This window comes from Xiphias gladius, chromosome 10, assembly GCF_016859285.1.
Source record: "Xiphias gladius isolate SHS-SW01 ecotype Sanya breed wild chromosome 10, ASM1685928v1, whole genome shotgun sequence".
In the NCBI taxonomy this organism is placed as follows: domain Eukaryota; kingdom Metazoa; phylum Chordata; class Actinopteri; order Istiophoriformes; family Xiphiidae; genus Xiphias; species Xiphias gladius.
The window spans coordinates 7987283-8107148 of record NC_053409.1 but is presented as its reverse complement, the minus strand read 5'-3'; the positions used below and the strand labels follow the sequence as shown (position 1 = coordinate 8107148).

The 119866-nt window shown below is 39.7% G+C and overlaps 5 protein-coding genes and 1 pseudogene across 6 annotated transcripts; 2 read left to right on the top strand and 4 right to left on the bottom strand.

The window, feature by feature from the left end:
• Positions 1-14002: 14002 nt before the first annotated feature.
• Positions 14003-29030, bottom strand: eif4eb (eukaryotic translation initiation factor 4eb). The gene is made up of 7 exons (XM_040136515.1): positions 28949-29030; positions 27567-27670; positions 24560-24655; positions 24333-24396; positions 23381-23494; positions 16097-16236; positions 14003-16023 (listed from the first exon to the last, which is right to left on the bottom strand). Exons 1-7 carry the CDS (start codon positions 28964-28966, stop codon positions 15909-15911), a joined length of 651 nt encoding a protein of 216 aa, XP_039992449.1. The 5' UTR covers positions 28967-29030; the 3' UTR covers positions 14003-15908.
• metap1 (methionyl aminopeptidase 1) lies at positions 29018-42457 on the top strand. Its single transcript, XM_040136511.1, has 11 exons — positions 29018-29222; positions 30628-30679; positions 30939-31048; positions 31634-31694; positions 35833-35924; positions 36025-36108; positions 37032-37170; positions 38001-38132; positions 39167-39310; positions 39432-39497; positions 40208-42457. The coding sequence occupies exons 1-11, from the start codon at positions 29106-29108 to the stop codon at positions 40372-40374; spliced, it is 1164 nt and encodes a 387-aa protein (XP_039992445.1). The 5' UTR covers positions 29018-29105; the 3' UTR covers positions 40375-42457.
• A 1409-nt stretch (positions 42458-43866) lies between these two features.
• On the bottom strand, positions 43867-50273 carry LOC120795054 (alcohol dehydrogenase class-3 chain L). 2 transcript variants are annotated; one of them, XM_040136512.1, is made up of 9 exons: positions 50155-50273; positions 49464-49565; positions 48754-48895; positions 48592-48679; positions 48255-48474; positions 47083-47343; positions 46520-46655; positions 45497-45635; positions 43867-45239 (listed from the first exon to the last, which is right to left on the bottom strand). In XM_040136512.1, exons 1-9 carry the CDS (start codon positions 50170-50172, stop codon positions 45215-45217), a joined length of 1131 nt encoding a protein of 376 aa, XP_039992446.1. In that variant the 5' UTR covers positions 50173-50273; the 3' UTR covers positions 43867-45214. The 2 variants fall into 2 exon arrangements, with proteins under 2 accessions (XP_039992446.1, XP_039992448.1); XM_040136514.1 differs by lacking the exons at positions 43867-45239; positions 45497-45635 and adding an exon at positions 45649-46395 and having other exon boundaries at positions 46505-46655.
• A 1256-nt stretch (positions 50274-51529) lies between these two features.
• Positions 51530-70302, bottom strand: LOC120795441 (alcohol dehydrogenase 1-like). Its single transcript, XM_040137375.1, is given in 11 exon segments — positions 51530-52185; positions 52307-53296; positions 59349-59487; positions 60342-60474; positions 60658-60918; positions 61563-61782; positions 62234-62321; positions 62495-62663; positions 64043-64144; positions 65132-65155; positions 69865-70302. Coding segments are annotated over 10 exon segments (1761 nt in total). The 3' UTR covers positions 51530-52185; positions 52307-53109.
• Positions 70303-82486: 12184 nt separating this feature from the next.
• Positions 82487-107842, bottom strand: LOC120795735 (serine palmitoyltransferase 2-like). The gene is made up of 12 exons (XM_040137861.1): positions 107483-107842; positions 104816-105010; positions 103377-103531; positions 100738-100886; positions 98009-98133; positions 97093-97186; positions 95430-95535; positions 94737-94956; positions 93564-93690; positions 91028-91163; positions 90080-90209; positions 82487-85802 (listed from the first exon to the last, which is right to left on the bottom strand). The coding sequence occupies exons 1-12, from the start codon at positions 107633-107635 to the stop codon at positions 85683-85685; spliced, it is 1710 nt and encodes a 569-aa protein (XP_039993795.1). The 5' UTR covers positions 107636-107842; the 3' UTR covers positions 82487-85682.
• Positions 107843-110145: 2303 nt separating this feature from the next.
• LOC120795440 lies at positions 110146-116533 on the top strand (annotated as a pseudogene).
• Positions 116534-119866: the final 3333 nt, after the last annotated feature.

The following is a 119866-nucleotide window of genomic DNA, read 5'->3' as shown; positions in this document are numbered from 1 at the left end:
CAATAGGTTGGTTAATAATAAACCCTGGACAACATATGTGGAGTTGTTTGAAGCAGCCCATTTTGTGCATATTGCAGATACAAACATATTTTTGTGATAACATCTTTTAAATGTTGAAGGTTACATTTATCAGGCCGGCCATGAGGAAAGTCCTGCTATATTCTCCTGAGGGGAAATAAATAAGAATAAAAGACTGAGAGACATAATTATTTTGGAATTAATTTATTGCATGACAGGATTTTCAGATACAAGATGCAAAGAGATCCAGTCGGTGAGTTTAAGGAAACCTTGGTGGAAAATCCCTTGAGACCATCAGGCGGCAGTGGGGCGGCTGTACTGAAGAACTGAAGGTGCGGGCAGATGACTGGGAGAAACCACGAGCTTCTGGTGAGTCATGACTTGCTCCAGGACCATGCTCCTAGTAGCCAAGACCCAGCCCAGGACCCAAGTGAGGCAAGGTCCAAATTATATTCAGTGTAACGATGTCCAGGTAGCGTCCCATCATATCACAATGGATTTTGGCTCTGTGAGCCAATAATCCTAATACCCAAGTGGATGCTCTGATCACATGCGTCAATTTATTTCTCAACTTCTCAGCTGCATTTCCTGATTTCTTTGTCTGTTTTATTCTTTTATTTATTTTGTATGGGTTTATTTATTTTTAATTTGTTTTTCTATTGTATTTGACAATTCATTGATTAATTAAAAAGCCCGGATTGGTCGTCAATATGGTTGGATATTTGACTAAGCTGGACTGTGAACGTATGGTATTTTGATAATCCTTAGGCCTACTTCTTTCGTATTCTTAGTATTTCTTGCCTGATATTTACCAAACTCTATGTTTCTTCTGAAAAAACCCTTTTAGGACAATAAACTTCTTCCGTTGCCCAAACTTCAATTAATGAGATGAGCAACAGGAAGAAGAAGATTCAACAGTGATGAACATCTTATTCCAGTGTGTGTGGAATAGGATCAAAATGTACATTAGCATCAACTCAAAGGTTTCTCGGAGACAGCCAGTATTGATCAACGCACCAGTCAATTTCTGTTGAAACAAGTGAATCATTATATCAGAGGTAGCCGTCGCTGAGTCCGAGATAAGCTTATCTGGGTTTTAAGAGAAGGTCGATATCTGGCTCATATGTCAGTCAGACTCTGATCAAATCTTTCCTGCTAGAAGGAGGATCTGATTTCACACCTCCAATCAAAGAGCCGCATCCCTTTCACCTTAAATCATCTCTACAGCTAGAGGGCCCAGGGACAACACGTATAACAAGAAGATAAAATGTGCTTCCATACAAGTCCGGAATGATTTCTGTAAAAATGGCTTGCTGCATTTAGAGTTTTATTTTGACAGATTTGTAGGGAAGTCCTCTCTCATTCTTGCTGGCTTGCCACAGGGAAGGGGGGGGGGTCCAGTCTTCCGAGTTAATCAGTCTACTATTACCAGTGAACAGCAGCTCACAGCATGGGGCAAAAAGGAGAAGGGCGCCTGTGGGATCTATTTTGTTTCTACCTTCTCTTCCCCTTTTTCATTTCCTCTTTCTTTTTCTCTTTGCTGTCTCTGACTTTCGTTCCGAGATCAGCTTTTATCCTTTCCTACCCTTTATCCTTGTTACTCAAACACAGCACACTCCCCCTTATCTTTCCCTTATTTTAATCTTCTGTGACATACTGTCCCCTGTAACTAAGTCGCAGAGGACCCCTGACTCGCATGTGCCATAATGAGATGTGTGTGAGAGTGTTTTCTTACACTTCTGTCCTTATGAGGACCAACTGTTCTCACAAAGACAGGCAAGGTACGAGAAAAACTGCCAAAGTGAGAACAGGTTTGACATATATACAAGTTTGTTTTGGTGTAGGGATTTAGAGTTTGAGTGAAGATTAGATTCAGGATTAGGTTACGATCAAGGAGTGAAGTTAACTCTGCATGTATCATTAGGGTAGTGTCCATACCAAAATATTCCAAAGGTGTGTTCAGACAGAATACAAGATGACTTTCGTATGTAAAGTGTTTGCATACAAAGTCAAATTAGGTTAGATGTAAATTTGCCCAGGACGGCGGAAACTGAAGTGACGATATGTCTGCACACGTTCAAAATGTTTCAACTTGAGCAAAACGTTCGTTTGACCTATATGCACTCTTGCTGGGGTTTAATAAATTTAATTCTTTAACTTGCAGAGACAAGGAGGGAAGGCGAACAACTGGCGGAAAAGAACAGAAAGTACACTGGACAGCTCCCACGCGGCCACGTGTACAGTGCTAGCTAGCTAACGGCTAACGTCTGTACAGTCTGTTTAATGACTGTTTATGGCAAATACACACATTTTCAATATCTTGAAACTTTTTTCATTAATGGTGTATTTTTTTTTCGAACTCCATCTGATTCCACTGATAATTATAGCTGTTTTTCTTTTAGCTAGCCAAAACATCACAGGCGAACTTAGGTCCATAGCAGTCGTCAGGAGAGAAAGAGAAAGGGCTATTTCTCACTCTCAATCCGTACCAATATTCAGCCATGATATAGGGAGAAATCAGTATTATCGGAGGCAGAGATAGGTACCAATGTATCCAGTGACATTATCCTGTATGTAGCACAGCCAGAAGACATGCTGGGATTTGGAAAAAAGACTGAGACCTCTTCAGCACCTCCAGAGCTCACTAATAAACACCTTACATTTTGTTTTGCTTGATTGGAAAAATGACAAGTTGTGGTTTTACGGGGGAGTTTTACAAGGACGTATGTGTTATTTTGTGAACTTAACATACGCCGGTTCGATCTTCTGACTTTCAGCAAGAAGGTGACAAAGCGTATGTCCCAAAATGTCAAACTAGTCCTTTAACATTATTGGTCTCTTTACCCCAGTAACTATGTGGTAGTTTAGGAAAGGCATTGTGGGAATTATGGATAGTCACAAACTTAAGTATAAAAGGCAGGTTGAAGCAAAGTGGGCTCACCAAAAAGCATGGGATATGATGATATTTAACAGTATAACCGAGGTTGAATTTCATGTTTCAGGTGTGAGAATGGGGAATAAGTGTAGTCAATGGAATGTCCTCAGAAGTACAGAAATGCAAATGTGTGTGTGTGTGTGTGTGTGTGTGTGTGTGTGTGTGTGTGTGTGTGTGTGTGTGTGTGTGTGTGTGTGTGTGTGCGTGTGTGTGTGTGTGTGTGTGTTGCAGTGGGGCGGCTGGCAGGAATATAGATTTTGCTGTCTTCATTAGCATGTACCTGTGGGGCTAACGTCTCTATGGGGTTCAGGCTAGACAACCTAACACTCCGTTTCTCTCCCTGTGGTGAAAGACTGGTTTGCCACTCCCCTTCTGCGCCGCCTGACACTTTGGACTGAGACGGAGACCAAAATAGAAGCAGCAAAGACAGAACCAGAGACCAGAGAGGAACAGACACACTTCTGGCATCTATGGCAACCATGCTGCGGAAGAAATAAAGCATAACCTGAAAAGTCTGCACCTGTTTACACTTTTTATTCCATTACACTTCCATTACTCACGATGTTAAGATCCAAATATTTCCTCTTGTAGTTTGATGCATTGTCCTTGTCTCAGCTCTTCTGTTGTAAAGCAACGTTAATTCCATTAACTTGTATCAAATTTACCAAGCTCTGTGAAAGCATTTAAATTGATTGAGGGAACATTATTGGAGCACCTCAATTTAAAAAAAGGAAAAACAAAACAGTCGCATTAAAAGTCGGAAATGACCCCCTACCCATTTGCTTTTTTCTTTTTTTCTGTCTTTTTTTCTTTTCTTTTTTTTTTTAACCAAGACAATCCTTTGATTTAACTTGCAGCTCTTAAAGGAGTGTCCAGGAATTTAAATCACAAAGAACTGTTTCAAATGCTACACTGGTAGCAAGTATTTTGTTCTACACATCGAAACAAATCTGCGAAAGGCATAAAACAGCAACGAGGTGTTTTAAATAGAGCACATAAGAAGTCAATCACTGTTGCGTCTTTCGGAGCCTGTAATATTTTCATCAGGTCTGTGTTGAACTGCCATGGTTGAAATATCCGTCATGCTAATATACTGCGTATACTGTAGGTGATCAATGTACTGGTAGACAGATTTTTTCCTTTTTAATTCTTGCCTACAATTTAAAAACAGTTTTACCTACTAGTTGACAAAATGATCCTTGTTTTCTAAACCTATCTTTTTAATCTGCCACCCCTGTAATGTGGCTCCGGGTCGGCTGTTGGTCTGATGGTTTATAACAATGACAGTTCAACAGCTGTTGCATGGATTGCCATGAAATTTTGTACAGATAGCCGTGGTCCCCAGAGACCTTGGTGATCCCCTGACTTGTCTTCTAGCACCACCGATAGGATGACACTAATGATTTCGAGCGGAATGTCTCAGCAGCAATGGGATGCATTGCCTTAAATTATGTTCATGCAACAATTTGGCCCATTTTACATGGAATTACACTGCTATATAGCAAACATCAATACAATGAGACATCTCCATGTAACACATATACAAAAAGGAATGAAAAACATAAACTCCCTGCACAAAAGGCAATCTTCCTTACATAGAAGGCAACCTCAGTCCAGACTGTTCTCGTCTGTGGTTCCCTGATGGTGGGACAAGCCTCCAAATGTTATCAGAGCAGGGGCGTCCCTCTCGACCTTAAAGAATCTCTTGGAGACTCATCTCTTCCTAGAGCAGCTCCTCTCCCAAACCCCCTTAACACCCTAACGTGCCTAACTAGCTCTTACCCGCTTACTGTGCACTTCTTTACCCGATTCTCCTTGCGTTTTGTCTCATTGAACAGATTCAGTACCTGGTGCTAACTTCAAGGTCTCCTACTGTACTGACGCTTGGGTTTTGTCCCTCACTTGTGAGTCGCTTTGGATAAAAGCATCTGCCAGATGAGTAAATGTAAATGTAAATATACTTCTATATACAGTTCTGTGCATAGGTTTTGGCCACTAAAAGTAAAGTGAGATCGCTTTCAAGAATAGTGCCATCAAGTAAACCTCATACAGAGTTCAGAAAACAGTAAAAACCTAAATCAAATCAATATTGCCCATGACCACCCTTTGAATTTAAAACAGCACCAACTTTCCTGGGTACACTCCTGCACAGTTTTTCAAGGCACTTCGCAGGTAGGTTGGGGAGCTCGCCACAGTTCTTCTGTGGATTTAGGCTGTCTCAGTGTCTTCCGTCTCTTCATGTAATCCCAGACGGACTCTATGATGTTGGACTCTGTGGGGGCCCGACCATCTGTTGCGGGACTCCTTCTTCTTTCTTGTCTCTGAAGACAGTTGTTTATGACTCTGGCTGCATTTTTGGGGCCGTTGGAACACTGCAGAGTGAATTCAGGACTTATCAGAGCCTCCCTGGTGGTGTGATGGATAAGATATCCATTTTACAGAATATCCGAACACCGAAAGTGCCTAAAACTTTTGCACAGAATTGGCTACAACTACAGTATAAGTAAGTAACAAGAGAAATAAACAAATATTACTTGTTTTCCTCGGACAACCTCTATTGCTAATGATGAAGCGGTTAATAGTTTCAGTGTATTCTACTCACCATTGAAGACTCCTGCTAAAATGTGGACAATATTTTCTTTACTGATGGCAAGTAATGATGGAGACGAGGCTATAAATATAAAAGACTTGCATTTTTACATTTCTGGTCGATAAACAGGAAATATTATTTCACTGTATTAATATTCCCAGTGAATAAAACATAGGGTTGAGGACACTTCCATTTTTGTTTTCTAATCTAAAGAAAAAAGGTCAGATAAGGAGACTCTGACCTTAATTAGAGACTGACAGCCCTTTAAAAAGGAGGAGCACACACTAAGAGATCAGGATGCCAGTAATTATGCCTTATGAAGTAAAAGTCACTTTTGCAATCATCTCATTTGTCCTGAATTAATACCAATCTGTTTGCTTCACTCAATCTCCCCGGCAGGCTCATTATTAAGAAGAGGTGCCTGGGAGAAAACAGTTTGAAGCCAAGAAATGGGAGGATGTAAAATGACAAAAACAAACTCAAGATGTAATGTCATATTTCAAATGTAGCTATCTAACAATGAGAGTATTTGAACTGCCAAAATGACTCTGTTATTGTGCCATATGCAATATTGATTTTCATTGTTGACCATATAAAGCTGAACATTTGATCATTACAGGAATTTATTTATTTATTTTTAAAGACTAGGATGTGGATGTTCAACATAATACGAAATCATGCTGAAGGTGAAGGATTTGATTTGCTTCTTTATGTCCCAGAGACAGAAAAAGCAAAACAAACAAGCGCTGATTGGCAAAAATAAATACATTTTTTGAAAAAAAAGGACTTTTAAAGTATATTGGAGAAATTATGAAAATAGCTTCATAACCGAAAAGCATAGGAAGCAGTAAACCTAATTTAAAAGATTCAAGGGGAAAAGTGACAGGCTGCAGATCAGCGACTCTCTTCCTCTGTCCCACAGCCTGGTGGCGGTGGAGCCCCGGGGTCACAAGCATCTGGCTTACATCACAAATGTCGCCTGCACTCACGCAGAGGTTGTGCAGAAAGGCAGGAACCACGGGGACAGAAGGCTCACCATTTGGTCTCATCTCCAAGGCCTGGAAGAAAACCGTCGTGCCATCTTCACTTCATCAGCTCAAAGCCGGTTGTACGATGTTGGTGTCACGGTGGGGCACTCGGTACATGGGTGTCATCTGGTATTAGAGGGGCCATGTTCCGGACAGATCTTGGGTCGCTCAGGAACACATAGGAACTTTTTGGGGGATTCATGCCTTCTCTCGTGGACATTTTGGAAACTGTCAATATGCATCACAATCTGAATGCGCTGAGGCAAAATCGGGAAAGTTATTTAAGCTGCCTCCTTATTTAAGTTGCCGCCTTATCAGCCTCCTGGTGATCTTGCGAGCTACAGTGCGTTGCATAGGGCCTGGGATGTTAGGTTGTGTGACAGCGCGCCCTTAAACAAACAGCAGCCCCTCCATTTGATAGGCTCTGCCATGCTTGTTGCTGCTGTCCAGAGGTTGAGTCAGGTTGTGTATCACCACTCAGAAATCTGTTTAAAGGTCACGCTCCAAAGTAAATACCCTACACGGGGATGTTTGGTTCATCCTGGCTTATCCCGATAAAAGTCAAATGTTATTTGACATTTAGTTATACCTAAATGTTGTGGGCTCATAACTTGACTTGGTGGTCAGGGCCTTTTTAAAGGAACAGTTTGACGTTTTTGCTTTCTGGTCTACATTCGAATTTGTCAAATACTTTGATTAATGACCAATTAAATGCAAGAACTACACGACACTCCACTCAGCCTCAGCGGTACTTTGTGTTTAGTGTGCTTATTAGCATATGTTGACACGCTATCCATGCTAAACTGAGACGATGAACACAGTAAACATAAAACCCCCTATACGCCAGCATGCTCATATTGCCAGGAAGGAGCATAAACCTCCCGACTTAGTAAATACACTCACACTGAACGACTGGTCAGTAACAATTTAAGAGAACAACTTGCAGCGACTCGATCTGAAGACCTAAGATTAGAATTATTACATGTCACACGCGACATGATTTTATCCGCTGGCTGTGAAAACCAACTGTCCCAGACTGGAGCAGACGTGGTCCAACTCGGTCCGATCCCTCGTCCCGCCCAAATCATATTCACAGTCTGCTCCAAGGTCATGACGTGTGTTTGCGCCTGAAGCCTCACGGAGCCGCTTGCGCGACTGTAGACTCTGGTTGACAGTGGAGTTTGTCTCGTCGTATAACTCTTGTCAAGAAAGTCAATAAGTATATTTCCCAAAACGCTGTTCTACTCCTTGAAACCAAATATATAATTCAACACTGTATATAGGTGTTTGAAATCTCACATAACTCATAACTAAATAAGCAGGATGAAGTTACTACGTCATTGTGACTGATCTACAATCTACAGTGCATGTTAGTGTTTAGGTTTTTACTCCACCTTGACACTGAGCGAAAATGAAGAAGAAGCTCACATTTTGGAAAATTTCTCCCACTTTACAACACAAGTAAAATAAAATATTAAACAGTTGGCTGTATGTTATATTAATGGCAGAATTTGCAATGACCTAAAGCTTAAAATTATTCTGTGTAGCTCAGTGTGGTATATGTTTGTGTGTGTGTGTGTGTGTGTGTGTGTGTGTGTGTGTGTGTGTGTGTGTGTGTGTGTGTGTTGTTTTTTTTTTAACCAACTGCACAATTTTAAGACTTTGCCCACAGCGAAAGAGATGCAAAATGTTGGACAGTCGAGGAGAAAGTGTCTGGTTCAGAAGGCAGGCGTTTTAACCATTTTATCACTGGTCCAGAGCCCTGTGACTCTCAGCACCTGCAAGGAACACTGCAGCCTCCCTTTCCTCTTTACTGTGGTTTGGGAGGCAAATTGGTGAGGAGACAGCGACAAAACGCAGTGACCTCCCGTAATAACAAGCGTCTGGGTGTTCAACGCGTGTAATGAAAAAATTTTTACTGCCAATACCTGGTAAATGAGAAAATGGTGAACGTGATCAGAGGATGAGGATTCAGATCACAGAGCTAAAAACAGGTCATTAGTGTAATGTCAGGGCAGCAGCTACGGCAAGTTTCTTGTTAATAAGATATCCAGCATATTGTGAAGTGAAAATGTGTTTACAGGACAACAAAGCACTGAAAGGAACATTAAAAATAAAATAACCCTTATTAACCCTGTTGCAAAACTGCACAACAGTGTTTATAATTACTTTAACGGTTCATTATCCTGACTTATGCTCAAAATATTGTATAATGTCAGCTGTAGCCATGTAACTCAAGCAAAATTCTGTTCGGTAAACACCTTAGAGGGGTAATTAAAGAAAAAACAAGGCCAGTTTATTGTGCACATTAAATTCACCCAACCCAATTCTTTATACAGTCTTGCACAGATGCCCTTATTTGGGAATTACTGAGAGATAACAACCATGAAAAAGTGACAAGTGGCTCCAAGGTGGGCGTTGAATAGTTGGAGGCTGCATCAGCTGGCGAATGCGAGCCAAGTGCACAAAGGCGGCAACAGACTGCAAAGCACTCGAAGCATGGCAAACAAGCAGCAAGGAAATGTGATTGACATCCATCACATCTACAAGTAATGTAAATCAAATGCCAAAATTAAATGATTAAATCCTTTCTTTTATTCCAATAAAGGCAAACAAAGCTCAGTATAACAGTGCAATTGTGTTAAGGTTACGGCTTCCCTCTGGGGACACCCATTATAAATACGTCGTCTGTGCACTCATGCGCTGCTAAAAGCGCCCATTGACATAATGGCGCTGGACGGAAAAGCAAGTATCCACAAAAAGCGAGGCTGTTTTGAAAGGATATCCGAGCCTTTCCACGAGAGCAGCAGCAATGTTGCTGAAGTCCTTATAAGGGCAGCACTGGCCTAGAGGTTAGTTAATCCTCGAAGCAGTGGCAGGCGACATAATGCAGTTTCCACCTGTTTATTGCGTGCATGCAGTGTAGACCTAGTGCCGTAAAATGTCATATCATGTCTTCATTTTCTTGCGTATCATTTGCAGGTGCAATACCAGAAAAAATAAAAATAAAAAAAATCAAGAGAAAAAACATTGTTTTTACCCTAGATATTTCAGCAGCTATATCAGTACAACTATCACTTTTTTTGTAGCTGTGTGTGGCGGCTTTTGTGGCTGCATTAAGTAATATGTTTGTATTAACACTGGGGGTCCCTCATAGTGACAAACCTAGAGAGAAACATCCCAGAACTCTGCCGTTCCCCTCAGCTCTGCGGAGGTTTTTTGCGTCCATCAGCTAATCGTTTTGGTTTTCCGGCCCGCAACTTTACCGTTTGGATTCAGTCTCACCGCTCTCTCATTAACCCTGGTTTCAGCTGCAACATGCAGGTGTTGGCAACTTTATAAGGTGATTGATACGTCAACGTTCAGCTCGGTTGGCCGCTGCCAAGGGGCCAAAAAGAACTGACGAGTGCAGCTTTAAGTCTTTGGTTATAATAAAAATCTGCGGGGCCCTCGTGAGCAAAGCAAAGTAGGTTTCAGGTCATTTGGAAACAGTGACACCATTGAATAGTTTGTCCACCAGGGAGCACTGACAAGTCGATTTTTCTACTCTAAAATGTCATGCTCAGTATGCATCTTGGTCACAATTAAATAAGAAAAAAAAAAGAAAATCTAACGGATCCATATCAAGATCTTTACCTCCGCCAAGGAGGTAATGTAATCACCCGTGTTTCTTTGTTTGTTTGTTTGTGGGCAGGATTACTTAAAAAGTACTGATCCGATTGGCACCAAACTTGGCGGAGGGACTGGGCGTGGGCCAAGGAAGAACCCATTAAATCTTAGCGCAGATCCTGATCATTTACTATGAATATGAATTTCTTCCTCTGAAGTCTGGCGTATGTTCTTTGAGATTGGCCTTGGCAGAGGTCTGCGCTCTACTGGGATTATTTCTGGTTTATTACATATCGATATTAGTATCAGCCTCAAAAATCCCGCACTGGTCGGACGACTGCTTTCTAATCTGCAGTTACTGATAGCAGCCGTGCCGCTGTTTTTCCTTTTTGCCAGTGGCTCGTGGGTGTGGCAAAACAAAAAATTCACCTCAGAGAATCGAGACAACAAATCAAATATGGCTGCTGAGTCTCTTGAGCTCGTTTGTCACGGCTGAGTGACACAGAGAGTGCACAGGGGGTTATTATTACCAGCCAATTTACTACATAACTGCAAGTGCGAGCACCATGAAACTTGGGAGAAGGCTATGCTAATTATCTCCAGTTTGTGTCAACCCTGCCACTTACGACCTCCACATCCTTTGAAAGTTAGATGAAGGCACTGCTCAAATTAATGAGAAGTTCTATTGATTGGATATCTTCGAGCTGTTTGGAAAGTGCTCGAACTCAACCCCTCCCACCCCTCCTCCTTTTTTTTTTTTGCAGACATAACCTTTTAAGTTTTTTTCCTCACTTTCTTTTCAAAGCAGTGCTTCCGTAGCTGTGCTGGTTTTTTATTCCAGCCATCTAATGAGGGCTAACTGACACCTGCAATGCCAGGTGAATGTAACTAACTGCAGTTAACCACCTGGTAAGAAAGAGAACCAGCAGCACCGCGGGTCCTGAGGACAGGGCTGGGAATCACTGTATTAAAGAAACAAATCACTGTGTTAATTAACACAATGCAAACGAAATGTCAATTTTTCAATTAGCAAAGGAAAGAAGAAAAGGGCAAAGTGGTTTGTAGCAATGATTAAATGAGCAGAAGTCCGATTCTGAAAGTCACAAACTGACCACACACCAAGGGAGAGCCCATGCTAGGGAAATTACAAATGGCTTAAAAAAAAAGTTTGACACTTTGGGGAATACACTTATTCACTTTCTTTCCAAGAGTTAGATGAGAAGACCAGTACATTCTCATACCGTGTCGGTCCGTTGAATATGAAGCCAGAGCTACGAGTCGACTAGCTTAACAGAAAAATTGGAAGCATGGTCCCTTGAAAAACACATCATGTCATTTTAACACTTTGGTTTTTGTACGAATTAAACAAATGGTTTATAATTTGTTATTTGGTGAGCTTTATAGGCGCTGGTAGGCAGTATTTCTTTTTCTTCAAATCCACACCGAGCCGGGCTAGCATTTTCCCCTGCTTCCTCTTTGTGCTAATAAGCTAGAACGTCTCCTGGCTTTAGAATTATATTTAACTGACAGACATGAGAGTGGTATTGATCTTTTCAATTGGGTATATTTCCAAAAAAATTCCAAACAATTCCTTGGGCAGGTACTAAAATGTCAGGATTTCAGCATTTCAAAGCTTTTCAGCTGTTCAAAGCAGGACGCACAGATCTCACAGACGGTTCTTAGTGGAAAAAAAAGGAAAAGAAGAATAACTAGGTGCTAGTCTGGGATGTGCCTTAAAGGTGCTCAATAAAATGTTAAAATCAATCCTGCGGTGTACTGGGAGCCAGCCATGTTAAGCTAACATTGGGATAATATGAGGTTTCCTCTTAGTTGGCTGTCAGGAGTCGGCTTTATATACAGTACTGGCACAAACAGGTGCAGAGGGAGTTTGGATCAATGCTGAAAACGCCACGCAATGTGTGCAATGGCCGCACCGCGCCGCGTGATTGTGTTCTGTGTCCATGTGCTGCTATAGTCTCATGGGTCCTTCTACACGTTACGTATATGTGTCCGGGCTTAAAATGTAATCCAGGCCTTCTCGCTCACAAGGCCACAAAGTCGACTAATTGCCTCTCTCGTTACCCTCTTCATTCATTTAATCCGGGTTAAGAAATCCTGCCATTGATCCATACGCTGCTGGGAGAGAAATGAGCACCCGAATGGACCCTGGGGAAACAGCCATCTAGAGAATGGTAAGATGATGAAACACTGAGCTTCACAAATGGCCATGGCTTAGAATCTTTAGTTGTCAGGGTATTACACAATGTACTGTCCTAATTATAGCAGCCGGCAACATACACTATATGTAATATGCATTTCTTTAACGTTAAATGTGTAATTTCCTTCCAGGTGTTGCGTCTATATATTTATACTCACCAACTACAACGTATCGGATTTTAGTGTCTTTACGTTCGTCGCAAGGCAAAAAAAGTCCCCGTTTGATGTTTTATGCTTTTGCTGATTGTCTGAAATTCCCTCTTCACCTCTGCACACACAATACATTTTTCAGCTTGAATTGCTGCCTAAGTTAATTTATTTTCCTGTGAATTGTGAGCTGCCACCACCAAAAGCCCCAGATAGGACATACCCAGACAGACAGAGAAGACTGCAGTGTAATTCACACAACACTGAGCCTCTAAATCAATGTCTTTTCAGACGAAAGCCTGTAGGATGTGGACTCATGGCTGTAAACAAATCCATCCCTGTACTGGCTACTGGCCTTACACACACCAGTTTAAAGTTAAACGGGGTTGCAGCTCCCTCCAGTGTAAAGTGATGGACAGCAGTGAAATGGTTGCCTATTAAAACCTGCCTGGAGCCACAACGTCGACAGACATACCCACTGTAGTCCTGAAACAAGTCAGGTGGATAAATATTCCACATTAATAACATTATATGTTCGGGCTCCCTGTGCTTTTCTGCTCAATTCAGGCCGGAGCTAGAGCTCTAAAACAAATTGCTTTAGCAATATTTTTTTATTTTGGAAGTCCTTTATTTTGTATTCCCCCTGCTGCATTATGTCCTTCTATCCAATTGATTTGACCAATTGTTTCACATTGGAGGGGTTTAGGATTTTGATAAGTGCCTTCCTCTCCCCTGATTGGAAAACAATGAGGCCCTGCAGCTACCGGGGGCCAACTGGAGACTGAGAAAGTGCTCAATTCGATTTGCCACACTGACTACGTCCATAGCTGCCAAGGTTAGTCTGTAACCCCATTTAATAAAGTGACCACCTCAGTGGCCTTTTGTCTACTTGTCTGCACAGGCTGGGACACTTGGTTTTATTACTATGCGCAACAGAGTGATACAAAAAACAAAAAACAAAAAAAACATTCATCTGTGTGGCGGACAGTTTTCAATAAATGCAAGTTGCGGACAAACCTGCATTTATTTTTTATGGCTGTTGCAACAGAGATTTCATTATATGCCATAATTTTACAAACTCGACTACTATATTGAATATATAAAATCTTATGCATTAGTTTTACTGAGAGGTGTTTAGATGGTTCTTCCACCCCACTAATATCAGAGGATGGACTGTCAGTATAAAACGACGTCCAAAACTCCACCCTCTAAAATGACAATAAAGTTGAATCAACTCTCAATCACCTCTTTAAAAAACATTTTCAACATAAACGTAACATTACAGCCTTCATGAAGGTAGGATTTATTGCAGGACTGTTGTATTAGACTGCATTCAGCTAGCTAGCTAGGTGTACCTGATGAACTGCCAGAGGAGTTTACAGTACATGCACATTTCATGATGATCACGGAACAGATGAATCCATTCATTCCGTAATTTTCACTTATCTATGGATTGGGCAAAAGAAAATTCAGGAATAGGTTTCTCATACTTTTTAATGTTTACATAACAAATAGCATGTTGTAACATTAGGATTACTAAAAGACCAGATCAACAAAACATCTTAAAAATGTCAATGTCGACTACAACTGAAATGCAATTATGTTCATTATGTTCAGTCTTGATTTTGAAATTGTTAACTGTAAAGTGGGTATCTGCATGATTTTGTTGATTCCACAAATAGACTGTACATTCTGTTGCGACTCATATCAAATATTGTCTATATCTGAGTAGAAAGTAATGTATCGCGTGCGGTACGTGTTGTTGTGGTGGCAGTCAACTCTCATGGAGTGAGGGTCAGCTTCAGTGTGGTGTTTGATGCCAGGCCTGTACACTGATGTGAATGTGAATAGCGGCTGTTTGATTTCATATTAAACACAGTTTTCCTCCGATCACACTGCCCTATATTGCACAGTGAACGAGGCACGTTCACCACATTATTGGTTATACAGTTGTTAACAGGACTTAGTTATGGAACGGTTTCCCTTTGGACTTCAGGTCTGCGGATTCAACTCAAGACCCGCCTGTTTCCTTTTTTTAAAGTTCATGTGCACTTGTCTATAGTTTGTCTGTTACATTTATTGTGAGGCACTTTGTGATGTCTCCGCTGGAAAGGCGATATAAACATACATCTTAGTTACTATTTCATCACCGAAGTGTGTTTGTGCATGATAAGTCAGCCGGCCTTTAAAGGTTGCCACCACAACCATGTCGGGACTTCAACAAGCACCTATAGAAGCTTCTGCACTCACTTAACGCTTCATCAGATCAAGAAGGATCTAGTTGTAGATGCTTTGCCTGCTGGCTTAAAGAATGCCAAACCTTGAGAATGCGATGACATTTGTCATGTAGAGGTGACATTTTTAAAGCTGCCCTGGTGGCAATGAAGTGAGATGAGAAGTCATGTTGCCCAAAGTAACCTTTTCTTTCAAAGTTCTTTTTATACTGACATTTCAAAGGATCTTGGGATTATGGGGTGGGGGCGGGTGGGTTTGAATTTGGCACTTTCACACCAGCTAGGGCTAATGGTGAATCCTAAAATGCTTGGAAGCAGCGAGAAGGACTCTCCTGTTTTCTGAGACAAGATTGATCTTGTCTCCTTTAGTACTCTCACTTTATACAGTGGGTATTGAGACCATGGGTAGAAAACTTTTTGATGGTCTACTAGAGACATCCTCAGCTTTTCTGCCTTCAAGTCAATATCTTACAATACAGCACCACTGCAAATCAAAAAGCAATTTATGTATAACAAGGAATGTACCGATTACAGGTTGAAAAAAGTATTCCACAATTTAACAGTTATAACTGCAAAACCAATGTTTTAATTATATTAACACTCAAATTAATATGAGTCATGAAATACTTTAAAAAGGTTGATTATGTGCAACATTTAAAGGCGAAAAACAAAAGCATAAAACAAAAGTCTAACAATCTAGTAATATGCAGGCAAATTAAAATAATAAATTAAAAGGGTTTAATGTTTTAAGGATTACAGCAAACCAACAATGCTGTAGAAAATGGGAGAGAAATATACATTTTTTGCATTTCAGGATTTCCTGCCATTAAAAAAAAAGGAAAAAAAAAATCAACACAAATTTATTTAGTAGAGTATGAAGCACTCTAAACTTCATCCACTATTAATACCTCTCATTCTTAGTGTTTTGGAAGATTAATGTTTATCTGTTCTCCATTGTTTTTTGAGCTGTGGTTCGAGTCCCGGGCAGGTTATGGAAATATTTGGCATGTAGTCTTGGACTGGGTTCTCCTTTCCTCCAGATTGCATTCCGCAGAGTCTTTGCAGCAAAGTAAACATATGCACCAACAACAAATAAGACAGGAAAATGAAAGAGGCACATTGGACATTTCTCAAACAACAAATTTGTTCTTGGTGGTAGAACCACTTTTGGTAGCTGTGTCTGCGTGGGATTGGTAGCCAATAGTCATCTTCATGGGAAGCCCCAAGCGCTCCTTGTAAACTCTCCTGTTGACAGGAAAATGACAGCGTAAGAGGATGTAGACTAAATACTTTAACTGACACTGATGCTCCGACTCACCCTATGTGTGTTACAGCTTCCCGGTTTTCATAGTCCGATGTCCAGACTGCTATTTTATCTCCTTTTGTGCGGATGTTGACCACGGCTCCGCAGACATCGTCGCTGTAATCGTCAAAGGCCTCGCCAACCAAGCACAGGAGCTGTTGAAAGGATGGAGAGGAATAAAAGCTATTGTCATAACCTGATGACTTGCATCTTGACTTTAAAGGTATACTACACAGGATTTTCCTCAAAAAAAAAGCCAATGTATACACTGATACAAAAGTAATCCCTCTCAGTCATCGCTTATGACCCACTGGAACTGTGTGGTGGTTTATTTAACTGCAGAGACCCTGCCCTACTGTGTTTGGGACGTTTCTGGGAGCAACTTTTGGGCAATGGCTGTCTAGCCGCCACCCAATAACAGCACACAAGGGTGTGAGGGCGGGACTCTGTTTCGGTCTCTCACCTCTGCTCTCATTCTGTGTCATGTATGTATAAAGAGCTGCAGGTCTGTGTGTCTGTTCAACCGAGGGTGGGGCTGAGCTACACTCAGCTTTAGAACAAACCACTTTGAAACAGTCAGAAGATAACATTGTATTTCTCCGATTGGTTCTCACTAACATCGCTCCCTTTCTTCATTCTCACACTATGACACTCGACTACCGCTGCTCTCTCTCTCTCTCTTGCTCGCTCACTTGTTGAGCCAGGGAGGAGGGGCCAACTTTGAATGGTGTTGTTCACACACAGCAACCGACAAATCATGCATAGTATACCTTAAAATGCAGTCTTGGTTGACATTATTGGCACCCATGACTATTATGTACAGAATTTAAAATATCTTTAGAAATAAATGCAAATTAACAAATTCTAATAAAACGTCCAAGGTCACTGAAAAAAAAAAAATAAATAAATAAATAAATAAATAAAGATATTTGTCCTATTGAGAGACCCAAGACCTTAACCTCAAACCTTGTTTTCTGACTGGGCAACACATTTCGCTCCAAATGCCCTGGTAATCTTCTGATTTCATAATTCCTTTGATACCTCCAGTGCCACAGACAGCAAAGCAGCCCCACAGCATGATAGAACCTCCACCATGTTTTACTCTAGGTAGGGTGTTCTGTTCCTTATAGGCTTCATTTCGTTACCTATAACAAACTGATGCACTGCATTCCCAAAGAGCTCAACTGTGGTTTCATCCGTCCATAGACCTTTATCCCGGAAAGACTGTGGCTTATCTATGTAAGTTTTTTTTCACTTTTTCACAACCTTTACAGACTCCTCTCACTGAGTTTCTTCTTAGTGCCACGTCCTTAAAGTGTCTTAAAACTTTTATTATTTTGAAACTTCTTCTTGAAACTTTGGCGATTACTTTGTAGCCTTTGGAATTGTTATGTTTTTTTGATAACAGCATTTCTGATGCTCTCAGAAAGCTCTTGTCTTTGCCATTGTGAAAAAGAAACTGGAAACAATCTGGCCCTTTTTATGCAGTAAAACCATCATTCATTGTTTAATTCAGGTCATGTGAACACTGAAAATTAAGCACAGGTGAGTCTTATTTGTTTTTTATTTTGTTGGAGGAACTAATTTAAATTCATCAAAACAGTGACAATAATTGTACCAAGCATACATTTTATGTCTATTTTTTATTTCAATATATGAAAGCATTTTTTTGTGTGTTGTTGTTCAGTAACTTTGGGCATTTTATTAAATATTCTGACTATACAAAATTGATTCATTTGCATTTATTTCTGAAAACCTTCTAAATTCTGTATGTAATATTCAGGGGTGCCAATAATTTCAACCAAAACTTTTTAAATACAAATCCTTCATATATCATAAAAGAGGAAGGCCACGTTAGCTTTGTCACCTTGATTACTGTGAATCATCAAGAATTTTGAAATTCCACTCTCTGCTGCATCAGTCTTTCAATTAGGTTTACTGGAAAATTTTCAGGGTAGGATGCTATTCTTTACAATTCGTGTTCAAACTTTTCCAAGATCAGTGAGGTAGAAACACATCATGTAGCAGCATTTCTCAATGACATTTTACAAGAGTTGGTCAAAACCAAACCTAGTATAAGGTCAGACCGTGTATGGTAAATGTGGGAAATTGAGGACGTAGTAGAGAGCTGTTGTGGAATCACTGTAAACATCTGCTTTCAATGGAGAGTTAGCTAAAGCCTGCTTGAAAAGTTGTTAAATTTGGCCAGATGACGTAATACGCTAATTAGCATATTCATTACATAATTGTGTCATATTTGGATTCTGCCCAGTGTCAGCTGGTTTCAGCCTTTCATCTGTTTGCTTCTCACCTACTCTCTGTGCTCACATATACAGTATTTTAATACAGCCAAATTCCCGAAAAAAGCTGTTCTCATTTATGTTTTTTTTTTTTCTGTTTCTGTTGTCAGACAATGGAAAACAAGTATGACATAGTGACTGAAACAAAGCCCATCAAGGCGACATGTTAACCAACAGTCACTTCCAAGCCATTTCCAAGCTGCTGCTCCGCTCTGCTAAAGTCCTGATTTTATAACCACGATTGTGTCTTACAAAATCACTAGAGCTGGGTCGATGTCTGGTTTTGCCGGTCCAGTCCGGTGTAGGAGCCTAAACCCGTTTGATTCTATGTGAACTAGCTGATCCGACATTTGTCATTATGACAGTTTCTGGTAAATTAAAAAGTAGCCTAAATTAGCAACCTGTGCCGATGGTGTCACAACGTTAAATCTAATTTGCATAAGTAATAAGCAATGTGACAAAGTGATTAACATAATATAATGTTTGTTTAGAAACGGAATAACAGAGCCATTAGTGTCTGATGAGCTGCGTGCTATTTACTGCTGAGCTGAGGCCAGCAACATGAAGGAGCTCAAATTTCAGTGGAGGGAGGGGGGAAGATGTGCACGGCGTACACTGTGTTTACTAGATAGTTCATATGTTTTTTGGGGTGACTACAAAAGGAGAGATGGCAGACTTAGTCTCAAAGAAAACTAAAACTGCACCAATATGGCAAGTTTGCAGATTTGAAGCCGACAAAAGAGGTAAGCCAAAAAATATGGACGAAGTAACATGTAAGATCTGCAGGAAAAAAGTCATGGCAAAAGCCGGTAAGACATCTAATTTGCATGTTCACCTGCAAAAATATCTTGCCTCCATTGTTGCACAGGCGGACAGTCTTCTGGGCCTTCTACTTCAACACAACTATTGATAGAATGGGCATTTACCAAGGGCACAAAATATAAACGAGACAGTGCTAGGTGGAAGGAGTGGACTGAAGCAGTCGCTGATATATTGCGAAAGAGAGAGTGTCGTTCAATACAGTGGAAAAGCTGTCTTTTAAATCACTGCTCATGACACTTGACCGTCAGTATGATCAACCAGGTCCAAAGTATTTTTCTCAAGTTGCCATCCCGGAGATGTACAATAAACTGAGAAATGAGGTTCAAGTTTTGATCTTGGAGGACCATCACTTCATGCCGACGATGGACATGTGGTCAAGTATTGATATGACACTGTATATGTCAAACACGGATCATTTCATTAACAAAGAATGGAAGATTGTGTCAAAGTGCCTCCAAACAAGCTTCTTCCCGGAGAACCACACGGCAGAAAACCTGGCTGACGTGCTTGAAGAGGCCTGCTTGACTGGCAACTGGATCAGATGAAACTGTCAGCAATAACAACTCACAATGCACCCAATATTGTAGCTGCTTGTAGGAAATTGGACAGGCAATGGCTAAATTGTTTTGGCTATAATCTCAAGCTAGCTGTGACCACTGCACTCACACATGAAAGGCAAGGCACAGAAAGAGCCATGGGGTGTCTGTCACATCATCAATGGCCAATTTTCCCACAGCTGGCAGAAAAAAAAGGACCTGAGAAGAGCACAGCAAGAGCTTGGTCTACCAGAGCACTCTCTAATAATGGTAAACTATCATGTTCATAAATATCAATAAACACACACATTATGTGATGGTTTTAATATGGTACATTATACTACAATATACTAATATGGTACATTATACTATTATACATTGAAAAAAAAGAAATATGTAAAAATATGTGTCTATTGTGACTATTACTAATTTATTATTACTAACATTATTATTGTTATTATCCATCAGAATTGTGCTACTCACTGGGGCTCAAAACAAAAAATGATAGAGGAAATCCTGGTGCAGAGCACAGCAATCCGGTCCGTTCAAAATGATGACCGACGCCTACATGCCTCTCTCACTTGGAAAGATGTTGATGTTCTGGACTCCATCAACAAAAGCCCTCAAGCCAGTCAGTTAATTTACTGACAATCTTTCAGGGGAGAACTATGTCACCACATCATCTGTTCATTCAATGCTCAAACTCATCAAAAATGAGATTTTGTATTAAGGTGAGGAGGACACAGACCTCACCAAGGATTTGAAAAGGGGAACTGTGACACAACTAGAGGTGAAATATGTCAATGACTCAATCAAAGAGTTGATGCGTGTGGCCACATTCATTAATCCATGGTATCGTGGGATTCATTTTCCTGTAGCATATTTGGGTAGCATTGAGCACAAAGCAGAGGAGCAGGTGGTCACTCTGGAAAGGCAAATGCACCAAATTACCACCTTGTAAAAGAAAAACCTTGGGAAGTCTCCTCCGTGTCAGGTCAACAGCCCTAGTTGTGCCCAAAACCACAGAGGAGGAAGCTGCATTCGAGGTGGAAATCTACAAACAGGAGGTAGCGATTGACGGAGAATCTAACCCTTTAGACTGGTGGAGAATCAATAAGTCTCGCTTTCCATTGTTATCAAATGTAGCACGTAAGTACTGATGCATTGGAGCAACAAGCACTCCATCAAAGAATGTTTAGTACAGCGGGGGAATATTGTTACGCTTCAACGGTCTCTTCTGAAGGCATCAAAAGTGGACGTGCTGGTGTTTCTGGCCAAGCCCTGAGAAAGCCTTGACTAATCCTATGCCATGCAGGCTTCAAATGGCATTATTTTGTATCTTTCCACAGTTTGCAGAGTTATTTTTTTTATAATTTGTTATGCGTAACAGTTTTTCTATTTCAACATAACGTGTGGGCTACAAGCTCTAAGCCTAGAGCACTTCTCATGTTGCATTTTGCTGCAGCCAGACATTTAGTTTTGACTAACTGATGTTCACAGTTTGCTTACATTTTACATTCTGGTTGCACTGTTTGAATAGGCTACCTATTTATGCCTTTTATTTTTTAACTTACTGAGGCCTATTGCTTATAGATAAAATTTTGATATTTTTGCTTTTTATAAAATAGTTTCTCAAGTTGCACTAGGCCAAAGACTTATTTTATTTATTATTTTGATGTTTAGAAGAAAAAAATGTAAGTTAAATGGCTGTTGTGAGAAATAAAAACAGGATGTGTGAGTCAGTTTTCCTGCTGGTTGTGGTGTTGCTTCATGCTCTGCTTCTTCTTTGTATTTAGTGTTAATTGGCGGTTGGGAAACCACTTTAGAGTTGTATTTCCGCCACCAAATGGACTGGAGTCGCTACATTCTCATTCATGGTCTCTCTCAGTCTCATTATGTTCCACTTGGAAGCATCTGCTGAGTCAAGTGCAACACCTAGTGGTAAAATTTGGTATACCGCTCCGGTCCGATGTTTGGCTTCATATCAAACCAGTTTGAAAAGTTTTACAACAGCCCAACCCTAAAAGTCACCATAAACATAATGTGTATGGTGTATGGTTGTGTGTATGGTTGAATAAGACGCATAGAGAGGTGCGTCTGAGGAGGGAAAGCACAACCTTGCACTCACAGGGCAATACTGACGACTCTCTTCTACAGAAAGTAGCTAAGGTTTGTCCAAAAAGTCGCTAAATTTGTCGCTAGGTGCTTTTTTGAAGAATAGTCACTAAAGGGGCCTGAAAAGTCCGTAAATCTAATTGGCAACACTGCCTGTAAACAATCCCCTGATGACCTAAATTTAAACTGTTCTCTAGTTCCAGTTCTTTTCACCAAGAGGGAGATATCGTCAGTGTCAGAAATTCCCAATGTCTGCGACTTGGAATTATAAATTGGAGGCTGAAATGAATAGTTTTTAATCACTAGGCTGACTATAATTACGGTTTAAACGATTTGATGTGAACACAGCATCAGTGGTGCCACTAAATGTCACTCAATTTTAAATCAGATTACCATTTAAATCACTAGTATTGGTACAGTATTGCTTCTGGCCACTAGTGGCAGCACTGAGCACTATGCTGCTCAGGAACACTCCAGCCTTGTATGTGGATAGGAACCCAGCTTGTAGGTTGCTAGAAGACTTCCTATCATCAGACGACTTTATTTTCAACATTCTTCCTGTATATCAATTTATGAACTGTGAGTGAAATGCCCAAGTTCCGGCAGATATCCATGCAGGTCCAGAATTAGGACTAAGCATTGTCCTTCATGACAACTCAGTATCAGAGCTCAAAAACAGTTTATTTGAAACTGTCTACAATCATTAAAAAATAATTTGCTTCCAGTTTAAAGGGACAATATGTAAGTATTTTAGTTTAAAACCTTCAAACACTTACTAAGATTATCAACACAACGTGAAAAAAATAACAGTTTTGTCATTAAGTCAAAGATGTCTATTTATTGTGTCGCAGCGATATCTACCGAAGTTAGCACGCTACCCAGCTAGCCCCGGCCCCGTCTAACTTTCTGGTAATACGCTGCCCCCTATTTGTTTGGAATATGAATTTGACAGTTGGCCAATTCTTACAAATTGCCCCTTTCACGTATGGTAAAACAATTAGTGTGAATGTCAGTGGAAAAAGTGACCCCTTTCAGGTGTCAAGAGGCCAGTAGCTACAGTACTGACAGTATCGTAAGTGCTGATTGCTAGATGTTTGTATCACTGTCAGTGACCTTTGGCAAGAGAGAGATCACCATAACACTGTATGGACTGCGATTTACCAGCAAGCAAGCCAATTTATCTCATCTGACTGCATTTTGACCCCATCATTGATTCAGCATACAATCATTGCATTCTTAGATATCAGAGAATATTTTGTGTGCAAAAAGTTAAGACTAAAACAATCTCAACTGTGGCTCAGGTCGGCTTTAAAAGGTATGAAAGGATGTAATAACCCATATCAGAAGGGTGACAAATGCAATGACAGAGTTGTACAACTAATTACAGCTGCCAATAGGTAATAAATGTACTACTTTGGGAGGAGGCTCAAGATAGAATAGTATATAATAATAATAATAATAGAATCAATCGTTTGTGTGACAACACCAAAAAGGATATAAAGCACAGCAGCCACAGCCGAACCTACCGTTTCCAGCCAGAAGCGGTCCAGGTCTAATCTCCTCTGCTGCTTGGTGAGAGTGATCAGCCAGCGACCGCCACGCTTGTTCCTCTCGTCCTCCCACATGGGTTCAATGCCATCCTGCAGTGATGGTTCAAACTGTCAATACACATCCTAAACCACTGCATCAAAACTTCAAAACAGTCTGTTGTCCAGTTTCGACAGAGTTCAACATCGCCTGCAAGAAAAGAACTTTTCCAGTTGTTAAATAATCAGTGGAAATTCTTTAAATCCGATATGACATTTGCAGCTGGAATACTAAAAAGTTAACAAGAACTCCAGTGATGGCTGTAATATTTATTTAACATCTTTTTCTCAAATTGCATTTTTACCCTTCTACACAAGCTCTGCCTCAACATTCTGACTCACATTGTAGTGTTTGGTAAAAGGCTATACTGGATTTCAAATGTAAAATTTTTAAAACTTAATTTTACAGGTGATGATAAACTAATTTCCCTATGAATACAAGTTCACTAGTTAATCTTCATCACAGGTGATTTTGGTTCCATAAAAGAACACTGATCAAAGAGTGCAGTTATATTTGATTACTACCTTGCCAATAATTATCATCACCTATCTCAAATAAGTATAATTAGCTTTTGAACTCCAGCCTTGTAGGTGGATAGGAACCCAGCTTGTAGGTTGCTAGGAAGAGTTCCTATCAAACGACGACTTTACTTTCAACATTCTTCCTGTATCTCAATTTATGAACTGTGAGTGAAATGCCCAAGTTCCGGCAGATATCCATTCAGGTCCAGAATCAGGACTAAGCATTGTCCTTCACGACATCTCAGTATCAGAGCTCAAAAACAGTTTATTTGAGACAAAAAAATATATATATATATGGTTTTAACTACACTTTAATTTGTATTTGAACTCCTCGCTCTCTGCATATTTACATAAATGGACACAAACTTACCTTAAAAAGAGAGTAATCACAGCCTGACATGAGGTTGCTTGACAACTGGATATGATTGTAGAGACTTGAAATGACAAGAGCAAAGCATTAACAAAAAATGCTCATTCATCGCTTGCAGATCCAGCAGTAGTTCTGAAACACAGTATACAGTCCTGACATTTTATTGCTTCAGTCACTCCATGGAAATACAGAAAAACTAAAAGACTGAGAGATTTATTGCTCCTTACGCCCAGAAATCTTCAACCGTGTCAAATTTAGAGATGAGCCGCAGGTTGGCCTGCCATGTTTTGCTCTTGTCATTCTTGAAGAACCACAGAGACCATCTGTCAGGCGAAAACAAAAAAAAAGGGAATTTGCATAAATGTAATGAGCTGCTGATTAAACACGAGGTAAACAAAAGTAACCATAAGCCATTGAGCTCCGGAGCAAATGAGCGACGTATGGATGCATCTGGATGCTGCTGACACAAACTGCTCAGTAAATCAATCCATCACTTTCGTGGTCCAATTAATTGTGACGCTGTGTCATACTTGTTCAATGCTGAATCCTCTTATGGCTCAACAACTAGCAACTGCCTTAACCTCTTTAGGGTGAAGAAGAATAATGAGAATTGTGGCTGTTAACACTATTATAAAGCATTTACCACCACTACTCTGTCACTGGGTATGGGTAGTGTTTTTAAAGTGAGAGCAGCCCCAATAAATGCCAGAAAAGGACAGAATGAGACAACTGATGCAAACTAAATTCCCTGCAGTTCAACTGCATAGGCATACCAGACTGTCTGATAAGTAAATATGACAATCCAACTGTCAGTAACTTGTTAACTTGTCTAGTAAAATATTTGATTGCTTGATTGTAGGCAATAATCTGATGCAGCATATATTGAACAGCCCCTTTGATGGACCATGACAGAGTGTTTCTTTGACTTCGAATGCATGCTGTGATAGGCTCAAGCATCCTGTCACCCTGTAACAAAAAATGCGGATCAATAAAATTAATGAGTGCTAGGCAGTAGGCTTATGTTGTTCCTGTTGTACTTTGTATACTACTGTATCTGAGCCAGTAAAGAAAAACAGAGGCATTTTTGTCATTTTGCACCATTTTGTTCATCAATATTTTGGGATATATGGCCACTAAACTTGAAAACAGTCAGATCCAATTGTCAGTATAACCTCACAATTGAGATGTGAGTCACCAATAAAGTGTTTAGGGTCCAACTTTTCTTTTAGCTGACCGGCTTTCTGTTGAGTTTGGCTTTTTTATGTTACCCTTTTGGACATAAATATCCTTTAAAATTTAAATATACATAAAATATTCCTTCACTCTTATTTATATTCAGTACCAAAGGCTGATGGACCCTATCTGAGTATGGATTCAGAGGAAAATACTCAAAACTCCTTGGACAGGTCACTGGACCCTTTACAGTCAAGCACAGTCCTACTCTGGGGAAATAAAGTCTCCAATCCAGCAGACTGCATTTGTTTGGACTGTGAGAGGAAATCCACTTTAACACATGAAGAACATTAAAACACACAAACAAGATCAGTGCCACAGGTAACCACTGGACCACATATACTGTACATTTATATTGCATATAATATCATAAAATGAGCTGCTAGGTCAAGTTTCCCTCCCTCGGGTTGAGAAATAAACAAAATGTAATCAAATAATCACATTTTAATCATATAAATCCACTTTACACACTCTTCATTTTTGATGAGTCAAGTTAAAAATTAGCTCAGTAATTACTCATCTATCTGGGAAGCAAACATGTTTTAATTTGGAGAAAAGGGTATTTTGTACTTTTATTCAGCTTTTAAACATGTTGTATTTATTATGTACTGTGGACAAACAATTTTCGAAATTGCTTAACTTCCTGTCAGTGAACAATACATTCCTTGTTTTCGGTGAATGGTCAGTTTGTCTTTCTCTTCTATCTCGCCAGCCCCATTCATTTGTTTGGAAGAAGGGTCATTCAGCTCTTTAACTATGCCTATAGATCCAATAATTGGGTGATGCATAAGTCACCAATCTTTTCTTTGAAGCTGGTGATGCATACAGTTTTACACACTCACACCTGGCAGCGGCCAATAATACCGATTGTGATCAGATGCTGGAATATCTGAATGCTATGCGTAAACAGGGGCAATGTACAGCATGTAATTTCTCTGTTTTGCCCTCTAAGGAAAACTTTGAAGACAGAACTAACTAATGTTTATGTTAATTACATTTTCAAACACCTTGCATCAATCAATTAATTCAACAGGCAATCCAAAGCAATTCAAGGGTAAAGCTCGGTTTTAGAGCTGCAATGATTAGTTGATTTATCGATTAGCTGATCGACAGAAAATGAACTATTTTGATTTTCACAATCGATTTATCATTGTAGTCATTTTTAAAGCAAAAATAACAAGTATTCACAGGTTCAACTTTCTCACATTTTCTTGATCGTCTTTTCTATTAAACCAGGTATCTTTAGGTTTTGGACTCAATGTCGGACAAAACAAGACTTCTGAATATGTCAGTTTGGGCTACGAGAAATTATTATGGGTATTTTTTTTTACTTTTTCCTCCGAAATTTTATGGGGCAAATGATGAATCAAGAAAATAATTGACAGATATTAATCGGTCAATTATTAAAGGAAAAAAAAAATCTCAGTTGTAGCCCTACTTAATTTTACATGATTGTGACTTAAATTGAAGTTAGAAAATAATATGAAACTAACAAATATTTTTTTTACTAGTTAGTCTGTCAATTATTTTTTTGATGAATCAATTTATAGTTTAGTCTATAAACAGTTTTTTTTTTAAAAACTGTAAAATATGATCATTACAAGTTCTTTGAACCCAAGGTAGTGTTTCCCTCGTTTTGTGTGACCAACAGACCAAAACACAAAGATATTAAGTTTACAAAAAAAACCAATGGGCTGCCAACATTTTTGGTGATTAATTTTCAGTCAATCGACTAAATAATTAACTGACTATTTGATCAAAACTTTCTATTTTCTCATCCTAAACCTATCCCTCTATGTTGTAAAAAAATGATTACTGATATAGAAGGAGTAACACCTGCTGAAATTAGGTGATTCTTTGATACCATGTAGTGAATATAACATTATAAATGCAGCTTCTAAGTCATTTTTGAAAACTTAAAATTTTAGATCAAATAAGCTCCAATGCTTGCCTTAATTAAACTGGCTGTTTCAAATAAATCTAAAAGTTGCAGACCCTAACCTGTTCTGGAGTGGGTGTTTGATGTAGGCCTCTGGGCTCACAATCTCCTGTCCAGTCTCCTCAGCTCCATCGTCATCAGGCTGGGGTGGACTTGGGTTGGTTTCCTATAAAGCAGCGAGTTAGAGGTGAGGTACAAGTAAGGCAAGTAGACAGGAGGGGCTATCTATCCCCAAATCCAAATGAGCCTACTCTCCAGCATAGATCTAACCGGAGAAATAATCCTGTCACAGTTACATGACGGCTAATCTGTTTACTAATAACTTTCCAGTTGTTAACTACATAAGTGGACCCTTTAGCCATGGCACATAGATGCTGGTACAATTAAATACAGGTGAGTATCTACAAATTGCCCATCTGACAAAACAATAGTGTTGTTTCTCATTTCAGATGAGATAGGTTATCTCTTAAATAAACTTGAATTATTGTAAAAATAAATTCCGTGACGGACGCGGTCACTTGTGAAACCCGATATGAACATCTGGTACACATTTCACTGTGAATGTGAAGCTAGAGCTTGGCTTACAACCAATAACTCTACTGCTAACATTACCCACTAATGGAAGCACGTAAGTTGGGGGAAATCGCTGTTAGGCATGGCTGTTCCATTCCCAAGATGCTTGCTTATGAACGGAAAGAACACCGAGCCATTTCCATTCATATGTCTGCCAGTTTAACTACTGCGTGCTTAGTACCATGTTACAGAGCCGCTGTAACATGACATTAAGGCATTAGACCAGAATTTTGGAGCCAGTCCGAAAATTCGGCGTGAGTGTCAAACACCACATCCTGTTTAATGGGGAGGAACAACAACGTATGGAAACTGCCTCTTTGGCTGTTTTACAATCATATGAGTTAGCGGTAACCCTGGCTACTAAAATAGCTAATGTACCATTCGCAGAGGTCAGCGGGAAGCATTTTGACAGTTGAAATGTTAGCTACTAAAACAAAGTCCTATTTTGTATGTTATTTATTATTCCTCATGCCAAATTTACCGAGTCTATAATAAACATAAGTGTTTTGAAAAAAAAATCTTCTCTAGTTTGTAATTTAATAGCTGGTCTAAGCGATAGCAAAGTAACTTGATTTGTAATTTAAGTTAGTGTGGTTCTCTTCGCAAAAGTTAACGGCACGTCGGTCAGCTAACGTCAGCCTTAAAAGTTGGGAGATCTCAACACACAAGCATTCCTCTTTTTACGCTTAGGTGGCACAGAAGCCAAACTTGAAACCGGTCAAAACAGCACGTGTGATAATAGTAACTGTCAATTTCTATCTGAGGACTGAAGTTTAAAGTTGTACATGAACTTTAAATATAATCTCGGCCCGTAATTAAAGCAACAAGCCCCCCCAACTGTTTTGATACGTTCTTTGGAGAAAGTGCTCACCGGTTCGGCGGTCGCCATCTTACAAATCTCTGTTAGGAAAGTTCCTGTTGATTGGACCGAGCTGTGCAACGTGACGGCCGCGCCGCGGACATGCGCTGTGTGCCGCCGCTGGCTGGCTGCTTCTCGGCGACTCCACCCCTCTCCTGCAGACGAAGGCATGGCGAGCACCGAGACCAGAAGGGAGTGTGAGACAGAGGGTTGCAGCAAGGACGCCAAACTTCAGTGTCCCACATGTATCAAGCTTGGTATTCAAGGCTCCTATTTCTGTTCACAGGTACTGCTGCTTTCTTGGCTTGACCTGTTTAAATGCCGGTTCTAGCCGCACGTCAAGGCCCTCTCTCTTATCACGAGGCTGCTAACGCTAACTGTCAAGCTAGGTAGACATGTGTAGGTGCCTGGTAAACCGCTAATAACCTATTAGCTCAATTTTAACGAATGCCTTCTGGCTGTGTAATGTCATACGGAGTACTGGGGATGAATAGTGCAATCAGTGACTGTAACTGATGCTGTCTCTGTAACAGTAGGTCGAGGGAAAAGGTTTAGCTAGCTAACTGTAGGCTGGTTAGCGAAAAGTGAATGATAACAACGTCGCTGGTCAGAATAAAAACCCTACAGGGTGAAGTTCTTTTGCTGACAGCGTAAAACTGTGTATGTAAAAAATTTATAAAGTGTAGGAACCAGGCACTCTAGTAATGTACAGACTACAAGTAATGATACTTGAGTTGTAAAGTGCTGCAGAGTAAATGCTGCGTGACAGATCACTTGGTGCCACGATGTTTGACTCTCTTTCCTAGGAGAGCAAACCCCCACTCACAAATCTGTCAGTTTAAAAAATGAACTATGGACCAGACCTCATACTGGGCTGAGTATTATCTATTAAATGAAGCTACTCTTCACTTAGTATACAGATGATCAACTGAGCAGGATTTGTTTGAACAGTATGAGAACCTTTAATACTGGCAGACCCATTGCCACAATAGTTGTCTGTCACGAAAATAGTAAAGGGGCTTGTAACAAGTCCTGTGAGTCCACCTCAGAGAGTTGATATTAAATTGATAAAGTTTGTGGATGCTGCTTTTATGGCTAATTTTTCTTGCAGAGGACACTACATTGGAAATGGCAAGAAAGCATTAAACATTAAACTACAGACATCAGACTCTGTGGAGGGGGTCTCTGTTTTGAGTAGATCTAATGCAATGTTCTTTGAGTCAAAAGCTTTATAAATAGTTTGGGTGCAGTTCTAATGTTGTTGTGGTGCCATGGTTTTTGACCCTAGAGGTCTTTGCTGTGATTGCAATTTTGGCTGTGCAACCTTACCCTGCTCTCTGCATTCCCGGTCCCTCTCTCTGCTGTTAACTGTCAAATTAAGTCATACACACCATTGAAATTAACAATAAATGGCAGAGTGACTGTGACAAGGATACGTACAGCGACATATTAGGAAAAGTCTCTTCCTGTGCTGCCATATCTGTCACATTGTGCATCCAAGTAACGTTTCTGTCCTAGTTGGATTTGAATAGGTGTTGCATCAGCACAAATTCAGTGACCATGCGTGTGATTGTTACACATTAGTTAAGTGTGCTTTGGAGCACAGTTTGCATTGTATCAGTAATGGCTAGCTATATCTGTCTGTCACTGTACTGATTCATTTAGAGGTTTTCTTTGTGTTTCATTCCCAGGAATGTTTCAAAGGGAGCTGGGCATCTCACAAGTTGCTGCACAAAAAAGCAAGTAGGTATCAAAAATCACTACCAGTTATGTACTTTGTTGACATTAAGCTCTGTGTTGGACTCAGTGACATTATATACATACATTGCATGATATTTAGGTTAATAGTACAGATGGACATATTGGAGTTTTAGAAACAACTGTACCCACACTGTGTTTATTTAGAACCTCTTACGAAAGTCAGAAGTAGATTATATTCCTTGACTGTGAACTGACACAATGGTGCCAGATGCTTTAGAGACCATGTGTTATGTTTTGTCAGAGGAGGACAAAAACCAGAATGAATCTAAGAACTGTGTGGAGAAGGACATCAACACAGACCCATGGCCAGGCTACCGCTACACAGGAAAACTACGCCCTCACTACCCACTGGTGAGTTCTTCTTTGTCTCCATTTGGTTATACTCAGTGGTGCTAAACTGATTTGCACATTCTTCTCACCATTTTTCTTATTTACCACTAAGTGCTGTAACTATGGTAGCAACTAAGAAGAGAAAGTTTTGATGTGTATGACCTTTTTTTAATGTTTAACCACATTTTTTTTTTTTTTTTTTTTTTAAATGTCAACTGCTCCTTTGTGACACAGTTCTGCACTCTGTTAGCTTAAAGAATGTCAGTTTGCTAAAACAGGTTTCATGCTTTGGACATTACATGAACTTCTTTAAGCAGAGATAATAAACAGTCACCGCTGCACACCGCATCATATATTTAAAACCTTCGAAAAATCCAACAGAGGGTCATTTATTGATACCTGTCGGTTCATATACAGTATGTTTTGAATGTGTAGAAACATTTAAGCGCCTCCTAAAAATAATGGAGTACAGCACAAGGAAAAAAACAGAGACAGGCAGAGTAAGAGAAAATGTTAAAAACTTTGTCTTGCTTTAAGTATTTTCTTATGAATGTTCTATGGGAATTCCATGATGTAACGTGTCTATTGTCTTGGCCCCTGGTGTAGACTCCTATGAGACTTGTACCTGGTGACATCCAAAGACCTGACTATGCTGATCATCCCAGAGGTAACCAAGCTTCTTTCTCACAATATATTTTTAGTTGATCATATTAGTTGGGTAAGCTTGGTATCTTCTTTTAAACTCATGTTTTTTTGAGATGTCTCACAGCCCGGCTCAAAGACTGCAACAAGGATGGCAGACAACACGAGTTGGCGGCTAAAGAAAAATGATTTATTTACAAAAGGAAATATAGGTCAACCAATAAAAAAATATCAATATAACAAAAAAGGGAGCCACAGCTGTCATCTGGCCTTCTGGAGAGAGAGAAGCTCCCCCAGAGAGAGAGAGAGGCTGCAGAATGAGGGAAATTTTATGGAACAGACCCCACAACAGTCTGAAGGCTGTGTTCTTCGACGCTTAGGCATGACAGTTTGGGTGTAACTAGAGACATTTGGTCTTGTTTTTACAATGTGTAGCACATGCAAAAATGAGAGATAATCATTATAAGAGAGATTTACAATCGCTTAATACTGCCAGATTCCACTGCCAAAGTTGTCATTTGATTTGGCACTGCGGTACTTATGGTATTATTTTCCTCTCAAAGCAGCAGGACCCAGTTAGTCTGTCCATCCGTTTGTCTGTCAAACACTGTGCTTTTGAGCAAGATAGTCTCAAACCTGTTAGTCAGATTTTCACGACATTTGCAAAAGACAGACGTAGTTCCCAGAGGATCCCTTTTTTTTTCTTTTTTTTTTTCCTAATTTTTATTTTTATTTCGGTGACCACCCTTGGTTGTAAGCTTTGACCAAAATTTCTGTTTACAGAAGGAATATCAAAATCTACTCGGCAGATTTCCATAGATCCTGAGTGGATCAGCTCTTTAGAATTTAATATGGTCTTTTGTCTAGCGCCACCCAAAGGACAGTCTACAATTTTAGCACCACTACTTGTACGACTGTAAAAAATAGAGAAATTATCAGAATTTTGTCCAGTACATTCATACAGTGGAATGTAATGATCAGAGGCCCTTGGTGGGGCTTTGAAATATCAGCCTTGAGTCAAATAAGAATTGTGCTGTGTGGTGATGACGGATAAGCACAAAAATGACTAGCAGCACACTGCCCCCACAATTCAAAGTGTTGAAAACTTAGACCCTGAGATCCATTGAGTGCTAGATCACTACAATATATGTTAGCCATTGATTGTATAGATTTGCACATGTGCCATATGAGTGCACATTCAGAGCTTCAACCTGTTGACCTGTCTTAGTGTGTTGCAATAGTCTGGACAATGAGGTCATCCATGCATGTGTTGTACATATTATTTGCATGAATACACAGATGAGCTGATATGTCTTGTGCTGTTAGCAAAGAACTCTCCACCAACAGAATAGTTTTGGTAACTTGCAGCCCTGTAGGCAATGCTGAAGACTGAGAACTGAATTAAGAACGAGACCAGCACTTGTACAAGTTTTGTTGCAATCAAAAGTGAAAACTGCTCACTACTGTGTTCTTAATTGATGCTCTGTTCCTGTTTTTCATTTTCCCAGAGTGAACAAATTCATGCCATCGTAAAACTGTTTTGTAATAGTTTTCCTTTAAAAAGTTAACAAAGTTAAAACCACAAACATGACACAATATGTTGTCGTCATAGACAAGCAGCAATCTCCAGATGAGCATTTAAATCATTATTCTGTGGTTTGAGCAGGTGGTGAGATGTCTACTCTCAGTAGGAATGGTAGCACTGGTATCTTTTAACTATAATTCATTTGATTCATATTACATTGAAAAATATTGCTTTATGGTGCTTTTTTAATTGTGATTTAAAGTGATTTATGAGTAATTGTAGACTTGTACATTATAAATTGATGCAATTCCTCAGTTCTTCTTTTGGTATTTTAAAACATGAGGATCATTCAGTTCTATGTAGGTAGCTTTCTCCTGATGACATTTCTTTCAAAGCTTAAACTGAAATCGATGTTCCTCTGTTAAAGCCCAGTAATATCTCACTATGATCTCTTTCCACCATTGGCTTTGTCACCAAAAACTGCAATAGATGTATTGCAGGGAAAAGTAAACCTGCTCACAATTTGTTTCTTTTGTGGTAATTATTAGACAGCCATAATTGTAACCTGCCTTATTTACGTCTAGTTCTCTAGGCAAGTCATTCATTGTGCAGCCATGGCAACCTCTACATCCTTGTCATCTGTCTGCGTAGATCCATACTCAGGTAGTCATGGTTACAGTCTCCTTTCATTCTCTTGTGATGCCTAGTCAGGGACTGAAGAACAATTGTTACAGGCTAATGTTTCTTAACACAACACTGTTATTGAGCTCAAGTCTAACCTGGGTTTTATTTTTTTAATGGTTTTATTATTTATCTTTTAAACATGTAAATGGACTATTTCCACTATTACATATATAAGGAAGTAAACCATAGCATTTTGAAGACATTGTAATGTGCACACTTTGTGATTTTCTCATACTTCATGTCTTTTCTGAGCAGCTGTATCAAAGCGTAAGTAATTCAAATTGATTTTTGCACTCACACTGTAGGCTCTTGGGGTCAAAAGGAGGGCTGTATTTGACTTGTACACAAACCAGTGTAAAGTCTGTGTTGCTAGGAAACGGTTCATGTTCATCCAGCAATCATGTTGTTGGTTAACAAATTTATAGATCAGCGAATTGTTAATGAACAGGTATTAAAATACTCTCCTCATGTGCTTTTCAGTCTAGAACAGATAGAATAAAATGTGTTCTGATCTTTTTTAATCTATTGCTTAATTGCAGGTAGTCTAATTTCTTGTCAAGCTTAATGCACTGATACCTTTGCTTCTTTTGTTTTCTATATAACAGCAACAGTCCTGCTCTGCTCCTCTGAGCCAACAGTGTGAGTGCCATTAGATTCTGCCTCTGCTCAGGTGCTGATGCTGTAGTGTATTCTTTGCAGGAGCAGCTAATTATCCATAGCACCATAGCAATGCAAGGCAATGTTAGGTTTTTTTTTTTTTTTTTGATTTGGGATCTAAGTTTAAAGAATGTTATAATAAAATAATGTATGCAGTATATGTAAGGTATATAATGTATGAAAGATGTAGTAATAAATAAAATAGTCAAAACTGACGTTAACACGAGAAAGAGTTAAAAAAAAATAAATATTAAAAGTGTGAAATTTATAAACCATTGGAAAAGGGCTACAATTAAATTTGAATTTTCATGAGGTATTTAAAGGACAATGCTGACTTTGCATGCCCAGAGCAAGCCTAAAGCAGGAAGATCCTAACAAAGGGATATCCACAGTTTTGACATATAATTAGAAAAGAAGGCAAACCCTCACATTTTCATTACAATGGATTACATGAAAGTAATGCAGACTTGAATGAAAGTAAAACAAGTTTTTAAATTATGGAAGTCTCTTTTTGAAATGTGTTTACTGGTTGGAAACGAAACATTCATGATACTTATTCTTAATGTTAAAAGTTAACACAGTAAAGATTTTACATCACAAGAATGTCTGGGTGATATAAAAAATAAAAAAAAACAAGCACTGACAAAGTATGATCATTTAAATGTTGTTACTGTGAAAGCTCAACCTAGTCTAGACTCTAGCCATGGCTTTCTGAGAGTAGACTTAGGGTTTGCTGCAGCGGGTACAGTTCTTGCTGCAGATGTGCATTTGTTCTTCAAAAGGGGTCTCTTCAGATTCACCAGTGAAACAAAATCTTGTCTCATTACTTGTATTCGTGGCCTGGAGTTGAATTAATAGTGTACTATTTGACCTGTTGAAGCTGCCAGGAGTCAGACACCATGAAGGTAAAACTTAACAGTAAGGGTGGATTACAGTGTTAGGTGCCTTGTCTCATTCTTGATTGCCGTTATATAAAGTATCTACATAGTACACACTTGCACTGGGTATTGGTTGACATTGCACCAGTTATTGTGTAAATACAAAATTAAAGTTGATGATACCTTGTGCCTTGTCACAATGGGTGACTTATTCAGCCATTCATGCCACTTTTTCAGAAATACAAAACTGATTAGGAGAATCTAAATGCAGCTGTGATGGTCCACGTTGATGCTTTGTCTGAAAACTGCTAGACGAATGACAGTTGCTTTGCAAGCTCCTCTCTGAGTGAGCTCATCGGCTTCACTGAGTATTGATGTGTGAATCATGCCAGTTGTCTGTTCTTGTTTTCATCGCACAGGGATGTCTGAGTCTGAGCAATTTCTGAAGGGGACGTCACAGATCAAGATCCTTTCTCCTGAAGACATCGAAGGCATGAGAATAGTTTGCAAGGTACCAAAACTGACTTGTCGTTGCTGTCATGGTGTTGCCATCGTTTGCATTTATGGTTTTCCAATTATTGCATTTCGGTTTTGACGTATGTTATTTGCAGCTTGCACGAGAGGTCCTGGACATTGCAGCCATGATGGTGAAACCAGGCGTTACAACAGAAGAAATCGACCATGCTGTGCATCTGGTACACACACACGCCCGCACACACACACGTACACACGCAATAGGGCTGGTAAATTGCCTTTTCTTTGTGATCTAATTTAGCCCTCACACAAACAAATATTGAGAATGAAACTATCGTCTAAATAGTGATAGTGATAAGTTTGTCCTTATACTTCCTTAAAGGCAGCGAATTTTCCCGGAATATATTGTTTTTAGCCATGCTAGTGGTTTAGACTGAAAGATCTTCAAAACTATGAGATGGCTTGCTGTTAGGAGGAGGATAAAGCCTACTGACTTTGGTCATCTCCTGACTTTTTCTTCAAAGCCACCATGAGGTTTACAATTTTGGCTTTCATTGAAGTATCTTAACAACTGTTCAATGAATAGCAGTAAAAATTGGTACAGACATCTTCATCCTCCGCTTTCATTAATTGGGTTGTGCCTATAGTCGATGATCTTGGTGATCTACGATGTTCAGAGCAATTGCTGATAGCCAATACCTTTGCCAATGTCAAGTTGATATATGGCTCGTTTTCCCATTAATGTAATAAATTAACATGAGTAGTAGTAGTATTAAATTAATATTAAATATAATTAGCCACACATACACACTTCCACTCTGAGCAGCTGACTGGCACTTAAGCAAAGACCTGTACCGTTTTGTCTCTCAGCTGTTGTTTCAGAACCATGGACAGTGCTGTTTGTTATGTGTAGGTGCTGCGCTGAGACAGTTAAATGGAGCGGTGGAGAACGACAGACAGAACGTGTAACTTAGTCTGGTTACTTAATCTGCTTGCTTTTCATGGGTCTAAATAGAAATTTTGGCCCTAGTTCCATGGGGGGAAAGGGTCTCTGATCTTTACTATACAGTAGGTCATCCATTCATGACATTCTGACTTGTTGAATCCCTGCTCTCCCTACAACCAACATGATTCTTCTGTTCAGGCCTGCACGGCAAGGAACTGCTACCCCTCCCCTCTCAACTACTACAACTTCCCCAAATCCTGCTGCACGTCTGTCAATGAAGTCATCTGTCATGGCATCCCAGACAGAAGACTACTACAAGAAGGAGATATCCTCAACGGTATGCTCATTATACCATATATTACATGATTTTGGGCCCTAGCCTCAACTTCATGCATTTTTTCTCATCTCTGTAACAGTTTTTATCTTTTTATTATAACTGAACGAAAATAAATAAGTTTAGAGTAACAGTATCACATCTTTTGTGGCTTTTTTGACCATCTCGTATAGTGTTATGTTAGTTACTAAACCTAACATTGACCTTTACTTAAAACTGCTGTTTTTAAACAAACAAATTTTCTCACTATTGTCATCTTCTCAATGTCAAACCAATTCCAATGAATAGTTAAGCTAAGTTTGGATGTAGGGAAATGTTCTATTACTGCGAATGGAGGGGGGGGGGGGGACTACTTCTCCATGACAAATTATTGTACCAGCATCCTGAAATGGTGTCAGCGGGAGTTTGGCCAATTTTAGCATCTTTATGAATATTTCTGCTAAGGCGACATCTACCATCCGCTACTCCCCTCAGAGCGTCTGATGGAGTACTTGCCAACAGCTCATCTCTCGCTGCGTGGTCCGACAAGACAAATTGTTTCATTAACCTTTACCAGTGGGGCTTTGCTAGTCAGATTCTTTGCTCTCTATATTTCACCTTAAATGGGAAGAGTTCCAGTTTGCCCATGAGGAGTTCCAATTTCATCAGCAATTTTAAAAAGGGGACATTTTGTTTGGCCTTGCAAATGGGTCGATGTTTTATCAACGTCTATGAGCACCCAGTACCTACCAATATTAAATGTTTCAGACAGATTATTCATAAAAGTACTTTCTTTGTGTTAAACATAATAGAATGTAGTTTTTCATGTTTAACATCATCTTACTCTTACACAGTGGACATCACAGTCTACCACAATGGTTTCCATGGTGACCTCAACGAAACCTTCTTTGTCGGAGAGGTGGATGAAGGAGCAAAGAAGCTAGTTCAGACCACATATGAATGCCTTATGCAAGCCATCGACTCTGGTAGGAATTAAACCTTTATTCTCTTTCATTTTGCTGATTTACTGTGGGAATTGTAGTAACCCCACCTTCACTGTTGAAGGTTGGCTCACTGTTTTTGTCCAGTCATTAAGTTTATGGCTGATAGATTAGTGGCGTTTTCTTGTAGTGCCACAATTGAACCATGTTAAGTTTTTACTGTATTTGACTATTGAGACCTTGCAATAAGGTTTTAACAATAAAGTCGTCTGTACACACATACTGATGTTGTTTTTGAGTAACTAACTGAGGTGTAGTTGTAAATATTGGCTTATATGTGATTATTAAAGATATACAGTGCATTCAGAAAGTTTTCAGACCCTCTCACTTTTTCCACATTTTACATTTTAGCCTTATGCTAAAATTGTTAGCATAAAGACAAAGCCAAAACATAATTCTAAAAATGTTTGCAAAATTACTAAAAAGGAAAAACTGAATTATCACACTGATTTAAGTATTCTTTAATGAACTGTTTCTGTATCGGCATGTATGCCAGCCGAAAATTTACGAGAAATAACATTTCACAAAGTAATTTAAAAAAGTTTTGCCATTACATATTTTGTCCACTACAGATCACTGACATTTGAGAGCAAGTTGAGAAATTTTGACATCGGAAATAGTATTTTTCTTTTTTCTGATCTCTTTCCAAGGTCAAGAATGAGTTTTCAATTTTCAATTTTAAGCCAAGTGATCAGGAAACTGAAACTTTTAACATTTACATTTTGTTGAGATTGTTTTTGTCATTTTTATTATGATGTCATTATTTTTCAACTGTACACATTTTGGTCATGATTCTTTGATAACCAAGTTTAAGGGATCCTTATCAACAATGTTTTTTTTTTTGTTTGTTTGTTTTTTGTTTGGTTATGTGTTAATTTTAAGAAATACTGTATTTTTTCTGTTAAACTCTTAAATACTGGTAATGGCCTCAAAATTTCAGCATTTTTCAGACTACTAACAGCTGATTTTTTTGAAGGCCTGTGCTCCTCATGCTTTCTTCTTCGCTGACATTTTCACAGTGAAGCCTGGTATTCGCTACAGAGAGTTAGGTAACATCATCCAGAAGCACGCTCAGGCCAACGGCTTCTCTGTGGTGCGGAGCTACTGTGGCCACGGCATCCACAGACTTTTCCACACTGCTCCCAACGTGCCACACTATGCCAGTGAGTAGTCACGTACCTCCCATTTTCCGAGTCTTAAATCTCTGAAAAAGTTGCTATTGACTTTCTTAATGTTCACTTGCAACTGCATGATTTCTGATTTCTGTATTTATTCATTTCCCAGAAAACAAAGCAGTTGGAGTTATGAAGCCTGGCCACGTGTTCACCATTGAACCCATGATATGTGAAGGTGAGTGAAGCTGCCTTTGTGTGAGTAATGTGCACAACATTAATGCTAATTAAGCTTAACTTATATTTTGAATGAATACAAATATATCTTCATTGCCTTATTTTTGTAATTTGCAAAGTCCTAGAAATCACATAAAACAAATATCATACTCAAGAGGCAATAAAACATGCAAGGACGAGTTTAAAACGAGAATAAAGATTAAAACACTATTTCAGAGTGTAACATCACTGTCCGGTGGAAAAACATCTCCACATGTTAACGTTTCATGAGCTAAGAAAAATAGCCTTGTTTTCAGTTTTGTCGCAGTGTGTGTTATTAGATAATCAAATGGATTTTAAAATGGTTAATTTAGCCTAAGAAGTAGCTGAAGTTTCTCAACCTAGATATGATAACTTTATTCATCTTTTTATCTGAAAAAAATTTAAACGACCAAATTTGGAGATATGTGGTTTTCACAGGATAGTGAAGAAATTATTTTTCACTCAAGCCTAGGCTTAAGAATGAGGAATTTAGGCTGTTGACTGGCTCACAGGGGGTTAAATGATGTGTGACGCAGCAGGCCAAGTCATGCCTTACAAACGGTCATTAAACACTTTCTAACTAATGGGTATCCAGTGAGTCATTGCTAGACTTGGAGCATTTGTTTCCACATCTTTGTTTAATTGACGGTGATAGGGGTGTAAGCCAAAGCCTTGTGTGTAATATCGCAGGTGGATGGCAAGACGAGACGTGGCCTGACGGGTGGACGGCGGTGACCAGAGATGGGAAGCGCTCGGCTCAGTTCGAACACACCCTGCTGGTGACGGAGACCGGCTGCGAGATCCTCACTCGCCGCCTGGAGGAGAACGGCCGCGCTCATTTCCTGAGCCAAATGTAGGCCGGACCGGAACACACCAAGGACTGGACTTTGCAGACACAGACACCCAGCACCTCTGGGTCTCACACACGAACGCTCACACACACACATCTCAAACAAGAGGCACCACTGCTAGAGCTCAGTGTAACTGTGGCTCTCATAGTTCTTTGCATTAAATATTGGTTCCTCAAACTAAATGGAAGTACTTGAATGTGTCTTATATCAAATGTGGATTGCTTTATTAGTGAAAACCGTATCCTTTGAAGGTAATATGAGAGTATTTAGGAAGTTTGGGTTTGCTTAGTGGCCGGGTTTCACATCAGACTTGTTCTGACCTCTGGGTCATGGCACCGGGAGCTTTTACTGGCTAGTTGTTGTCTGTGGTGTGTGGAGCTCAGGGCAAATCCAACTAGTACGCCATACTTTGCTTCTTTTCTCTCATCCTCTGCTAACTTAATCAGACAATGAATTTACGAGAGATGGGCTGAAAAGAACCGGCAATAGTAGAGACATAGGAAAGTTCCAGGAAACAGGGTCAACAAGTTGCACAAGCTCCCCGGCTATTAACAAACATTTAAAATGTCATTAAAGTAGGTTGAGTGTCACCACAAATGAAAGTTTGGATTTCAGGCAACAAAGAGCATATTTTGCCAGCCATATTGGATCTCTTCAGTTCTTTTGCAACAAGCAGAGTTTTAATAATTTTCTAAAGGTTTAAAAGTTTACCAATTTGCCATCTTAATGGACATATGTAATGGAATAGATTGACATTTTAGGAAATATGCTCATTTGCTTTTTTGCTGAAGGTCGATACTACTCTTTAACTTTACGTTATATATGAAGCTAGAGCTAGGAGATAGTTGGCGTAGGTTAGCCTAGCTTACAATAAAGACAGGAAACAGGGAGAAGCAGCTAGCCTTGCTCTGTCCAAAGTTAAAAAATTTGTTTACCAGCACATCTTTCTACCAAAACCAAAGTGGAAAAACTACAAATTCTGGTTTTACAGGGGGTTATGTGTACTGTGCCAAGAAATACTCATGCACATAACCCTTTCGCAAAACCATACCTGTCATTTTTTAACACTCACTAAACAAACATTAATAATAAACAACATAAAGCATAACGTGTCAGTTAATGAGATTTAGAGTTTCTGTTCGCTAAATACAAAGGTACAGCCAGGAGATGGTTAGCTTAGCTAGCCTGGGTCTGTCTAAAGGTAAAAACAAAATTCATCTTTCAGCACCTCTAAACCTCGCTAATAAAAAATGTTATACTGCATTTCATTCAGTGTTCTTCTATAAAAAGTGTAGAAATGACAGGTTGTGGTTTTAAATTATTAGTGTTGTAATTATTTAAGTTTGGACAAAGCCACGCTGGTCGTCTCCCCAGGTTTTGAGGCCTTGTTCTAAGCTAGGCTAAACTAAGCTAGCCCTCTCCTGGCTGTAGTTTCATATTAAATGGACAGATACATTATTTGAGCTGTATCGATCTTCTCATCTAACTCTTGGCAAGAAAGCAAGTACATGTATTTCCCAAAATGTTGAGCTATAGTATGTTTAATTTATGTACTTTTGTTAGGAAAATAACCAATAATTAAATGATTTATTGCATCATGCCAGCCTGTTGGCTAGCTAATGACAGTACCAGGTCAACTATCACTGTCATATTTCCCTTAGAAGCACTCCAACTCAATTGCTGTATCCTGAATGTTGCTATTATTAGTTCACAGCCTTTTGAGGACGTAAACCACAGAGCATTTAGGTAGATATCCAGTATAAGAGTGAGGACAATTGAGCTCAAAGTCGTTCAAGTGTTGAACTTGTTAATTCTGTTTTGAGGAGTACTCCTTTGGTGTATCGTGTTTCCAATAGCCCTGGTGTAGCAAATTGAGCCTTAATGTGTGAATCTAGGAATTAAAAGTTTCCAGATGTCTCAAGGCACGTTAACTGATGTTTCCCCCATATCTCAACAGTCATCATTTTCCTTGACTTGGGGACTTTCCTGGCGTGAGCAGCAGTTCTACATTTTCAGAGGACTAATGTGATCACAGTTTCTCTGCCATCTTTGTATTTCTTCTAACAGAGTAATAAATGACTCTTCTGTAGCTCTGTATGGGTGATTTTGTCCTTGAAAAGATTGGTGATCCAAATCCCGAAAGGGGTTTAATTTACCAGCTTTTTATTACTGGAAATAACCCTCTGGATCCCTGTCAGCCTTGATATGTTTTTAAACTTGGTGGAGGACAATGACAGTCTTAATCGCAATTGAGAATTGATTTTCATACTATTTGTTCACTCCCAAGATACACTAGTGTGACTGTATCAGTAAAGGTTAACTTCATAGAGTTACAGTCAAGGTTTTCTATGATTCTAAAAGCATGCGTGACTATAGGTCCACAAACATTCTTCATTCAAAACTTTGCTAATTAAGAATTTAGTTTGCAGTGATTAATACAAGATAATTCATGCCATAGAACTAAGTTTGTGGTAGTTGTTTTTATAAGAAGTGATTTCTCCGTTTCAGTGCGAAAAAGCTGTGATTCAGCAGGAAATAATTACTATAATAAGGAAATAAAACACTCTGATATTAGAATTCAGGACCAGCAAAGCAAATGAACAAACAATGCTACAAACTTGAGTAAGCCTTTTTCTTGGTTGTCATTTGAACTTGTCATATCAGGAAAAGCCCAGGTGTAATACCCTTCTTTTAAATTGTTTTAGCCAAACTGTCCTGCTAAATTCTTAACTTGGAACACAAAATGCAAAAATATCATATTCTATCCTCACAAAACAGAAACCTCACATTAGCACTAGCTTCCATTACTAGACATACAAAACACTGAAGTATTGCCAACGCCACAAGAATCTCTCCTTATTTTAATAATGTACGTTTGTGAGTAGCATTGCAACATAATCAGCTTATGTCATTACCAATGCCGTACATTACAAATGTCATGGAAAGAAAGACGGTGAAATACAATTTCTTTGCTTGTTTAATGTCAGAATGTTGCAGTTTATTGTCTGTTACAGCTGCGTAAAATGCACTTGAATTTTTATATGCTTTCCTACATTACAGTTTTATTTCAGCTTAATGTATTTTAGACAATTAAAGTAATATCTCACATTTTGGGAAATATGCTTATTTGCTTTCTGGTGGAGAGTTGCACAAGAAGATCAATATCTCTCTTGTGTCTGTATGGTAGATATCCAGCTGCGGCTGGTTAGCTTAGTTTAGCATAAAGACTGAAAACAGTGGGAAACGGGTAACCTGGCTCTGTCCCGGGGTAACAAAATCCACCTACCACCACTTCTAAAGCTCTCCAATTACCATGTTATATGTCGTATGTCAGATCTTATTAAAACTGTAAAAATGACAGTTTCCATTTTATGAGAGGTTGTGTGCTGGTACTTACAGAACAGAAAAAATAACCTTACGCAGTGAAGTGCAGTCACAATAATCATTTGCCTCGTATGAATGGAGCTTTTATTGTAGATTACTTCATAGTCAGACTCTTAACTTTATCAATTTTAATACATTATCCTCATGGCATTTTTTTTTTAACTTTATTGGAAAGTTCATTTTGGATAGGAGACACGAAACAATGGCCTGGGAACACTGTTGCAGGTCCCAGGCTAGAATCGAACCATGGACTTTGCAGTACATGGCATGTGCTGTAACCATTCAGCTACCAAAGCACTCCTAAACATTATTATTTACTGTATATTTACATTAATACAGCATATTTAGTTTTCAAAAGCCATTCTTACTCTACATAATCTCAAGTACTGACTTGTGCATAAATCACACATTTATTCTCATTCCTGTCTGTCTGTATAAGAAAAAGACCAGTGGAGACCCTTTTTTGATAAGAATTACTGTTTGACCATTTTATTTTCAAATGACTAAATATGATAAACATACAATGTTGTAATGCTCTGATAAATTTACTGCATGACAAATTACTTTACACGTGCTTTTCCTGCTTTTTCTGAGGTGAAAAAAGGCCTATTGAGAATCAGAAATAGTTGGAGGTTAAATAACCCCCTCAAGCTAAAAGGCCCACAATCCCTATGAGTTGTCGATTTCAATATTATGTGTCCTGAATAGACCGGTTGTCGTCACCAAAGAAATAGAGCAGGGCAGGAAACAGGAGAAAAAAAATTTTTTTTTGCTTTTCCACTGTAGAGCGTGAACTGAGCTGTTGGGAAACATGGCTGTTTGACATGCTTTGCCTAACTAGGAATGGCATAGCTGAGTACGAGGCGTCGCAGTAATTCTCCCAAGTCGGTTACAGTTTGAGTCGACATTTTGGAAGTGACAGTACGTTCCCCAAGTTTGGAGACACTTCAGTTTACAGTGAAAAGTTTGTGTACCTGTTGTGAGCCAGACAAAAGACTAAAACCAGTCTTATGCTCAAATCTTGCTGGGAGCATAATCAAACGAAGGTTTTGCAAGTATTTAAACTGGCTGGACTGTATCTGCAGTGTTTTCAACATGCTTCAAACAACTTCATCAGGCCTCTGTCTGTGCTGTTCCTACTCAGCAAGTCCTTATCGATTAACAACCTGCCAACACTGATGCCATTTGGCTGTTTGTGGTTGTACTGCCTCATTATTCATTCAGTCTAGATCAAAGGGTATTTCTGAATCTTTCTGAATAATCTTGTTTTGTTTCCTCTGTTTTGCCTCCTCACAATTGCCTCTGTGCATATGTTATCCCACGGGGGGGGGGGTCTGATCAAAGAGGAGTCTGACTGCATTGTTCAAATTAAACAGACTCAGACAGGGAACTGAAACATTATTTATTAAACTGAGTAGAGTAAACATGGAGTGAGGACATGGTTTTCTTTGCTCCTCGGCATCTAGAACTGGAGGACGACTCGGATACTGAAAGAGGAAAATGGGATTAGATTATGAATATCAGATATTTTTCTTTTTAAAATACACTACTGACACAATTGGTGATTGTGTTTGAATGAAGACCTCTCAAGGTCTCACACCGCTCAACACACCTCAGCTTTGTCCTCAGCAGAAGACAGCTGTGATGCATTAGGTCTCAACAGACCTTATGCAGAGGGACACTGGCGCATTACACACATTAACATAACAAACAACTTCAACACATATCTTAAATCGATGCTTACCATTTACCAGCATGCATGAGATCAAAACCTTCAGTGATCTTCTCAAAGGGCAAAGTGTGAGTCGCAAATTCATCCACTTTGAGCTTCTTGTTCATATACTCCTCAACCAGTTTGGGAACACTGTCGACACTCTTGTATCCTGGGAAAAATGAATCCAAGGGGATTCATATTACAACAGAGCGTAAGATGTTCGTACATGTGAAAAAGCAAACGATATCCTGAGTCAAATTGGAGAATAGTTGTACTAAATTTACACCTACACATCTTTGTCAGTGTAAATGGTTGTGTATTAGCTTGGCTTCAAGCCAGAGCCACAAAGCATTTATTATTCCTAATCATTCTGATCAGTTTGCTTTCTGCAGTGTGTGCTCATTGTGTACCCATGTATGTGGGCTGGGTGTATAAATATGGAGCGGATGAGTTGAATGAATGTGATTCTTACATTGAAAACAAGAGACTGGTAAATCTGACCTGCTGACGGGAACTATTTCCTTTATTTAAAAAACGTTTCAACCTGTTTCCTTTGTTATTAGTGGCTTCCCCAGCATCGTTTATGAAAGATAAAAATCAGTCAACCTGCTGGTGACGCTAGCGGAAAAGTCCTCGTCGTCAAAATCTTCTGGATTGGTCCTCTGGGGTCCATGAATGTCTGTACAAAACCTCATGATAATCTATCTGATAGTTGTTGAGATAATTCAGTCTGGATCAAAGTGGTGATCGACCAACCGACCAACACTGCCATCCCGAGAGCATGGCTAAAAACATGGGGTGTGTCTGAAATCCCTCTCTTCACTATACACAATAATATATTTGCCCTCCACCGTTTTATTTAAGTGTCCAAACTCAAAAATTCACAGACTGGAACAATCAAAAAGTCCAAAATCTGAATTTCCTGCTCACTATAGAGTGAACTATTGAGTGTCTATTCAGAGGGATCCTGGACATGTTCAGACTACGATGTATAAGGAACCTCCTTAAATCGAGACCTCAAAAAAATCATCCTCACAACAACTAACTAGTTACCTCCGAAGGCAGTGCCTTTCCAGGTGCGCCCAGTCACCAGCTGGAAGGGCCGGGTGGAGATCTCTTGGCCAGCTGCTGCCACCCCGATGATGACGCTAGTGCCCCAACCTTTATGGCAGGCCTCCAGGGCTGCTCTCTGCCACCAAGAAACAATATGAGGACAGTATTACCTCAACCTGACAACTAACTCACCCTGATACTGTATATTTGAACACTGGTCAGATGTGATTTCTGTTGATTTGTTCTTTTCTTTAAAGGCCTGTTGTATAGCAGGATTTCCTAGCAGCAGGGTGGGGTTTGTCATGCTGCCTAAAGAGGTGCGAGTAAGTAAGAAAGAAATATTGTTTAAAATAAAAAAATTCAGATAACTAATAATTTCATGGAATAAAAGTATTTAAATGGATCCCTGCTGTACAACAAAAGACTGTTTCCATTCTAGAAAATTTTGGTGTCTTCATAAAACTCTTTCTGTTAAGCCATATTTATGGCCCATGAAAGACCATCTCGATTTAGCATTCACAGATTAATTAGTTAGTAATGGTCACTATTATTTCCCCACTCACCATGATTGCCACATTGCCCACACATTCAAAGGAGTAGTCCACACCTCCATCTGTCATCTCTACCAGGACCTCTTGAATTGGCTTGTTGTGCTCCTTTGGGTTCACCACGTCTGTGGCCCCGAAACCTTGAGCAATTGGAAACTTGTCAGGGTTGAGATCGACTCCAATTATTCTAGCTGCCCCGGCTGCTTTACAGCCCATGATTGCTGCGAGGCCCAGCGCCCCCAGGCCAAACACTGCACATGTCGACCCAGCCTCCACCTGCAGGGTGAGGGACAGGAGAGGCAAATACAGGTCAGCACATCTCTCTGGAAATAAATAAGAATGATGCTACATAGAATCTAATACAACTTTATGGCCTTAAATTAATCTTACATAGTGATTAGAAAAGGAGCAAACACATTTTGCATGCGCTGGCTGTGTTGTTCATTTGCATCATTTAATTACTGTAGGTACATGTTGGCTAATAACCTATAAACAGGCAAATGAAATCCTTATTGAAAATCATCACAGAGGCTCTGTGAGGCTCTTTTGTACTTGGGCACAGCAGGTGCTTTGAGCTAAATGCTAATGTTAACAGGCTAATATCCTCCCAATGACAATGCTAACATGCTTAAATAGGTATAATCATTACCATCTTGACCATCTTAGTTTCGTGTGTTACCATGCTAACATTTGCTAATTAGCACCAAATACAAAGTACAGACCTGATGATGGCGCTATATGACGCTATAATACAATGTTTGAGACTGAGAAAAAAAAAAGATTTAAATAAAAAAGACAGCCAAAACACTCAATAAATAATGGTGCTATGAAAATGTGCTTTCAGACATGCCATTTATATTCCATTATTCATTCACTTCTGATTCAATTTTATGACTATTTTTTCCTTGGGAAAGACAATTATCTTGGGTACACATACATCCCCCAAACCAGGCTGATACCTGTCATTGCGGGTTGTAATTGCCTTTTGTAGTTTGAACTTGGAACACTAAAACTTCGTGCCAGAAAAAACAATTTACACACTGGTACCAGTAAAGAAAACTTAAACCTTGAACTATTCCATAGACAAATAAGAAATATACCTACTGTATGTATAGTATACAGTATATAAGCAATCCTATTTAGGACGGTACTGCTAGTTTAATATATGGCCTACGTGGGAGACTTACCTTGGCAGTGTTTAAAGCAGCTCCATAACCAGTGGTGATGCCACAGCCCAGCAGACAAACCTTGTCCAGGGGGGCCTTGTGGTCCACTTTGGCCAGGGAGATCTCAGCCACCACAGTGTACTCAGAGAATGTGCTACAGCCCATGAAGTGGAAGAGGCTTTTGCCTTTGCAGGAGAAACGGGTTGTCCCATCTGGCATCAGTCCTTTGCCCTGAGTGAGCCTGGAGAAAAAGACAAAGATCAAACAGTTCAGAGGTTCTGCACAAGGCAAGAGAGATTTTCATTGTAGTAGCCGATCTGTACAGCTGCAGAGTGGGGCTTTGACCCAGGACAGTTACCTGATCTTTTGACACAAGTTGGTTTTGGGATTTCTGCAGAACTTGCACTCTCCACACTGTGGGACATATAAGGGTATGACCGTGTCCCCTAAAATACAAGCACACTGTTACATTTGAGCCCTTACATTGCAGCCACCTATTTAAATGTGAGAGAAGAGAAACCTGGTCGAAACTTGATGACTCCCTCTCCGACACTCTCCACGATACCGGCTCCCTCGTGGCCCAGCACGACGGGGAAAACTCCCTCAGGGTCGGAGCCACTCAGTGTGTAGGAGTCAGTGTGACAGATCCCCGTGGCCACAACCTGAAACAAAGGACTGGGATCTGATCCATGCAGAATCATTTCAAGCTACTGATGTCATTATTTGAGGATGAATATCTGCTGAAATGCGGGGAAATCAATCAGTTCAGAAATCAAATCTTATTTAGTTCTCATTTAAATCTACTTCATTAGATGTATCACTGATTTGCGACTATCTTTATATTACTGATGTGAAGACAGTATTTATTATTTATATATAAAATAAAGAGCAGACCTTTCTTGGTAAAGTAACAGTAAAGGAGGCTTCCTTTTTTTTTTTTTACAACATTGGATTGTTGGGCAATAAATATACTAAATGGTGAAAACTGACTGTAGTTGAAAATGAGCTGGTAATTACAGTATACGGTGTAGGCTATAAACAGCGTATGTATAGTATATTGGTATAAATATAGCAGTTTATCTAATATACAGTGTTATCAAAGGTTTTAAATTACAAAGCAAGCATGTGGTGACTGAAGAATTTGCTCCAACATTTTTTATCTTGTACACCCACCAAATCCATGTTAGAAAATGTGCGTGTAGGTTGCAGACAAATCAGCCCTGAGTCTACCTTGACGCGAACCTCCCCAGCCTTAGGAGGTGCCACTTCCACCTCCTCCATCTCGAGAGGTTTCCCAGCCTCCCATGCTACTGCAGCTTTGCACCGGATCACCTACAAAAAAAACATCCAAGAGCTTCAGCTGGTCTGGAATCCGTCCACATGACGACTCTCTGGACATTTTTAACCCATTCAGTGCTACAGTGGAAGCAGTCTGATTAAAAGGCTGAAGGAAAATAAATCACAGGTGGTTTCTTTTGGGCTGGAGAAAACTCTTTCTGTTCTTCTACATTGTTTCTCCACAGATTGAATATAACTGAACCATAGAAAGCTGTTTTTAAGGCATACTTTGACCTTTTTGTTCCCCCCTCGTGTGGAAATGTTGCAACAACAGGAAGTCTTGACAAATAGACTCTGCAGAAGTCTTCCAAGAAACACACAAACCTCTCCAATGACTCTTTTTGTCTATCCTAGATTGTGAAAGATTACAACACAGGGACTGTTCAGATTCCAACCCGCCCTCCATATCCTTGTACCGTAAACACTCCCCCTACTCTATAAACAATTGGCTGAGTGGAGGCAATCTTAGTCCTGGCAATCTTAGCAGTGTTTTTGTGTGTAGAACGACCTGAGTCCATTCAACCATTAGCAGAAATTCAGTATACTAACATGACTGCATATGAGGATTAGTCAGCATGCTTACCTTCCCTGCAGCTGCCATGTTGTCTCCCAACTGGACTGTCCTTCCAGGGTTAGGTAACAGTGTAGTCCTTATCAAAGTTTAGCCCAATTACAAAGAAGGGCCCTGCCTCTGTGGGCTGGGTGCTGTGTCCAAACACTTGCCAGTGATCTTTCCACAATGCTCACGTGACTCAAACAAAGGTCAAGAATGTTTTTTTTTGTTTTTGTTTATATTACTGTAAATCCAAATCTAAGGGGGTTCCACTCGGCCTAACAGATTAAGCCACGGATTTAGGATCAAGAAATGTAGTTTGTTAGTTCAGCTTTACTTTGTGATTCCACTTAAGACATCTACACCTACGGTGCAATAATATTTGCACTTTGTTGTATCTAGGTCTCAAGTTAAGTACGTAGTTTTATCATGATAATTCGATGGATATTTGAGAAAGCAACATGTCGAGACAGCAAGACAATGTTATCATGTCATTCAAATGAAGTCTTCTTGTATTCAGTCTTATTGAGAAGGATTTGGCAGCAACTTCGAAGAGGACCGTATCGTGCTGATATTAAGGTAGAATACTGAAAGACGTGCAGATTAGCTGGATTACGTGTTCCTTTAAAACATGATCAGAAATTATCAGGCTGTACATTACTGGGTCTGTTATGGGGTTGGTTAGGGTCCTGTAGCAATCACAGCCGATCACTTCTCCTTCTCTCATAGTCTCAAAATGCTGTATGTTTTACCCACCAAACTAATGCTCTTGACAAGCTCATGCAGAGTTGCTGGTATAAATATGAAACAATCAAATATGAATATATTGCCAAGGAAAGATAAGGTCTCTTTTCTTAGTTTAACTCCCATTTTGAAAGTCCGGTGGTTTTTCTGTGCATAATGGTTCATGGTTTTGTATGAAATCCCAAAGATCCAAATAGATAAAAATAATTGTTATTATTTTTTTTATCTATGAATTTGAGGTTGTGGTGCTACTTTTGCCTGACAAATAAGACAGGAGATGACATGTACAAAAGTTGACGTACTCTAGTCCCAGTTAGTTTTTATTTATTTATTCGCAGCCTAGTACAAATTGTACAAGATTACATCAATGTAACCACAGTGAATCTAGTGTGCATTAACCCAAATGAGGTGATGATAACAATCTTGGGATAATTAGAGAGCAATAATGAACTGTAATTTCTTTGCCATAAAATCTAATGGTAGCCAACATCAGCTGTTATTTTAAGGAGTTATATGGTCTCATGGACTAATCCGGGATCCCATTCCTCGCAGAATAATTAGAACGCTGCCTGCCAAATTAAGCTGACATTGAAATAATTAGGGCTGGTCTGTGTAAGTCAGAGCTAAAACTATTTGACAGATTTTGTGAGCGTAGTTTAATAGAGAATTCAGAGACATCGTTACTCTGACACACCACGCAATCAAAGCAGAACAAAAACAAGAAGGAGACACAGACGGCATCTGTTTAGACTGTTTATTTTGTTCCATAAACACTTTGACATGTTTAGCTTTTGCTCACAAGAACACTGCCAATGATTCTCACAAAGACAATCTGCACGTAGTCCACTCAATACTGTTGAGTTTTAAGTCACAATATACATGCATGTTGAGAGATCAGGCATGTTTATTTTGTATAAATTGAAAGATCAATGTAATATATGTAATGTATTATTTGTACGAATGTTATGCTGAAACTCTGTGTAATACAGTGGTAAATTACTGAATTACTCTGGCGTTATTGAGAGCAACACAGTGGTCTTACTGTGGAGAAAACACTCAGGACTGTCCGGATGCTGTGGAACAAAGATAGAAAAAGGTCCTCCACCTATTTATAATGTATCTGCTTTGTCAATGATTCATTAATGATGAAGAAAGTAGAAGAGTGTAAATCTACCATTTGCCGTGCTTCATCAGTTCATTGGCGTCATTGACCTGGTCCAAAGTCATGTTGTGAGTGATAAACTCATCCAGCTTCACCTTCTTCTCCAGGTAGGCTTTAACCATCTGAGACCGGCCCGCGGTCCTTACTCTTAAAGTCTGAGTTACAAAATGCACAAAAAATAAGAGCGGAGAGTCTTATCCAGAATATAACCAGCTCGAGAATTGCAGACCATTGCAGAGATTCATCCACCAGTGGTGGTTGTCCTATTTGGCTCACCTCCAAACAGGGAGCCCTTCCATGTGCGACCAGCGATGAGCTGACGGGGTCGGGCAGCAAAGTCTCGCAAGCCTGTCCAGCCAACCAGCACGCTGACAGCCCAGCCTTTCACACAAGACTCCAAGGCACTGCGCCAGATGAGGAGAATCAGTTTGGTGTCAGTGAGCTTGTAACAAATTTTACACAAAACGATTTAATGATGTCAAAAAAATATGGGCTGAATGGCAAAGATAGGCTTCAGTTACTTTTAATAGCCCATATTGTCATTTTTACATTTCTGCTAATGAACGGATTACCTTTTGTTAAATGTTATGCCTTTGGCCATAATTTTGTTGGTGTTTTTGCCGTCTGCTGTGTAGAACCCAAAACACTTCCACACACTGCTCCTCCGATGCTTCAGTACAATCAGCACAGCTCTGCTCGCCAGTGTCAACCTCCATTTTTATTTATTAGCTCAGTTTAATGATCTTTTAATAGGACATGCTATGGGTCAAGGTGACAGTGATGCTGGACATCAAGGCAAACTACGTAAGACAGTCTGTTGCACATATAGACTTAAATTGAATTTTAAATTTAACTGGTCATTACAGTTTGAATAATGCATTGTTCCCTGGTGCCAATGAAAGTTCGAATTTAAAAAAAAAACATAACAACCATATTGGTCACTGTATTTCTGGATTTTGGACATAGCCAGGCTAGCTGTTTCCAAGATTTACACAAAGCTAAACTGAACGTGTCCTAGCTTCATACTGAACACAGAGACGTGAGACTGCTGCAATTTTCTTACCTCACTTTTGGAAAGATTACAAAGAAGAGTATTTCCCAAAATGATAAACAACTGAAAACTGACCTTGCTGAAAGTCAGTGACTCCAGGCCCAACACTCTTCGATGCCAGCTGGCTAATGGCCGAGGACGGTTGGGAGGCCATCTTTGTGCACACTCTCCAAAAGGTCGTAAAGATCTGAACGGCACGCCGCGGTCGCCACAATCTGCACCAAGATAAAGATAAGGACCAAACAAAAATAAACACTGGAAATTGAGGGGACAGGCCGATGAGTGCAGTGCCAGCAAAGACTTCTCATTATATTGATATTTTTTTATTCTGAGTTAATGTAGAAGATATCACTAAATGGATCGCATGAGCTGCACTGGGCAGGGATTTTCTCATAACAGTAGACCTCTGTGACAACCAGCGTGTGACAACGGTGGCTGCAGAGAAGATTGAAAGTAACATTGTTGTGGGAAGTTCATCCCCCTAAACGCTGCCTACAAGTGCAAACCTGTGTATGCGCACTGTCGTGTCTTGATAGCGGTCTCTCACCTTGATGTGGACCCCGTTGGCCCGGGGAGGGGCTACCTCCACCTCCTCAATCACCAAAGGCTTGTTGGGCTCCCAGGCCACTGCTGCCTTGCGTTTAATGACCTAGAGGGCGGGGACACCAGCATGAAACGACCCAGCATGAAGTATGACAAATATTACCATAGGCTACCGCTATTGAACCTACACTAGGGTGGGTTACCAAAGAAGTGCCACAGTGCCACGACCCCTTCCTGAAATGTCTCAAGTACCCATTCAAGTGGCATTTGTAATATAAAGTGCACTTACATCAACCGGCTACAGGTCGAGAGGTTTCAAGTAGCCTTTTTTGGGAGCCATAAGGGCAGAAAGAGATGGAAAACACTACGCTTTGTGGAGCCCGGAACACCGTATATACTCTGTGCTCCTGCATATCACACAAGCAGAAGTTGTCAGCTTTTCACATATACCGTAAAAAGCAACCTGTTACATTAGCAAGAACCAGGATACAGCGTTGCCATTCTTTGTGCTACAACTCAAGGCGAGCATTCAGCACAGGCTCACATCAATGTCAAATTGAGTTATATGCCACATTGCAAAAAAAGCATCATATCAAGCCAACAAAAGGGTTTCACATTGTCGATATATTTTTTAATTACATGTTGACAGCTGTGGTTTCGGTGTCTCTAATACAGCTGCTCCTCAGAGAGGAGGTTCCACATGCAAGTTATTTGGCAAACATAAATTTTATCAAGAGAGACCGTGACAGGGTATTTTAAGGTCAAGCTGCCCTGTCTTGCAACACAGGCAGTATGCATGCACAAATCACACACAAAATAAACCTAATAAAAACATCGTCATAATTAAAAGTGCTCACATGATGGAATGTACTGTGGCCATTTCTGCGGCAAAGATAAGAGAAAAGAAGCGAGAGAGGAGTTGATAGAGGAGTGTAGCTACAGGAGTGGGGAGGAGAGAACGAGAGATCCTTGCACTTTATTTATTGCTGCAATATAATAAGTTTGGCAAAATTTAAAGGGTCAGGGACTCTGTTTTTGACAGTACTTGGAGACTACCATTGGTTATTGGTAAAAAATTTGCTGCAGCCATGTCATGAGTTCCCAGTTACCCAGACCTGGATAACAGATGTGGAGCCTGTCTGGACTAAACAAGCAGCAACCACCACAACTGAGTGTAAATCAAACAAATGTGCTGTTTTTACACCAAAATATTTCCTGTTAAACAAGAAGTTGCCTTCTTGCCCAGAGTTAGATGAGTGAACTGATACCAAACAGACAGCACCAAACGCCGGAGCTTTACAGAGGAACGTAGTTACCACACTGCGTTACATTAGCAGCAGCAGGTTCCATACATCGGTGATGTATAGAGTTCAGGGCGAGAGAGCGAGAAGGAACACACTTCTGGATTTTGATTCTTCGCTGCTTGTGCTCCCCAGAATTTAAATCTTAAACCTGGTAGAGGATGTTTCTTGTAAGATTCATGAATTATTAAAGCAATGCCTGTTGCCATAATACTATGTTTAATCTATAACATTTAAATGCACAGCTTACATTGCTGTATTAACCCTTACTAGTGCCCCATACACACTGCTCTGACATTTTGAGAAATACAAAGCCGGGGAACTGCCGTACCCGGTCCCAGCTGTATATAGGAGGGGTTTAGCTAATGCACGCATTTTAAGTATCTTCAGTTTATTTAAATTTAGTTACAACGATAATCCAAGATGTGTAGAAATACATTCTGATTTGAAAAACCTACTGCAATCTTCAGAGAGAGGAATTCAGACCACATGAATTCAGCCGGGGTTATTTTAAAGTTGTTAGATGTCACAATTAGATATTCACTTGCTTATAAAATTTGACCTATCGTCTATCATCGTCTATTATTTGCTGCCATAGTTTTTCGTCCCCTCTGTGTTCTGCTCATTGGATAAGGAGAATTAGTTTATAATGGGGAGATCACATTTCAAAGACTTAGAGAAGAACATGGCCTCTCAAGGGGCAAATTATGAAAATCCTGTCTCACACCTCTCATCTCATTTTAGCTTTGTCCTCAACAGAGGGCAGCAGTGACACTGTGTGTGAAATGTCTTTCACAGACAAAACCCAGAGGGACACAAGAGCCCTACACACTGTAACATTGCAAACAACTTCAAAAATGTTTCTTAAATGAAGGCTTATCATTTTCCATCATTCATGAGCTCAAAACCATCTTCTCAAAGGGTGAGTCGCAAATTCATCCCCTTTGAGCTTCTTTTTTTATGTCCTCCACCAGTTTGGGAACACCTTCCTGATTAAAGTGTATATGAAGTCAGTTTTTCGAGTTTTCCTTTTTAGTGACGCGTGTTATATCAGGTGGCTGCACAAAATTAAACTGCACGAACTCATTTATTCAATAGGGGGAGGTAGTGATGTACATATCATCAGGCGGCTGCAGAAAATGATAGCGTCCATCTATGAAGTCACTAGTCTCACTTTTGAGGCCACAAAATTGCTGTTATGGGCAGGGCAGTATTCTAAACACATTACGAATAAAACTGATTTAAATAAATGTCTCTTACCAGCTACCAGCCTCCACAGTGATAATGATGTTGGTGCCCCCATACTCTGTCGCAGGCCTCCAGGGCCGCCCTCTGCCACGAAGATCACGGAAACAGCACCTGACCTCTACCACAACTCCTGGAGCTACGTGCAGTTTAGTTTATTGGGAAATTTAAACTTCACAATAGTCTCATGGCCATGAGCAGTTTATTACAATGAAGCCATGCAGTCTTGGGTCATGATTCCTGTGGTTCATTCAATACGTAGAGAATTACCTTAGGTATGGGAGCAGTATGGGATCACATTTGCATGATCATGATGTGGCCCTCTTGACAATCTCACCATGATAACCACATTGCAACATTTCAGTGTCAGTTTATCACGTGACAAGCCAACATTTTTTCTTTAAATGACGAAAATTTAAATTTCTAAGTCCTGACAACTTGTAATTCTTACTTTTAAGTAAAAATCTAGAAATTCTTGCACAATGTTTAGTTGATTCATTTCCTGAAAATCTCTCAGCACTCCCTCTGCTTCTTCTGCGGAAGCCGAGGTACCGCTAAAATAATCGTAGGCGTGGTGGGGTCCATCAATCAGCAGTTTTCATTCTACTCTAGCTGATGCTGTAAACTGTCATGTTATATTGCAAAATGTGACAGAGCAGGGTTTTTTAGTGAAATGCATTTCAGGAATTAAACATGAAACACTGCAAAAATTGCAAAAAAAAAAAAAAATTTCCATAAAAGACTGGAAATGAGGTCATGATGTAGGGTATTAATGAGTCCTGACAATCTGATGACTCCCACATAAAGAGGCACATTAACGAGCTCTAACCAACCAGTCTGATGTGTGTGGAGATGCGTCTGGCTATTTTGTAGCATCCTGGCGTCATTTGCATGTGACTTAATAAAGGTAAACACAGCGGACACTGCGCGTAATTGGAGGCCGCACATTTATCAATACACGCATCCTGCTACATTAAGATGGCTGCAGGGATTAAATGGAGAAGTTTTTTCATGCAGTATAAAGCAGCTGTAGACAATAGATGCAGAAAGAATCACTCAAATTCATTTATAGGTAAATGCTGTACTTCTATAACCACATTAAAAGAAATGTTTGATGCTGATTTAAACATCTACTAGCTGGACAGTGATTAACTAAAATAGCTGAGTTACATTTAAAGCATTATTACGTCATTTCTGCAACCTTGCTCCAAGTATTTTATTTTTTTCTATTGTTGATAAAATCACCAAAAAGGCAGCAGATTGATGACGTGCAAGAAACAGACTTGGTTCTGAGACATCTATTCTCAGCACCGGAGAACCTCTGACCTGTTTGCGCCCCTCCTCCCACCTGTGCACTATGAGCTGAGCACCAAAATACTACACAGATGGGCAGAGCAAATTTTCAGGAAAATACTAAAATGTCTTTTACAATCAGCCAGAACCGTAGTAAAATGTTACTCTCCTTTTGCTGTAACGCCAAGGTGAGCACTCTTCCAGGGGAATCAAAGTGACTTATATGCCACCGTGCACAAATGGGTTTCACATTTTCTTTGTGCATTTTTTAAATTACATGTAATTCTAGTAGAGTAAAGTGCTTTCACTTTCACAGTATAATTTAATGTAGGGTTGGCAAATCAGTTGTTCTCACAACTGATAAATGAAGTGGTCTTCCTTCATTTTTGGCCATTTTTACTCCACTGTGGAGCTACAGTGAATTCACTGACTTCCACCATTATCTTTTCTGGCTTACTAGCCTCTTGTTGTTGCCAATATCCACAGTTACGTAAAACTGTTTGGACAGTTGTTTCACAGCCCATGCCAAGTAAAAATCGGACATCCAATATTTCACCGTGGCAGAGGGCACAGAAGGAGAAAACGGAAATATTTTTTATTATATATATTTAATGCAGTAACAATAATAATTCTGATTTTAGAAAAAGGCGATCACATAAACATCCTGATGGACAGGGACTTTTGTCGTTGATTAAAAATTGCTGTAGAAAAAAAAAAAACTTTTGCAGCTATGTCAACAGTTCCCAATACTCCAATTTGGGTAACAGGTGTGGAGGGACCTATGGACCTGAATTGGCACAAACAAGCCGCAACCACCACAGATGATGACTCCCTATAAATCAGAGACTTTCCTCCAGTACAAAACAAGCTCATTGGTCGTCTGTGCAGGCAGGTTATTATGAGCCATAGTTACGTTTTAATATTAGATTGGAGTTCCTCGTCAAAAGTGAAAACGTTCAGTTTCAAGATATTAGCAAGTATGTAAGATAAGCAGCCAAACGGCATTATATTAGATTGAAATATCAAACACTGGCTAAATCCAGTTGGTGAGGCCAGTGAGAAGAGCACACACAGAACACAGATACAAAAACGCCTCTGTGAAATAACCAGAATTGTTCGGCAGCAAACGGTGCAGTCATGTATGACCTTTTCACTTACAATAAGGAGTTGGTTGAGAAATTAAGTTCTCATGGCAGGTTATTTAAGAAAAGGTGTTATTGCAAGGTGTTTATTGTCATATAAAATCAAAATGCCTGGTGTTTAACTGAAATGAGGTTTCCCTCCGAATGAACTCCTCAAGAAAGTGTTGTAACATGCGAAGGCAGAAGGCAAAGGTGGTGGACAGATCCTGCATCCCTTCCCTTGCAGAATGATTTCAGTGCTGCCTGCCGAGTGAGGCAAACTGTGATATAATTAGGCTGGTCTGAGTAAATCTGAGCTAGAATGATTTGACTGACAAGAACACTTTTTTGGTCACCCGAAACACAATGCAATGCAGAGTTTAGTGACATGGTAAAGAAAGCTTTGTAGACAATTAAACGTCGTTACACAGAAAAGGAGTTCACAGACAATAACGTTTAGACCATTTGTTTTAGCTTTTGCTCACATAAACACTGCAGATGATTCTGATCATCACAATGTGTACATAATCCACTGCAAAATGTTGACTGTCAGGCAAGCATACTGTGCAAAAATCTCCTTATTGTATGCATTGTACTGTGTGTATGAATATTGTGTTGAGATTCAGTACAACGCAGTCGCAGGTCATTGAAGGATTTTGGCTTCACCGAAAGCGACATACATGTAGTGGTTTCATTATGGAGAAACACCAGCTAAATGCAGCCAGCTAAATAAATCCCGAATAGAGGAGAAAGTATAAACATACCGTTTGCCGTGCTTCATCAGATCAAGGGCGTCATTGACCTGGTCCAAAGTCATGTTGTGAGTGATAAACTCATCCAGCTTCACCTTCTTGTCCAGGTAGGCTTTAACCATCTGAGGCACCCCGCCCATACTCTTAAAGCCTGAGCCACAGAGAACACACACTTAATAAGATAGGAACAAATACAGTCTTCTCTGTTTGTTGAGCCATTAAAACAGCCTCTCAATTCCCAAAGTGGACTCCATAATGCCAGTGCTACTGTTGCCAGTACACAAACACCTAAACAGCCAGGCATTAGAGTGCTCTATGGAAATTAATATTGAACCCGCAAACTCCAAACGCACACTGCACTAACTGGCCTCTAACAAGCCAATAACAACACAGTATTGTCAGCAATGCGTATTTACGGTCCCACCAACTATTAACTCAAAAGAAACCAATAGACTGATCACTGACATCTCCCTCAAATTAACCCAAAATGCTATATCCTTTCTCACTGCTAGCTTCCTGCAGCTAATGCTAATGCTACAGACACTCTGCCATACACTATACTCTGTAAGTTAGGGCTCTTGAGCTGAATGGCTAATGCATTCGTAACCCATTTATATGTCACAGCATGGGTAGTACCGGTAAAATGATTTTAGGTGTAGGGCATTACCACTGAGCAGCTACTGCACAGCTATTAACAATACATACGAGAAATGCTAGGAGAGAAACGAACAAAAATACTTAAAGGATGAGGGTCATCCGTCATCATCCCTCATGGTCTAAACAAAAAGTTGCTCTTTGCATTCATCTGTAGAACGCCACTCTTATGTATTCATGTCTACTCGCATGTACTCGCTCCTCTGCCCTCCGGCTCATGTCAGGTAAGACCAACCCTCTTGAGACTGACAACCAAAAATCAAAAATGACAAATAACAACCTGTGACTGTGACAGTTTAGTAGCGTTTTTAATTAGTGGGGAGGGTCATATTTGACTGACATGCCTCTCACCCCCAAACAGGGAGCCCCTCCATGTGCGTCCAGCGATGAGCTGAATGGGTCGAGCAGCAAAGTCATACATGTCTGTCCAGCCAACCAGCACGCTGACACCCCTGCCTTTCACACACGACTCCAAGGCTCTGCGCTAGATAGAGAAACAGCACAAAGTCAGCGGGCTTGTATCCACAGGGGTTCAAATCCCCCGAGTAGCTGAGAAAATCTGGGCTTTAATAGTTAGCCTTCCTCTTGGGAAATAATCTTAAATATAATGAGCCTTCCTGAGCCAGTTTACATCAAATCTTTGTGTAAACCTCTGTATCTGCCTCACCATGACTCCCACATTCCCGACACACTCCAGGGAGTGGTCCACTCCTCCTTCAGTCATCTCAGCCAACACGTGGCTGAAGGGTTTATTGTGATCCTTGGGGTTCACAAAATCGTTTGCTCAGAACACCTTGCCCTTCTCAAACTTCTCTGGATTGATGTCAAGAGCAAAAATCTCCCTGGCTCCTGCAGCCTCGCAGCCCATGACCGCAGCCAAGCCCACAGCTCCCAGGCCAAACACAGCACACTTGGAGCCTGGTTCCACCTTAAGTGGCAAAAACTCTAGCAAACATGGCACTTTAGGCAGGACTTCTTCATGTTCCGTACTGAATACTGTGGAGCTACACAAAGTTAGTATATTTCATTTCCTATATCCAAGCTAAGAAATAATTTCAGAGTGTGTTGGAAAAATTCTTACCCTTTATGCACATGACTGTGTAATCATCTCATATTGACCTTTTTGTATTATTATTCGTGTGAGAGTCTTTACAACTCTCTCATGACAACAGAGGCTGCACCCAGGGAAAGATGTGAAAACCAGAGAGGAACAGGGCACTCTTGTTCCTCTCCTCAAGGCCGTCTCACTTGTCTATACCCGCATAATAAGCAAAGAGCTATCTTCACCATGTGTGTGATATATGTGAGCGAGAATACAAGCCTCTGTCCATTTGGCATTATAAAAGTCTCATGTGAACTCTGTATTTTTGAACATTTGCACCGCAGGCTCTCTGTGTGTAACTTGTTCCCCTTGCCGCAAGAAAAAACAACCTACTCTTGTCAATTTCAGACGGTGTTCCTGAGTTTGTTTTAGAATTTTCCTACCAGAGGGGTGAGGGAGAAATTCAATACAGCAGCTATTATCCTTCAACAATACATGTTGGACTATCACCAACAGTAAGACATACACACCTTAGCAGTATTAACTGCTGCTCCGAATCCTGTACAGACCCCGCATCCAGGGAGACAGACTTTTTCCAGAGGGGAAGCGGGGTCAATCTTTGCCATAGGGATCTGGTTCATCATAGTGTACTGTGAGAAGGTGCCGGTTCCAATAAACTGCAGCACTTTTTTCCCCTTAGGGGTAAACCTGGATTCTGCTGATGCCATCACATCATAATGATCAGCACCCCTGAACAGAGAATTTATTAAAATGAAAATACAACCTGATACTAAATTGTGTTAGTGTGCACAGTTAAACACAGGTTTAACTGTGTTATATCAACATAACTGCATAAACATAAGTATACTATATTTGTATTAAATTGCTATCTATCTATCTATCTATCTATCTATCTATCTATCTATCTATCTATCTATCTGTCTGTCTGTCTGTCTGTCTGTCATCTTGTTTATACATATTTAGAGTTAACAGTAAGGTTTGGTTAATATTTTGGTATCTAAAGTTATGAGGAAAACCCAGAACATGTTGAAATAATTTATTCCTTCTCAGACACCCACATCACTTACAATAGTTACACAAAATGCACAAAATGTTAATGCACTGTCAAATGGGTCTGCGACCTGATGAATACATCCTGGATGAATGAAATCAAGAGATGAAAAGAGAAAGATGAGCTCACCATCCTTTCTCACCATGTTTGGTCTTAGGACTCTTACAGAAGCGACATTCTCTGCACTGGGAGATGAACAGAGGAATCCCCTTGTCTCATAAAATTCAAAAACAGTGTTGCCATGTTAAAAGAATTTTGGGCCAGTTTACAAAAAAACAAATCAAATTTGGAGCTGGACTGAAAGGCACAAATATGCTTTGGTCTAGCCTCTGCTACCACTAAGTCTTACAGGGAAAGAAATTAATCCTGAGGTGGTAAGCTTTAACTGAACTGGCTGAAATTCAGTGACTCCAGGCCCGACGCTCTCTACAATGCTGGCTCCCTTATGGCCAAGGACTGCTGGGAAGCCGTCTTTATGCATGCCCTCAAACAGGTGGTAAAGGTCGGTGTGGCACACCCCAGTTGCCACAATCAACACCGAAGCAAACGATCACATCGGCTAATTTCTGATGCCTCTTTCATTTGAACATTTTTATAGCTGCATTAGCAATCGACAGTGCGCTAAACAATTTCCCTAAACAGCATGAGTTTCAAGGGTGGTGTCTTAGTCTTTCCAAAACCAAAGACACAAGCGCAAAAGTGTAAGGAATGGGTTAAACTGTGTGTTTATCTGCTCTGATGGAAGATGAAAACATTAGCGTGTCTAGCTAAATACCTAGAGTAATAACTGAGCATTGCTTCCAAGGCCAAGGAGTATTTCGTAACTAACTAACTAATTTTTATGGTGGTATAGACCCTATATATATATATATTACCCTGGAAGCTACTAGCAATCAATCTGAGTAAAGAGTAACGTTATCTAGCAGCTTTGCCCTGCTCTTTATTGGATTTGGGGAAGTTTACACTCCAGCAACTCCAGCCAAGCCTGTTACCCAGGACACTGTTTTGGTTATTTATTTGGTCCTTCTTCTTCCCTAAAAAGTGTTTATTTTGTAATGTTAAAAATAAAACCTACTATTTGAAAATTTGAACAATAGCGCATTAATTGAAACTCTTGAAAGTCTTCTGTTGGCGGTAAACAATGAACTACCTGTTAAGATTCTTTTCTTCATCAGACTGTATTTATAATACTAGGTCTAACTAGCTCTACACTGCAATGCAAGAACAACGCTTTTTCTTTATTTAAATGTCTTCTACATGGATAATCAGCTGGTGAGGGTGTTGAGATGCACTGAGATATGTAGCTTTAGCTTCAGTCATTCCGCACAATATCACGTACCGTATGTAGCCATCAAGTCCATAATTAAGAGCCCTGTACAGGGTTCTTGTTTTAAAACGAGTCAGATAGAAATATAAAAAGTCACCCAGAGATGCTGCTTTCAACTAACTCACAGAGCTAACATTACCCTTATTGGCTAGATGGCTACGGCTGGTGAAATCTGCGACAGTTGTCGTTTCAGCTGATAAAATTGATGGCTAGAAAATGGCTGGAAATGAAAAGCCTGCTTTTGTCTGACTATGACTGTAATCAAGGACCCATTGTTCCAAAAATTATTAAGAATTTTGAGAGGTACATCTGCCACCTCCATCATTGCGAACTGCATATGTGCCATCCCTGAATGATGACGTTAACTCTGCTGAGAAAATCTTAAGTTTTCAGATCTCTAGCTTCATCATCAGCGACTTGTCTTAACTTTTTATTTATTCTTATGGTTACCATTTATGTCACTACATAGGATTTCTGATTAGCAAAGTCCTTACAATCTGCAGAAGACTCTCCCCTACCACAAAACACATTTATTCACTAACCCTTACTTACAAGTTTAGTAGAACATCTGTGTGTGTGAACGTGTTTTTTTGAAAGTGGAGGTTTCTAACCTTGATGCGGACGTCGTTGGCCTGGGGCGGAGCTACGTCTATATCCTCAATCACCAAAGGCTTGTTGGGCTCCCAGGCCGCTGCTGCCTTGCACTTGATAACCTAGAGGGCAGTGACAGCCAAAGTGAAATACCACATTGTTGGCTGCTGCTCCAGGTAAACTATGCAAGGATGGGTTTCTGGAAAAGGCACCACATGGCAGTTTCCTAAAACACTTCAAGCATCTACATCAACCTGGCACAGGTTCAGAAATTTCAAGTATCTCTCTGCATTCTACTATGCGTGACTGAATGGTGGATCAAATGTCACTATCCTATGATTTCAAGGCAAGCAGACATCTAAAGGTGTCAAACTGACTTATATGCCACCATGCATTTTATTAAATTACATGTAAATACAGTGGGGTTTTTATGTCTCTGATACAGCGGCTGCTGGAAAAAGCAAACATTACATGAAAAGCAAGTGTTTGTTTTTATTCCACTGTGGAAGTACAATCAATTCTTGGGCTTCCACCATTATCTTTTTTCAGCCTACTGCCCCATTCAGCTTTGCCAATATACACAGTTGCACAAAAAAACGGTCTGGATAGTTTTAAACCTCGGCCAAGTCAAAACAGGGCATGCAATCTTGCATATTGAGGGGACAGAAAGAGAGAACGGAGATTCCAAATGTATTTTATTATTATACATTTTTATAGCAGTGAAAATAATAATTCTAAGTTGATTTTGGTGAAATAATTAATACATGTGCAAAGATAATTACATTAAAACACTGAACATGAGAGCACTGAAACATTTATTTATAGTGTTGTCAGGCGTAAACTTGGTATATTACACCCATCCACACTTCAGCCACTGAATTAACATCACATACACTAACATAAAAAGCTCTCAAATTTGAAAACATTTAATGATCACGTAAATAATCTCATAAAATTCAAGTAAAATATGTTAATGTGAGGTTCATTTACATTGTTTTCTGATGTTTGTTTTATGACCTACCTGACTATACTTATACAATGCTATGAAAAACTCATTAAAACATCCCAGTTGCACATATGAGCACTCCCATATTGACTTATGTACCTACCTTTCGAAGCTGTTGCCATTTTTGCTGCAAAGATTAGTGTCAAAAAATGAGAGAGGAGTCGTGAAAAAAAGAAGAGAGCAGCAGGACCAGAGAGTGAGAGGGAAAGAACCTGGACTTCAGATTTTCATACTGCTGCAAGAAAAAAAACAGTTACGCAAACAATCAGGTGGGCCGGGACTTTGAATGTTTCTGAGTGTGCTTTGTCACTGTTTATCAGTTAATGTAAAGTAAAAAAAAATTCAGCCATGTTATCAGTTTCTGATAATCAAATCTGGACACCAGATATCGAGACTGAGAAGAGTTGGCAAAAATGGGCCGCAACCAACACTGATGAGCCAGTGTTACCTGAGATAGCGTTATGTTTGCCAGACACATCGGTGAGTCCTCTTTCCGAAAGACTTTTCTCATGTAATTTTTTAAAATATTTTTGATATTTTTGACAAAAAAAAAAATTCAACCACCATACAGTTTGATTACAAATTGTCATATTTATTTGTTTTTGTTAACGAATTAAAAATATTTAAGAGACAAACAAACAACAAACCAGTCTAGTAATAACTACGCAACACCAGTCTCTGCAATATCAGTCATGTGGTTCATAAATATAAGTTAAGTGACCAGACCCGAATTCACGATGACAGTGATTCAAACAAAGCAAGACCAAACCAATTAATGAAAACTATACAAAATAAAAACAGCAACCAAAGAGAAACAAACACAAAAACAAAAGAAAAAAAGAAAAAAGAAAAAGGCCCTGTACTGTCAGCAATAAAACCTGCTTTTTTCAAACTGTCATCTGGAATGCCTTGGCCAGTATCCCTTTCCCACCTCATTTTTACCCCTTTCAACACTGGCAACTGAATGCTTCTAATGTATTCATAAAACCTTTACAACCGAAAATGTGTGTGTTTTCTTTTTAGAAAAGAGATCCTAGATTCCGGTCATACAACCAAATTTAAATTTTCTATCTAATTTGTAAGAATATTCAGAAGTCTGAGGTAGGCAGATCATGCTTATTTTTGAGATCCTCAAAAGAACTAAAGATCTCCCCATTGTCCATAACCTGTATGCCTGAATTGATCCATCTTTCCCAAAACAGTGGTTTCCCATTTTTTTTAACAGTTTCTTGTTGTGCTATACAGAGGCTCTTGCTGTGGACCTTCACTTGAATTACCATCCTCAAAGTTTTTCGGTTGTGGTGGATTTTTGTTTTTTTTTCCCTCTCGTTGATCGGGGCTACATCAATAGACTATCCAACGTAGAACTGATGTGTAGGTGAGGTACCACAACCCTCACATATAGTGATGGGCCTCTTAGAGATTTTCTCAACAAATGAACCACGGAGACTGAGTACAATTCGTTGGTTTATTTACACTAACAATAAGCTCAAGCAAACCAAGTTGTTGCAAGAGCAAGTGCCCTGCAAAGAAAAGCCTCAATATTTTCTATACTAATCTGGTTGGTTGCTGCTAGACTCCTGGAAAGATTTGTTTGGGAAAGGCAAAGACGTGAGATTTGGAACATCCTTACACAATAGACTGTCCTTGAAAATGTGTATTTTTAATCCAATAGTTATCCTGTTTTGCATGCTCTGTTTTCCTTCTAATTGATGCCAGGTCTCAGTGACCTGGCAGCTGTATGGCTGTTAGTTATACAACTAATACAATCTCTAGGGATCACTTCAGTGTCACTCCCATCAGTGTCACTCTCGAAACCAGGGAGATTTAGTTTACACGGTTCTCAGGCCTCTCATCCAGCTCTCAGCCACCGCCAAATATCTTTCTCAATTAGTCACCTAATTAGTCACACCAAATGTGTTTGCACAGTAACCAAGGCATATGTAAGTGACAGTTGAGTCAGAGCTCAATTAATGATTGCATGTTTGCATAATGACTTGCGTGTGTGCCATTGTGAAATCACCGTGCATGGGATTATGCTGGCAATAAAATAGTAGTACATAATAGGTAATGATACATGTAGTGATAGTAATACAGTAATGCACCTCCACAGTATGATATGACAGCTTCCACACACTACAATCATTTCCCACTTCCACAATCCCCCCCTTGGGTGACTAATGTCATCCACAAATAAGGAAATGAGTGTAGTCATCACATGGTCAAGCCTTTTGCATGTGGTAGAGGGTAAGCCCACACTGAGAGGTTACTAGTACAAATAATGCATGTGAGCTTTTTAAATAATCTTCAGAGCAGTATGGTTTTGCAGTTGAAGGCAGTATCCAAACAATAATGCTACATGATTCATTGTGATACTACATAATGAATTATAATATATTGATCCCCTGGTCACTTATGGTGACATATAATGCTGAATATGTCCCACTGACGCTGTTAGACCTTCAGATACAAACAGCCTCCAGGCTGTATCTGCGCTTCTTAGTCTGGTGTGGGATTTCTTTTGTCTGTGGCTCCTTTCACCTGTTCAAACAAAACTTGATGTATACACGCTAATCGTTGTACATAGCTATGCAACTCTTTGGTTAGCAGGTCCAGCGAGGGACCCTTATGAGGTCTTCGTAGTTATGGCACAGGCATTAGTTAACCCGTAAGAATTCCATGCGGTAATAAATGGGTTACTCTGTTAATTTGCATTCTCATGCTCATTAGTGCAGCAAAGCAGTCAGCCAATCCATTTTGGTTTCCCTACAGATCTTGGCTAGCTCTGGCTTCAATGTTCCATTTGCTCTTTCCACTATCCCTTGTGGCTGCGGGTGAGAAATACATTCTAACCTGTGTTAAATTCTTAAGGCCTGTCCTACTCTCTTCATGATTGCAGTATCAAAGTGGGTGCTATTGTCTGAACTGATCTCCTCAGGAACACACAACCCACGAATGACCTTGCTTGTCAAAAATTTTGCTACAGCTATAGTGTCAGCTCTGGCAGTTGGGCAAGCATCTACCCATCGGCTGAACCTATCTACGAGGACCAGCACATAGTTTTTCTTGTTGTTTGGTTTCACACTTTGTATGAAGTCAATAACAATATGCCATCTGGTGACGGAATGTGGCCTGTAGGTGCTGTGTGATGTTTTCTATCGTTATGTTCTTCACGGATTTCACATTTACTGAGTAGGCTGTTAACATTCTTAATACTTCCCCCCTTGCAACACAGACCAGCCCATGTGCATCAAAAAACAACAGAGGCACTTTTAATAACAACCAACGATGCAGGTAAAGTCATGGCTTGCAACAGATCTGCTACCAATTTGCCATGAGAGACACGTTTGCCATCTGCTCTGATGAAACTTCGCTTTTGCCAAATAGTGCCACTCAGATGGCAGACACCGTATGCATATGAAGAATTTGTGTAAATGTTACATGCCTTACCTTGAACTAAACGACAGGCAGCAGTCAAAGTTATAGTTTGGTTGCCTGGGCAGACGGAGGAGCATACAAAGGTTTAGAAACCAGAGTGTCACAAGTGTTCAGATCATCAGTGGAACTAACAACAGTGTACCCTGCTACGAGGCCTTTGTTGGTTTTAGAACATCAGCTGTCGACAAACATAGTGAGCTGAGCATGGGGCAAGGGATCTGCAGAAAGATCTGATCGTGCTTTGAGATAGAATGTGCCATAATGGGGTGTACCTTCGTGGGGTAATGTTAGACGCGCACCATGATTAACTATATTACAGAAAGAGATTGTAAATTCATTGGCTGATAATATTACATTATAGCCTGACCGTTCAGCATTGGTAATGTCTCAGAGTAGTGAGAAGAGCATGCAAAGCATGTCTGGTGTAGAGAGTGACAGGATGGCTCATAGTTATAGCTGATACCTCCTTGTATGCGTATGCAGCGGTAGCAAAAAAATTACTCGTGCTGTGGCATCAAGCTGTGTACTGAAATAGGCTATGGGCTGCGTGTGGGTACAAACCTGTGGTGTCTGCTCTGAATTAGCAAACCCTTCTTGCTCAGAGACTAACCGATGAAATGGTTTAGCGTAGTCTGGATTTGCCAGTGCAGGTGCACTTGTCAAGTCAGTTCTGATGTGCTCAGAGGCACCATGAGCCTGCTCTGTCCACTGCAGGAGTGTTTGCTTATTTTGAACTGCAGTTTTGATCAAGTCTCTCAGTGTTTAGGTCTTACATGCATAATCAGCAATCCAGGGGCAGGAGTACCCTGCCATCCCCAGAAATGATAGCCTATGTTTTACGTTCTGAGGTTTGGGTGCTTTACAGATAACACCTAAGTGTCTCTAGCTATGGAGCGTGTGTTACTAAGTGACCTCTCTGCCAAGATACTTTACTTTTTCCTTGCAAAACTACAACTTGTCCCTGCTAAATTTATGAACACGGTTTGCTAACATTGTGAAAACTGCAAGTGAATCAGCATGGCATTGCTGCAGGATTAGACTGCAGATCAGCAGGTCATCAATGTATTAAATCATGGTGGACTTAACATCAAGATTGGCTAGGTCCATGGCCAGCAATCGATTAAAGATTGAGGATGATACACAATACCCTTGGGCGAGACAAGTGTATTGATACTGGTGGTCTCCAAATGTGAAAGCAAAAAGGTGGCGGGACAAGGCATGCAGTGGGATGTTGAAGAATGTAGAGCACAAGTCTATTACCGTGTAATACTTGGTATCTAGTGGAACCCCTGACAGTAAAGACGATGGGTCAGGAACTTTTGGGATTTAAGCTTGGACCTCAGTAATTGCACGCAGATCATGTACCGACTTCCACTCCTCTGAATGTGGTTTTCTTACGGGAAAACTAGTATTACAGGGACTTGTAGTTTCCTCCAACACACCTGTGGTTATCAGTCCAATGATAGTCTCCCATATGTGTTCTATCTGAGCAGAAGTGAGTGGATACTGCTTCCGTCGAGGCAGTTTAGCGTTGGGTTTTAGCTGAATGAGAACTTGTCCTGTAGATTTCACCAGTCCCACTTCAGTTGGGTTTTTGGTCCATAGCTTGTAGGGGACTATGTCCAGTAATGCCTCTTCATTATCACTTTTTGTTGTTGTAGTTGGGTCCTCTGTTACTTCTGTCATCTGGTTTGTGGTAGACATATCCAGATAGACTTTTACTGCCTTGGTGGCAACGTAAGCTACCATGGAAATGTGAATGATAGTTCCATTTGGTGTTTTATGAATAAACGGGTTATCTATGGGAATCCACATCGAGGAATTGGCCTTGGCCATCATTGACCCTACTTCCTTTAGTTGGTGGTGGGCTGCCACCATTAGTGAAATACTTGTAACAATGGGACCTAAATCTGGGGTGACTGAACACTATGACAGGAGCTCAGGTGTGAGGTTGGCTGCTGTTGCCACATCTACAGGACCACAATAGATGTCTGTAATATGTATGTCATGTTCTGTCCCCTCCATGGTTTCCTCCCACAATTTGTCATTTGTCAGAATCTGGCTGTAATTCTAGACAGTACACTGTGCTGAGGCCTTGGGTGTGCGGATTAGTCACTTGTAGTAGCTGATGAGCATGTGTGTCTTGGTGATCAAAGGTCACATAAAGTCCCACGTGACTGCAATGTAGTCGCGCATGAAACTTGCACAACAGTTCACGTCCCAAAAGGGTTACAAGGTGCTGTTGGTGAGTACAGGAGTGGAGCATGTAGGATTTGATTTCCCAACGGAAGCTGTTGTGGCTAAGTCATATATAATACCTGTCTATTCCCCAAGAAGCCAGTAGTACACATGGTGTGCGTAGCCATATGCGTAGACAGGATGAAGTCAATCTTTCAAACCCACACTGGAGTATGTGGCACGAGAATCTACCACAAACGGTGTTGATGGTCCTTCATTGATGTGAACGTAGGCAGTTGGCTCCTCCAGTGGAGTGCTAGTCTTTACCCTGAGCATATGCTCCCCCTCTGATTCCTCTGAGCACCCATAGTAGCCCTGTCCCCAGCCTGGGGACACAGGCTGTCCAACATGTTGTCTAACAATGTCAATTGTTGTGGTAGTGACGGTGGGCCCTGGTGTGGTATACCTCACTCCACCTTGCTAACGATTACCTTTGGTTGCTCAGGACAATGTCTTCTCATGTGACCAGGATGTCCACACTGCCAGCAGAGAAATGGGTTCCTGTTTCCATGTGGTGGTGCTTGTGGTGCAAATATTTGATTAGCAAATCTTTATTATGCCATTTGCTTATACTCCACAGCAGTGAACTTATAAACGGGGTGGTTGGCTGTCTCACTACACCTGCTGAATCTCTCCAATACCCGTCGTCCCAAAAATGTGTATGTACGCCTCTGGTTGCAAATTGTATTATCTCCTGGTCCATATTGACTTTGTGGTATTAACAACCTATGCTCCAATTTCCACCATACAGTAGCAGCTATGAGAAGGATAGTGAAATAGCAAACAAAATCAAAAACACGAAATTTCTGTGATACGAGCAATTACTGACTCTTCTCTACTACAACAATCATGCAGGGGGATCTTTACCACCGGTGCACGTCCCATATTTTTCCTAATATTATCTGACTAGCCAGTGCATCAATAATAATGCTGCTAACACCAGTACCGCTACCCACAGATACAACACTACTAGTTGCAACACAGTTTTTACACCCTGTTCCTCCTCTGATGTTATGTCAACTTTTCCTCACTACCTTTTGTACTATCTGTCTATTGCTTCCTTTTCTTCTGACTGAATGAGTTACACAACAGTTTTATGGCAACATCAGGAATACTCCCTTGCGTCCGTTACCATCGAAGGGTAACTGGTAATGACACTTGTGAATAATACAATTTTTAACAGTATAATCGCTTCCTTTTATTTCATCCTATTCTGATTTTTTACATTTTCTTCTAAAATTGTCCTCTCTCTGATCAGAAGGCATATTATCCCTCCTCCTGGGGAACTTTTCTTATTGTGCACTGTACTACTGGACACCTAGCCCTACAATGCTCAGATCACCATTCTCACGACCCATTGTAGTGGGATATCAGTAGGCATTCAGTCTGGACCATAGCCCTGCGCTTCTCTTGTACCGCAGACTCTCGCAGACTGAAGCTAATTCTTTTCACCTAGATCAGAGTATCTTACTTAGTAGTTCATCCTAGGAATTTCTTTCAACCTGTGCACATAACACTGTTGGTTAAGTCTTTTCTTGCGTTCACTCAGACTCTCACTGGGCATGCAATAAAAATGCTTCTTGAATGCACAAAGGTCTCTAATAACTTCCCTCTTAAATTCTATGTTTCAGTTTTAGACCCAAAATAACCTACATCAATATGTGTTATATTACCCTTCTTCAGATCATCCCAGGGGTTTCCCCTTACACCTTCCTCCACAGACAGAATATACCCCTAATGCAGAAAATTTAAGAAACAGGTTTTGTACCTTTTATGGTCGACCTTTTCCTGGTGATTCAGTCTGTGGGTAAGGATCCCCACGGAGCCCACCTAGCTGGCTCACCAATTAACGTGGTGGATTTTTGTTTTTTGTTCGGGGCTACAGCAATTGACTATTTAAAGTAAAACTGACGCATATGTGAGGTACCACCAACCTGACATACAGTAAATGGTAAATGGACTGCACTTAGATAGTGCTTTTCTAGTCTGATCAACCACTCAAAGCACTTTAGACTACTGCCACATTCACCCATTCACACGCACATTCATACAGCGCTTTTCTATACACACAGATTCACATATGGATGATACATCAAGGGCAATAGTGAAAGGCCTCTTAGAGATTTTATCAACAAATGAATCACAGAGACTGAGTACAATTCAATCCGCATTGGTTTATTTGCACTAACAATAAACGCAGGCAAACCAAGTTGTCGAAAGAGCAACTGCCTAACTGAGAAAAACCTCAATATTTTCTACCCTAATCTGGGTGGTGGCTTCTGGACTCCCGGAACAATTCGTTTGAGGTGGACGTGCACAGACGTGACATTATGGAACATCCTTACACAATAGACTGTCTTTTCCATGACCACAGGAAGTTTTCCACCATTGCATTGAGTCTTTTAAGTAATAATTATGGGAAGGACAAGGGGAGCATGTATAAAATGTGATTTATTTCTGGGACTGTCATCATTTTTACTAGATTAATTCTTCCTAATAGGGATATGTTCATCTTGGCCCAACTTTGGAAGATGCTCTGAATAATTTGAAGGATGGGTAAGATATTAGTTTCCATCATTTTCTGTAAGCAACGTGTTAATCTAATCTGAAGATATGTAATGCCATCTGGCATCCACCTAAACTGCCTGTTGGTTCTCATAGCTGGAGGACAAACACCAGATGCATAGGTAATGATTTTGCCCAGTTGATTGTATAACCTGATACTTTGGAGAAAGAGTTGATGACAGAGCAGATTTCTGGTACTGCAAGCTCAGGGTGTCTAGGCACCAATAATAAATCATCAGCATATAAGAAGATTTTTTGCTTTACCTGACCAGCCTTAACTCCAGTTATATTTATATTATTCCGCAAAGCGATAGCTCATGGTTAAAGGAAGATTGCAAGGAAAAGAGGTGATAGAAGCCAGCCCTGTCAGGTTCCAAGGCTTAGTTTGAAGGGAGGGGACATTATCCCATTTGTCAAAACATTGGGTTGTGATGCTGTGTACATTCATTTAACCTATTGCATAAACAGTGGACCAAACCCAAATTTCTCTTATGTAAAGAATAAAAATTATAGCTTTACATTGTCAAATTCCTATTTGGCATCTAAAGAGAGGGCGATATGTAGGAGTCCTCGTATGATAATATGCATTTCTTCGCTTCATAAACCCTAGCTGATCTGAGTGAATAAGTGATGAAATCACCTTTTCTAACCTAGTTGCTATGTTTTTGCCAATATTTTTTCACCACCAATAATCAGAGATGTTAGTCGGTAATTGTCACACTGTTCGGGATCTTTTCCTATATTACGTTGAAGGGTGATAACAGCTGATCTCATACTTTTAGGAAGTCTACCCCAACCTACCCCACCAAGTAATCTTGGTAGACAACTTGTAGTCTTGAAATAAGCTCTCCCTGGAATCTCCTATAAAAATCGACCGTAAACCCAACATTCCCTGGGGCTGTACCTAATTCCAGTCTATAAATTGCTTTTCTCACTTCATCAAGAGAAATATTCCCATCTAGTAACCCCCTCTGGGCTTCTATTAAGGTTGAAAGCTCAATAGACAAAAAAAAATTCTTCCAGTGCTGCCTCCTCTACTGTTCCTTCAGACGTGTACAGCTCTTGATAGAATAATCTAAATTTATTATTTATTCAAACTGTTCATTAAGTTTATTGTCCTTATTAAATATAAAGGGAATCAACATCTTTGTTAGAAGTTGCTTTACTCTATGTGCCAATACCTTCCCAGCTTTTTACACATTGTCCATAGTGTTCTGCCTTGTGCAAAAAAATCGAAATTCAGTTTTCTTAAGTAATATATTTTTCAGATTTCTGTTTTCTACACGGTGTCTTTCAAGATTCTTAAAGTTTTTGTTCAATTTTAATCTCAGCATCTTCCTTTTTTTTAATGAGAACTATGCTGGATGAGACGTCCTCTTGGATAGGCTTTTAAATTCATCCCATATTATACCATTTTCATTGATGGAGCCCTCATTTTTCACCAAAAATCCTTGGACTGCTGACTTAGTAAGTGTGCATGATTTTTCCTGATTTAACACTGAATTATTGAACTGCAGTCGTAACGTCTTTTTTACATTCTCTGACGAGACAAGGACTTAATCCACAGGTGCATTGTCTGACAGAACTATATTTCCAATTGTGGCACTCATTATTGACATATATATTCAGACCCTTTGCTATGACACTTGAAATTTAGCTCAGGTGTCTCCCATTTCTCTTGATCATCTATGAGATTTTTCTACACCTTGATTAGAGACATGGCCATGATTTGGAAAGGCACACACCTATCTATGTAAGATCTCACAGTGAACAATACATATCAGAGCAAAAACCAAGTCATGAGGTCAAAGGAACTGCCTGCAGATCTCAGAAAAAAAATTCTGCTGCATTGAAGTTTCCCAAGAGCACAGTGGTCTCCAAAATTCTTCACTGGAAGAAGTTTGGAACAACCAGGACTCTTCCTAGACCTGGCCGTCTGGCCAAACTGGGCGATTTGGAGAGAAGGGCCTTGGTAAGAGAGGTGACCAAGAGTTTGATGGTCACTTTGGCTGAGCTCCAGAGATCCTGTGTGGAGATATGAGACACTTCCAGAAGGACAACCATCACTGCAGCACTCCACCAATCTGGGCTTAATGGCAGACTGGCCAGACAGAAGCCTTTCCTCAGAGAAAGAAACATGAAAGCCCGCCTGGCGTTTGCAAAAAAGCAGCTTTAGGGATCTCAGACTGTGAGAAAAAAGATTCTCTGATCTGATGCAACCAAGATTGAACTGTTTTGGCCTCCACTCCATTCTCCACAGCGTCATGTCTGGAGCAGCAGGGACTGGTCAGGGTTGAGGGAAACCTGAAAGGAGCAAAGTACAGAGATATTCTCGAAAACCTGGTCTAGACCTGGTCAGGACCTCAGACTAAACTTAAGGTTCACCTTCCAACAAGACAAAGAGAAGAATTGCAGAAAATCCCCAAATCCAGGTGTGCAAAACTTATCGCATTATACCCAAGAAGACTCCAGGCTGTAATCACTGTCAAAGGTGCTTCATGTAATTACTAAGTAAACAGTGTGAACACATATGTCAACGGGATATTTCAGGTTTCCTTTTTAATACATTTATACAAATTATTTAAAATTCTGTTTTGGCTTTGTCGTTATGGAGTATTGCGTGTAAACTGATGAGGGAGAGCACGAATTTAAACTATTTTATCATAAGGCTGCAACATAACAAAATGTGAAAAAATTGAATGGGTCTGAAAACTTTCTGAATGTGCTGTATGTACTTCTTAACCAGAGTTGTAACCCCTCGTTTCCTTGAGGTAAATGTACTGTAGTATACCTGAGCTACCCGACCTTCAGCTTGGGTGATTCTTCCTTGTTTAAATGTGTTTCCTGCATAAGAACAATATCAGCTTTTTTCTGTTTGAGATATGCTAGAGTCTTTTTCCTTTTCACCACATTTTGACAGCCTGCTATGTTCCATGATACAATTTTGAGGACCTGCTGGGTTACAGTAGCCTATAAATTGCCCCATCATGAAACTGCAGACATCTCACAAAAATGAATAGGTCTTCTGAATGCACTGGGACAACATAAGTAAGTGTAACAGTAATAATAGGTTGTCAGGGTAAAAATAAAAAGGGCAAGAAAACCAACAAGCATAAAGAACAAATGCAGTAAAACTAACATAACAGTGCTACTCAACATCAATCACTCTGTAGTGTTTACAGTCCCTAGATACCGCCTTGGCTCGCTAACCTCTGCCCCGTCCCACTTACCTTGAAATGTCAAATCATTCCTTATCATCACAGATTCAACATTTACCTCACTAATTTCTGGCATCTGCAGCGTTATTTTGATATGCCCTAGACACAGAATACTCAATAAAGATTACTCTGTCACACCTGACAAATAGAGGACCCATGGTTAGCTAGCACACACAACTCGGTTGTCTGATTTACCATTTTGTCTGTGCTGTGGTAATCTGGTGGGTTTTTTAAAAACTTGGTCAGTCAGTGTAGGTGAACAAATGGAGGAAGTAATGGTTAAAAAGCTGAGAAAGCAGGACCAGCAGCCTGTCATAGAAGTTTTTCTTCAGACAGTAAGTAACTAGATACCTAAATAGGCAACGTTAGCTTAGTTTATAAGGCAGTAGCTAACATTTCAGGTAGCTGTTACTACTGTACATTGTACACTGTTCTTTATACACTTACAATAAATGTAGCTAGCTAAACAGCATGATAAAATCAAAGTAAATAAAACTAGTAATACAAGCAGAATATTCAATGTATGAAATCATCCATCGAGGTCAGTCATTGTTCTTTTGGAAAAATAATGGTACCTGGTCACAATGCTGGCAGCACAGAGAGACAAGGAGAGGGAGAGGCATCCTGAAAGCAGCTTGGCTTGACAGGGACACGCTCTGGAGATACAGATGATCAGGAGAGAAATTAGAAGAATGCAAGACTAAACAGCTTGATAACATTAGCTTTGACCTAGGCCTACATGTCAGCAGGAAATAAAACTAGTAATACCAGCGGAATATTCAATATATCAAATTGTATGTAATTTTTCCCAGCTGGAAGCTATCCTATTCACTACTACTATTTGAAGAGGCATTATTGTAATTGGTAGGTCTGTTTAAAGTGAGTAAACATAAAATAATAAGCAACTGACGAACACGAAACAAAATGGTGGGGCAGCGACTATCAAGGAGAAATCACAGACTATTCATTTAAATGTAAATTCAAATGGTCAATGTAGTCCCAAAAAACTATGTTCTAAATGTGCGAATTTTCATATATAATTATCATAGAATTGTGGGAAATGCACTTATAAAAAATTCAGGGGGAGGGCTCTCATTTAAACCCCCCCCCATTCCATGGTTACACCCTTGTGCTTCCTTAAGGTTATACTTACAATACTAGCAGCTCAATCATTATCAAACAATTCAGTGAACTAACATTAGCTTAATTAGCTAGCAAGTGAAAGCTGGAAAAATTTGCCAGCGACAGCTAGAAAAAAAGAAGCTTGCTTCTGTCTGTGTCTGACATTATTGATCCATTCTTTCAAAAATTACTACAATGTTCGAGTGTTAAATCTGCCCCCTTGAACATAGTAAACACTTATGCATACACTAGGTTAGGTTTCAACTGTATGATAGTTTGCCGGGCATGTTTATACGGAGTGATTTTGGTTATGGAAAGGCTAAAGACACCAACATTCCAAATTCTTTATCGCAGATGCTATTTGCACCCAGGTGTCTGTGGTGGATAGCCAATGTGGCTATTTACAACCGGGTTTTAGGCTCTCATGTACCACTTCAATGAGTCACATGAGAGAAGTTTTGGCATAAAGGCGTTTTAACACATGGTTAATGTTGTGAAAAGGTCTATTTTAACCCAAACCATGATCTTTTCCTAAACCAAACCAAGCAGTTTTGTTGCCTAAACCTAACCTGCGACTGAAACCTGAATAAAATAAAATAAAAAAAATAAACAAAAACAAAAAACTGAAGATAATATGTCAACTAAGTGTAAAAGGAAGTCAATATCAACCTTTCTTTCACACAGGAGTCAAACCCCAGTCTCATTATAAACGAAAACAGGCCTGGTGAAGGTGAAAAAACAAGGCGCTTTGGAAGCCATTGGGCATTCTATAAGGGTGAAAATAGCTGGATAGAAAATTATATACAAACACTGACCAGGCCAGGTCTTGAAACTCTGAAAAGCACTTTCTACCAGACCTGTAAGAAAACCCTCTACTACTTTCCAAGTCAATTTCACTTCTTTTGATAGTGAAGTTTAAGAATGAAATGAGGCTGAATCATCTTGGCGCACAGGTCCAAATATTTAGATCTATAACTGATGCTGCAGGCTTAAATCCAGATAATGATTTATTGGTGCTGTCATAGAGAAGTTGGCAAAGGGTCACACGTACTATATGACTGTGACAAGGTTAAAGATGTATGGGAAAAAGTATCCTTTATAAATGAGTTATTTCACGTGTCCCTCTTGTGTATTATACTGTATCTGAAACTATGGGGTCAGCTGGCCATGCTGACAGGATGTAGAATCATTGTGAGACAATGGAAATGAGTTACCATGTGATGCCAAGACCTGTTTTTTGAAAACATGGAGCCGATTCTTGGACCACATTATCAACAGATGTACAGATGTCTGTATTACAAACAAAAATGTATACTCGCTGTAGCTGTCTGAAAAAAAATTTCAATATATGTACATTCTTATTTTTATGAGTGTACACTGTAGATTTTCACCAGTATAAGTTTTTTTTTTTTTTTTTTTTTTTAAATATTTTATTAGTGGCAATATAGGGGTTTGTTGGCATGCTTGATGATGAAATGGCTGTTCAAAAGTTAAAAATGTTCTAAGAAATATTTGTTCTAATTCAACCGTACATTAAAATAATAAATGACTTTATTTAAAAAATATGTCCAATTTTATTGGACCTTTATGGCTGAAACCGGCATTAATTACCAGTATACAAAGCACCTTAATCCTTCTAATCCTCTAAACCCACTAATGAATATCAACCCACACACATCACATGTAAAACAAATAATGTTATATACATGTTAAAGTGCCCTTGAGGTGAAACATATTCAGATGCCAGTTTATTAGGTACACTTAGTCTGAATGGTGGGTTGAGAGAAAAGAAGAGAGTAGTAAATATGGAATGTCTGATGAACTAAAGGTAGATTATCAGCTGATGTATGTGCGGTAAAGAAGGGTCTTTACAAAGTTGAAGGCAATTCAAAATAGCTTTGTTTTTTTATTGTTTTAATGATCTACTATCATTAACATGGGTGACACTTTACATATTAATTATTTGCTGATATGTTGCAAATGCAATTAGTCAACACAGAGAACACACCCAGTGCTAATTATAAGTATTGTTGTAGACAAAGTGGTAAAATAAGTCAAATAAGACTGTAAAAGATGAACAATCCAAGTTATGACACTTACTCTTGTCAGAATTCTTAGAAAATCATTTGCTTTAAAGGCACTGTATCAGTAAATAATTATCTCTGATGTGCGGTAACGTGCACTCAACCACTGAAACGATTGCCTTTATTATTGGCACACTGTGGCGCTCTCAACAAAAGTGTGTGTTAAGTGATAACCATCTTTTCTTGGTTACTCCTTAGTAAACAAAATATTCTCAACGGCTTCTTTTCACTGAAACAAAATAAAATTGGTACAAAATGGTGGGACCGTCTTCATTAGTGGCATTTCGTGTTGACTTACACCAACAGAAGTCATAGACCTTAAAGAAGGCATGAAGGTTACTCTGCTTTTGTGCATTTCTTTTTCAAGACCAAAGTGGTGTAATGGTTAAAATCACCAAGGAAACATACTGTAGTTTTCACAGACAGACCATCCGGGACCGAATGGCTTCGAAGTGTTACAACAGTATCTTATTACTGTTTATCAAGTAATTCTGAAGGGTACTGTAGAGATCTAAGTTCTATTTAGAACTGCATCATTACGACATTACGCCATAAGGCTTCAGGGTTTTCCACAATAATTTTTTTAAATTGAAACATGTTCTCAATGCCTGCTTTTAGTATCATTTGATGATTTTCCTGTGTGCAAAAATAAAAATACAGTTCATAAAAAGACATTCTGTTTCTATGAGTGTAACATTGTCACTCTTAGCAATCATTTGTAATTCCAAGATTCAGGTTTTGAGACTTTTTCTACAGTAAGGAAACTAAATAAATTTCTATGACACATTACACAAACACCTCCCATTTACAGTAACAAATAAACATTAATATGGAAAAAAAAAAAAGACAAAGAACCGCCCTAGACCCAAGACAGAAATCTTAATTCAAAGTTTTTCTGGAATGACGTGAATTTTTATGACAACATTCAGAAAATGTCACATCAAGCAGAACAGTGTAGTATATTATTGAGCACCTGTGGCTGGCTGTGGTGCAGAGCAGCTGTACATGCATTACTACGAGGAACGAGTAGTCATACAATATTTGCCAGTGTGCACATATGCAGGTGTAACTGTATGCATGTGGGATTTTTTTTAAATTTTTTTTTTTTTTTTTTTACAGCTGCCTTCATTCAAGAGTGTAAAAGCTCAATAACACATTGTAAAGATAAACCAAGAGTTCAAAGACACTTGTATGTGGAAGAAAAGCAAGGCAATAGTGCAGTAACACATACATTAATACCCGAGACCATGCAAGCGCACACACACACACAGATGCACACGCAGACACACGCAGACACACGCAGACAAATGCAGACACACACACACACACACACACACACACACACACACACACACACACACACACACACACACACACACACACACACACACACACACACACACACACACACACACACACACACACACACACACACACACACACAGATTAAAGTTAAGGACTTTTGAGTCACAGCACAAAGATAGCACTTTGTTTTACAAGGCATTAAAAAAACATTATCGGACACAAAGCAATGAGGTTATTACTGATAAGCACCCGAGATAGGGTGGAAATGAGGGAAATTACCAACAACATTGAATTACATCCAGACTAGTTTAGTCTTAATAGTTCAAATATTCTTCCATCAGCCCTGGAGATATGATTCAATAAATATAATTTCTTTTTTAAAAAAAATCCTAATCTGACTAAATGATCCTTTACACTTTAGCAGAAAACAACAGCTTAATCTTGCATTACACTGGGCAGATATTGGCCTTTCGAAAAAAAAAAAAAAAAAGAAGTAAGACTAATCTGATAGTCAGAACACTGGCCTTGAGATCTGTGAGTCATGTTAAACATGATCTATGAGGTCATTTGTAAGACTTTAAATGGTACAAACACACACTAAAGTGATCAATTTGAAAACGGATATAATCACACTGAAGGATGCCAGTGATGGTGACATGTAACATAGACATGTGACTGACATTTCTTTCCATTTTTCCAATAGCAGCAATAGACTATGAGCCTGATTTGCAATTTTACTTATAAAGTTGCCATTTATGAAAACTGGTAATTAATTGGTCGATAAAATACCACTTTTTAAAGGTTTAACCACTGATTACACATATATACAGTCTATTGTAAACTATTTTTGTACTTTTAAATTATATTCCAAAAGTTTGGAGTTGTTGGATAAATATCAGCTATAATTCTGTTGAATGATCTCACTGTAAAATTTAAAAATACTATTATTAGTTATAGTGTCAATGAAGCTGCAACAAAATAACTGAAATTGCTAATTTAAAGGTCACAAAAGACACAATAAAATTTTTGGAAGAATGACTAATTTCCTATAGATTTGTGAATGTTTAAGTAGAATGGCCGTTTTACATTTTCCATTTAGAATAGCTACAGATATGCTTGATGATTTTGATGGATTCTATTAATGCCCTGTACAGTTTGTGTAAAAGATATCAACCTCTGATTGTAGGAGCTGCCAGCAAATCTCTATGTTTTTGAAATGCTGCATTAACTATGCTATATGAGGTTTTCCCTCTGTGTGTATTTTATTCTCAAATCCATTTCCATTTTGCCACTGTTGTACTGACTGTATCCAAGCTGGTGTCATTCCCAGTAAAACATTATGCTAAGTAAATTAGCTTACCATGGCAAGCATTAACAATCACCTAATTGGCCCGAAAGGAGAGATATATTCTTTCTTGTTCAGAGTTAGCTGAAAAATTGATACCATGCTCATGTTTCTATCCTAAATATGAAGCAAGAGCAGCTGTACATGCATTACTACGAGGAACGAGTAGTCATACAATATTTGCCAGTGTGCACATATGCAGGTGTAACTGTATGCATGTGGGATTTTTTTTAAATTTTTTTTTTTTTTTTTTTACAGCTGCCTTCATTCAAGAGTGTAAAAGCTCAATAACACATTGTAAAGATAAACCAAGAGTTCAAAGACACTTGTATGTGGAAGAAAAGCAAGGCAATAGTGCAGTAACACATACATTAATACCCGAGACCATGCAAGCGCACACACACGCAGACACACGCAGACACACGCAGACACACACACACACACACACACACACACACACACACACACACACACACACACAGATTAAAGTTAAGGACTTTTGAGTCACAGCACAAAGATAGCACTTTGTTTTACAAGGCATTAAAAAAACATTATCGGACACAAAGCAATGAGGTTATTACTGATAAGCACCCGAGATAGGGTGGAAATGAGGGAAATTACCAACAACATTGAATTACATCCAGACTAGTTTAGTCTTAATAGTTCAAATATTCTTCCATCAGCCCTGGAGATATGATTCAATAAATATAATTTCTTTTTTTTTAAAAATCCTAATCTGACTAAATGATCCTTTACACTTTAGCAGAAAACAACAGCTTAATCTTGCATTACACTGGGCAGATATTGGCCTTTCGAAAAAAAAAAAAAGAAGTAAGACTAATCTGATAGTCAGAACACTGGCCTTGAGATCTGTGAGTCATGTTAAACATGATCTATGAGGTCATTTGTAAGACTTTAAATGGTACAAACACACACTAAAGTGATCAATTTGAAAACGGATATAATCACACTGAAGGATGCCAGTGATGGTGACATGTAACATAGACATGTGACTGACATTTCTTTCCATTTTTCCAATAGCAGCAATAGACTATGAGCCTGATTTGCAATTTTACTTATAAAGTTGCCATTTATGAAAACTGGTAATTAATTGGTCGATAAAATACCACTTTTTAAAGGTTTAACCACTGATTACACATATATACAGTCTATTGTAAACTATTTTTGTACTTTTAAATTATATTCCAAAAGTTTGGAGTTGTTGGATAAATATCAGCTATAATTCTGTTGAATGATCTCACTGTAAAATTTAAAAATACTATTATTAGTTATAGTGTCAATGAAGCTGCAACAAAATAACTGAAATTGCTAATTTAAAGGTCACAAAAGACACAATAAAATTTTTGGAAGAATGACTAATTTCCTATAGATTTGTGAATGTTTAAGTAGAATGGCCGTTTTACATTTTCCATTTAGAATAGCTACAGATATGCTTGATGATTTTGATGGATTCTATTAATGCCCTGTACAGTTTGTGTAAAAAGATATCAACCTCTGATTGTAGGAGCTGCCAGCAAATCTCTATGTTTTTGAAATGCTGCATTAACTATGCTATATGAGGTTTTCCCTCTGTGTGTATTTTATTCTCAAATCCATTTCCATTTTGCCACTGTTGTACTGACTGTATCCAAGCTGGTGTCATTCCCAGTAAAACATTATGCTAAGTAAATTAGCTTACCATGGCAAGCATTAACAATCACCTAATTGGCCCGAAAGGAGAGATATATTCGCTTTCTTGTTCAGAGTTAGCTGAAAAAATTGATACCATGCTCATGTTTCTATCCTAAATATGAAGCAAGAGCAAGGAAGCGATTACCTTAGCTTAAATGAAAGACTGGAAGCAAGGGGGCAGCTAGCTTGGCTCTGTCAAAACAACTCTAAATTTTACTAAGTGACATGTTAGATGTTGTTTGTTTAAGTGATACAAAAACCAAAATGTAAAAAATGATGGTTTGATAGTTTTACAGAACGTTACAGGCTGGACCTATCTCTGCTCAGGCTACCTAAGCTAAGCAGTTCTAGCTTCATTTTCAGTGTAAAGAGAATTGGATCGATTTTGTGAGGTACCTTTTGGGAAAAAGGCAGATACGTGTATTTTCTAAAAGGTTTTGAAATTTTTCAACAAATCTCCTTTGAAACAAGTCAGTGCATTGACCGGGGTAATCATCTGCTGTTCAGCATGGCAGCCTTTTTATAGTGCTACATAAACAACATTGATGGAATTCCCATGCCTAACTCTGAGGTTGTACATTTTTTGTCAAGAAGAACCAAGGATGGAATGACAACAATGTAATGTGGTCAAAATGGTGCTTGGTTCAGAAATGTTTGGCCAAGTCACATTTCAGGAGCAATATGGTTGTAGGTGTTGTTATTGTTTTAGACTGGTCTCGTGAAACAAGTTGGATAAAGTTCTCAAGGTTTAACATAAAAATATAATCTCTGAAAAAAACTAAAAGGCACCTAGTTGAGTGCACACTGCCACCAAAAACAAATCTCAAAAGAATGTAAGTTCCTTGATGTTGGACTTTTCCCACCAGAATATGAACACGGTCAAATAATTGGGGGCTAAACCAAACTTTTCAGACCGCAGGAATTACAGATCTGAATCATTTAATTATCCAATCCTTAGACCAAGGAGGGTCTTTCTTTTGAAGCCAAATCCATTTAATTTTGTGTAAAATGTCGTAACAAATTGACTCCAACTTTGGGCTAAAAATAATGGAGACTTGTACAGTCCTGTGCAAACAATGCAACATCCAGTGCTTTCCATTTTGAGTCTATGGCACTTATGACTGATTTGAACTGTTCTGAATAAATGGTTTTTGTTTTTTTAGTTTTGACTGATTAAAAGCTATCTTGAACTTTATCCAGTTCACTTTAGATCAATAATATGAAAAGTATCCCAGAATCTCACAATTTCAGAGACATTTGGAAAGCTGACGTGTCTACTGCACATACATAACAACAAGGCTTGACATGACGAATGCTACAAACACTACAAATATTCACACATACACCCAAACAAAAAAATTCTTAGACACAAAATGATAAAGAGAAATAAAAAGTACACAGGAAAAAGCAGAGGTGCTGTTTTTCAGTGCATTCACCGTACGTTCTGCATGTTTAGGTAAGGCAAAGTAGAATTAAATGACAGTTTTAAGTGTTTTCCTTTTGTCGGGTGTTACATTATGGCAAGCTAGTGACAAGGGGCACCTGTGCACATCCCGGTCCTCATGGAAGACTTGTGATCCATCTTTAACTGTTCTGTATTTTCTGGGGTTGTTCAGGTTCACACCACTTCAGGAGAGGAGTGATTCATCAGTCGTCAATGTCGTCATACACATTATCATCAAAGGGCCGTGCCAAAGACGGCTGTATTCTGTGTCGGGAGTACTTGAGCTGAAGAAGGTCTCCTACCTCACTGATGACACTCAGAGCCTGTGGAGACATTTATACAATAAAAAAAGTCGTCAACATGAAGGGTAATATGTGACTCCAGCAAATTTTAAACTACACCAAGCAAGATTTTTATGAAAAAACACACCTGTCTCCTAAGATTAAATCAAAAACTTGCCCCAAAACAGACAAGTACATTAACCTTAATGCTGCAGCTGGACCTGATATTTCATTCCTATTGCTTGGGTGTTAGGTGAAGTCACCAGTTGGTCATTTTGTTAGGGCAAGGGAGGCGATGGGTTCATATGATATGTGATTGGAGTCCACCTGTGGTAAATTCAATTGACTGGACATGATTTGAAAAGACACACACCTGTCTATAAAAAGGTCTCACAGCTGACCATGCATATCAGAGCAAAAACCAAGCCATGAGGTCGAGGGAACAGCCTGCAGCTCAGAGACAGGATTGTGTCAAGGCACAGATCTGGGGAAGACTACAAAAAAATTATGCTGCATTGAAGGTTCCCAAGAGCACAGTGAACAGATGCCAGATTTCTAGCCATCTGAAGAATTTAAGTCCAATATTCACTCTGCCTTTGGCTCTATTTTAATCTCCACCAACTCCAAAGAAAAATTTTTGAAAGCTAGTTGCTACCTTTGTCTGTCTGCTGTTTGGTGATTGGGCAGGTAGTGTACACTGGGTTTCTCAGAGCTTTTTCACTGAAAATGGCTATCTTCTGCAGCTACAAAGGACACTGATGGGAGTAGTGAGAACGAACCAAACAGTTCTGGGGTATTAAACACAAAAAATGAACTGAAAGATGCTAAAATGCTCCACAGCGCTGAGGGGAACTGCAGAGTCAGGTGATCAATCTCTATGGGTTTGTTACTTTTGATGAGTGACGCCTTTCACATTACACATAGTCATTTGATCCATTGTTTTTTCCAGCATTTGAAGCAAGTCTGTCTATTCATCTCCATTCTTGTCTTTCCATTGACTTTGTATGGATTAATGGACCTGAATGGCACCATTAGACCACTTGGCCACAGAGTGCCCCAAGTAAAGTCCTCTTGGTCTGTCCTCACTTCTTTGATATTGGTGTAGGTTAGTTATAATTTTACATTTGTTTAAAGGTAGAATATTAATGTTGTCAATCACACATCACAATCAAAAGGTCCTAAGAAGATCAATAATTAAAAAAAAAACAAAACAGGTTTACGTGTATATATCTGGGTGTGTGTGTGTGTGTGTGTGTGTGTGTGTGTGAGAGAGAATGAGAGGACAAAGTTGAGAAAGCTTACCAATAGGTAAAAGAAACACACACATCAACATGACACATCAAAGTGTGAGGGAATGATACAAAGAGGGAGGCGAACAGGGGGAGGTTTTAACATCATGACAGATAAAAGCGCCACAGCAATACAATACTCCCACTCCCTGTCTCCTGCTTATTTTATTTTATTTTTTTGAAGCACAAGAAAAAAGAATAGGAGCTAATAACAGCCCTGAACAGACAGCACTTCCTGGAGACACAGTCAGTTCTGAGCTAGCTGAGCCTCAAGGACACTCCAATTAGAAAGGAAACACAGACACAGGAGAAGGTTCAACCACTGTATGAGATTATCTATATTTATGTTAAAGTAAGACTAGAATTATCGCCTGGCAGTTGTATGCCTGCATCAGCCAGTCAAGTTGCAGTTTAAATTCATGTCTGTCCAGATTCATATCTATCTAGGTAGGTAGGTAGGTAGGTAGGTAGATAGATAGATAGATAGATAGATAGATAGATAGATAGATAGATGACTGACTTTATAACTATAAAGCGTACGGTCTAGACCTGCTCTGTATGAAAAGTGCCCTGACATAATTTCTGTTGTGATTTGATATAAATAATATTGAATTAGACTGATTGACTTTGAAGGAATTTAACAAAAGGTATTAAGTGTATTTCTTTGGCAAAATGGAAGGTATCGCTCTACTGACGTGTGATTCCAGTGAATAATTTCCAGCGAGAAACACGCTGTCTTCACTTAGAAACAATTTCTACAGATGAGTACAAAGGACTGGTAAGGAGCTGCGTCACATGCGGCAACGACAATCACCTGAAGCTATACATCAGCACAACTAATGAGTTTGTGCTGGACTACCAGAAGAAGGGGGGGGGGGCTGTCCTGGTTTTAATCCAGGGAGAGGAAATGAACAGGGTGCGCTCCTACAAGTCAAATCAATAAAGAAACTGGACCGGACGCACAACATTGAAGCCCTCTTCAGGAAGGGACAGAGCAGACTGTTCTTCCCCAGGAGACTTAGATCCTTCAGGATACATAAATAACATTTTTGAACTTGACTTTGCTAAACTTTGTTCTTCTTGTTCTGCTGTATATTTACTGTGTCAGTGTGTAATTTCATTGAGAGAAAAAAAACAAACTCAGCTAGATTCCTTGTATGTGTTCACATGCCAATAAGGCTGATTCTGATAGAACACATAGTTGTAGCCATGGCAGCAGACAGTGCTTCAAATGTGGATGTTGCTGTAAAGAAGCTACAAATTCTAAAATGTGGATGCTTCACACATATCTTCAACCCAGCAGCACAGAAGACCTACACAATCACCACAGTTTCAAGGTGGGCACCCAAGATTAGTGCCACCAATTCAGTATCCAACCAAATGGGAAATCTGTTCCTGAGTTTTGGCGTTGAATAATGGACAGAAAGTGTTATAACAGAACACTATGATGTCACAGTGAAGTTGACCCTTGACATTTTGGATATAAAATGACATCACTTTTTATCCTATTAGACATTTGTGTGAAATTTTGTCATAATTAGCGTATGAATTCCTGAGTTATGGCCCAAAACGTGTTTTTTTGACATCACAATGACCTTGGCCTTTGACCTCTGACCACCAAAACCTAATCCGTTCATCCTTGTGTCCAAGTGAGCGTTTGTGCTAAATTTGAAGAAATTCCCCTCAAGGCGTTCCTGAAATATCGCATTCACGAGAATGGGACGGACAAACTGTCTGTCTAGGCCTCAGGCCACGACTGTTCCCGGCACGGAGGCATAAAAAGGACTACGGAGAATCTAAGTTTAAGACAGAGACAGGCAGAGGAGGGGTGGTCGGCTCTGCAGTGAGCTCATTGCAGTATAGTACAGGAGCCCTTGTCGAGAAGAGTGGGCGGCTTTTTGATGTGTTGCCAGGTGGAATCAAAGCTCTGCTTTTCTGTAGACCAACAGAATGCGTAAGGAGGGGGGTTGGAGTGGAGGTCTGAACTCTGAAAACTGGGTATGTACTGTGAATAAGCTGCACATTAACCTGCAGAGTGATCCAGCTGACTCACTCCAACTCAATTTCCCCTGAAACTCAGAGTGACGGACTCGTCTTTTGAGGCACCTCCCTTTATAATGATGTCAGGCATAACGATCTCCCCCAGGGGGGAGGGATTTAGGTCCCAGGAGATCATACTTGTGCTCTCCCACCTACAGAACAGTTTTCCGCCCATTAGACTGCGCTTCTCCCCCATAATATCACAATGATCTTTTGGCTTAGTTTCAAACGACTTGAAGGTCATTACAACACCTTTAGAACAGCGGCGCACGAATTTGGAAGCGTATAACTTTAAACAAAAATCCGCGTCAGCTAGTAGCAGCCGGTACCGCTGCCTGCCAATGGTGGAATATTGGCATTTGTACCCCTTCTCTTCCCTCTGGCAAATCAAGCTAACAAGCTACATGCTTGGAAAACTTTGACAACAACTTGATGTGTGCTCAAGTCTAGTAATTAGCCATGACCCCCTGGAACTATATTTAGCAGAAGCACCAGTAAAGCTTAGAGCAGTTAAGGCTTGGGACTGACAATTCTGACTAATTAAAGAGAGTATAACAAGCCAGAGTGTTTTTCACTGAATTATAATGGCTTCGTCTGGACCTTTCTTCTCTGTGGGCAGAGCACAGTGAGATCTGGCTATGCATGACTAGTCAACATCAATTCCCTTGCAGTCTAAAAATACTTTTTTTAAAAAGGAAAAACAAAGCAGGTTTGGCTCACACAAACGTGTAAAGTGTGCAGGAGGTGCATATCATAGGCTAGCAGAATGAAAAAAAAAAGCCATTAGTTTAACCAGTTTGAGGCAACCAAACCTAGGAGAGGATTTTTTTTTAAGTGCTTGTTTAGTCAATAAACTATTTGTATGTTTTAATAATGTTCTTAAATTAAGATCTCATGGTTTGCCTATAGAGAGAAGAACTTAAAAAGCTACTTTTAAGGTTTCTTATCTGTCTAAAAGTATGTAGCTCGCTAGTAAAAGCAATTACTTACCCTGTCAAGCATGTCTTTTGTGTGGGCGGCTGAGATGCAGAAGCGTGCCCGGGACTCGATGATGGGTGTAGCGGGGAAGCCCACCACCACCACCCCGATGTTCCTTTTCAGCATCTCCCGGCCAAAGGCTCTGGTGGGACAAACGTGATGGAGACACAGGAAAAATGACACGAGGACAAGAACAATGTAAAGAAACTTATACTGCTGAAACACGTCACTCTCCGGTCAGTCAACAGCGGCTGAGCACGCTAACGGATACTTTGCATCTGGAGAGGATCACACATATCCACAGGGACAATTACAGCAGGTTTTACGGATTACCAGACTTAAACAGCTGTTATGGAGGGGGATCATGGAGTCGGGGGGCTCGAAGGTTTCTGTTTTGTTTTTTGTTTTTTAAATTAACACAATAACATTGTTCTATGTGTTGTATGTGACTAATGTGATGCTGCTTCACAATTAAAACACAAAAATGACGTGAGGACACACTACTATGTGCTCCTTAAAGACATTAATAGGGCGTGTCTGCTTCATACTGATGTTAAAATAAAATTTATCGGTTTAGAGTGTGTTACCATCGTGTGATTGGATGAACATCGGTAGTTGATTAAATATGTAATGTTTATAGTTTGAGGTTAACTGAAATCTTAGCTCAAGGTTCACTAGCGTTTCCAGAGCTTAACTGAGCCACCTCAGCTTAACTTCTTAGATCTCACTCATCACTAATCATTTTTTACAGTAGACTCTTCATTTTTCCCAAAGGCAGAAAGTTTTATACCTGTTGAAATAATGTTTCAGAGGGATGAATCAGCTGATAATGATAATTACCTGGATATCATTGTTTGATATCCAGTTATATTATTCATCACACTGTATTGACTTAAATGCTCCAGGGGGAATTGGTGGATAAAGACGGCTAGCAGCAGCCAGCCAAAGCTCGAGGCTCACCCTATCTTGGCGGGCATGTAGAGCATCATGGGCACGACAGGGGAGTCGTTGTTGCCGTAGATGATAAAGCCCATTTCTCGAAGCCTCTTGCGGAAATAGACTGTGTTCTCCGCCAACTGTCGGACGCGTTCACAGCCTAGAGATGAAAAGAAGAGATTCTGAAACAGGGGAGTTGACAGCAAAAGCATTGCAAGTTAACCACACGTCTATCCAGCATTCGATAAGGATATATATTTAATGATCATCAACTTCATTTACAGTGTGCTGGCCACTAGTTTTCACTAGGTCACTTAAATGTGAACATGTCATGCACACAGTCTCATAATGTTCTTGGTCCATGTTACAATTAAACCGTAAGTAATGCTGAACATCAGTGGCATACGTTTTATCACATGCTGATGGGTTTATTACTGAACAGTATGTGGACATTTATAAAGCTGCACCGAATGTCCTTCGTCTCTACTCGGTACAATTTACTATTGACAGTTCACAAAAAACCTGCTGAGCAAAAGAAACGACTTGGTTGAAATAAAAATGTGTAAGAAGTGTCGGAGATAAACAAAGACTCCTCTCCTTTTCAAACATGTTTTTTTCTGTTCTAGATTTGATATTTCTGGCTGAAAAGAAAAGACAGGAAATCATTTGGAGCTAGACTGATGATGCTTTTGAAAAGATGGAAAAACGAGGTTGACAAACCGCTGAAAACAATCGCATTCATGAGATGAGTGTTAGAAATCAGCATCCAGGCACCATGGGGAGATAAAGTTCTTAGTTTCGCTGTAATAATTTGCTTCTCCCACAGGAGACTTTCTTCTCTGGATTCTTTGAAAAGCTAGGGTTACGTAAAACACAAGACCGCAAACTCTGTTTAGTGTGCACACACATTTATGTTCCCAACTACTCACAATAAACCCTTTCAGGGAGAGTGTTGCAGAGAATAGGCAGGTCCATACAAATGAGGGAGTCTATGTTATCAAAAATGAAAAACGTTTTTGGGCCAAAAAAATATTAGAGAGGCAAAATCTTACCTAACTAAGATTTATCTGGAAGAGCCTTAGTAGTAGTAGAGCCAAATGCAAGGCTCAAACAATCAAATATCAGACTATTAAAAAAAACCAAAACATAAGAAAAAACATGAGCTACAAGGCAATTAGGGATTTACAACTGACGGTGCAATTTATCTTAAGGACAGTATTAGACGGAGGGGCTTGAATATGTTACACTATTCATGTGATCTAACTTTACCAGCCCACCACTAACAGACTGATTTGCGCCTGCGACAACAGGTGAACACATTTAAGTACAAAACTGACCTTAGTGCTCCCTCTCAGGCTGCGTGCCGCCTATAATTGGCTCAAACCGATTTTGTTTGCTTTAGGTTTAGATTACAGACGTTTCAAGTGTGGCTTGGTTTAGCCCGTCCCAGTGAAGGAGATGGAATTTTGCACAGCCTGGGCGGATCCACTCGGGGCCAAAAAGACAGTAGAAATGTTTACCGTATGAAATTTAGGACACAGTCATCGATTACTGTTCATAAAAAAAGTCAGTAGTCACTGAATGAAGATAATTCATTCAGATTCTGCTCAAACACAGGCAGTTCTAAAGAATCAAAAATGAGGAAATAGCTCTCCATACACCACATAAAAGCAGCCTGAGACCAACTTAAACAACCTCGTGAAATTAACTTAAATGTTTTCTGCAAGTGGAAGAGGGATAATATCGGCTATATTTACAATTGGTGTAGCTTCCGCTCTCCTCTTTGTAGAATAGCTCGTATAAGATAAGGCAGTGGTGACATTGAGCCCATTTAAGATTCTACTGGTTTGCACTGACTCCTGGTGGCTAATGAAGAGCATTACAGCAACTAAGATTAAATTCATTTAACCTTGACAAGTCCTGAAGTGCAGATTGTGCTGTGAATATACATTTGTTTCCTGACAGAAAGTTAATTTAGTGTAAACGTAAAAGACACATATTTCATTTACCTTAATTTCCTTACTACCTTAATCAAGTTTACCTGAACATTTTTTTGCACGATTTGCCTTCTTTGTCCAATGATCTTTTCAAGTGCGATGTGTGATTTGTGTTTTGTGTGATACTCTCAATGGGAATCTGATGTCTGATGTGAGCAAAATGTCTGAACTTGTCATAGGCTGCTCCACTAGAGCTTCTAAAATGTCATAAATGTAACTTTAAATGGTATCGTTTGACCTGGTAGGGGATTTTGTAGGAAGCGAGTTGTCTATTTGAAAGAACAGATGCCATTCTAATAAATAACTTTATTAAGCATGATAGCTTTCTTTCTGAAGACATAAAAGGAGCTTGTCTTTCTGGTTGGAATGGACCAAAATCAGGCTCGTTTTGTTTCACATTATTTAATTTTCTTGATTTTTTTTTTTGTGGCAATTCTTAACCACAGACTCCTGTTGTTGAGGGCATGAGAGCCCAGTTAATGATTTTTTTAATCACATCTTTAAAAAAAAAAAAAAAAAAAAAAAAAAAAAATTTCAATATTGTCATGCCAATTTGTACTTACCTATTGTTGTGCCATCCTCTCCCATAATGCACTTCATAGAAGTGATGATTTGCTCCACCACAGGAGGAGACATGGAGGTGGCGTAGACCGCACTGTGGGAATGGGAGCGCAGGTACTCAATAAGCTCCTAAACCCAGCAGATACACAGCAGGTGTAAGTAGATATGCACGAACAATACTGCTCTGATTGCTCTATAGCCTCTACTATTAAACTATGGAGCCTTTTTTTTTACTCTTTGTAAATGAGACTTGGCATAGCTTACTTTTAGATTTACCATTTGCTGTTCTCACTCATATGAACAGTTGAGTATAATCCTTAAATTTTAAAAAGAAAGATTGTAAGACTATAAAAGGCTCAGACATTCAAATGCAAACTTTTATGCAGCACAGTTGAGGGAAATGCAGTTCTGAATAAAACTGATAAAAAATGACCCCTTCCACTTACAAGACAAGTTTTTAAACAACCATCCATCTTTACTGCATTGTTACAATGTTTGGAATGCTGACAGGTTATTAACACTTTATTGTAAACTACATCCTGTACTTGATGACACATTCCTACACTAGGGATTAATAACTTACGTTCACTTTCTTTTAAAAAAAAAAAAAGAATGCAGTAAAGGTGGTACGAATAAGTGACAAACCTACTTACGCATCTGCGCAGACTCAATTTTTTTGGTATGTTTTATTTCATAACGTCAGCAGTTCTAAGATGTCACAATCTTTTCAGAATTTCATGGTCAGAAAAAGTTGTAAATGTCATGAAATCGGGATTTAGCCTTGTTTTGATAAGCTGGTGTCATCACAGTGATGTGTCATGGAACAGGGCTAATATGTCAGGAATGCAGCATAGAGGAGCGGCAACGCTTTTATTGCTAAGATGACAAGTGTCCTTTTTGTCACAGTTCACTTTGTCACTTGACACTGTAACCTCGGATCTGGAGCGATTGTGTGTACCTAAAGCATTTTTGGTAAAAACCAGAGTACATTTAACAATAGTGTTCAGTTTACACTGAGTTACTGAACTATAAAACTATCTACTGTATATCTTGTGACTTGTGCTTCTGAAGTTAGCTTACTCTACAGAATACCATCTTTCTTATCTATCTTTATCACTCTTCCTCGAAAACACATGTAATCCCCATAAAATACACTCACAATCCTCCATCCTCACCCGTTTTCCTGCGATATATCCCCCTGCAGCACCAAAGCTCTTGGTAAATGTGCCCATCATGACATCCACATCACAGGGATCTAGGCCAAAGTAATCAACCACACCTCTCCCTCTCGGCCCCAGGGCCCCTATGCTGTGGGCCTCGTCTAGGTAAAGGTAAGCCCGGTAGCTCTTCTTTAGGGCAATCACTTCTGGCAGGCGGACTATACTGCCCTCCATGCTGCAGGGAGGAGAAGGCAAAGTAGAAGGTTTCACAGTCAGTGTCAGTGTCAGTGTCAGGGTCCTGATGAGTTCATGTTAATTTCTTTTCTGACAACCCAGGAAATTTGAGCTCAAGGGAGTACCATCTGTTCCCCATTAAAGATCTAAGTTTAAAACTGTTTGGACCTGTCATCTGCTGAACAGAACAGACACAAAATCTGACTCTTGTGCAATTAAGTCAGGCATTGGTCATGTTGAAACTAGGAAGGAAATCGTGAGGATTTTAAAATGGGAAACTCCTATTGCTCTACTGCTTTTCGCTAATGGTACTTTTAGCATGGTTAACTCTTAAATGCTGCAAACACACATCTCCACAAACGTACACTCAGTACTGATAGCACCTACTTTACCATTTCAATATGCTCAAAACAGCTCACAAGGTCAAATACATTGAATTATGTATCTACCTTATGAATAAAATGGATAAACTACCTGTAAATGCCCTCAACCACTATGAGGATCTTCTTCCATGGTCTGTGAGTCCTAGGTTGCCCATGAACTATGGCTTCTCTCAGCAGTTTCTCAAGGCTCTGCATATCTGACAGGAAAATCAAGACAGTTACGATCAAAATGAAAATAAAACCACTTGCCACAGTTTCTGCTCAGCTGGAAATTCATTTGAAGAGAGTAAGAAACTCACCTACATAATCTCAATACACCCCAAACAAAGTGTGGTCAGGCCTACTAATACTGAATAGTGAGTGTTTTATTTAAAACATCATAATCAAAAAGCATTAGATTCTTCAATTAAGTTGGTCTTGTTTGTGGCACATTCACTGTAGTTCAACTCTTCAGCAACCCCGTATTTTAGAAAAAAAATTACAGTGAAAATATGTTCTTTTGGAATACCTTGCGGATTTGGTTTGTTTGTGGCTGTAGCTGACAAGACAAGCTACATTTAACATGTTACTGAACTGACTAAGCAGTTGAAATAGACAAGCGACTGGTTCTAATTGCCAAATTGAGGAGTATTGATTTGTTAGCTGGATTATTATTATAGTATTATAGAAGTTGACCCAGGTAGATTATCCACTAAATATGACACCAACCAGGTCATCTTTTAAAGAATGACGCAAATGTTAGCATGTAGATACATCTGCGGAGCCATTTGCAGCGGCTCGTTAGCCTGATGGCTAGCTATATTGAACAACTAGTGGCTAATCATTTATTAAAAAACCAATTACACAAACAAGTTATTACACATTATAATTCAAGTGTATCACGCGCTATAAGCGCAAGAGCTAACCTTATTTTATGAGCCACCATAAGGGTGTATTTAATACATTTATTTTAGTATAACTGTGCAAGCCACCATAAGCAGCTAGCTGGCTAGTTCTTCTGCTCTGCATTTGACATACAACCACGGATACTTTTTTTGTGTGAACATGAAAAAGTGTTTCCAGAAAGAAGATCCAGTATACTGGATGCCAATATGACTTTCCAAAAGCAGATAATCTGACTTATAAAAGCAGAGATGTTATTAATAACATGATTGCTATTCATCTATTCTAAGTAATTGTCTCAGTGACTGTGTCACAGTGTGACTGTGAGCTAGCATGAACAATACCAGGTTCCTGAAGCTGATGCAGCTAGATTTAGAATCTTTAATTTTATCATATATGCTTTTCAAACTTTGACAAAAAAATGTCTTCCAAACAAAGGCCTTACACAAGCCACATGGTAGCTTATTTTTATAAGTACCAAACATTGTGGCTGACAGGTTTTTTTAAATTACTGAAATAATGATCCAAAACTAAAACAGAGACAAATAATGCAAAGCTAGATCCACAACAGTATGTGTGTACATTGTAATGTACCGTATTTTCCACTGTAATGAAAGTGATGAGACCATATAACCACACAGTAGTGACTAACATCAGTGCTCTAAGTACATTAATGATATGGAATAATAAAAGTAATAAGATAAAGAAGCAATGAATGAAGATAAAGGGAAACCACTTGAACGGAAGGACTGACAAACAGAAATAGAAACAAGGATGCAGGTGGACAGAGAAAATAAATGGACCTATAAATGCAGTTAGGAGACAGACTGATGAGAGACAGACTGAGGACCCGTTTCTAATCACAGACTCACTGTTGTGTTTGAAGACTCTGATGGTGGACCCAGAGAGTCTAGCTCCCAGGACCAGAGAAGCATGGTTCAGTTCATCGCTCAAAATCAGACAGCCCTGCAGGACACCAGACCAACATTAATTAGCATATATTACTCATTCAAATGGTTTCTTTTTACCCATCTGAGGTAGCAGATAGTGCTACACATTCTGACCTACTTAAAGATCACTTCGGTTGATATTGTTTTTATTGATTGCATTGTTTGCTATTTAAGGGAAGCCACTGAGCGACTACTCTGATGTTGGAAACGTACATTCTGTACATTTCACCAAAAGGTTTGCCTAATTTCACAAGAACAAAAGAATTTAAAGCAGCAGTCTCAAACCTTCCACTGATTCCGTTCAACAGTGGAAGCAGCTAAGTGTTGAAGTATCTACCTGCCAAACAACATCAGCAGCAACTTGACAAATCAGACTGGTCTGGACTCTTTGTTATTTTTCACGCTGATATGCAGTCGAGCTACTATTCACCAATGCAAACAGGAAGAGTTCTGCTCCTGATATGACGCCAGAAGGTTGTTTTGTGTCTCTGTGTATTTGGTGCTACTGGTGACCTGAAATAGTATGATGTTATGGAATGTTTTTGTTAGAGATTGTACTCCACATTGCACAAACAGAAAATGCTAGGTAGTAAACTCATCTTTGGCATTTATACATGAGTTCACACACCAATAAATACTTACACTTACGTAATATAAAGAGAGGGCATGATAGTGAGATAGAGGACAGAAAGAGAAAAAGGAAAAAAAAGTGCTGTGATAACTTACAGGAAATCTGGCAGGGAAATACATAGGAAGCCGAAGAGTAGAGATAAGAAATGTGTGCTGCAAGAATATATCACAGCTCTACTCAAGAACCACCTATCATCTGTGGTCTTACCTTGCCAGCCAGTGCTGGTATGTTCATGGAGTTGGTTGCGAACCCCATCCCAAACGCCATGGCTGACTCCACACCAAGGAATTTAGCCACCAGTTTCTCCATCTGCTCATGCCTGTCCAGGTTACCTGAGATACAGACATACAGGAGGTCACCATAAACACATACCAATCAGAACCTCAAAGATCTACGGTGGCTTCAGAAAATATTCAGACCCCTTCACTTTTTGCACACTTTTAGTGTGTTGTAAATGGGTGAAATTACCATTTTTGCCCATCAATCTACATTCAATAATCCATACTGACCAAGTGAAAACATGTTTTTTTGAAACTTTTTGTTGTTAAAATTGTTGTTAAAAGTTGTTGAAATTCGAAAACACTCATTTGCAAAAGTATTTAGACCCTTAACTCAGGACTTGGGAGAAGCTCCTTTGGCAGCAATTACAGCTTCGAGTCTTCTTAGGTACGTCTCTACAAGCTCTGCAGACCTGGATTTGGGCAGTTTATCCCATTTCTCCAGGCAAATCCTCTCTAACTCCGTCAGGCTGGATGGGAAGCATCTGCGAGCTGCCATCTTCAGCTCTCTCCACAGATGTTCTATGTGGTTTAAGTCTGGGGTTTTGTCAAAACATCTTAGAGACAGTCAGAGACTTGTACCGAAGACAATCCAGCCTTGTCTTGGCTTACCGCTACAGATTGTTGTCGTGCTGAAAGGTGAACCGTCGCCCCAGTCTCAAAGCAGTAATTTTCCATTTACAATTAAATCTTCATCACAGTAAAGTGTGCAAAAAGTGAAGGAGTCTGAATACTTTCTGGAGCCACTGTAAGCTTACACAGATTTTTTGGTAAACATAAAAGGAATAGCTGTACATTTTGGAAAATACGCTTATTCACTTTCTTGCCCAGAATTAGATGAGAAGACTGATACCACTCTAATAACTATCAATTCATTATTAAGCTACAGCGATGGAGTGGTTAGCTTAGCTTAGCAGAAAGACTGGAAGCAGGGGACAACAGCTAGCCTGGCTCTCTCTAACGTTCAAAAATACACCTACCAGCACCTTAAAAACTCTATAATTAACATGTCCTATCTGTTTAAGTTTTTTTGTATGGATTAAACAATGCGTAAAAATGGCAAGTTGTGGATTTATAGGTTGTAATGCGTGGACTATTTCTTGGCCAGACACAGCGATCCTACGGAAGTATTTTCATCAGCCTGAGGTTGCCAGGCCTTGAGTTTTATACGGATTGGCTAATGACGTGTTAAATAGTGAGCTTTAGAGGTGCTGGTAGGCAGATTGGTTTTACATGTGGACAGACACGGGATAGCTGTTTCCCTCTGCTTCCAGTCTTTATGCTAAGCTAAACTAACCAGCTACTGGCTCTAGCCTCATAATTAGCGAAGAGACATGAGAGTGGTACGATCTTCTCATTTAATGCTCTGTAAGAAAACAAATAAGCACATTTTCCAAAAAGATGCACTATTCCTTCATGTTACTGCTTCTGTAGCTTAATAATGCTAGACAACTGCAACCTTTCAAAGCACATCATAAAACTTCCATGAGTACATGGAGTCAGTCTATCTCCGAGTGCTAGATTACATGTCATCTGCTGCACAGTATATGCGTGCATCAACTTATGATATTTGCAGCTGACAGATCATATGGAGCACACACACTCTTCATGGAACTGTGGCCAGGCCATCTCACTGTGTAAGGAGAAGTGTCCCAGGCTGTACTCTATCAGTAAATATCTGCTAACCAGATGGTTTATTTCACTTCCTCCAGGCTCATCTGGGTCTTATCAGACTTGCTCAGCAGTCTGGCTTCAGCTACACATTTCTAAAGTAAATACAAACCCTTGGAGAGAGCTCTATCCTCCAGATATTATTTTCAACAGATTTTTAAGCTTGATACTCTGGTAAATCTGTGTAGTTTTGGGCTTATTTATAACAAAGGATCCTTTATTTAAGATAATTATTCTAGGGCAGTTATTTTTTAAATAACATTATATTGTTCCCATGTTTAATTGCAGTCTTTGTGTTTTTATTATCTTTATTTAAGTATATTCTTTTTTCTTCCCAATTTTGTTTTAATTACGTTTTTTCTTGCCTTTTTTTTAATTTGTAGACCCAGCCCATTTATAAAAGGAGATAACTGATCCTCAATCAGACTTTTTAAATTGTAAATAAAGATTAATAGTTAAAGATGCTCTGTTGAGTTTTTCACCACTAGTAGTGCTACAGAGCAATGTTTTTACGAGTGGGCCCCCGTTTTGTTTGCATTGTGCACATCCATTTTATATCAATCTAAATGGAAATCTTTGGGTTTGAACTGTTTTACAGAAAAAACAAGAGATATAAAAATGTCACGTTGGGCTAGATAGACACAATGCATTTTGGTGAGTAACACTAAATGGAAACTCTAAAACTCTACACCTTTGACATTCATAGCTTCTTTAAAGCCATCCAAGGTTTTGTCAGAAAGAAAACCTATGTTTGCCATGCAGCAGAAAAAAAGCTAAGATATTGAAATAACGCCTTTTGATATTTGCATTGCAATCAAACACTACGTGTAAAGATGGAATCCATTACTTTCCACTGCATCACTAAACAAACTGGTCTAACATGCTTTGTTTAATGCGGTAAATTAATCCCTCCACATTGCTGCTTTCAAGTTCCGGTGACAGCAATCATAGCGGGTGTGTCTGGTGTGTTTTGGTGTATGTTTGTACCCGTCTCCTGCCTGGTGCTTGCAACTCCGACACCGTACTTCATGGTGACCTCAGCTGCAGAGTCAGCACACGGACCTGTATTCTCAGCGAAGCCGAGATAATTATACGAGCCCAAGTTAATCACATCCTGCACTACCCGACCTGTGTACCTGGGGGAGAGAATCAGACAGAGGAAACATTCAATGAGAGGAAGCCTATGTTTTTGCAACCTTATTGGTGCAATTAACAATAATGATTGGCAAAGTTAATTAAAAACTAGATCGAAGGGTAGTGAACGGCTGGACAGCCAGAAAGTCTTCTTTGTTTTTCCAATCTTTTCAATCTCGAGTAGGATCGGCCAAATTGTTTTTACGCAGCTTTCCCTTCATTTTCTCACTTGCACTCCTGCTTTTTGCTTTTCCTCTCTTTCTGTCACAGTTTGCGACTTCACACACCTCACTGAACACCTTCCACTGCAGCTGGCCTCTGTCTTTCCTCCAGCACCAGTGAGGAGTCATGATGACAAATGCTGAATTGATGTGATGTTCTGATGACTGTTCAGAAAGAGGTTCACATATGAAAGTGGCCCAAAGCAGAGGGAAATGATTCAAATTGAATATGATCTAATGTGTTTACACTAGATTTGGCTCATTTAGGTTCATCAGCAGTTTGAAAGTATCGAAGAAGAGATGCCTTTTGATTTGCATTTCAAACTACCTACAAACATGGTGTCATCTAATTTACACTGGGGAGATCAGGTTCTCTATGGTAAATGCTGTCGATTTGAGTTAACTGGTTTAAGGTAAACTAAGGTGTGATGCAGCTTGTCGTACAACTGAGCCATGCCCTTTGTTTCTGCATGAGAATGATATCAAATACTGTGTAGTCGAAGTAGACAGCCTGGATAAATAAAGTGAAAGAAACAGACAAAATCGCTATTAACAAATCACTATATGCAAAAGTGGACAGGGTAAAGATTATACCTACTCTATACAATATAATGTAATTCAGCACACTAGACCTGCGATAATTGCTACACTTGCAAAGAATACAGTATGATTTAGGTTTTGTTACGAATGTGTCCCATGGGTGCTGATTTAACTCTGTGGTCATTTCTGAGGTAAAATTCTGTGTTATACTGAACTGCATAATTTTATTGCATTAGTTTACATAATCTTGCTTTTCTCCCATGCATAGCAGGAAAAGGGTGGAGTAGAGTGTTGCAAAGATGTTTAATTTGATTAAGTGCTGAAACTCGTTTATCAAGCAAACATGTCAAACATTTGCTAGTTCCAGCTTCTTAAATGTGAAGATTTGCTGTTTTTTTTGTTTTATATCCTTGTAAATTGGATATCTCTGGGTTTTGGACTTCTGGTTTAATAAAAAACATGAGATGAGATGTGATGAGCATTTTTTACTACTTTTTCATTTGGTACAGACTAAATGATTTGAGTCATCTAAAAAGTAGATGACAGATTAATCGATAATGGACGCTAATGCTGGAACAATGACTTAATTCCTCAGCAAGTTGACCTACATAAAAATGAATCTGCAACAATTGTGACTGATGACTTAGTCCTTTTAAGTCATTTATTTTGCAAAAAAGTACAAATATTCTCTGGTTTTAACTTCTCAGATGTAATTATTGGCTGGTTTTCTAAGTCTTCTCTGCTAGTAAGATGAAAACTTGGATTTAGGACTCTCAGTTGGAAAAAAACGAGACTTTTTGTGCTTTGGCACTGGGAAACAAATTAAAGACCCTACAAAATAATAGAAAATAAAAAACTAAATAATTGGCAGATTAATTGTTAATGAAAATAATTGTTTGTTGTGGTTCTAGTTTATTTATGTCTAAATTATAGCTCGACGATACTGGATTTTTGAGGCCAGTACTATACTATATCAATATTTGGATTCCGATAACAATGTATCGGCCAACAGTGCTTTTTGCAAAAAATAAATTCGGCAAATTCCGCATCAGAAAGCATTTTGGCCAACACACATACTGAGTGTAACATTTTACAGTTGAAAAAAATCCACTTGTCAGCGCTCCCTGGTGGACAAACTATGTAATGGGGACACCGTTCTTAATTGACCCCAAACCTGGTTTGGCATTTTTGCAGTTTTTTGCCGATTATCAGCCGACATATACCTCGATACAATATATCTACAGTAAGCTAGTATCGGCTGATACATCAGCTAATTATCCCTGTTTTTCCGATATAAGAGACCAGATCGCTTCTGTGACTAATAATAACTGCAAGCCCCACAATATTACATATTCCAAGCTCAAAAGCCACTTTCACTTAGTGCTAGTTTCCTCTTTCATACAACCTAATGATGCAAATTTCTGTTGAATACTGTTGTAACTTATGGTCAGCTCTGGCCTGTGAGAAGGGTGTGTAACCCTGATCACTGTTTCTGCTGTCTAGTGACATTACCCTGTAGTTTGTCTGAAGTGAAGTGTGTCACTTTTCTTTGTATTTGTAGGAGATAAGAGTGTTAGCACAGTTAGAACTAGTCCTTGACTGGGACATTAACCATACAGCAGACTCTCACTGGCTGTTGTCCCATTGTGGCTCTGCACTGTCTGAACGCCTGGAGGCTAACTTGTAGATTAATGTATTTAGGGCCTTGAATAAAACGTATGTATTTCTCACTCAAAAGTCCAGTTGTAGTCGTGGGACACTCGTTCCATCAGGTCCATTTTGGCCCCGGGGACGCTGCATATGGGCCTGTTCCAGTTGTCTCTGATCCGCATGTAGAGGTTTCTCGTGTAAAAGTTCTCAAAATCCTGGTAGAGGGGAACAAAGTCCTATACATGGGTGAATAAAGAGAAGTTAATGAGAGGGAGCAGAGAGAGGACCACCATGACCCAGGGGGCAGAGAATGTAGGAATTTCCCCCTAAATCCTGCGTTTTTGTTTTATAAGTAGAAAAACTACTAGTAACTTCAAAGAATGACATTCCACTCATACTTTTGGTAAGCTTCAGTGGAAGGAATTTAATCTCTAGAAATATAATCTTTAACATTCAAACACATGACTGAGGCAATTCATTTTCCTTGGCTCTCGGAGGAAACATCCGTGGGATATCCTCGGGGTGATTTAATGACTTCCCCGCATCTATTCCACAAACTTCCTTTCCTCAACATAACCAAATATTTAAAACAATGGACTTGACTATCAAACATTACATAACATGTTGAAAACAATGTGACTGGTGAAGGACATGTTCCAAATGTGCTGATAACTCCGCCATTGGATGTACCTTGACAAAAATGCAATCTTAAGTATGCACATTGCACACTATTGTGAAGAAAAGCAACGCCTCCTAAAGGAGATTATTTCAAATATTATATTAGCCCCAGTGGGTCTGAACGTAAGGTGCACTAATGCTTTTATTGCTATCAATTTCCTGTTTGAGATATAATCACGGTGGACGAGATTCCATCAAATGATCTGCGGTTTTTCTTGCCACATGTAAAGTTCTTCTGCAAACATCAAGCTTAAAGCAATACCGCTTAAAATGTTTAAATTACGAGAGCCTATAACATAGCTTCTAATGTTTGGAAGCTTTGTGGTGTGTAAATATCACTTTGGTTAACAAAATAACAAATGGATCGGGTATATTCTTCCATTTGTTAGCAGGGTCACCGGGCAGTGTTTAATTAGAGCTCAGTCTACCAAACCAGTTCCATTCAACACTTGAAATGCATCTTGCCTCCTTTCCCTTGACAGCAGTTTTGCTCGCAGCATTGCCACTGTGCAACCAAAACAGTAACGTCCCGGTCATTATAAAGGCACAGCATGCTGACTGGACGATGCCTCTGCTTGCTTTTGGAATTTTGCTCACCTGTCATCATTATAAGGAAACTGTTTCCAAGAATACAGGGTGCATTTTCTGAGTGTGAAAAAACAACTGCCACGGTAATTACAAGGTACAGTGACTGATAACCTCAAGCCTGTTTCGATCAGTGAAAGCTTTTGTAGACTTGCCTGATGACTTTAGTATTCTCATTCCTGCATTTATTTCGTTGTTTGGATGTGTATTTTTCTTCTTCCTGTGAATGACCACATTGTGTCTGGGGCTTCTCTTACCTTTTGCTCCTCCTTCTCCCTGGCTATGTAGCACCTTTCAATCTTCCAGTGGCGGAGAAAGTCGCGGAGGTAGCCGAAGATGGTCAGGATGCCGTAACCCATGTAGGTGAGTACTGCCACCAGCATGGGCGTCTCCTCGAAAGACTCAATGAAGGGCCGACTGTACAGGCTGCCATGATCGGAGGCTGTGTGGACCTAAGCAACACGGGAGCCAGAAAATCTACTGTACTGAAACATTGTTAAGAAAACACTATAAATGGTAGAATATGTAATTAAGGGAAGATAATTGAAGCTTTTGCTTGTTCTATCCATTTAAGCCAGGATTACTGTTTAGTTGTAATGGCTCTTCAGTTTCATTACCCCATTATAGTGTATCACAGAAATGCATTAAAGTCCATCTGTTAGGCAGGCTGCGGTGGTGTCATGCAGGAAAATGTAGCCTGAGATATTCAAATGAAATGACAAAGATCAGGGTCAGGGTTACAATGTTCTGTGTATATGCCGAAACGTGTAAACTCTGGATATGAAATTGTAAAATCCCAGATTTCCCGGCTGGAATATGCCAATTTTAGAGCTGAAAAATCTTTTTAACAAATAAAAAATGTCACTTGATAGATAATGGAGAAACATAATTACATGGAGCTGTGGCTTATATGACATGGATTAGGTAAATAGAGTCACTAATAAGGATAGTTTCATGTAGACGTTGTTAAAAAGGAGCCACAATCAAAAAGCCGCTGTTAAAAAGCAAAGCAGGAAAATCACACAAGGTTACATTAGATCTCCATGTTTAGCCTGTAAAAAGTTATCACTTATCTCCCCACGAAAAACACATTTCCTCCACTAATGCCTTAGCTGGAATAAGGCTTAGTATTTGGAATCTTCTTTATATAAATTTACGCCCTGATTTCCTGTTACTCCCTTCTCTTTTGTTCTAATGAGAGAAAACACTTTATGGCTTTTGTTATAGTTGGCCGCAGTTTCTGTAACTCACTCAAAAGTGACTTATGTGCAGCCAAATTGTAAGTGGGAGGAAGATAAGAACACAGCAATAAGCTCTGGTCAGCTGTTCACTAGTTACACAGGAAAGAAAAGTCTGTGACACAGGCTACGGAGGGAAGATTTTGACTGCCAAAAAAGGGAAGAGCTGGCTGTGTTGATGGAAATCTCTGTACTCAGTGTCAAGTGATCTACAGTGCAAAAATGATCTTTACATGTATCTATCTTTCATAAAGAAAATTAAACTCTGTCTATTTTTTTTCCATCTTGGTAAGTGGATGGACAGAAACTCACTACTCACAGACGTTATGCAATTTGCCTTCCCATCATGCTCATGGCTATTAGGCACTACATGTGACCGGTCATGCCGCTCTCTCACATATTTTACAGGGTAGCAACGCTGACATCTGCACGACCTGTAATCAGCTGAGGTTCAGTCACCAGGCACTCAATTTCTTAGCCTACCAACCCCGTCCAGCAGCAGAAACTGGCTTTGTTTCCGGCACTGGAATGTCTATTGATGAGAATAACCTATCGCCTGTGTAACAACCTGGAGTTAATTATAACTACTGTGCTTTTGCCAACAGCTACCCCACTGAATTTCTGGAGTGACCGTCAATGACTTTTCAGCCATCCACTGAATAGTTGCACTGGTTCAGCGTCTCCCCAATCACAAACTCATCGCAGTATCTCATTTGTAAAGAGAGTTACCCAGTTAAGGAAAACAGAATTTTTTTTTTTTTTTTTTACAAACTTTCATGGCCCAACATTTGCCACTCAGAAGACTGCATCCAACCGAAATGACCCGCAAATGAAGGGTTTTATAGTTCAATCGGAAGTAAACAGGAGTAGCCCATACGTAGAATACACCAAAACTCAATGATCTCCCTCTAGGATAAACACACTATCAACTGATGAGATAAGGATGCAACCTGAAAATGTATTGCTGTCATCCAGGCAGAGAAATGTGAACTGTCCCGAGGTTGTCTGACAGACTCTGATGCATGTGCATCATGAAATACTGTATGATTATTTTCATAAATTGTTACTAATAGTTTTGCTGTCCCCAGTTTGTTCCTTTTTTTTTTTTTTTAAAATCAAAGCCACAAGCTGGGGCTAGAGCTAGACCTCTTCTAAAATTCGGCACACATATTATGCACTAAACAGAGTGAGCCTTCAGCGCAATGTAAACTTTCCGAGTTGTCACCCGCCTTTTTTAAACATTCTTTTTCCTATAAAATAACCGAGGGGGTTGGTGGCGATACAAACCCATTCATAGAGTTGGGATTTTAATGCCTTCAGAATGATGCTTGGAGCAATTATGATTATGCCGAATTAAACAACGTCCCGAAATGATTCAGAGAATGCTTTTATTCATATTTTAAGGCGGGATTATAACATTAAACAATGAGCTAAAACTCTTTAATCTAAAATGTTTTTATGGAGTTTGGTTTTTGGTCGGTCTCGATGACAACAAACTGTCATGAGATTGTCAACAGCAGGGCTCGCTCAGCGCATTAAAACGTCCCTCTTGTCACATCCTAACGACGCAAGAAATCATGAAAAACGACAACCATGTCAGCATCGTCCGGGTGTTTCCGGGTCCACACAGTAGATGCTGCCCCGGCTTCACAGCCTGTCCTCCCCCCGTCCCATCCCGGGCCTCACCTCCTCCTCCTCGGGGTGGCAGTGGTGCTTGTGCTGCCGCTCATGGCAGCGGTGGAGGCTCTTCACCAAGCCGTTTCTATCCGGTTTCAGTCCGTTCTTCACACGCTGACACACTTCCCCATCGGCAGGCTTGGTCGCGGGGCTTTCAGTCATTGCTGGCCAACGGTTGTGGAGCCGCGACGGTAACTTGCATGTAGGAACACAGCGCTTGCCTGCGGTGCAAAGCGGTGACAGTATCCGCGCTGGGAACGTTTACAACCGCACTACAAACTCTCCCACACTCTCTCTCACACGCTCGCTCACACACGCAACACACGGACACGCATGCAACACACACGCACACGTACGTACGCACACGCACACATTACCCACACACGGCGAAACCTGAAAATCCAGACATCAAATGCCGGAAATCAACGCCCATAAATGACATAGGAGCCTGCGGGAGAGGGCGGGGCCGCGGCGTTGACGTGTGCTACGGGGCGGGGCTTAATGTACGTGAACTTGATTCACATCTCCTCATGTTGATGGCGCTTTAAAGTGTGAAGAAAGAGTTAAATCAAATCATATCAAATCTAGTGACATGTATAGTGTCTTTTTGAATCCCCGACAACAAAAGTTAAGTGGATAGCAAATGCATTAAATTAAGTCCGTTAAAATTATGCAAGAATGACAAAATTGAAGAAGGTTAGAGAGCATTATGGGATGTAAATACAAGTCTTGAAATTCTCAAATCTGAAATTAAAGTCCAAATTTTTCAGGCTATCTCAAAAATATATACTTGTTAAAAAAAAAAAAGATTTTAATATGTGTAGTACCTGTAAAAAAGCAACAAGCTAACAAAAGCTCACATGAAAATAAAGCAGTTCACATACATCACATACTTTAAAAATATGTTTTGATATTTGACTATAAAAAGTAAAAATGTTCATAGTATCACAAATATTATATTCTTGCTGAGATTCTTAGCTGTGCCATTTGCGTATAACCGGTGGTTTTAGTAACAACACATTAATTGTGAGAGTGAAAATTGTAAGCATGAGGTTGCTGATCAGTCTAACCAGATCAGCTACACTATATGTGGACAGTACGGTGCAAGTAAGTGCAAGGTTTTGGTATCAGTTTCTCAGGATCAGGTAGTGAAAGTTTCTTTCTAGACCCAGCTCGTTGCACTGCCACACAAGACACATGTACAGCAAATAAACTTAACTGTGGTACCGAATCTTAAGTTGGCCTTCATCCATCTTTGTGATAACTGTAATGAAAATCCCTGTAACTATTACGAAATATTGTACAGTTTTAAGATGCCCATAACGTAGAATGTTTTTTTAAGAATAGCTTTTGAATTGTGATCAGTTTACCAGCATTTTGATCAGTTTTACTGTTGTATGTACAACCGCTACTGATGCAAATAAACCTAGGTTCAGTAAGTTAGACTGATTTATTATTTATAATAACTCCCTGTTTTAAGTCCTTTATCTTATGCCTAGGTTGAAATAAAGACCTGAAAAGCCGAGACAGAAATTATGTTCTATAATATTGTAAAATATCACAGTTTTTACTACTCCACATAGTAGTAAGAAGAGGAACGGGGGCTGAAATATGCTGAGATTTCAGACTTTCTTAAATGTACCACTTTGTTACCACTTTAACATAACGAATATTCATGTGCTCACTTGTGTTTTTCCTTATTCGCACAGGCGTGACAGTGAAATAAGTGTAATTTTTTTTTAAAAAGGGGGAAGGATGCCTGGTGTTTGTCCTACGCCTCTAATGGGCATCTGCGCCAGAAATGAAGTGTTGTGGCCAAAGCAAATGGCAAGGATGAGACACAGGAGCTTTTAAACTAAAAGCCATTATTTTCAGGTGGTAAATGGTTTGATCATGATGACCATCCAAACAGGATGTTGAATCCTTTGTTGTTTTTTCATTTATGATAATCATGTGTGCAAAAAAACAAACAAAAAAACCCCAAAAACTTGCAGATTTCTCTGTTCTTGTTTTGTTAGCGTCTGGGTTTAATGGGCGCTTTGGAGACACCCAGCAGCAAACTGAATGCACATACTGTCTAGTCCCTGGCGTCCAGAGTATAGAAATAATGTCACCTGTCCCAGTTTATTGAGACTTTGGGCTGCTCTCATCCCTTTTGAGGTTGTAGTTTATAACAGACAGTCTACAAGTTAGAGTTTCCTGTTCTGTTCTCGGTCCCAAATGTTTGTATCAGTATCATGTGAATGAATGTCAACGCGTGGGCCTGACACATGTCCAATAATTCTCTGTTTATATAGTGCATTGTAGTTGCCATTAACCACAACTTTCACAGTTCAAAATCAGAACCTCGTGTATTCGTGACACCACAGCTTAGACTGCCACTGACGCGTGGAAAGATCGCAGTAACTTCAGCTGTCAACCTGCTCTTCAAATCGAGAAAAGTAGAAGAAGAGGAAGAGGAAGAATAAAAAAATTGACTGCTTTACAACAAATTAGGTGATTTAGTCACCGGTTTCTTCTCATGAAACACGATCACTGAGACGTAAGAAATAACAATAACTGTGGTTTTTATTGCGTAAGATGGTGTTTGTTTCCTGTCAACACAACTTAAAAAACTCACTCCCACCAACCGTTGCCTAAACTGGTGCGCCCCACCCGTCATTAAGGGCATTATGAGACCTTCTGTGGTGCTCTTTCATTTCCGCCTCATCATGAGTGAAGGCCTTACAACAGGCAAAAAAGCCCGCATGAGCGTTTCCTTTCAAGGAAAGACCTCTACTGTGGATCAGCAGTCAGGATACACAGCATCATATAACATCACATCTCATTATATAAACTGTAGACCGTCAATAATCTCTACGTGCAGACAATGGGATTTGTCACTGCATGCAGACTGTAGATTGTACACACTACATAGCAGCAGTGGAACATAGCTTTCCATGACTCTGAGCCAATGACGTACATTTGGGAATAGTTCAAATTTCAACATAGGGCAAGAGTAAAGGACCCTAGGGGGGATTTCAAAGCGAAATAAAACTAAAACAGTCTGCAGCATAAACCACACAGGCTATGCAATATGAATGTAAGACGTTCAACAACTGAACAGTGGGGAAATACATGGATGTGAAAGGTGAACATCTGCCTTCTGCCTGCTTCAGAACTGGACTTGAGAAAGTTCAGAGAGCACGGCTTTGGCAGTTTGAGCGCTTTGGTGACAAGAGACGACATAGGTCAGCGTGTCGTCGGGGCCAGGGCTTGGATGACAACAACCAAAAGACCAGTGAGGTAAGATGCTTAGGACCGACCAGGCTGCTGCTCTCTGTTAACTGGTAGAATACATATCAAAACCCAGCTCTTCAAATTTAAGTCAGTGACGTTAATTCAAATAGCCCTCAAGACCTAAATGCCCACAAATGGCCTTGTAAAATATACTTTAGCAGCACTAGTACTATAAAGAGCCATTTACATTTCCATACAGTGTAAACAAGAGGGATTCTCGGTCACTGCTAGTTCTCCTTTCCTTCAGGCCAAATGGACAGTCACCTCAGCAGACAAGGCCATCTGTCAAATGAAGGGGAAGGACACGAAGGTAGAGTGAGAAGGGAATGATTAGTGAGTGCCACCGGCCATTGCTCTGGTCACACACAGCTTCTAACATTTCATCGTATTTAGCTGATTACATTTGTTGGTCCAACAGGACTGTGATAACTTCATCCAGACTCTACACACAATGGAGGACGGTAAAATGCTTGTTGGACGAACACTTTCAACCCTGCATGTGACTACATGGTAAGTAACTTTATTTTTAATAGTATGTTTCAGTTAGTAGCCAGAGTAAAACAAGGGGATACTAGAACCAGCTGATGAAAAAAAGATTGAATAAATAAATGAATTGGTGAATTTTTCTTTTCATCTAAGTAGAGCTTTATTAAATAGCTGGAAACAGAGTACAGAATAGAAAAACATTTAAAAAAAATAATTGTATGGGTTCTTAAGGGGATAAAATGAGGTTCAACAACGTAAAGGAATAGTTTAACATTTTATGAAATAAGCTTATTTGTTTTCTTGCTGAGAGTTAGATGAGAAAATTGATTACACCCTCATGTCTGTGTGGTAAATATGTTGCTAGAGCCTACAGCTGATTAGCTTAGCTTAGCTTAGCTTAGCACAAAGACTGGAAACAGAGTTTACACTTCGATTTTTGTACGGCTTAAACAAAAAAGGTATAATGTGTTAATTAGTTAGCTTTAGAGGTCCAGTAGGCGGATTTTGTTACCTTTGGTCAAAGCCAGGCTAGCTGTTTCCCCCAGTCTTCAGTCTTTATGCTAAGCTAAGCTAACCATCTCCTGGATGTAGCTTTCATATTTACCATACAGACATGAGATTGTTGTTGATCTTATTACCTAACTCTTAGCAAGAAAGTGCATTTTCCAAAATGCTGAACTACTCCTTCAAGTAATTGGGTCATGGGACTGATGGATTAACTTATTAATTGAGCCCCACAAACATTTACGTCTCCTTCAACAGACTTGTAAAAATGAAAAAGTCTCCCTGGAAGGAAAGAAGCAGGTGGGGAAGGGAAAGGTTCCTTTTGACCCTTACCAGCACTTATGCACTTATGGATGGTGAGTACACAACTCTTGTTACGAGAATTCTCTGCTGCTGGTGAAGAATGAAATAGAGACTTCTGCCGGCCTTTGTAAAGAAAAGGTCAATCAACACATGAGCGGTCAAAATGAAGAAAGACCCCAAGCATGGGGAGAAATAAGCATTTATACTTGAGGAATGCCCCCTACGGGTCTACTGTAGGTATTTGTGCTGACCCCCTAGGAATCACACCCGAGGCATCCTGCAGGATTTTGTATGTAGGTGTAAAGTTAAGAGGTGCAGACATCACAATTTAAAGCGCAAAAGGACCTGATATCTTGGATAGATAGTAGGAGGTGGGATATCTCAAGTGGTTGAAACACAAGGAAACTGAAATTACAATTACATTGTTTACAGTTTCTTCATTTCTTAACCTTTCAATTCTCTGTCTTCTCAGATACACATCTGGCCGTCTGTTGAAATTCCGAAAAGATAAAGCTTGGTGTGTGGTTTTGACAGCAAGATTGGTGCACCACTGCTTTTTCTCCACTTGACAGGCAACACTTTGTACTCAGCCGCTCCCTCCAACTTCCTAGGAACAGAACTGCTGTTTCAGAGACATGGTCGGAACCCTCTCAAGACTGAAATGAAACATTCCTGGTACAACGGTAAGCTGCTCTTATGTGGGAACGTGTAACTACATTATCCAACAGTGAACAGTCTGTTTCACGAGACTGACCTTCATAATCGTGATTCGACACAATTCAGTTTTTTGTTTCAAGTCTTCATGTGATCTCATGTTCTAAATGGTCATGACAACATCCAGGCATCAAGGATTGCCCGTGTGTGTAAGGTACGTCTTTAAAGTCGTTCAATACACCTGCACTAACTTCAAATACGGTAGCCGCCAGTGTAAATTGAGCTTGTAGTTAAATGTGTGTGTTGTCTTAGAGTGACTTGGGTGGTGAAAGGATCCTGCAGAAAAAGTGAACTACTTTCTTGAAGGCCCGACTGGATTGTCAGCTTGGCGATGCTGGCTCACCTTCTCTTGTTCAGGATGTCTTCCTTGTCCGAGACCAAAATAACTGGAGGGATAGCATCTTCGATGCCACATATACATATATGTTATACATATTGTGGGGAAAGAAAATAATAGGAAACCTTTTCTGTGTCCATCACAGGGAGTCCTCAGGTGGTCGCAACATATCTGCTGTCTGTGCATACAAGCTGTCAGATATCAGTCAGGTGTTTAGTGGGAGGTTTTTGACTGAGAGGGGGACACATATACAGGAGAGGAGCCATTCCCCAACCCTGGTTCAGTAAGTGTCAAGCCAAGATGGAATAAAATCTAGTCATTAATAGAGGTCATTACTTTTTATTTAGATTTTAAACGTGACACTATCATAATCCTACTGTATTTGTTTTATTTTCATAGTGCATCAATGATGAAATGCGGGCCATAGGTGTGATGACCTCTAAACCTCTCTGACAAAACCCTTCTTTTTGTAAAGAACCACCCTCTGATGGAGGGGGTGGTTACACCGATAACGGGCAACCCTCTGCAGGTCCAGACTGGGACACGATTTTCCAAAATTGTCGTGGACCAGGTCGCATCACTGGATGGACGACAGCATCAAGTTATGCTTATCGGCACGGGTATGCAGTTAGCACGTGCAGGCCCGCTTTTACGCAAATATCACAGAGTATACATGAGGTACATTTGACAGGTGAACTGCAGGTCGGGTCATGCTTCTGTCCCTCAGACTCTGATTAGCTGCAGAGAGCGGTGAGGTTTGGCGGCGAGGACGGCCGCGTTATCGAGGAGCTGCAGCTGTTTCACGGTCCTCAGCCTGTCAACTTCCTCCAGCTCTCCTCCAAAACAGTACGGCTGAGTTTCCTAATGCTGTTCATAATTTGTGAACTACCCTTACGACACAGAAATGCAGCCTTAAAGGGAGACAGCTCTAAATTCTGTTGTATTGCTCTAGGGCCAGCTGTACAGCGGCACCAATAACATTGCTGTTCAGTTCGATGTAAGGGACTGCAGCCGCTACACATCATGCGATGATTGCCTTCTCTCCGGAGACCCGCACTGTGGCTGGCACAAGATCAGAGGCCAGTGTGCATCCGTTGTTGGCGCATCAACTGGGTCTGTGTAAGTCAAAGCTCTTGTGATCTTTTACTTAGAACGCGTTATTTTTTCAAGTGAGCAATTCTGTGGTGTGGGCTTCAATCTCAAAGAGGTTTTCTCTTCTTGAAGGATTCAGAGTCTCGGTGATGGAGACATCAGGATTTGCCCGACCTCTGGCTGTAATTTAAACATTTTCCATATGCTCTTAAAGTACAAGCTAGCACAAGCTGAAAAAAAAAAATGGGTCATGCATATTACCGATTTACTTTATCTCCATGCAGATTTTACAATAATATCTTGGTTACATTAACTAGGATGTTTTACATTAACAATGTGGTAGTAGTATGGTAGTATGTTCAGAAATATAAATTAAAGAATTTGACATTCACCAAGGCAATCAATGTGTGTTTTCTGGATCTCCTACTCAGTGAAAAAGAAACCTGCCATTGTCCACCTCTCCGTCGGGATAGCACAGTTCCTCCCATGTTCCCCTGAGACCACCCTCCCAATCTGCTGGTACTTCTCTGACAGCATCCTCCCGACAGGTCCCCGACACACTGTGCTCAGCCAGGGTCTCATCATCAGACCCTCCTATTCTGATGCTGGGCTTTACAGCTGTGAAACAGTGGAAGCAGTGAAGGGCAAAGTGCACCGGAGGACTGTGGTCCAGTACTTTGTCCAGTACTTTGTCCAGTACTTTGCCCTTGGATGCATCTTAGTGCATCTTAGTGCAAAAGTAAAGTTATCAATCTTCTCTGTAGTTCTGTAGTAAAAAAACTTTACTTTTTTACACATGCTCATGGGTCTTTTTCATGTCATTTTGACTTGCCATAGCAGGGAAAGCCCAGGTGTTTAAACGGGGCGTATCTGCCGCTCTCTTTCCTCACCGTTCTCCCTTCAGTAACGATGACTACTCCTGTGAACCCTAAATGATGCAAAGGATATTTTTCTGTAATATTAAATGTAATATGTGTTATATGTAATATTTAACATATATAATTGATTCTCTCAGTTCAGATGATTCATAATAAGGCACATTTCATACACCAGGGCAACTCAAAATGCTTAATGTAGTGCATTAAAAAAAATTCAAAAATGAAAACAGCATAAAACATTGACATGCAGATCAAAAAAATTTTTCATTAAAATTTTGTGTAATATATAATCCACTTTGAAAATATTAACTTAATAATGACAGAGAACGTACATCTTGGTGAAGTAAACATAAAAAAGATTGTGTTGTTAAATGCCATAAACAAACTTTGATATGCTTGTATGCAAGTTAAACGGTTCTGTATGTTAATTGTTGTAAATAAAAAGAGTGAAAAACAAGCATCGCTAAATGTGGAACCTGTAAATGCAACTAAGAATAATATGTGCAATCAAAATATTAAAGGGTGACACATAATATGTAACACAGATGTGTTACTCATGCGTACGATTTGTTTCATATCCGATCATAATGAATGTGGTACAGTCAGAATTAAAACCATTAAGTAATGCTATTTTGGAAATTTTGCACAGAAATCTCTTACTATAGTGGGAGTCTTGTATAATATCATGGATTGTGGTAAAAAAAAAACCTCCTTGTATGTTGAGTTTAAACCAGTGATTAAAAACCCCAATTCATCTTTCTGTCCTCAGATCTACAGGGATTATATTAAAGAGTTTGAGGCCAAAAATGCAGAAGGTGGGTTTCCAGCTGGTCTGATGTATTGCCATTGTGAGCAGTAAGCCTCTGGATCTGAGGTCTCAACAAGAAACATATTTTGGCAGCATATCAAATCTAAAGCCTGGGGGGAAGTGCATGACTCAAAGACAGATATTAAGATCTTGAAATATATACTCGGACTAAGTGGAGGCCAAAGCAGAGACTCCATGTAGAACTTGGGTGTGCCCTTGTCCTCCCTCCAGTTAAAACTGTAGCAGCATGATTCTGTACCACTTGTAACTGGTAACCTTGGAGAAAACCTATTTGAAATAGCTGATAAAAAAAAAAAAAACAGTTTACTGGTTTGCCAGGGAAGCGCAAAATTGTAAATCACGGTGTTGATAATTGCTTCCTTAGAAAATGCCGATGAAATCCTGTCACACGGAAACTTCCTGGGCCCAAGTGGGCTTATGATATGTAAATAAAACCGGAAATGGTTTATATGCAGCTGAAAAGTAAGACTGCAGTCACTGACGACACCCAGGTTCTTTACCTGCAGTAAACTGGGAGCACCGTCTTGCTTTGCTGTCGTTTAACACAAGGCCAGGATCCTCCTAGTGGCACCACTGTGGCACCACGGAGGGAGTCCTCCTCCTCCTCCTCCTCCTCCTCGGACTCCTGTGGCAGCTAGTGGTGCACTGACATTCAGTTGTCACTCTGCTGTAAAAAAACAAACACGCAGAAAAGAAAAGACACACACGAGTTTGTAAATAAAAACGTAAACAACATGAAGTGACTTTTTTCAGATTTTCACTTTTTATTTCTTCTACGTTTTTTATAAGAATAATGAAACGGAGGGGAAGTCAAGGGAAGTGCCTCTCAACTGCCGAGTGAGTGCGGCTCGCCTGCCACAGGCTGCCATGCGGTGCTCCTCTGTCTCCGTTTCATCCCAACTATAAATAGTCTTCATAACAGCTGCAAGGCCTAAAGCTTCTCACGCTCAGTCATTTTGCACTCTGCAGCTAAGGTACCTGTAGAAGGTGCTTGCAGGTTGTGGCCCTAGACCTGCTGAAAATTTAAAAAAAAGAAAAAAAAAAGTATATTGCGAAGATTGAAAAACTAAAGGGTATAGCATTCATCTAGATTCCCTGAAGTGATCAAGAGGCCAGAAGGTCTATTTATGCAGTTAGCAATGGGTGTGTGGAGCATGAGGAACACGCAGGTGACCGATTATTCTTTATCTTAAAAAAAATCTTAAAAAAAACAAAACAAAAAAAAGACGCTGTAGCATCACATTAGCTGTGAACTGAGGATTATTGCCTTGAACTCTAAACGGCAAGTGGGAGCTCAATTGGAAGGCGATATTTTCTACAGTTTTCAAACTAGCCTCAGTTCAGTAGTTGGAGGTTAGTAGGCTAAGCACTATGGGAGATGTAGTTGTTGTTCAAATTCGACTAACCAGTACAGTAGCAGAATCCCATTTCACATAGAATGCAGGCATTGTGCATCGTCCCACATGAAAAACATAGCGATGGTTTTCACACATCGATGCACACACACACACACACACACACACACACACACACACACACACACACACACACACACACACGATCAGCTACAATAACACTCCAATACAGAAATATTCAGCCGAAACACACAGACATATGTTTAGGATGCCGTGCCAAAAAAGATGGATCTCACCTTTTCCATCATTGCTAGTCACCTCTGTGAGCCTTTAAAATCTCAGTGAGTGGGATGTATGTGGAGAGCCTGTGTGCGTTTTAGCAGCGGTTGCAGAGAAAATGTGGGAGGAAAAAGACACAACATTAGTTTTTTTAAGTGGCCTTGAACTGAGCTCTGTGGTAATGGTATAATTAGTTCTCCGGGGAATGAATCTGCTCTCCGACTGTCTGCTGGTTCTCCCTTTTTCTGTCTCCCGCTTTACCCTCCTCCCATGTGCCTCTCTTTTCCTCTGCCCCTCGTCTTCTTTCTTCCCCTGTCTCTAAGGCAGAGGTATGAGTGGAATAGCTGTTTTTTTCCTCTGTGAGCATTCTGTGGAATGTCACCTGACGCGACACAAGGGAAGAGACAGGGGAGGATGTGATAACAGATGAACTGGAAAGAAATAGAGGATACAAACTTTGAAATCTGAAGAAGAGAGGCAACAAGAAAAGGAAAGTACAGACGACAAATTGTTGATAATTAGAGAAAAAACAATCAAAAATAGATGCAGTTAATTGGATAGTCCACACACATACTGGACATGTACACACTCACATATTACCTCAGGCATTTATGCACTATCTACTTTGATCCAGATCTGTGCGCCAGAGTATGTTGGTGTGTTGGCCCAGAGGCTGGGAAGCAGCATTCAATCAATACTGGCAATCTGGCGGCCGCTTCTGCTGCTATTCACCGTCTTTAAATTTGAACACTTTTGTGCCTTTCAAAAAATATGACATGACCCGAAAGATTAAGGGCTTTTCATTGACAACCAGTAGAGTAGAGGTCAATATATTCATCATGTATAGCCTTCAGCCATTAGTGAAAGCAGACGGGGGGGGGGGTGTAAGCCTTCATGTGGTCAAATAAAAATTTGTACGAAATCGAGAAAAGGTAAGCTGCTGCCGAATTCATCAAACAATCAGACAGTGGCTTGTAGGCCAGTCTGTGGAATCTATCAGCAGTGTTACTTCCCTCAGTGAATTTCACTTTGAATTAGATCTTTTGATTGTGTACGACACAGAAAAGGAATAAGCAAAAGCACTGCTTAATTCAGATTGTTAGTAACATGCACATGTCTGGAACTATTGGACTGTGTTTTTGAGGGGATTCCATATGCTGCCACAAGATGGCAGTCCTGTATAACTAATAAGTAACAGTTTCAGGTAAGATGTAAACCTGAGGCTCTGGAAACGAATTATCTGGACAGGCTTCAAAACCTGCTCAATAATTAACAAAATAATGGTGTGGAAGCCATTAGCTGATTCCACAATATCATCACGACCCTTAGTTGCCTGTTTGAGTTTTTTCCGCAGCGTTTACCATCACATCTCTAAAATCTGTTCCAAAATCACAACCAGTGCCTTGAGAACAAAGTTATTAGACAGAAACCATCATCACTATATAAATAACCGTGAATATATACCATCAATATATAAAATAACTCTGATTTTTCATTTGGAAAAAGAGTAAATAGCCTTGGTTTGTTACAAGAAAGGGATTAGAAACCTAAACATGTTATAGATGATGTGGTTGATCACAACATGTTAGTCTGTAATTGATGGAGAATCTTGTGCATGACCCCTAATATCGAAATGACATTGTCACAGTTTCTGATTTATAGCAATGGAATCTGAAAAACCCTTCTATATATTAAGTGTGGATGTTTTTTGCTTCCTTTTCCTCTGAAGAGAGCAAGCAAGACCAATACCAGGACATTAAACCACAACTACATGGAAATCAGCCGCCATTAACTGTATTATTCACACTTGTGCTTTCCTATAATATGAAAGATATATGAATCAATAAATGTGATTCAGGTTGAGTCCACTGCGGTTGTGAAACGGCCTCTATAAAGACACAGAGTAATTGCTGATGAGTAGGCAGGTATTCAGGTCAGTTAATCTACACAAGAGGGAAGCTCAGTGGAGGCAACCGGTGGGCAGGAGAGGAATGAAAGAGAGAGGGAAATTCCACAGGGGTTGTTTTAATGTGTGAGATTATTGTGTGCAGAGAGCCATTCGTGATGGAAATGAAGAGATTTTACTGTTAGATTACCTGTCAGTAGGCAGAAAAGCTATTAAATGGCTAAAAAAGGAGAGGCCGCTACTCTGACTAAAATGGATGTAGAATTGCTGCGCTTCATTTCTATTGCTTTAAATTTTGGCAGAGTTAAAGTTGAATTTTTAGAAGAGAATCAGTTTCTACTGGCCCAATGTTATAAGGGTGTTATTCACTCTCTAATTCCGAATTTTATTTGGGCGGAAGTGAACGTTTCAATTTTGGCCGGAGTTTTTCA

What these genes read in the sequence shown, in the direction of transcription:
- eif4eb (XM_040136515.1), bottom strand. An exon ending in ACGGTTGAAGATTTCTGGGC is followed by an intron (nt 24,397 to 24,559) that starts GTAAGGAGCAAT and finishes TGTCATTTCAAG; the next exon opens with TCTCTACAATCATATCCAGT. An exon ending in GTGATTACTCTCTTTTTAAG is followed by an intron (nt 23,495 to 24,332) that starts GTAAGTTTGTGT and finishes CCATCACTGCAG; the next exon opens with GATGGCATTGAACCCATGTG.
- LOC120795054 (XM_040136512.1), bottom strand. An exon ending in GAAAGGCACTGCCTTCGGAG is followed by an intron (nt 45,636 to 46,519) that starts GTAACTAGTTAG and finishes CATTTTTCCCAG; the next exon opens with GATACAAGAGTGTCGACAGT. An exon ending in CTCATGCATGCTGGTAAATG is followed by an intron (nt 45,240 to 45,496) that starts GTAAGCATCGAT and finishes TTCCTCTTTCAG; the next exon opens with TATCCGAGTCGTCCTCCAGT.
- LOC120795735 (XM_040137861.1), bottom strand. Translation starts at nt 107,635, where the DNA reads ATGACTGAAAGCCCCGCGACCAAGCCTGCCGATGGGGAAGTGTGTCAG. An exon ending in CAGAGTCTTCAAACACAACA is followed by an intron (nt 95,536 to 97,092) that starts GTGAGTCTGTGA and finishes TTTTCCTGTCAG; the next exon opens with ATATGCAGAGCCTTGAGAAA. An exon ending in AGAGGATGGCACAACAATAG is followed by an intron (nt 91,164 to 93,563) that starts GTAAGTACAAAT and finishes TTTCATCTCTAG; the next exon opens with GCTGTGAACGCGTCCGACAG.
- metap1 (XM_040136511.1), top strand. Translation starts at nt 29,106, where the DNA reads ATGGCGAGCACCGAGACCAGAAGGGAGTGTGAGACAGAGGGTTGCAGC. An exon ending in GCTCCTATTTCTGTTCACAG is followed by an intron (nt 29,223 to 30,627) that starts GTACTGCTGCTT and finishes TTTCATTCCCAG; the next exon opens with GAATGTTTCAAAGGGAGCTG. An exon ending in GCATGAGAATAGTTTGCAAG is followed by an intron (nt 35,925 to 36,024) that starts GTACCAAAACTG and finishes TGTTATTTGCAG; the next exon opens with CTTGCACGAGAGGTCCTGGA.